The sequence below is a fragment of the Macrotis lagotis genome, chromosome 2, assembly GCF_037893015.1.
Source record: "Macrotis lagotis isolate mMagLag1 chromosome 2, bilby.v1.9.chrom.fasta, whole genome shotgun sequence".
Taxonomy (NCBI): Eukaryota; Metazoa; Chordata; class Mammalia; order Peramelemorphia; family Peramelidae; genus Macrotis; species Macrotis lagotis.
The window spans coordinates 107162091-107306269 of NC_133659.1; the positions used below are offsets into that span (position 1 = coordinate 107162091).

The 144179-nt window shown below is 38.8% G+C and overlaps 3 protein-coding genes across 4 annotated transcripts; 1 reads left to right on the forward strand and 2 right to left on the reverse strand.

Annotated features, from left to right (window-relative positions):
• Nucleotides 1–11992: 11992 nt before the first annotated feature.
• Nucleotides 11993–12259, reverse strand: LOC141511144 (cytochrome b-c1 complex subunit 6-like, mitochondrial). Its single transcript, XM_074220422.1, has one exon. The coding sequence runs from the start codon at nt 12257–12259 to the stop codon at nt 11993–11995; it is 267 nt and encodes an 88-aa protein (XP_074076523.1).
• A 7697-nt stretch (nt 12260–19956) lies between these two features.
• On the forward strand, nt 19957–108648 carry MAPKAPK2 (MAPK activated protein kinase 2). The gene is made up of 10 exons (XM_074222541.1): nt 19957–20439; nt 80625–80764; nt 81094–81158; nt 83187–83266; nt 84592–84718; nt 85479–85554; nt 85949–86073; nt 86479–86564; nt 86700–86780; nt 87820–108648. The coding sequence occupies exons 1-10, from the start codon at nt 20122–20124 to the stop codon at nt 87961–87963; spliced, it is 1242 nt and encodes a 413-aa protein (XP_074078642.1). The 5' UTR covers nt 19957–20121; the 3' UTR covers nt 87964–108648.
• Nucleotides 108649–130398: 21750 nt separating this feature from the next.
• Nucleotides 130399–136527, reverse strand: IL10 (interleukin 10). 2 transcript variants are annotated; one of them, XM_074222543.1, is made up of 5 exons: nt 136331–136527; nt 134862–134921; nt 134395–134547; nt 132794–132859; nt 130399–131485 (listed from the first exon to the last, which is right to left on the reverse strand). In XM_074222543.1, the coding sequence occupies exons 1-5, from the start codon at nt 136481–136483 to the stop codon at nt 131393–131395; spliced, it is 525 nt and encodes a 174-aa protein (XP_074078644.1). In that variant the 5' UTR covers nt 136484–136527; the 3' UTR covers nt 130399–131392. The 2 variants fall into 2 exon arrangements, with proteins under 2 accessions (XP_074078644.1, XP_074078643.1); XM_074222542.1 differs by lacking the exon at nt 130399–131485 and having other exon boundaries at nt 131840–132859.
• Between the last annotated feature and the right edge of the window lie 7652 nt (nt 136528–144179).

Below are 144179 nucleotides of genomic sequence, written 5' to 3' on the forward strand. Positions count from 1 at the left end.
TACCACTGCTGCCCTCTCTAATAAATTCTGAACCTTGGATAAACCTAAAGTCCTAAATTTTTATCTATCTATTTATTTATTTATTTTTGCTAGACAATGGGGTTAAGTGACTTGCCCATGGTTGAGGTAATTATTAAGTGTCTGAGCAGAGATTTGAACTCAGGTCCTCCTGATTCCAGGGCTCTATCCACTGTGCCACCTAGCTGACCCCAACCTTCTAGGTTTTTGCAGGAGAAAAGATGGTAGGAATTAGTTCATTTTTGGGCAGTGGGAGAGAGAAGTTAAAGGAAAGCTCCTTTGAATGAGGTCCCAGGATACCCAAGACTTCCTGTAGGAATCTGTCCAGAACTTTCTTTTCTGTGAATCCCAGAGAATTGGTCAGATTCACATAATAGTCCAAAAAAGGGCAATTATCCTCAAAGTAACAAGGTCTGAGGGCTTCAAGAATCCATTTTGCTGTTTCAAACTCACTTTGATAGGATAAAGGATGTCTCATTCTTAATTTTAAAATTTTGATCTACATATATATATATATATATATATATATATATATATATATTCTGTTGTTCAGTTATGTTTTGGATTTCTCAATTACCTAGAAAGGAATGAAGGATTAGGTTTCGGTCCATTGGGGGGAAACTGAGGCAAGAAATATCTGTTCAGACAAGCTTCCACAAAACAAGATCTTCTCTCTATGGAAGCTCATAGGATTATATGTCTTGAACTGGACTTCATTTTATAGATGAGGAAATTGAAGCCCTTAAAGATTGATTTAAAGAGGTTAATTTGCAGAACATTATACAACAATCTCTCCAAACAATCGATAAAGATTTTTTAAACTTGAACTCTCTCTATTTGAAGTCTTTTTAAAAATAGTTTGACAATATTTTATTTTTTCAACATTACATATAAAAATAATTTTTAACATTTGTGTTTTTTTCCTAAGTTTTAAGTTCTAAGTTCTCTCCTTTCCTTCCCCTCTCTGAGACATTAAGCAATCTGATACAGGTTTATACATGTGCAGTCTTGTAAAACATTTCCACATTAGTCATTCTGTGGAAGAAAATTTGAAAAAAAAGAAGAAAGGAAGGAAGGGAAAGAAAGAAAGAAAGAAAGAAAGAAAGAAAGAAAGAAAGAAAGAAAGAAAGAAAGAAAGAGAAAAAGAAAAACAGCATATTTCTGTCTCTATTCAGATGCCATCAATTCTTTCTCTGGAATTGCTTAACATTTTTCTTCATGGGTCCTTTGGGATTGTCTTGAATATTTGTATGATTGAAAATAGTTACACCTTTCACAATTCTTCATTGTACAATAATGCTATTACTGTATACAATGTTCTCTTGGTTATGCTCACTTCACTCAGCATCAGTTCATGTAGGTTTTCTGAAACCATCTTGCTCATCATGTCTTTTGGGGATACAGATCTGGTAATGATGTTGCTAGATCGAAGGATATGTAGTTTTAAAATTGTTTATCCATAGTTCCAAATTGCAATGAACCTTTTTTAAAAAAAAACTCCTACTATGTGTTGGTCACTGAATTAGATAGTGGTGCTACAAAGGCAAAAATAAAACTTTTCATTCCCTCAAGAAAGCTATCAGAGAGTTCTGGGCCACGTCTGACTAAGGCTAGTCAGAAGTTTCAGGTTTATCACTGGAATGAATGAATGGGGTGGGGGATACAGATACACTAAGTAAATGTAAAATCAATATAACATAATTGATGTTTTTGATAAGATGCTAGTGATTAAGGATGGGGGTGGGTGGGATAGGGTGCCAGGCTTGGAAACCCTCCTCTAGAAGGGGGAACTTCGACTCAGTTTGGAGTAAACTAGGGATTTTGAGAGGGGAAGCCATATTATAAAGTTAAAAGCAGGCTTTCTCTCCTGCCCTCTCTTCTCATATAAGTCAGAGATGATGATCTAGAAGAGACCTTAGAGATTATCTCCTCTGTGCCTTTCATTTTACAAAGGAGGAAATGAAGGCTTAAAGATGCAGTTGAGCTGCTCAGCATATTAGTGGCAGAGCCTAGACTCCTCTTTCCCTCTTTTTCTCCTCTTCCAAATTTCTCACCTTTTAAGTAAGCATTTCAGAGTTCTAGTACATTGTGTATACAAGAAGCATTCAAAGAATACTCAGAATTGACCTTCCTTTTTCTTTTCTTGCTTGGCCCTATTTTCCTACTTTCTCTAGAGCGCCATACTAATGTCTTAGGTAAGCCCAGGTTTTCAGATTCATGTCTACTTTTCATCATTGAGGTGAGTCTGGGATTCTGAAATACTGTGAAGAGCAGGGACCCCTAGGAGCTCCAGGCTTCTCCTTTCACTCAGTAGTTCTGCCCTGGTAAGGCTGTCCCTTCTTTAAATCACAAGGGACTCAGGGTTCTTACACCAACAGGAAGAAGGGGAGCTGTTCAGCTCTGTAATAACCATGCTTATTCATGGTAAACAAGAGCCAGATTCCTGGGGAGTGACGGAGAAGCAGTTCAGTGATTGAGGATGCCATAATTATACCAAATATCAAGGGTGTGAAGAAACACCCTGCTCCAGGCAAGCTGCTCCTGATCTGAATGGAGGAGTAACACATCAGGAAGAGGCAGGTTGAGTTGCCTGGGGCCCTGCTGCATCTTCTCTTCATCTTCCCCTCCCAGCTTCCCCTCTTCCTAGGTTAGAAGCAAGTCTTGGTGCCAAAAAGCTATTCTTTCCAAAGACATGGGCATCTCATCAACCACAGACTCCCTAGGCATCCCTGATGAGAAAGTAAGCCAAACCAGTGCTCTCCCCTACATTCCTTCCTCTTTGCCCAGTTTACTCCCTGCCCCCATCCCCATCCTCAGTACTTTCCCTTGCTCATAGCCAACCCACCAAATCTTCTTATGAAGTTATTTACATTTCTGCCACTTTCATTTTAAATAAATGTTCTTATTCCCATGCTGTGGGAACATTCTGGTCTTTAGAAGAAGTGAAGAATCTCTGTCCTTTTATTTTCTCTGGGTTAAGGACTGTCCAAACCATTTGGAATAGATATTAGATTAGAAAGGCCTGTCCAGCATCTTCTCTTTTTAAGTAAACAATAGAGTTTCTAGTCCTGAGTATAAAAATGCCTGGGTTCTCTTTTTTATACTCATGCTCTGAGATTTGGAAAGGTTCTGTTTAGAGCTACCATTCTATGTCCTTGTCAAAGCAGGAATTCTTGAACAATTTGGTGAAACCTACGACCCCCTTCTCAGAATGATGTTTTTAAATGCACAAAAGAAAATAAATAGAATTACAAAGGAAATCAATTGGCTTGCAATATTGAAATACAATATTGAAAAAACAGTTATCAAAATTTTTTTTAAGTTCAGGTACCTCAGATTAAGAACTCTTTATAGAGGCAGAATAGGGTAGAGTGGAAGGAGTGATAGATTTGAAGCCAGATAAGCATAATTTATGAATTATGACTTTAGACAAAATTATCAACCTCTCTGGGCCTCAGGTTCCAAAGCTGTAAATTGAGGGATATGGACTAGATGACCTCCACAATCCCTTTCAGCTATAATTCAGTGATTCTATAGTTCTTCCCTTCTTTCATTGGTCAAAGTAAGGCCCAAAGGCAATGAGCATATTATGAAAGGAGTCCAGAAACTTTGTGTCTAGTCCTTGTTCCACCAACTGAATGACATGAAGTTAATCCTCTCTGGTTCTCAGTTTTTTCTTTTCCAAACTGAAAAGGACCAATATCAACAAATCAATGGAATAACTTTTATTTATTTTAATTTTTCCCCAATGATATGCAAAGATAGCTTTCAACATTCATGCATTTGTAAGTTTATGAGTTCCACATTTTTCTCCCATCCTCCCTTCTCCCCACCCCCTTCCCATGTCAGGGACCAATCTGGTAAAAGCTGTACCTGTACAACTGCCAACAGAATTTATTAAGCACTTACTGTGCTAGGAGTTAGCTAGTCTGAGATTGGAATTTTGGTCTCTCGATTCCCACTGGGCTGCCTTTTCTTCTATACCAGTACATAGTGGAAATACCAGGAAGACACAAAACACAGTGGAAGGGAAGATGGATCTATATTCTCTAAGGTCCCAGTCTTTCGGTCTATCCAAATAACTGCTCCATTCCTTCTGAGGAAGCTTCACGATGGTTGTAGCAAGAAAGATTTAGGTCAGACTACAGATTTAGGAAGAGTTCTACAGGACACTAGACATGCTTGGTTTTCTTACATCAAAGTTCTGCTTTGAGTGGTTTACATAGAGCTATTTTTAGACCTAGGCATCCAGTGTTTTTTTCTCTCCAGGGGCCGACATCTGGGGTCAGCATCTTACTTGCCCCCACTCCAACTACTGTCACATTCCTATTCCTTGAGCAGAGCACTGTTGGAGTAACTGGCTTCATCTCATAGGATATTCATCATGCACCTCTCCTGTGACCCTTTGCCAGCCCACTTCTCTGATTCACTGCTTATAATCCAACCAAGATCATGTCAGGATCAATAGGAAGGTGGCATTCTCACTGCCACCAGTTCTCTAAATGCCTATTAATAAACTCAGTTTCAGAGTGTTAATTAGAGCAGAGAGACTGGAGGTCATACCCCAGGACATATTTAGGATTCTATCCTGGGGAAGGGTGTATTTTCTCCTGTTCACTCCTCCCTACCTCAGTGCTAACTGAGAAGCAGCAATGAGAGACCCTTTAACTTAAGAGTGCTGCCTTTTCCTTCAGTAGTTTTTATCTTGTACTATCTAGATAGAAACAACTTCCCACCCACCTTGCTACTTTTCTTGTAAACAAAAATTACTTTATTTAACCCATTTCTAGTTTTTTCTACCCTCTTTTCCCATCGTACCCCTTGAAATTCTATTCTTAAACCTTTTTTTTTTCAGACCAGATTTCTAATGGTGTCATCCCTTTCATCTTTTTTTTTAGTTTTTTTCAAGGCAATGGGGTTAAGTGGCTTGCCCAAGGCCACACAGCTAGGTAATTATTAAGTGTCTGAGACTGAATTTGAACCCAGGTACTCCTGACTCCAGGGCGGGTGCTTTATCCACTGCGCCATCTAAATGCCCCCCCTTCCATCTTTTAATGCTCATTGAAAACTAGCTTTTTTTTCCTGGACTACATCTCTCTTAGTACTCTCTCTAAGGCTGGTTATTATTTCTTTTATAATCCATGACACACTGGACCAGAAGGAGAGGTTGTCTTACTTCCTGGTCCCCATTAATCATTCCTTGGTCATTAACTCTTCCCTTAACCAGTGTCACTCAGAAACCACCCTCTCCTTTAGCTTGTCCAGATCCATGTTACTGTCATATATGAACCAAATATGATCCAAACCATTCTTTCTCTTTCTCAAGAAGTTCAGTTCCTAGTTCAGGTTTCTTTTCTACCCTAGCTCCTGCTCCCTTTGAATATCCTGGCCTCCACCTCCTCAATTTACAGCTTTCTATCTCTAGTCTACCTTGCTTTTAATTCCAGGAAGCTGTAGCATCTCAGTGACCACACCCTAGTAAAACTGTCTTGACAGTTGAGCTAAACCAAGTTGAGGGTAACCAACATGTTTCAAACCTATCAATGACTTCCCCCAAGAGTGTGAAGACTTCCCCTGGCTGATGAGAATGATTTGTTCCATGGCCACAAAGGCAAATGAAGCAGGAACGTCAGAGTTCTTCACCCTCACTTAGACATGGAAGACGCCAATTTCATCTACTGCAACCCAAGCTATTGCCAGTTGTCTTTGCTATTCTTCTGTCACTGGACTGTGAGACTTTGAAAGAGAGAGTGAGACTGATGACTCTGTGTGATTCTGTCTCACTTAAATCCAATTCATTCAAGAGTGAAGACATTACCCTGTGATGCCCCTGGTCCTCTGAAAAATGAAGGACAAAAAAACCTCAATCACAAAGAGGACAAGAAAGATCATACAATAGACTCTCCTGCTTTTAAATGAATTTGTTTGCAGTCAGAAATTCCTGGTTATCTCCTGGGTATAATCCTTCCTTCTCTGAAGGACAAGAGACTTCTTTTCAAAGTAAAAGATTGATCTCTCTGGAAGAATATAAAAGTTTCTAAAGGTAGAAGGTGAACCCTATGATCTCTTAAAGTCACCTTCAATTTTGGCAGTCAATGATTCTCTGGTTTTGTGGGTTACAAATGTTCAACATTCTCAGAAAAGTACTGTACAACCAAGGGCCTTTGGTGGTGATTGAACAGTTGTCTCAACCTGAAATAAAGAGAGCACTTAAGTTCATCCTTAACATTCTAGGGATTTCTAGGGACAGGGATAGCAATGCAGTCGCTGGTAGTCCACTTCCTCAAGATACTTCCTGATGAGGTTAAAAAAAAAAGACATTTCTCCCTTTTTGGAGTTTACCATTTCTCTCTGACTCATTACTTATGGAGCAGGTGCTTCTTTAAAAATATTTAATATTTATCAAGCACCATATTAAGACTAAGCTTACAAAGAAAGGCATAAAGAAAGATTTAATTTAGTTTTTCTATCTTTGTTGCAAAGTTGGTATAAGGAAAATGGGACAAGTTTTGAGCAATACAGTTAGCCTGCCTTTTCTCCCAGAATGTGGAAAGTTGTTTCTTCCTTGAACCTTCTATTTTTCTCACTGGAGGATTAAAAATGTCCCATGGTAAGGACTATTCTTGCTGAGTTGTAGGCACTGAGGAAAATGGCTTAGTTTATACCAGGTCAACACATTTTCAGTTAAAAGAGAAACTTGGTTAGGCAAAAGGATTTCCTTACTGATAGTTGTAAGTCATGGGAAGGGTTAGTGATGAGAAATTATGGGACCTTTGAGATGCTTAAAATCATAGAACTGCTAACCTATGATGGAGGAGTTTTCTTCTCAGACTATTAACCAGATGGTTTCCTAAACCTCCTCTTGTTCCTAAAATTCAGACATTATATTTCCAAAAGCTAACAAAGGGGAAAAAAGGGGGAAAATCCTGATAAAGACTGGGTTTGAAATGGTAGGGGGGAGAGAAACAAAAAATAAACCTCCTTATATTTAGGTTGCCTCATATTCAAATCTTCAATAATTAAAAACATTAAAAATCAATTACCTAATTACTTAAGAGCTCAAATCCATTAATGCTTAAATAGTTTTTTTACTTGACTTTGGCTCTCCTGGGAAGGGCAGCTTCTTTAATGCTTTCAATGAAATGCTGGTATAGGACTGTGTTTGTGGGTCTTCCATTTCATATTATTTTCTTCTCTACAGTTTGTATTTTGACCTACTATGTGCTACACCCTAGGGATATAAAAACAAAAAGAAAACAAATTCTGCTCTTAAAGAGAATATTCCATCTGGGAAAAGCAACAAGTAAATAATGATAGCTAATATTTTATTGCCTACCATGTGCCAGGAGCTTTACAAATATTATCTTATTTGATCCTCATAGCAACTTAAGGAATTATGTGCTATTATTACTCCTGTATTTTATTATTATGATGATGTTCCTGTACTATTTGTGCCTGACCCATGGTAGAACCTTCTGAGTTTATAGTGGTCTGATAGTCACAGCTGAACACATTCTAACTTGATTCCAACATGGTATCATTTTGGTCCTCTTTGAGAACAACAGACAACAACCAATTATTTACCCTATTTTACAGATGAGGAAATCGAGTTTAAGTGATTTGTTTAAGGTCACACAGTTAATAAATATCTGAGATTTAAATCTTCCTGACTCCAGATCAAAATTTCATCCACTCTACCACCTATCTGAAAGAAATAAAGAAATGGTAAGTGGAGGGGGCTGGAGAGAGATTAGGAAAAGCCCAGTGAAGGAGACTGGCCCTTGATCTGGGCTTTGAAGGGTCAGAGGGTTCCATGTAACAGAGGTGAAGAGGCTATACATTCCAGGCAAAGAGAACAAAGGCACTAAAATGGGAAATGGTATTTCAGCCATGTACAAGAAAGATCAAATAGGCTTGTTTGGCTGGAATGTGGAGTATGTGAAGGAAAATAACAAGGACTAGACCTGATGAGGATAAACTAAATACACATTGGTTTTACTTGCCAAATTGTGTATTTTATCCTTATGATCAAAGAAAGAATAAGACGTATTTGTGGAGGAAAGTGACATGGTAAGAACATTGCTTTAGGAAATCTGTTTGGCAACTATGTGGGGGATAAGTTGGAGAGGGTTGGATTTGAAGGTTAGCAGACTGATCACTCAGGTGACTGTTGAGAACCGTAACTAGGCTGATGGTCTGATGGATGAAGAACAGGGGTGGATGTCAGAGACGTTTTTTTGGGGGGGTGCAAGGCAATGGGGTTAAGTGACTTGCTAGGTAATTTATTAAGAGTCTGAGGTGGGATTTGAATTCAGGTCCTCCTGACTCCAGGGTTGGTGCTCTATCCACTATGCCACCTAGATGCCCCTCAGAGAGGTTTTAAACAGATAATTGGCAACTGATTGGATACCGAAAGGGGGCTGAGGAGTACAGAAGATGAAGAATCCCAGGTAGGCTAAACAGATCCCTAAAATCTGTGATCACCAGATCACTAGGACAGGGATGTGCTAGAGCCATCTTGAACAATTTCCTGGGATAGTCAAATTTTCAACAAAAACATTTAAAGGGAAATCAGACCTTACTGTATTGTTTTGTTGATTGTCTAGCTTTTAGAAAGGGATGGAGATAATATTAATAATGCAAATTGTCCTGAATTCATTTCCTCTCCCTCTCCCCACAAAGCAGGAGAATTGGTTGTTAAACATTTACCAACATACTCCTAATTAGGAAAGGTTTTCCCAATTAGGAAAAACCTTGTTGATTGATTATTGATTGATTGATACTCTTGACTGTTGCCTAAACCACTGAGTGGCTTCTCCTCTTAGGATCACATGGCTAGAAGTAGAAGGCACATTGAATCCTATACATTACAATTTGCTTCTACTCTTCCCCTGTCTTCAAAATCCACAAAACACACAAATACACACACACACACATTTTCACACTTATACACACTCATCTTCCTATGCTATAATCCCCTGCCAGTAAAAGTAAAAGCCCAGCTTTTCTTACATTTTCAGGCTAATAATTTACTGACTTCCATAAGGAATTTCATACAGATCTGAATTGTAAAGTCCCAGATCATGGCCAAGTCATTTAATTTTTCTGAGTCTCGGGTTCCTCCTCTGTAGATTGGGAATAATCATGTTTACCCTGTCTGCTTCTAATAGTTGTTGTAGGGGAATTGAGACCACATTGAATATGAACTGGTGTTTCTCCTTCTGCCTTTTCCTGTTTTTAGCTGCACTTTTCAATTACTTTATGCAATTGTAGTCACTTTATATATGGCTCAAGAATGCTGTGTATGTGTGTGTGTGTGTGTGTGTGTGTGTGTGTGTGTGTGTGTGTGTGGTAGGAGGAGCCAGGTTTCTACTTCTTTCCCCCCTCCCTTCTTTCTGTTCCTTTATATGAATTCCTTCCTCATTCTTGCACTCTTTTTTGCACATGTAGCCAGTAGCATTCAGCTCTAAATCTATTTGGAATTGGGTTCATAGGATGAAGGAAAAAGGGAAGAATTTATAAAGGTATTTGAAATGTCTATATTCAGTTTTATAGGCTTACACATATTCTTGGTCAGTTAGAAAACTGAGAACTTTCAAAGTTAAATTAAAATTCCAATCAAAGTGACTATAAAAGACCTAAAAATTTTGAGGATCAGTTTATCAAAATACATGAAATATTTGTAGAGATTCAGTTAACAAGTTTTTCTTAAAGAAATTAAAAAAAAAATTTAAGTGGTTAAGAGAATATTCAGTGCTCTTGCCTGGTCTGTGCCAATGTAATAAAAATGTTAATACCATTAAAGTTATTTTTCCATTTTAATTCTATGCTAACAGCTATCATCAAAATCAATAAGACATTAAAAATTATTTTTGGGGAACAAAAGAGATAGAATATCAAGGGAAATAATGAAGGAAAAAAAGACTGGAATAAAGTGAGGCTAGAACTTCCTGTCCTCAAACTTATATTATATAGCTCAGTTATCAAACAATTTGTATTAGTTACAAAATATAGAAGTATATAAATATTTCCATTAATACAGCTAGACAAGGAAGAATAGAAATAATAGGACTCAGCAATCCAGTGTTGATAAACTCTAAAACATAAATTATTTTCAAAGGAACTACCTAAATGATAAAACTACTTGAAAAACTGAAACCATTCTGACAGAAATTATGCTTAGACCAACATCTTCCATCACATTACGTAATGAATTCAGAATAAATATGTGAGCTGAATATTAGAGAATATGTCCTTAAAAAATTAAGAGAGAAGCATATTTTCACAAGAAATGTATTCTTAACCAAAGGAAGGATAGGGAAATTTAAAAAGACAATACAGATAATTTTGATTATATGAAATGGAAAAGCTTCTACACAAACAAAATGAAGGCATCTTAATTAAGAAAGTATGTGGTCAAATAGGGAAAAAAATTTTTGAAGCCAGTTTCTCAGATATAGGTTTGATATCAGAGATCTACAGATATGTGATCAAAGGATACAAACAACCCATTTTCAAAAGAAGAATATTGCAAAATAATAATAGCTATATGAATGAATGCTCCAAATCACTGATAATAAGAGACATGAAAACCAAAACAACCCTGTAGTTTAACTTTATACCTAGGAAATTGACAGAGATATTAAAGATGGCAATAGTCACTAATGAGAGGTTATTGGGGAATATCTAGAATTAGGCAAATAAAATGATTAAAATATATAAATCTTTTGACCCAGAGTTCAGCCTCTAGGAATACATTCCAAATAGGTCATTGCTCCATTTCCCCTCCTTTTCAGATGTCTCCTTGCTGATTCCACTACTGTGTCATAGGCATATTCCCTAAGGATAAGTAAAACATCATTTGTAATAAGGACCCAAGTATCCTGATAAATATAGTCTTTTCCCACCTTAACTATTCTTATTATACATATAGTAGCAGCCTCTTAAGATTTAGTTGTTGAATTGAATTTCCTAACTCCTATCAGCTCTCATTTTATTTTTATTAGTCTTTGCAGTGGAAAGGATATGGAGGAACAGGAGATGGTGGAAAAATAATTGAAAATTATAGAGAGCATCATTATCACTACCTTTTTTTCAATGTTTTTCCATCATAACAGCATTAAATCTCTTGTCCTAACCCAAGAAACAAGGATGGAGGAGTATTCTTGAGGTCCTTTTAGGTTTTTCAGGATTTTTTAAATGTAATTATTCTTATATAAATATCTTTTCCTTAAGGGAAAATCCTTCTTTTGACAGAGAAATACAGGTCCATGATATGGAGCTCACTGATAACTTTATATTTCTATAGCTCAATTTATCTTTCTTACTTCTGATTGAGTAGATAATAGGCATATCCACTCCTATGGATCATTTAAAATTTTACATTATACTCTGTTACTGTATCATTGCATCTATAGAAATATCTACTCTACTCAATCTCTCCATCCCCTGCTTCTCATACAGGATGGTTTCCTTGGGATCTCTTACTTAGAAAGCAGTCCTCTCATCCAGTTTCATAATCCTGAAAAGAGTCATATCAAAAGAAATGGGGCATGCTTTCAACCTAACTCCTGTCCTTTGTAGAGTTTTGTTGGAGAAGAGAAATGGTTAAATATTGGTAACTTTATCCAGATTGCAGCTCAGTCACCAAATGACTACTGGTTTGCTGTCTGAAACTAATTAGACCAAGTATAAAAGAGATGGAATATTTATTACTTCTATATGATAACAGTGAGCATTTATAAGGTTTACAAAGCACTTTTTTTCACAGATGACTGGGTTTTATTCCAATGGAGCTGTAGGGGGTTCATAGGGGTTCCAGGCCCAAACCTAAGTCCAGGAGGCTTCATAGCAAAATAACAGGACATAGGGAACAACAGTGTTCTGAGGTCCAAGGTGATGTGCCATGAAAGGATGCTGTGGAGACGTCCCTCAAAGGGGCAGAGCCTGGAACAGCTGGCAGGGCTGCAGATGTTTATTTCACACTCCCAGAGAGTAAGTGAGCTACATAGTGGTCATGAGCATGCAGGAAGTCAAAGAGCTTCTCGGTACAGTCCTCCTTCATGTTGGGGCACCCAGACACACATTCTATGTATGTCTCCAACTGCTTGCGGGCCTTCACACATTTCTCTATTTGCTCATAGTACTCTCTCACTGTGTTCAGGGGATCTGCTAATTCTTCTCCTCTTCCTCTTCCTTCTTGGGGTTCCTGCCATTCTGTGAGCCCTTGTTGCTCCCCCATACCATGTCTGTCATCTGCTACCACTTCAGCAAGCATGACTCCTCCTTGGGGGCTGAGAAGCTCAAAGGACTTTATATGTTATCTTATTTCATTCTCACAACATCCCCATGAATAGGTATTGTAACATCCATTTTAAAGATGAGGAAACAGGCACGAAGTCATTAAGTGACTTGTCCAGAGTCACATAGCTAGTAAGTGTCTGAGGCAGGATTTGAACTCAGGTCTTCCTGACCTCCACTGAGCTACCCAATACTACAAAAGTTCTTTGATTTCATCAGTGTGGGAACTTTCTTTACAAACTCAGAGATTAATGCCTCCCCAACTTAGCTGGCAGTCTTCTGGAACTACTGTAACTGAAAAAAAATGCACCACCTTGTAGGTTACCTGGTGATAATCCTTTTCCAATTTAGGCTATTTTTCTTTTCTTATTTTTTTTAAGGTTTTTGCAAGGCAAATGGGGTTAAGTGGCTTACCCAAGGCCACACAGCTAGGTAATCATTAAGTGTCAGACTGGATTTGAACCCAGGTCCTCCTGCCTCCAGAGCTGGTGCTCTATCCACTGAACCACCTAGCCGCCTCCCAATTTAGGCTATTTTTCATGCAGCACATGTAGAGTTGGGTCACTGGATCTGTAAATAAATCTCTCCATCTTGTTAAGAAAGGTCTGCTAGAGCTCTAGTATGGCTTGGGTAGTTCAGAGTCAATTCTGTACCTCAAGGGAGCTTTTATGAAAGGCAATACGGAAAGTTTGGAGAAAAGTCTCAATGTCTAAAAAAAAATCAAATTAAGTCAACAAGTCAGCAAGTAAATATTAAGCACCTGAACGATGTCGGGCACTGTGCCTTCAGGCTCCTTGGGCTCACAACAGTTTTATGAGATAATCCTTTCTCTCTCTCTCTCTCTCTCTCTCTCTCTCTCTCTCTCTCTCTCTCTCTCTCTCCCCCTTCCTTCCTTCCTTTCTCTTGTCTCTTTGTCTCTTTCTTGTTTCTTTCCTGAGAGTTTATCAGTGTTAGGAAATCCCAGTATGGGAACTCCATCCATCAATATTAACTAGCAACTTTTCTATAACCTTTGTTTCAGAGAGCCCTGAAAGACTAAGCACTCATTAGGAGTCAGAGTGGTATAGTGGATAGAGAACTGCAACCAGAGTACTGGATTCAAATCTTGCCTCAGATACTTCCTTAGCTGTGGTTAAGCTCTCTCAGTCCTACTTTCCTTCTCTGTAAAATGAGCATAATGATAGCATCTACCTCACAGGGCTGTGAGTGGCATACATAAAGCACTTTGCATCTCTTAACATGTTGTCTATATGTCCTCTCCTGCCTCATAGAGCTGGTCTAGGCCACAGGAAGGTTTGGAGTCATTTTGACTCCTAGACTACCCTCTCCATCTCACTGCCTCTCTAGGCAGATACTACAGGTGTCATTATCCCTGCTTTAAAGACAAATAAATTAAGATTTACTCATGGTTTTATAGTTAATACCATAAACATTTGCAGTAGAATTTGAATTCAGGCCTCTCCTGATTTCAAATTTAGTGCTGTTCCCATGACTCCATGTTGCCTCTTGTGTGTGTGTGTGAATGGGTGTATGTGTATTTATCATACATGCATTTAGAAATAAGGAAGGCCAAGGAACATTTTGAAAGTGGCAAGAGTTTTAAAAATCTCTCTCCAGATTATATCCAAGTGAAATTTCAACATGATAATCTTCATTTTTAGCTTTTTCCTCTTGCTGAGCCTGGCTTTTTAAGCAAATGATTTCACAATGAAGGGTGGATGCAAGTATTTGTCAATGGGTGTGCACACAGTAATCCTCATCTGTGTACGTGTGTTCCTTCTACTAAATAGATGGCAGACTTAGGGAAGAAATATTTGGTCTAGACCTATGATTTCAATAGTATAGGAAATTCCTTCTACCAATGCAAGTTGGCACCTTCTCTGCAAGTCTTTGACAGTTGAACATGAAGCAATATATCGATTTGCCTGGGGTCCCTCAGTCAAGATTTGTCAGGAAGATGCAGAGCCTTGAGATAGATCCTCCTGGTTTCAATGCTGACTCTCTATCCACTGGACCATCCTACCCCTCATTCTAAAGGTATGTTTAAATTTATTATTGTTTATTTAAATTCTTCTTGTAATATCTTACAATATTTCCTTTGTAAACTTTTGTGAATAAAACACTTTCATGTTTTCTAAATAAATAAAAATATATTTATAAATAAAACACAACTACTCAGGGACCCTATCCTAGGTATTCTTCAAAGTCCAAATCTGGGGTCAATGGGAAGCTTCCAAGTTGATTTTATTCTCACAATGATTTTGTGAGGTGAATGAAGTAGGCCTCAGTAGCCTCATTTATAAAAATGAAGAAATGGGGTCAAATGATGGGCCACATGGCTAGTCAGCAGGAAAAACAGGAAGCTTAAGTATTTCTCATCCAGTCTTGGTTAGATACATGGATCATATATGATATCATTCATGTGTTTGTATTCATGGATTTCCATGAACTTCAAGTGTGTGTGCATGTTATATGTACGCTTGAGTAGGAATGATGCCTTGGGTATGTTTATTCACTGGGCAGGGGATTGATGATCAGGAAGTCTGACTCCACAGCTTGCTACTCCAGTGACATTGACTTGAAATCTTAGTTTCTTCATTTGTAATCCTGGCATAACAATACCAGCCCTGCTTCTGTTGTTTGATTCCTACAATGACCCTGTGAAGTAGGCAGGAAGGTTCAGTCATTTTACAGGCAAGGAAACTGAGACTCAGTAAACTTAAATCCCTTAATAAGTCTCAAGGAAAGGTACCAGAGTTGGATAAGAACCTGACCATCATTTGATTCCAGGTCTAACACGCTTCCCACACATCACATTGTAGTTAAGGTTAAGGAAGGAAGCAAACAAGGAAGCAAGTTTTGTATGAAGTACCTACTATGTATCACACAAACATTATCAATATTCAACACTCCTGGGAGGTAAGTGCCATTATTATCTCCATTTCATACTTGAGGGTCATAAGTTAAATGATTTGACCATGGTCACAAAGTTAGTGAGTATTTGAGGCTAGATTTGAACTCAATCCATTAAGAAATATTTATGAAGCACCTGCTATATGCTAAAGTCTTCCTAACTTCAAGCCTAGCTAGGAAGTCTATCCACAGGGCTGCCTAATTGTCTCTTGGTTAGGGCATGATCTCCATATTGTAAGTATCCTCTTCCCCTATCAACTCTTAGAGTCTATCAACCTTTTCTCCTTCAGGAGGAATTCTTCAGTGCGGTTTTGGGTAACTTGTTGATCCTAAAGTCAACTGACTGCTATGCACCCCCTGAATCCCTGTTGGGTGGGAAGATAGCTCCTGATGTCAGGGGTCAGTTCCCAGAGCACAGAGCAGAGAGGCTGTCAGCACCTGAAAGAGGGCTATTTATGTGGGTGGTATCCTCTGCCCATTTTGGGAGGCAGAGTAGGAGAGTAAAAGATCCAGCTGTGGACACCAACAGGAAAGCTCAGGAGTCTTAAGACTCTTCCAGCCTACATTAATGCATTGTTGAAGTTGTGAACTAATCCAACTTTTCTGGAGAGCATTTTGGAATTGTGCCCAAAGGGCAATAAAATTGGGTTTCTCCTTGATCCAGCAATACCACTACTAGGTCTGTATCCCAAAGAGAACATGAAAAAGGGTAAAAAACCCACATATGCAAAAATATTTATAGCATTCATAGTGGCAAAGAATTGGAAATTGAGGGGACGCCCATCAGTTGAAGAGTGACTTAATAAATTGTGGTATATGAATGTGATGGAGCCTTCAGAATAGCCTGGAAAGACTTGTATGAACAGAACCAGGAGAACATTGTACATATTAACAGCAACATGAGGTGATGATCAACTCTGATGGACTTACTCATTTCAGCAGCACAATAATCAAAGACAATTCTAAAAGACTTGTGATGGAAAATACCATCCATATCCAAAGAAGGAACTGTGGGGTTTAAATGCAGACCAAAACTTATTATTTTCAATTTTTAAAAGTTTCTTAGGTATTATTTTTTCTTCACCAATATTTTTTTCCATTTCTATTTGATTGTTTCACAACATGATTAATTTGGATCTTTTATTTGGTATGGTTGTACATGTATGATATTTATTAGATTGCTTTCTGTCAAGGGGAGGGGGAGAGAAGGGAGGGAGGGAGAAAAAGGTAAAACTCAAAACCTAGCAAGAAATAATTGCTGAAAACTGTTGTTGTATATAATTGGCAAAATAAATAAATAAACATCCCAACTTTCACTGATGGCTCTCATTTCTGCCATTTGGGATCAAGCAGAACAAACCTAAACTTTTCTCTAGGTGATAGCTCTTCCTATACTTGAAAATTATATGATCAAATTTCCTCTTAGGTTAAGCCAGGCTAAAAATCCCCTATTCTTTTAATAGATCCTTCTATAACATTTCAATCTCTTTACTATCCTGGTGTCTCCTCCTTTGGATGTGCTCTTATTTGTTGATGTCATTACTACAATGTGTTCTCTATCTCAGTTATGGGTATAATAGGATTATTGCTTTCTTGCTTCTGGGTATTTTGCCTCCCTTAATGTAGCCTACTACTTACTATTAATGATTACTCACATTTTTATATAAGCCCTTTAAAATTTGCAAAGTACTTTCCTCATAACATTTCCCCTAGATAGTACAATGATTATTATTCCCATCTTACAAATGAGAAAACCAAGGACCAAAGAGGGGACTTATCCAAGACAACCAGTCAATAATTATTAAGTGCCTACTATTATCCTTGTACTGGGTTAAGTGCTGAGGTTACAAAAGACTGTATATGCCCTCAAGGAACTTAAATATAATAGGAGGAACAACATACAAACATATATATGTATGTATATATGTACATCTCTCTTCTATATATATATCTATATAGATATAGATATATTAAGCAAGCTATATGCAGAATAAATAGGAATTGACTATCAGAGAGAAGACACTGAAACTAAGAGGTGTTGAAGAAGGCTTCCAATAAAAGGTCAGATTTCAGTTGGGACTAGGTCCGAAGTCAGGGAGGTAAATAGTCAGAATGGAGGAGGGAGAGCATTCCCTGAGTGTCAGCCAGAGAAAATGCCCAGAGATGGGGTGTCTTGTTTACAGAACAACAAGGAGGCCAATGTCACTGAATCAGAGTGAATATGGAAGACAAAATACTTTAAAGCCAGGAGTAGGGTGGGCTATGCTAGTAAGTGATAAGAGGAATTTAAAGTAGATCTTCTAATCCCATATCCAATACTTTTTCCATCGTAGCTTGAAACTTTTCAAACCCAGGACAGCTTTAGCTTTTTTTGGCTATTATGTCAAAATTTTCACTCATATCTAACTTGCAGTCCACTGAAATCTCCAGATCTTTTTCATGGGAACTGTTGTTGCCTAGCCATGTCTCTTCCATCTTGTACTTGTCCACTTGATGCCTTTAAGTCAGTTCAAGAGTCATTTATTAAGTACCTATGTTGTGGCTAGACACTGTGTCTTCATTCAAGGATAGGACTTTACATAAATCCCTATTCATTTTGATCTCAGATTTGGTCCACATTACTGACACATTTAGTTCAGAATGCCAATATTACTTATCCTCCTCAGCTTTTGCTCATTTGCTAATTTAATGTGCACACCATCAATGCATTCTATCCTTCATCTAACTCATCAATGTATTGAAAATATTGCTTTAGTTTCTTTATATAAAATGAAAAAAGAAAAAAAGAAAGTCCTAAGATCATTCACCACAAATGTCAATAAGGAACTTTTTCAGATTCTCCTATCAATACAGGTCATTAAACAAAAATAAATATTCAGCTTAGAATCGATTGGTGAGGGGAGGGGCTGGGGAAAGGACAATTAAAGGAACACCTGGAATATAAGTTTCTTGAGGGCAGGAACTGGTTTTCGTTTCATTTTTATATCTCCAGCCTAGCACAGTGTACTTAATAAATGCTCGTTAAGTTGAATTCAACGGGATAAAGGATGGATCCCTGGGGCATTGTACAAGATAGCTTCTTCCAGGCCCATTGCCACAGAACTAGCCTTTCATTTCAGATCAAACATTTAAGTGCTTAGTATAAGAAAGGCATTCTTCCAGGTGGTAGAATACAAGGCCAGAGAATTCTGGAATTTCCAACATTTCATTCAAACGAATTGCCTGGAATATCATTATTACTGAAATTCTATCCATCTTTTTGAAAGCCCAATTTTCCTTTTTCTATGTTCAGTAAAGCCAAAAGGAAAGCTCCCTCTCCCTTCTAACTGCCATAAGATTGGCTTTATCTTTCTTATTGTTTGTATCTTATATAGTCTTATAATGCATCATCATTTCCTTGGCTAGATGGTAAGATCTTACTGGGATAATAACGTTTCAAGTTTAATCATATTTTTATTTAAAGTTTGCAAAGGTTTTGCTTCCACAACCTTTTTGAAAGAGGCAAATCCCCGACCCCTTCCTCTTTGTGAAAGCGGCTAAGGGAATCATCACTTGAGTTTCCTTCCCATAGTGGTTTCAAAAGGAAGCACCTCTCTGAAGGTCAAATACTTCATCTTTTGGTCTGTTTTAGATATCCCCATTTTACAAGAGATAGCAACTAATGCTCCTCCAAGTTTTGACTCACAGGGAGATATGTGCACCCAGGTCTCAGCACATTCACTTTTGTTTTGCCACTAATTTTGGCTCAGTGTTTTCCTCACTTGAGGGACTTAATGTCTATCGAATGTGACCAACAATCTTTATTGTCCCTCTCGAAACTCAGGACTTTTTTTTGTTGTTGTTTGTGTTTTGCACTCCTGCAGCCAGAGACCAGCTTTCCCTTTGCCTTTTCTGTAGCGTCACAGTCTTTCTTAAAAGATAGCAGAGTGCGATGAAGCAAGGCGGATTCAGACCCGGGTTTGAATCCTGGCTCTGATAATTTTCCTCAAGTGTGATCTTGGCCAAGTCACTCTCACTCTCTCGTTTCCTCCTTCATACAATAAAGGGGCTGGAGGAGATGGCTTCTAAGATCGCTTCCAGATCTCATTCCTGGAACTCTCAGCATCTTCTCCTAGTTCCCTCTTTATCGGATCCATTTCCGACCCCGAGGCACAAAGCCACAGAACATTAGAGCTGGAGGGGACTCCCTCCCCCTCCCTCGGCCACCTCCCCTTCCCCCACTCCCCCCTTTCACGCTAGCCAGAGCTGTCCAGGGTCTCCCCCAGCCAGGCTTCGGATGCCGGACTATGAATCACACAGTGGAATAAAAAAGGGGGCAGCTTCCCTTTCCCTTTGTGGGGACCCGGCCTCTAAAAAGGCTTCCCTTGCCCCGGGGTCTCCGGGGCGCTCGACTCCAGCCCAGCCTGGGCTCCTTCCCTTTAAGGGTTCCCCTCCTCCCCTCCCCCAGCCCTTCCCGGCGCCGGCCCCTCCCCCACCCCACCCCTTCAGCGCCTCCAAGCCCCGCCCCCTCGGCCCTCCCCTTTAAGGGCCGTCCCCGGCCCAGCCGAGGCTCTGACGCGGCCGCCGGGCCCCGGGGCTGGATACATTGTCGCGCCGAGCTTCCCCGGGCCGGCCCCCAGCCGTCCCCGCAGCGCCAGGGCCCCCGGGGGCAGGCGCGAGCCCGCGGCCCCGGACCGCCTGACGGCCCGACCCAGGCTGGAGCCGGGGCTCGGCCGGGCCGCGGAAGCCGGCTGTGCCGCCGCCGCCGCCGCCGGGGAGCAAACTTCCCAGCCGGGCGGGGGCTGGCGGGGGCCCCGTCCGGGGCCGGAGGAGGAGGAGGACGAGGAGGAGGAGGAGGAGACGGCCGCGAGTCCGCCTCCCCCCGCTCCCGCTCCCCGGGCTCCCGGCACCATGCTGTCCAACTCGCCGAGCCAGACCCCGCCCGTGCTGTTCCCCACCCCCCCGCCGCCGCCCCCGGCCCAGCAGCCCCAGCCCCCCGGGCTGCCGCTGCCGCCGCCGCCGCCGCCCCCCCCGCCGCCCCCGCAGCAGCCGCAGCCCCCGCCGCCCCCCCTGCAGTTCCCCCAGTTCTACGTCAAGTCGAGCCTGCAGATCAAGAAGAATGCCATCACGGATGACTACAAGGTCACCAGCCAGGTCCTGGGGCTGGGCATCAACGGCAAAGTTTTGCAGATCTTCCACAAGAAGACCGGGGAGAAATTCGCCCTCAAAGTAAGTTTGGGGTCCGGGAGGAGGAGGAGGAGGAGGAGGGGACTCCAGGGGGCGACGGCCACCTGCGGGGGGGGGGGGGGAGCCGGGAACCCTCCCTTCGCCCCCCACTCCTTCCTGGGAGCCCCCGGGCAAGGAGGGGGAGGGGTAGAGAGCGTGGGGGGGAGGTGTTGTCTGAGTTGTAGTTGGTAGTTAGCATGGAGTGGGTGACTTTGGGGGAGGGGAAGGTCAGAGCAGAATCTTGGTGTCCCTGGGATCGTGGGACAGTTTCCGGTCACCTTAGGGAGTTAGTGTAGTGGTGAACTCGAAAGAGCTGGGGAGGGCCATGCCATTTGGGGGTTTGAGCGGGCTTCCTTTGAGTCTGCTTGGACAGATCCTGGAGCGCTTCTGCTTCAACACCCGTTGTCGGGCTCAAGGAAGTGATTTTAAGGGGTTGTGGTTCCCCATCTCTCCTCTCTCTGCCTCTCCCTATCTCTCTCCCTCCCTTCCTCTTCCTCCCTCCCTCCCCTCCCCTTGCCTCCCTCTCTCTCTCTCTTTCTGCCGGCACAAAAGGCCAATTACTCATTGAGCTGGTTGGTTGGTTGGTTTGGAGAAGTCGGATCGTAGAGGGTTTATTTTGCCTCTTTCCTTATTTGGGAGCCGGAATGTGTGATTTCACTTCCCTTGCCCTCTAGAGTAAAAGTCTTCTGTCTTCTACTTAAAATGCATTGGCCCAGAGGAGTGCCAGACCGGAGATTCCGGAGGGGGAACCCCGCCTTAGACCCATGGGTGGGGGAGGGTGATTTGTTTTGGCCATTATGCATTTTCCCCTTCTCGGTGTCCGTACCACTCCAAAGGGGGAGGTTTTGATACTTCTATCTGCTCCTTTGGTAGTTCCATTGATCCAAACAATGATGTACACCTCGACTTGGCCTTTTTGAAGTTTTTAGGAAATCCTTGACGAGGTGTGTGGGATAGGAAGAAATCTCTCCTTCAGAAACCCTAGAGACGAGAGAGTTGATGTATCCCTCCACTTGGTATTGCTTCAGCTTTAGGAAGGAGTGTAGAGGGATAGAAATCCGGAGACATAAGAAAGCAACCCCTGGAGACCAGGAGTTTGGCCCTAGAGATCCCTCATTAGGACAAAGCAGCCTCTAATCTGATCCAGAGCCACTTTAGGGGGAATGGTCACGTTGAGTTTTCTTTCCGTAGTTGGTTTGAAAAGGAAGCACTTCTTCTGGTCTGTTTTTGATAGGTATCTCCGGTGGTAGGAGCAGAGGGGAAAAGTCCTTGTTTCTATGAGGGGAAAGATACGCGGTCATGAGATTCAACAGAAAACCAGAGTTCTGAATCTTGGCTTTGTCACTTTTTCAGTTAGTGCCACTGAGCCTCAGTTTTCACTGATGTAACAATGTAGTCTCTATAGTATCTCCCTCACTGGATCATAGTAACATTCAAACACGATAATGGATGTAATGTTAAATACTTTGTAAATCGGAAAATGTTTGATGTCACTTGTGTCAATACTCTTCCTTCTCAAAGTAGTTTTTTTTAAAAAAGGTCATTAAACTCTTGCTTGAGGAGCTATTATTCCTTCTCCCTGGGATGAAGGATAAAACCATTTTTTTGGCTGTACATATTTTGTACTGATTATTTCAAAAGAGAAGTGTTTATTTTCTTAAACTGGACAAATAACTTTCAAATTTTCTTTTGTAGCTCTGTGTTTCTTTAAATCTAAGTTGAAGGTGTAATCCAGGTTTTGGAAACTGTGAAAGACAATTTTCCCCTAAACGACAAAATATAAGCTTCCAATGATCTATTCTTTTTTTAGATTGTCCATTATAGAAGAGGAGAAACTAGAGTTATGACCTTGTAGAAGAATGCAAAGTTTGACCAGAGTTAACACAGTGTTAAGCTTGGAACAAATTCTTTCTAGGAGAGGTTGGCCATCAGCTGTTCAGGGATATAAGTTCCTTTCTATTTTCCCCAAGGAGTGAAAATATTGTATAAAGGTATCAGAACAGTAGCCCTTATCACCTAAATAAAAGGCCTGGAGAGTTTTTATAATTCATCAAAAGCCTTTGAAACATTTACTTATGTATTGTGTGTATAGGGGGGGCAGCAGCCAATAGTGGTGGTCATGAGTAAAGTGACTTTACTTTTTAAACATTTTCTCCCTTGTGGTTCTAAAGAGAGAATCTCCTAATGTTTTTAAGGATACTTTTAGCATAATAGGTTTTTATAAGAACAATTTATCCTTTTCTTCAGGTTAGAAGTGGGTGAGGAGAGTGAAGTCACTATGTTTTGACAGACAGCCTGCTTCTAGATCTCATGAGTTGACTCAACTGTTAAATTGCACATTTCCCACACTTCATTGTGTAAAAACTTAATAACAGAGGAAGAAAACCTGGGTGAGGCATCAGGAGAGTGGCAGCAATGTCTACGGCTACACCATATCCAAATATTGGTTAAGACATAATTACAGGGGGAGGAAGGATAAGGGGGAATCTTGTTCGAAGAATCGTGCTCTGGCAATACACAGGAAAGCTTTTGACTTTGATTATTCTCTTGTGCTGATTAGGGAAATAATATTTGAAAATAGTAGTCTTGTGAGTGAAGTTGGAGAGTTTGGAGATCAAAGTAATTGTCCTAGCTTGACTGGTTTGTTGGGGGAAAACTTGGGGTGAGAGGAAAGGTTAGTTTGGTGGCTTCCCAAACATTGCTTGGATTATTGATATGTATATTTTGAGGTGTTATGAATGTATTCCTTTGTAGCTAGATCTGGTGATGGAAAATTGAAGTTATTATGATGCTCTGAGTCTTGTCTGTGGTCTAGTGACCTCTCATTCCTGTTAAGAGATGGCTTAAAAAAAAACTGACCAGTTTTGTTCCTTCCTTTCTAACTAACCTTTAAATGTGTTTTGTTGGGTATTGTGGTCTTACCTTGTCATATCCTCCTTGCTCTTGCTAAGTACATTTTTTTTGCTGTTCATCATTCTTGAGAAAAGGGCTTGAACCCAGGTAGGCCTGTGTTTGAATTCTGACTTTGATATTTCCCAGCTCTGTGACTTTGGGCAAGTCGCTTCAGTTTTCTTCATCTGAAAATGAAGTTGTTAGATTAAGATGACTTCTGAGGTCCTTTTTATCTCTAAATCCCTGATTTTATGACTATGGGCTGTAGAAGGTCTGACTTTTAGTCCTTAAAAACATCCTTTACTCCTCCTCCTCTCTCCTCCCCTCTCCCCAGCAAATTTCTCAAACTTAAATTCTGTTTTAGTGTTTGTAAATTGCTTTACATGCAGCCCCCTTGTGAATCTAGTAGGGAAAGTATTCTATTTTGCTGACAAGAAAACTGAGGTTCAAACAGGGTGACCCATCACCCAGAAGAGAGGAGATTAGGACTTTTTCCCCCTTTTTGAAACTCTTGCTCCTCCCCCACCTGTCATTGACTTTACCCTCCTGGGCCCCTCAGTCATCGCTCTGATGGTAAAGGGTATTTTCCACTGTTAAAGCATGCTCCCCTTGAGCCTGATACACACACTGTTCTCACCATAGATGTTACTTTGAAATGTTGGTGAGGAACCCACAAGGTCAGAGTCTTGATTAGGTTATGGGAAATTGTCCAAAGTTTGAGGTGGTTTCTAAACCAGAATTCCAGGGGATCATAACTTTAGAGTTGGAAGGAGCTTCAGAGGCCATTTATGTCCAGCCCCTTGATTTTACAGATGAAGAACCTGAGACCCAGGGAGAGTTAAGTGACTTACCCAAGTTCCCAAGTTCATATAGGAAACTCCAAATGCAGCTTGAAAAAACTTTTCCACAAAAAATCAATCCTAGAATTGTTTTCAACATATTAAAATTTCCCTCAGTGATGTGTAGCCCATGTAAATTTCATTAAATATTTCTTATTCTACCATTTTAAAATTGAAAGGTATCTTTAGTGAAAATCTTGTCATAGGATCTATTCCCTCTTCTCCCCTGCCCCCCTTGGTTTTACAGATGAAAGGAATTGCTATCTTGGGAGGTGAAGTGACTTATTTGAAGATATACTGCTGGTGTGTAACAAAATGATTAAAACCCATTCTCCTGAACTCCTCTTTTTTCTGCTTGGTGATAATCTTAGTCCTAACTCAAATATGCCTCAATTGATTATATTCCCAGATGGGGTTCTCCGGTTCCTCAGCTCTACTCTCTTTTCCTCCTCCCCCTATTGTGTAGTAATTACTCTTGTACACTAGGTTGACACACTTAATTAAAGCCAGTCCTCTGATTAGTTGAAGCATGTTATTGCTTCATAAACTATAGGGTTCCAGAATGTTGTTATACCTTATCTCTGTTTGTCTTCCCATGGCATAGACTGGAGAAAACAAGAACTTGTGGTTTCTCTTCTTTTTCCATCATTTCTTTCTGTAGCTAGCTCTTTGTTTTTTCCTTCTTTAGATTTTTATATGGAAATAAAAAGTATTGTTGCCACCTTATCTTAATCTATAATCTCAGAGTACTAAAATGTTCAGTGATAGCCATAGCTTCATAGATTTAGAACTGCAAAGGTCTTTATAGGTCATCCAGTCCAACCATTTAACAGCTGAAGAAATTGAGGTCCACTGAGGTGGGGACATACCCAAGGTCATACAGTGAGTTAATTGAATAAGGAGTAGAACTCTAATTTCTTAACTTCCAGCCTTTCAAAGTTCCTTTTTCTAAATATAAAAAAAAAATCTTAAATATGTACCTAACTACCTATTTACATACATACAAGCATGAATACACAGGAACTTACATCCCAATAAATGATCATTTTGAGAATACGAGACTAGACATTCCTAAAATGCTAAATAATGTAATATGATCTCCCATAGGTTGTTCAAAGAGGAAGAGTATCCAGAATATAGCCTAGAAAGATAGGATTCAGTTGAGCCTTAGGTTAAGAGTATAAGACTTGGCTAAGTTTAGAGGAAGGCATTCTAAGTGAGGGGAGCTATTCTAGGTAATGAGAGAGTGAACACATTTTTAAGACAGAGGTTTGACTAAAACTGAGGGTGCTGATGGTTGGATAGGGTCAAATGATGATGACTATTTTATAAAATTCATTTCAATTTAAATTCATTTCTATATCTTCAGCATACAGGATATGGGGAAAGGGAATAGTATTGTTAAGATTGCAAGCAATTGGCACCTGGTGGTGCAATGGACAGAGTGGGCCCAGAATTGGGCCTCAGAAATTTATCTTTGTGACACTGAACAAATTACTTCACTTCTGTTTGCCTCAGTTTCTACAACTATGAAATGAGGATTATAATAGTCCTTACCTCAAAGGATTGTTGTGAGGATCAACTGAGACAATCTATTATAAAAGGGCTTGGTGTAGTGTCTAGCAAATGGTATGTGATATATAAATTCCCATTCTCTGTCCTTTCCTGCCCTTAAGACAGAGGTCCATTTAGAGGAGGACAATAGTGTTTAGCTTTGCATGAGACCCTTCCATTTGTTTAATTTTTTGAGATCAAAATTCTGTTGTAAGTAGGTCAGATCTGTTTCTGGTTTTCTTCTGATATAGTTGAGTTGTCGGCATCCTGTGACACAGGATCCAGGTTAAGACTTCTCATTGCTTTTCTGGTGGTGCTTGAGACTTAATCTCCAGCAAACATCCAGGATAGATGGATTTGAAAGATAGGAGACTAACAGCGGGCTCTAGACTGAAGAATCAAGGCTACAGATATCATTGAGTGTCTAGAGAAATAAAATATTTCTTTTCTCAGAGGATCAGGCTTTAACAATTGTGAAGGAATTGGGAACATTTATCCCTTGGTTTTTGGTTTGGTTTAGGAAAGGCTTCTGTGCTTTGGGAATATGACCACTTTAGTAATTGTCTTCTACCAGTGGTGTGGATGGAAACTCTGAGGGAGTAAGCACTTATATCAGTGATGTCAAAACTTAAATAGAAATATAGAGCCTATTAAAGCATAAGGATCCCTACAGGTTGCATATTGACTCAAAACATGTTTTATTAAGAGATTATATTAATTTGTTATTGTTCAGTTGTGTCCAACTCTTTGTGACCCCATTTGGAATTTTCTTGGCAAAGATATTGGAGTGGCTTGTCATTTCCTCTTCAGCTCATTTTACAGATGAGGAAACTGAGATAAACACAATTAAGTGACTTGCCTACGTCACACAGCTATTAAGTGTCTAAGGCTGGATTTGAACTCAGGTTTTCCTGACTCCAGAGCTAATACTCTATCTACTATACTACCTAAACTGCCTCATTATATTAATAGATTAATTGTATATTAATAATTAACAATTTAATTAATAATTAATATCCCATTAGATCACTCTAGTAATAGGTGTTAACATTATGATCTGTTGTATTTTTATTTTGTTAAATATTTCTCAAATGTATTTTAATCTGGTAAATTTTGCGTTTGATACCTGGCTTATATGTTTTTAAAAAATGGTATTTCTATTCTCCTTTTCTTGCCCCCACTCCACTCCTACCCATCTGCCAAATTCTTATGTAAAATAAATTTAGAAGATCTTGACAAGGAGAATTGGACTGTCTAGACAAGCAGATGGGATTCTGTGTCTTGTGGAATTCTTGGTTTTCCAGATGGACCATGAAGATCTCTAGTGACCCTGGGCAGAGGGGGAAAGAAGAAAAATACCTTTCATCACAGTCTTCTGATCCCAGGTTTCATGTAGTCCATCTCTTTAAGTGGGTTACAACTTGGTCTTAAAGTTAAATCTTGATTTTAACCTTCAGATTCAGAGATGAGCGAGTGGGGAATATAGAGTAATATAAGATCAGTTGTTGGTCATGAATTCATTTCTGAATGGTGTACCATGATTTTTAGATCAAAGAATAGGCTATCAGCTAGTGTGGAGTATGAGGAGAGGTATGAGGAGGTATGAAGTATGAGTAGGGAAAACTTAGTTCTTAATCCCCCCCAATCAAAGTCCCCAACATTTCTGTGTTTTTTCTAAAGAAGTTGGGGATGAAGAAGGAAAGCAGGATAGATCAGTTGAAGGAAATTGGGATGTATAGCCTGGAGCAGAAAAGACTTTGGGGTACTAGATATATGTTTTCAAATATTTGAAAGAATGTTTTTTTAGAAGTGAGATTAGAACTAGTTAGAACTGATTGGAACTAGAAGACAAAATTAGGAGCTATGGGTGGATGTTGAAGAGAGGCAGATTTAAACTTGATGCAAAAAACCCCCCTAAAACCTCAAACAATCCAAGCTGGTCCCAAGTGGGATGGTCTACCTTGGATATACCTTGGATAGTCATGGGCTGCTCTAGATTGGAGGTGAGGGTGACACAACCACATTGGAGGTCTTCAGATGAAGGTGACTTGGCCACCTTTAATGGTGATGTTTTAGAAGGAATTTTTTTTAAATCAGAAACTGGCTGGACTAGAGGGCAACTCTAAGAACCAATTACATTATCCTGAGGACTCCGATGTTGACTGGTCCATTCTTGTCTCTGTTCCCTGAAGTGACTATGAAGTTGCAACCTAGATGTTGCATCTAGATGTCCTAGTAAGGAAGAATCAAGGGTATCATTCTGTTGGACTTAAGACAGGAAGGGAATCTTTGGCCACTTAACCTTTTTGGATGTCACTCTGGCTTAGGACTCTGCCTTGTCTTGTACCATGTCAGTTCATGAGAACTGATTTCCTCTGAGGGTGTATGTATGTATATATGTATATATGCATGTATATATGTGTGTATATTAACCACTGTTCTGTTGCTCCGATAACCAGATTGTTATGGGGCTCCCAACCCACTGGACATCTGCAGTCTGGCATTATGCCCAGGGCTGAGGGACTGTCTTACTCGCCCCCTTCTGTCCCAGCCAGCTAAAAATAAATCTGCCACCACTGCAGTCTTCTCTGACAGCCTGGCTCCTGAGATTTCACTCCTGGGCCACCTCCTGCCAGGCTGCTGAATTGTCCCTTTCCCTCTGCCTCTTTCCCTTCTTTTCTCCTGTTCTCCCCACCTGACCTCATGGAGTAGAGTTGGGCCAAGTCACAACCCTGAAAGCTGGGAAGAGAACCATGTGGTTGGTACTCTCCTTACAAGCTTTGTTGAAAAGACTGATTGGGTCTGCCTTGTCTCCTCAAGTGCTCCTAAAGGAAGGTCAGATGAGAGGAGGAAGAAGAGGAGAATGATTGGTTGGAAGGAAGGTAGAACTTTCAGCTGTGCCAGTCTCTACTCTATAACTTGCACCCTGAATAGACTTCCTCTGCCAGGAAGGATTTGCAGTGGGGAGGTTGAGAACCTGGGGGACTTTGCCTTACCCCAACTGCTCTTTGGATTAGAATTGCTCCCTGAGGAAGGTGCCCGCTTTGTGAGTCTGCTCCCAACTTTCTTCACCACTACCATGGAATGGGGCTTCAGGTTACAGCTCTCAGAGTGTGACCTCATCTTGATGGCTTCCAAGAATAACTGGGCCCAGGCATGGTGCTGCCTGATTCATGCGTCATAGGGGCCTGTCAGGTTTCTGTTGCAGAAGTTTTCTCTGAGTACCATCCCATCTGCCTGGCTTCCAAAAGTCTCCCTATCACTGGGCCAAGTGCTGCTGTAGCACCTCCCCCTTCCTCCTCCTGACTGGGGTTTAAGAATCTGGGTGGTGCCAGTTACTAGTGTTTAGAATGACCTTTTGGTGCCAGGTTAGGGTAAATTCTTTTTTAGTTTGATTTCTGGAGCAGGTGTTGGCATTGCTAATTGTAGTAGAATTCTAGAGGTATTCTATAGACTTGTCCTGTGATTAAGGTTTGAGTTGGATGACTGGTAGACAGGAGGCTAGAATTCAGTACTCTCTGCCTTCAGCTAAAATTGTATAGTTTGTCCCTGTCTCCAGTGCTACCCCACCACCCCTGGGGCCTCATTTCCTCTGAAGGGAGAGATTTATCTGCCAAGGCTCATTGGCCTCTGGAGGGGAGGGGCAGGGCAGGGAGTGCTAAGAGTTTATTTTTAACTCTGCCAGAAGGAGCCTGTGCACTGGCCCCTGCCCTTGGAATAGTTTTCCCCTCTCCTCTCTCCCCCAACCTGGGCCTCCTTCCCTTGTTTTTGTAGTTCTTAGAAGAAACCTCACAGGACTCAGCAGGAGAAGACATCCTAAGAGTCATGGAAGGAAGGTTTCTGTGTGTAAAAAGTCCTGATCTACCTTTTGAAGGACATCATGGTTTGGCTCTTTGCCATCTCAGGGTCCCCCCAACCCTCCAAAGGCTCAGGGCTCCCTGGAATTGGAAGTCATGTTCTTGGAACTTAGAGCATCCCAGGAATGCAGTTTGGTTTGAAAGAATCATCCTCTCTAAGCTCATGCCCAGACTGAGGTACTCTGCTAAGAAGAATACAAAGGGTGCATCCCCTCCATCTCTTCTTTTTCTCCATCCGCTATCTCTATTCAGGCACAGAGAGTACCAGAAAGTTTCTCCCAGTCATTTGGGGATGGGTGATTAGAAAAGAGAATTTTAATTTTAAGTTCCTCATGTTTAGATTGCTGAAAAGACTCCTTCCTTTCCCCAGGGGATCTAAGTAAGAATCTTGTCTTGAGGTCAAGACAAGCTCTCTTCTTTTTAGTCTTATATGTTTGCCATTAAGTGTCTATTGGTGAAGGAATAGATAAATGCCTCTGTACTCCTCCCCCATTTGCCATCTTCTCTACTCCTTCCCTGCCAAGATGAAGGGGGTCCCTGTCTGACCAGTTGCTTATGGTTACCTTGGTGACTACTCTGGATTAGCTTTAAATCATTCTCCAGCAAGGGTGTGATTAGAGAAGTGGGGTGGAGTAGGCAGAATGGAGAGTTGGGTATCAAAGGTTAGAGAAGCCATCTGGATGAATATCTGAATTAATTAGTAGGCATTTATTAGACCTAGAAATGCAAGGGTTACAAAAGGAGACACTGTCCTCAAGGAGTTCATAATCCAATTCAGGAAATATGCTTAATTGGTGAAATAGGAGTTCTTGTAAGATCGTATATAAAGAAGTACTGAATCAGGCAGGAGAAATTTATAAATGTAGGAGGAAATCCTCAAAGAGTAGTATTCAGGGAAGGATTCACTGAAAGAACAGAACTTGACCTAGACAGTGAGAGGATTTGGATAGGTGGGGGAAATAAGAACAAAGGCATAGAATGAGTACTTAGGGGCCAGTGAGGAGACAGAACCAAGCAGAAAGATGATCCATTTAGGGGAATCATGGGAAATAAGGTCACAATAGATTACTGAGAACATGAGAAGGGGGAACAGGTAATAGAAAGCAGTTTGGCCTGGATATGATAGGAAGCAGGGAGTCATTGAGGATTATTGAGTAGGGAATGAAAAACTAATTTACTGTCCTCCCTCTCTCCTCTTCTCCCAGGGTTATGATCTGGATATTCAACTGGCAGATTGTATCTCTGATGTTAATATCCAGAAAGGAGAGAAACAAACCATTGGATAACTTGTGGAGGGGGTCTGGCATCCATTTCTGCTGTGTTTCTTTGTTCTCCAGAGAACTTATGCTGCTAGGGTTAGTTTTGCTTTACTGTCTCCCTTTTGTGGGAATTGGTTGAGGTAGGGGAGAATAACAATGTATCAGTAAATATTTCATTAGCTGGTGAGAAAACTCCGATCAAGATGGGAAAGCTCTAGAAACAAGGCTTCACTACTAAATTTATATCTCAGCTTCCTAAATCCTATTTTGGGAAGAACTGACAACAGATAGAGTTTAATCTGAGGTAAAGCCATTTGACCCTATTAACCTTATGAACTAAGGAAGCAATTCTGTAGACTTGGGAGTAGAGGCAGATGAATATTGGACTCATCTTGAGATCTAGCTGAAGGGTGAACTTTCAGAGAAAGGATCCTGGTTCAAAGGTCTAATGGTTCTATATTATTCTCTGAAAATTGGGATTTTCTAGTGAAAAAACAGTGAGGTTTGTATATTTAAGGGAATAAAAATAGTATAAAGGGTGGTCTTCTAGGGGCTGGGAATAGGGGAAGACTCCTGAAAATGAGAGCTATGTTATGAGGAATGCCCCTGGTCAGGATCAGTCCCATCTCTCCTTTTTCCTTCTAGCTGACTTTCCTTCTTGTCAGGCTTCTCCTCTTGGAGAAGAAACAAAAAGAACAAGAACAACAAGTAATTGCCAGAAGGCTCATGATAACCTGAGCATGAAATTTCTGACATTATCATCAGCCTGATGTTTGCAACTTCTTTACAGCTAATTGTGGCCAGAGCAGAAAAGTTTTTCTTTTTCATTTCTACCCCATTCAAGTCTCAGCTACAATGTAAGGACTCCTTTTAGATTTACTACTTATTACCTATGTGACCTTGGAGAAGTTACCTGACCTCTCTGGAGAAGTTTCCCCCTCTATAAAATGAAGGGATTAAACTCAAGGACCTTTGACTTTTCTTCTAGTCCTAAATTTATGATTCCTCAGATTCTTCCCACTTTTTTTGAAATGTTGCCAGATGAATTTTCTTAAAGCTCAGCTCTAATTCTGTCACTACTTAACTTTCAATGATTTTGTATTGCTTACTGAGCAAATTCCTTATTAGTTGAATGCCAGGCTACAACTGGCCCCATCCTCCTTTTTCCAACTAGAACTTTGTTAAGTCTTCCCTAAATTCTAGCCAAAGTGACATATTTGCTGTTCCCACTTTCCCACTTCCATGTTCTTTCTCTTCCTCTTCTCCTTCTTCAAGTTTTTCTCCTCTTTTCCCATCTTCCACAACACCCTCTTCCTTTTTTGTGATGTGGAAAGTCTCTTTCCACTCTAAAATCTATGATCCTTTGAAGGCTGCTCCCTTCTTATTTGAAATAACAAAATTTTCCCTCTTCTAAATTTTCTTTGTATTCTCTATATCTTCCTAATGTACTTTTTGTATTCTGTCTCTCTATTGGTGTTAGTCCTGATACCAATCCCTCTCTCTATCTCTTCCACCCCAACGCCCCTTGAGATCATGAACTGTCATTCATATTGCTCATATCTCTTAGGTCAACAAATCTGGAATGAAAAGTCTTTGTCCTCACCTATTGTATCACTGAGATCTTGAGTTAGTGGTCTGTTCATTCTTACAAACTGACCTATTCCATCATTCACTGACTTTTGGAGTTGGAAGGGACCTCAAATGACCAATTTAGATTGAAATCTGTACCTGGAAAAAAGAATGCCGTTTATTTTATGTCTGACAAGTGTCTCCGAGCTTTAAATCTGACAATCTTCCATAAGGGATGCCTGCTCTCTCCCCAGGCAGCTTCAGCCACTTTCGGGTTGCATTAATCTCTAATGAAGTTTTTCATTATACAAGCCTTTATTTGCTTCTTTCCAATTTCCACCCATTGTAATTGTTCTTTCCTCTACACAAGACTGACTCTTCCTCTACATGATGAGTCTTAAAAATATTTGAAGATAAATAGTGTGGCTTGTGAATCTTCTCTAGGCTAAACATCCCCTTGCTCTTTAAGCCAGTTTGCATTTGGTATAGACTTAAGGTCTTTGACCATCCTGGTCACCCTGCTGTAGTTTAGCAATGTCCTTCCCAAAATGTGGTACCCAGAATTGGTCATAATACTCCATGGGAGCTATTGAATCCTTATTTCTAGAATCCATTCCTCTATTTCACCCCAAGATTCATTAGCTTTTTTTGTCCATCATGTCACAATATTATCATATGTGGAACTTGTCTAATAAACTCCTCTGACCTTTTTCAGACAAACTAATTTCTCCCCATGCTTTGCCCATCTTAAACTTGTGATACTGATTTTTGGAATCCAAATGGAAGATTCTACCACTATTTTGAAATTCACTGAATTTAAATTCAACTCAGATCTGTTTAGTGTCTCTGATATTAGAATGCATTCTCCATGAAATCATGTCTTCTTCCATCATCTTATTCCTAGAATTGAAAATGGACCACTTTCAGATTTCAGGAATACTTATGTACTGTACCTTTGTGGGCCCTTAGGATGTTTTCTTTTTTCCCCAGGCCCCCTTCAGTAAATAATAAGTTTTCTGCTAGGCTGAGAGAACACTGGATTTAGCATTTCAGTCTTAGCTCCATCATGTCATCAATTGCCAAGATCTAGAGGATTCCAGTTTGAATGTTGACTCTGTTGTCTATTGCCTTTGTGACCTTGGGCAAATCATTTTCCATATGGGCCTCAGTTTCCTCATTTGTATAATGAAGGAGTTTCTTAAGCTTGCATGTCTTAGATTCCTTTGACAGACTGGTGAAGTCTAGGAACTCTTTTTCAAAAATAATGTGTTGTTGGCTTACATTCATAATTGAAGGAAATGCTAAATTAATGAAAATAAAGATGTAACTCTCTACCCTTACCAAATTTACAGACCTTAAGAAATCTGTCTAAGAACCCCCCTGGCTAAGAGGCTCTGGCCTAGATCCTCATGGTCTCTCTCTAGCTTAAAAACCTTATATGATTGATCCTCTGAGTGTTTAACCTCAGGCAAATCATCTTACCTGTCTGCCTCCCTCTATAAAAATGGTAGAAAATGCCTAATCTATTGTAGCCTGCTAGCCTTTTTGTGAAGTAAGGATTTAGTGCAAGAATGGATGTAAAAATCCTTTGGAAACTTAAGTGCTGTACTTATGAGAGGTTATATCAGCTCAGTAAATGTCAGCTGAATGAGTTAGTCTCTTGGGCAGGGGAGGAGTGCCTGGAGGGGCAAGTACTCTAAGTAGGATGTTGATGCTGTTCCCATAGAGGGGGTGGCTTCCCCAGGAGCATGACTCTTACTCTACTAGCAGCACATCATGATCAGAGCTGGGAATTCTTTGACAGTGTATGAAGCTGTGTGTGGGCAAGTGCTTCTAACAGGTTGAAAATAGGGATATTAAAGCATTTCCTTCTTAGGGTTGTTGAGAGGATCAAATTAAAAAACATGTAAAAAGTATTTTGCAAATGTTAATGCACTATACAAATGCTATTCTTCTTCATCATCATCATCACCATCATTCAAAGTTGCTCTTTCTCCCTATGAAAATATTTTCTGTTTCTTCTGAGTGGATCTAAAGACTACCCAGAAAAGAGACTTCAGAGCAGCCTCTCTTACCTCCCCCACCCCATCTGCTGACTCAGATTGGCACCTTTGTTCTTCCTAACTAGGTTCTTGTTCTTGTAATTGGTTCCTGACCACAAGTGCCCCTCAAGGTTTCCCCTCTCCTCTCTGCTTCCTTCAAAGGCTTGTCTTTTTCTACTTCAACAGCAGAGACACCCTTCCTCTCCTTGGAAACTGGAAAAAACAATACCTTTGCAGACAAATGTATACCATCAGTCACAAGGTTTTAGAAGGAGTAGACAGAACATCAGAATCAAAGGTTGTCAGAGCTGGAAAGGGAGCTTATAGGTGATGTAATCCAACAAACTGGTTTGACAGAGGAGGAAACTGAGCCCCAGAAAGGTGAATAAATTATACGTATTGGCACAGCAAAAAAGGGAAGAATTAAGACAACTCAAGTCTTTGGACTTCTTACCTAGTGCTCTTTCTATTATGCCTCAATATTTCCCATACTACCTCTTAGTGGTTCTGCTGTACATTATTTCTCCCATTAGTTGCTTCAAAGTTACCTGCTGGACCTCACTTTTGAGTGTCAAAATAGTAGTGGAAGAGGGCTTCCTGATAAATTCATGTGGACTGATAACCAAGCTATTGAGGTCAAAATTGCGAATGAGCAGGATAAAAATAATAACTTTGCAGAAAATGTATACCATTGATCATAAAGGAAATTAGGTGAGAGTGTAGGCAGATAGCTGATGTAGTGGAAGGAACAACTGGATTATGAGGGAGTATGCAGACTAGAATTTTGTTTTCTACCATTAATGACCTGGATGACTTTGGGCAAATCCTGTCTGTCTCTGAGATGTCAGTTTCCTTATTTGAAAAATGTTAGTCTTGCAGGTCTTGTCCATACTCTGTATAGTGCACTTTCATCCCTTCCACTGGACAAACCACTTAATAGTATAGGTTTTGCTTACTTGAAAGGTACTGATGAGGGATTAGATAGCATAGATCAGATCGGTTACCTTGGTAACAATGATTCCTGTAATATTAGTATTAATCTAATTTTAAAGTCCTTTTGTTTCTTAAAAGTAACTACCTAGGTGGCACAGTGGATAGAGCACCAGCCCTGGAGCCAAGAGGACCTGAGTTCAAAGGTAACCTCAGACACTGATACTTAGCTGTATAACCTTGGACAAGTCACTTAACCCCATATCAGAAAGGTCTGAGTTAAATCCCACTTTAGACTCTTTGTTAGCTGTACAAGTTGGGCAAATCTCTTAGCCTCAGTTTCCTCATCTGTAAAATGGAGGTGATAATAGCATTCATTGAACAGGGTTATTGGGAGGATAAGAGGAAATAATAAATATAAAAATATTTTGCAAATATCAAGGAACTATTTAAATACTAAGTTATTATTATTATTATTATTATTATTATTATTATTATTATTACTAAGGCTATAGCAAATTGAATGACTTTTCCCTAGATCCTATGTCTTTCTCCCAGCCTCTTCCTTCACTTTTTGAACTTTTAAGATAGAATTTTGATGTTTTTTTTCTTTGCAAGGCAATAGTGTTAAGTGGCTTGCCCAAAGCCACACAGGTAAGTGTCTGAGGCCGGATTTGAACTCAGGTACTCCTGACTCCAGGGCTGGTGCTCTATCCTCTGTGCCACCTAGATGCCCCTAGAATTTTGATTTTTAATCCAACTATAACATGGATCTGTAGGTTAACAATGGATAAAAATAACTCTTGTCTTCTGTCTGAGTGGGAATATTAGGCACTTTGAGATCAAGGCTTAACTGCTCTTGATCTTTCCAAATCTCTCTGGGCTTAATATTTCTTCCCCCTCTGTGAAATAGGGCTCATGGAGGAGAGTAGTCAGTTTATCATTTTTCTCACATCTTTAGAGCAGGACTTTTGAACCTAGGAACTGTGAACTTATTTTTTTTTTTTTAAGACAGTGTTCAGCTAGAGAGGTCCTTAAGAATGTTTTAATAGCTCCTGTTTCTTTTTTTTTGAGGGGCAGGGTTTGCAAGGCAATGGAGTGTGAATTTATTTTTTTAAAAAACTTTGACAACTGTACTTCACTATACTTGATTTTCCTTGTTATTGTATGTATTTTATTTCATTCATTTAAAAACAACATTTTGAGAAGCAGTCCATGATCATCATCAGACTATCAGAGTTGGTATCTATGAAACAAAAAAAGTTGAGGAATTCTTATCTTAATGTAATAGATATTGTAGACATGGGAGATTGATTTCTTATTTGGTGCAAGACAATGCTGTACAATTGATTTAATATTTTTAAATTTCATGTATTATTATTTTTAATTATTTAATCTTTTTAGCTCTAATTTCCTATCTGTCATGTAAAATGGGGATAATTTTTTTGCACTTTTATAAAAAAGTATTGTGAAGATGAGTTAATGTGTGTATAAAAAATATCTTATAAATTATTATTAATGAAAAAAGATAGGAGAAAGTAGAGCTGACTTATCCCCTCACCTCAAAATTGGAGTAATTGAGTAAGTGACTGATTGGGAACTAGGTATATTTTACGAGTGTAGTCTTCTGCAGAAAGAAAACAGCCCATAACCTTGTATAAAATATTTTGGTTTCCAGAAGGATAAAGACATTCTCTTCTCTATTTTTCAAAAAGAAAAATGAGGCCTAAGTAATGTCTATGATTACTGAACACTTAGATTTGTAGCTTATAAGCAGGCCTATGATTCATCTTTATTGTATTATTATGTATTGGTTTTAGTTGTCTTTTATGCAATTTTCTCTATTCCTGTCCTCAACTTTAGCTCCACTTTAAATACTTCTCTCTTTCCAACCCCAATCTCCTTACCCATGTTTGGAAGAGGACTAATTGCTGGGAGCAAACCCAGAACCAATGTCATCCTCTAGACCTTGTATCCTGTGTATTACCACTGTTTTTTGAGATGGGAAGAATTTATAAGAACTAAGCTTTGACCTTTTTCAGAAACTGAGCACAGAGTACCCTCTTTCTGCTATTTCTGTAGCAGGCTACTTAGCTAAATAATCATGAAAAAATTAATTAGCAGTCCTGGAGGTTTGGCATTTGCTTTGTCCTTAGGACAGGTAGGTTGAGTCTACATAATAATTTGTGTTTCTTCTTGCTGTGAGCTGTATGAAGACACATCCAGGTTTTCCTCATAAATCCCTGCTTGCTTGATCATTGTTATTTCTCCTCTCTGTTTTGTATTTTCATTTAATTTTCAAATATTTATATTCTATTTACTGTGTATAAAATGCTATAAGAAATGCTCTTCATTCAATTTTCTGAATTCCTAAGAGAGACTCTGTTTCCCTGGTCATCTCTGACTTCTGAAGTTCATTTCCATCCTGTACCTTCCTTTGATTCTGATATACCTTGAAGGAATCATTTTATTTCTCTCCCAGGCCAAATTCCTCGAAGGACTAGCTTTCACCTGATGTGGAACTTCAGACTACTTAGTTTTACTTGGTCTCTCCTTAGCCCTTTGGAATCTGATTTTCATTTCTAGTACTCTAGAGAAACTGCTGTTTCCAAGGAAACCAGGGATCTCCTAATTGTCAAATCTATTGGTCTTTTCTCAGTTTTCCTTCTTGGTATTTCCTCCTCCCTTCTGAAATAACACATTTTCCTGGTTTTCCTCCTACCACTTCCTTCAGTTTCCTCTTCCCAACCTCAAAATTGGGTGTTTCTGAAGACCCTGCCTTGACCCTCTTCTCTTCTTTCTTATTTCCTTTGGCAATTTGATCCCTTCCTCTAGCTTTGTGTATATGACTCCCACATCAATATTTCTAGTCCCAAACTCTCTTTTGAGTTTCAGTTCTGCATTTCTGTTAGCATGAATGTGTTACCAGAATATTACATTCAACATATCTAATCTCTTCTCCTCACTAAAAAATTCCCTATTCCTTCTCTTTACTTTATTTTCCTCATCATTCTCCTAGTTAACCCAGGAATCCAATCAATAGACAAGTTCTGTATGGGTGGGGAGACCTTTGGATTAGTTAATATACCAGTAAGAAAATTCCTCCCTCTATCAATGCAGATGGCACCTGCTCTGCAACTTAGTCTTTGAGAGTTGCCTGGGGCACTCAGTGATTGAATGGCTTACCCAAGGTATCACATAGCCAGGAGTGTCAAATTCAGAATTTGAATCTAGGTTTCTCTTATTCTAAGACCCGCTGCCTCTCTAGAGGTCCTGCTGCCTCTTTAGACCTTTATTATCTTTACATCAGGGATTCTTAGTCTTGAGTAAATTTTTTAAAAATTGATAACCTCATTTCAACATAGTTTTCTTAGTTATCTGTGTATTTTATTTTATGCTTTAAAAAATTATTCTGAGATCCACTGGTTTCACAAAAAAGGGATCCATGAACATAGAAAACTTTTAAGCCTACTTAATTACTTTGTCTCCCCCCCCCTTTTTCTACTCTCATCTTCCATATAGTTATATAGAATAAAATCTCTATTTTGGATCCTTCAGGGTTTTTCCCATTGCCTGCTGAATAGGATTAAGAGGTAGGAGAGATCATTTACCTTTGAGGTGGTTGGGAAAGTCTGATATTTACTATTTGAACTGGGCTTTTGAAGGGTGGTTAGGATTTCAGCAGAGAAGGGTAAGTCAGTAGGTTCAGAGGTGGGACATCCAAAGACATGTAGAGTTTGGCTAAGAGTAGGTCAGTCAGCAAGTATTTTTAAGAGCTTTCTGTGGTTCCTTGCCACTTCTGTAGCAAGTGCTGGGGATCAAAAAAAAAAAAAGGCAAAAATAAAACAAATAAAAACTCTTCTAGGAGCTCTCATTCCAGGTGGGGGAAACAACATATAAATAACTAGATAGAACAAGATATAAACAAAGTAGATGGAATGGAGTCCAGGAAGGGAAGGCATCAAGGGACAGAGAGAGAGAGAGTCTAGGAAAGATTTCCTGTAGAAGTTGGGATTTGAGCTGAATCTTGGAGGGAGTTTGGGAAACCAAAAAGTCAGAGGTGAGTAGGTAGAGCATTCTAAGCATGTGGATTAGCCAGTGTGAAGACATGAAGATGGAAGAGGGAGTGTCCTATTTCAGACACTGCAAGTAGGCCAATGTACTTGGATCATAAGGTTTGTGGAGGAAAGTAGTGCAAGAAAATTGGAATAGGGCAGTAATGGTTGTTATGCTTCTGATCACTTGTGTTATAATCTCTTGTGTTATAATTTCTACAGTCAGGGACCCTCTCTTCTTGTTTAGGGCTTTGCACATATGAAGAATATTTGATATTTGGTCCTGTCTTCCCAGAACCAGGGAGGGGTTGGGAAAAGGGGAATGATGGGATAAAAGCTGTGGGTTAGAGTAGTTATTTTAATCCTGGTTCTGACCCAACAAAGCACTTCTCTGTTACATTAGAGAATAGTTTCTTTGAGGCAAGTGTGTCTTAGGTAGGGTTTACCCTAGCTTTGCTTTGGAACTAAAGTGAGCAGAAAGGCTGCTCTGAAAAGGAGAGCTCGGAGGAAGAAATAGCCACCAAACTTTTCTCCTCTCTCCTTTCTTGTTCTTCGGTTTTGGCTTCTTGAGGAGGATTGAGTAGAAGAGATTTGGAGACACATCTAACCAACTGTTGGTGCAGATGGGAAAGTGAAACAGTGGGGTTATGCCTATTTTTCCTGAATGCTCTTTCAAGACAAAGGAAGTTGCAACATCCCTCTGTATGTGTTTGTGTTTTGTTTTTTTTTATAATAGAGTGAAAAGGAGGAGGAAAAGCCCTTCCAGTAAAGGCCAGAAAAAAAATAATTGTTGTCAGAGTAGATGGTTATTATCCCTTTTCTCTTATATCCATTCATCTTACTTTGCTTTCCTCTTCTTCCCCATACTGCTTCACAAACTACTGCCAATGCTGAATAGATAAACTTTATTCCTCTTAGAAACTGAACTCCTTTACCTATCTCTGTAAAGTGAAAACTATGGGACTGAAGGTCCACTCTCTTTCAAGCAGGGCAGAGACCAAACCAGCTCAGAAGAAAGGGTATTTTCATTAAAAAAAAAAACTCTTTAGAAGGACTCTTGCTTGATTACCTGTTTCTGATAGGGAAGTCTATTTAGACATGGAAATTGTCTCTGACATCTTAGTTTAAGATCCTTATTATTTTAGTTCTAACCTTTTCTTCATTGCTCTGCTGTTCAACAATGGAGGTATATCTAGCATCAAATTATTAATTTATCTGCTCAGTTCTAAGCTTCTTCCTACTAGGATATTGGTAAAGGAATTGAGAATTCCTTCCACATGACCTGGGTTCAAATTCTAAGCTCTGCAAGTTACGAGTCTTGGGTCCTCAGAAAATGTAAGAAGTTGAACTAGATAACCTCTTTCCTTTCCAGATCACTCTCTAGATACCCCCCCACTTTAGTAAAAATGGGAATCAGTTTATAGAACCAAAAAATCAAGGGCATCAGGGAGAGCAAAGCTTTCTGAACCCTCTAGATTATAGTTTGAGGGTGGAAGAGGGAAGACAGACAAAGCATTGGTGTTACCCTTTTAGCATTGATTTTGTAGAATGTGGGGCCTATATTGGTATAGACAATGACATTTGTGAACATAGAAGGCCCTTTGACAAAAGCACTAGAGACACATATCAGAAAAAAAAAGTTGTTTTTGTCAGCCAAGCATTGGATGATTCTGTACTTATCTATTTCTAGGGACACAGTCCATCTGGTTTAGGTATTCAAAGGATGGATGCTGTTCTGTGGTCTCCTTCCTCAGAACTCACATAGAATGACCGAAGGGTGGGGTGGTCTGTAGCCAACCCTACAGGATATTAATTGCACTGAGAAGGGCAAAGTCCATTGGGATATAGGATCTGTTTAGACAATTCTGTTTTCCATAATGGGTAGTTAATTATGCTGCCTGTGGTGCAGCTGATAATGATATTTCCTTTTCTGAGCCATATCTGGATTAAAGCTGGAGGAAGGCAGTCAGTTATACCATGCAACTCTTGTTCTGGAAAAGGAATAGTCACATGTATGAGGAGCTCTATTACAACTTGATTATTTGGATCCACTATTGAGACTGTTTGAATAAAAAATTCAGTCTTTTGGGGAATTCATTCAGCCAACTTTTAAGTGCCTACTGTTTACAAAATACTGAATTAGGCTTTTAAGACAAAAATTTAGTTAGGGCAATTTAGTTTAGTCTCAACCCAGTTGGAGAATAAAATGCAAATATAGATATCTAGAATGCCCTATATTTCTAAGTTCATTTGAGAATTAACAAAACCAAGTGCAGTCAGTGCTTCAAAAATATAAATTATTCCATTTTGATAGAGTAGGGAACATTTTGAACATAAATTGAATTTTGGGTTTGCTTTTAAGATATTTTTTCTTTTGCTTTTTAAAAACATTTTATTAATTTTCCAATTATATACAATAGTAGTTTCTTCCTATCATTTTTTGTAAGGTTTTGAATTCTACAGTTTTTCCCCCCACCCTCCCTTCCCTCTCCCCATTGTCCCACAGAAAGCAGTCTGATAATTTTTACATTGTTTCCATGCTATACATTGATCAAAATTGAATGTGTTAAGAGAAAACATATCCTTGAGGAGAAAATAAAATGTTAGAGACTGCAAAAATATGTTGTGCATAAGACTTTGAAAAAAATGGAAGGTAATAGGCTTTGGTCTTTGTTTAAACTCTGCAGTTCTTTCTCTGGGTACAGATGGTATTTTCCATCACAGGTACTCTAAAATTGTCCCTTATTATTGCATTGATGGACTAAACATGTCCATTAAGGTTGATCATCACTTCCCATGTTGCTGTTAGGGTGTACAATGTTCTTCTGATTCTGATTTTGCTCAAAACCATCAGTTCATGCAAGTCTTTCCAGGCTTCTCTGAATTCCCATCCCCCTTGGTTTCTAATAGAACAATAGTGTTCCATAACATGCATATACCACAAGGGGTTCAACCATTCCTCAACTGATGGACATTCACTCGATTTCCAATTCTTTGCTACCACAAACAAGGTTGCTATGAATATTTTTGTACAAGTGATGTTTTTACTCTTTTTCATGGTCTCTTGAGGGTATAGACCCAATAGTGGTATTGCTGAATCAAAGGCTATGCACATTTTTATTGCCCTTTGGGCATGATTTCAGATTGCTCTCTAGAAAGGTTGGATGAGTTAACAGCTCCACCAACAATGTATTAGTGTCCTAGATTTCCCACATCCCTTCCAATATTGAACATTGTCCTTTCTGATCATATCAGCCAATCTGATAGGTGAGAGATGGTACCTCAGATATGCTTTAATTTGCATTTCTCTTATCAGTAATGATTTAGAGCAATTTTTCATAAAACTATGGGTAGCTTTGATTTCCTCATCTGTAAATTGCCTTTGCATATCCTTTGACCATTTGTCAACTGGGGAAATGGCTTTTTCTTTTTTTATAAATTTGACTCAGTTCTCTGTATATTTTAGGTTTTCTTTTCTTTCTTTTTTTAATTTAAGGCAGTGGGGTTAAGTGACTTGCCCATGGTCACACAGCTAGATAATTATTAAGTGTCTGAGGCCAGCTTTGAACTCAGGTCCTCCTGATTCCAGGGCTGGTGCTCTATCCAATGCACCACCTAGCTGCCCCTCTCTGTATATTTTAGAAATGAGTCCTTTGTCAAAATGCTAGTTGTAAAAATTGTTTCTCAATTTCCTACATTTCTTTTGATCTTGGTTAAAGTGGTTTTGTTTGTGCAAAAGCTTTTAAATTTAATGTAATCAAAATTATCTAATTTGTTTTTATGATGTTCACTATCTTTTCCTTGGTCATAAACTGCTTCCCTTTCCATAGATCTGACAGGTTAAACTATTCCTTGATCTCCTAGTTTGCTTATAATATTGTCTTTTATGTCTAAATCCTGTACCCATTTTGATGTTATCCTGGTATAGGGTGTGAATGTTGGTCTAATCCAAGTTTCTGCCATACTAGCTTCCATTTCTCCCAACAGTTTTTATCAGAGATAATTAATATTTTTTTCTACAAGAACAATGAGAGAACTCAGAACATTTCATCACTTCAAAATAAGTTACAAATTGCACCCCTTCTGATGCTCTTTTCCACAAGTAAAGTTCAAGTCTTTGTCAGGATAAAGTGCCATATTTATTGTATATTTTCTGGTACAGGAGCAACTGATTGGAGGAAGACCAGTCCTTCCCTCCAACCCCGCCTCCTCTGCCCTCTCCCTTTTTTTGATTGGTATTTTATTTTATTTTCCCAAATGCATGTTATAAAAGTTTTTTAGGGTTTTTGCAAGGCAAATGGGGTTAAGTGGCTTGCCCAAGGCCACACAGCTAGGTAATAAGTGTCTGAGGTCGGATTTGAACTCAGGTATTCCTGACTCCAGGGCCCGTGCTCTATCCACTGTGCCACCTAGCTGCCCCAAAAGTTTTTTTTTTATTAACATTCATTCCCTTGCACAAAACACAATTTTCTACCCTCCTCCCTTCTCACTCTTAGTGGTAAACAGTCTAATAAAAGTTGTCCTTGATCATTTATGTTTAACATGTTTACATATTAGTTATTTTGTGTATGAGGAATTGAAACTAAGGATAAAGAAAGAAAACCATGGATAGGAAGGAAAAACATAAGAGAAGTTTTTAAAAAGTGAAAATAATATCCATTCAGATTTTATGGGTTGTTTTGTTTTCCTCTGGATATGGATAGTGTTATCCATAACAAGTCTCCTAGGGTCCTGAACTGCTGAGAGGAGCTTCATCCATCATAGTTAGTCAACTCATGTTGTTAATGTGTACCATGTTGTCTTGGTTCTACTCCCTTTGCTCAGCGTCAGTTCATGTAATTCTTTTCCATGCTTCTCTAAAGTCGGACCATTCATGGTTTCTTATAGAACAATAGTACATTATAACATTCATATACCATAACTTATTCAGTCATTCCCCAGTTGATTGCCCCCTCACTCTTTGCCCCATTCTGCCTTTAGCCTCCAGTCCCAAAGCAACTGGAGACCTCAGATTCAGCCACTGTTTATATTTTAGTGGTATTTGTGTATTTCTTAAGCATTTAACAAAAACTGTGCTGCTCTTTTAAAATTAGGTTCTTATCTTTTTTTAAATGTGCCCTTGGAAATTTGGGCTCTGCTCCTCCTGGCTCCAGCAGGGCTGGTGCTCTGTCTGCTATGCTACTTGGCTGCCCCATAACACACTTTTAAGGAGGGACAAAGTGAAAGGAGAGAGAGAGAGAATAGAATATAATAAATGTGGGGAGTGGGGAGAGGAATGAATGGATGGAGGGAACTAAAATTAGTAATAGTAACTATGGGAAAAAATATTGTAGAAACTTCTCTGAAGGACTTCTGATAAATAATTCAATCCATCCCAGAGACAGAGCTGTTGGTAGCTGAACACAGACTGAAGTACAATTTTTTTTCTTTTTTCTCACTTTATTTTTCATGAGGTTTTTCTATTTTGTGGGGGGAGGGGGATTATGTTTACTCTTACAACAAGATTTTTAATAATGTATAAATAAATAATTAAACGCAAGTTTTAAAATGTGTCATTGGCAATATTTTTGAAGGTTGTTCCTCAACCCCAGTTTCCTATAAGCCTTGTGGTTTTTATTGCTTGATTTTATATATTGAGGTGATTCTAGCATTTTCCCCATATAGGTATTGATAATTTGGATTTCATTCTTTGAGAATTGTTAAGTATTGGGGAAATAGCTGTGATTTTCATATATTTGAGTCTTGTCTTTAAGACCTTTATTAAAGTAATTTGCTGCTAAGGTGATTTGAGGTTTTTTGATACTTATTAAAAGGTACAAATAATTAAACACTTAGATTCTCTTTCATCCTTAGATAAAAACAAAAGAAAACAAAAACCAAAAGGAAAAATAAAACCCTTTTCTTGACCTTTCCACCCCATCTATGTCTTGTCTTTTTAATAGACAAACTCTTAGAAAAATACTCATTGCTTCTACTTCCTTACTGGACACTCACTTCTCAAGCCTTTGCACTTTGGCTTTCTACTATGTCCCACCACTGAAAATGCTCTCTCACAAATCGCCAGTGATGTCTTTAATTGTGAAATCTAATGTTATTTTTACAGTCCTCAACCTTTGTGACTAAGCTCCTGAGTTCTCTCTCCTTTTTGGGTTTGGATGATACTGTTTTCTCCTTTTCCTATTTGTCTCTTCCTTTGAAGTCTCTTTGGTTTTGGATCATCATAAATATCCTCATCCTTTAAAGTGGAAATCCCCCAAATTTTATTTTGGGCCCTTTTTTAAAAATCCCTTCTACATCCTGGAGTGGAACTCATAAACTCCTGGGATCCAGTTATTTCTATAAAGGTCACTCTCAGAGCTTTATATATAGTCTTAATTATTTTCCAGATCTCTTAACATTTCTACTTGAGTATTTTGTAGGCATCTTAAACTCAATATGTCCAAAACAGAACTCATTCTCCCCTCTTCCACCAAAGTCCCAGATTGTTCTTCCAAATTTTGTTGTTTATATAAAGGACACCATCATCATTCTAGTCAAATGTTGTCAACTCTGAGACATCCTCATCTCACTGCTCTCCCTTGATATCTAGATCCAGTGAGGTTTCAAGTCATGTATCTTTAATAAAGTATTTCTCTTTCATTTCCTTCTCTCTACTGATTCAGACAGCAGTCTAGGTTGGAGAAGAATGGACTCCATTTGAACTCTTGCTTCCAATCTTTTCCAATATAGTTTTTGCATAACTGCAATCCCCCAAAACATCCTAAAGAATATCAGACCATGTCTCTTCTTGCTTCAGAAGCATCAGTGATTGCTTTTTGCCTCTAGGATAAAATACAAACCCTTGTAATCTGATGCCAGATTACCTTTCTAGGTTTATTTTATTGACTATAAGATCTAGCCTTTTGGATGTTTCTCAAATTCCATATTCTCTCTTCCATCTCTGTGCCCCTTGCACAGGTTGTCCCCAATGTCTACAATGCCTTTCTTTTTAAACCTTTGCCTTTTAGGATCCTTTATTTCTTTCAAGATCTCAGGTCCCTTTCCTGATGTATCTAGTTGTTAACCTTTTCTTTCTTCTCCTATTATCTCCTATTATCTATCTGTAAGTATTTCAATCCTTTAACTCCTTCTTTTACCCCCAGGAGAATATAAATGCCTTACAGATGAGGACACTTTATCATTTTGTGTTTGTATTCCAAGTACTTTGGCCCATAGTAGGTATTTAATAATTGTTAGTTGTATTAAGGACCTTAAATGTCATATACTTCAGTAACTCTCACCCACTGGTTGAATAAATTTTTACAAATTGTTTGTGAAACTTTTTTACAAAAGCCATTGTTAAAACTTAAGAATGGAGGAGGAACTCCTGTTTTCCCCCCTGCATATTGTTCTTTCCTCTTCTGCCCTTAGTTCCTTTCTTTTCCCAGACCTATCTAAACCCTTAAAAGTGACTCTTGGCAAAAGGAAAGCAGACTGGTCTGTGATAGGGAATTTAAATATTTTAGCAGCCTAAAATCTAGTTTGGTCCATGGAGCCCAGAAGTCTTCACAGAAGATCAAATCTTTGTTTTCCCAGTCATTTCATCTTTTAGCTGCCACATTAAAATGTTCTTGGGATACTACCATTAATGGGGACTTTATGTCTTTGAGGTAATTTGTATGATTTTGCACATAGTTAAAATTATTAGAGTATTTTAAAGCTGGATTGTAATCTTTCTCAGTGACTTAGAACCTTTTGTGCTGGCTCTGCTTTCTAGAGTTTTGCAGAATAAATATAAGTATCTTTTTCCTATGGCAACTCTATGCATGTTTTAAAACACCTATCCTCTCTCCCTTAAATCCCCATTCTATTGCTAGAATTAGTATCTAAGCAATAGAGAGGGAGAAAGAACATAGTACTTAACTCTGTATCTTTATTCAACAACCCTTTATTAAGCACCTACTATGTGCTACCCTGGGAAATAAGAAAGCAAGTGGTTCCTTTCCTATTGAGGGAAATATGTACACACAAAAATTGCAGTACTTTGTATTTTATGAATTTTGTAACTTTTTGGTAACATCCAAGAAGAGGATAAAGCTGATGTTTGCCTTTTGTTATTGAAGAAGACTTTGATATCAGGTGATGCTATGATAATCACATGAATTGAATTTGAGTGTGTGTGTGGGGGGGGGGGCAGGTGGCGCTGTGTTAAGTTACCAGTCTCACTTTCTCCTCCAGAACCATCTGGATCCAGGGACCAGATATGAACTAAGACAATTGGAGATGGTCCTGGATGTGAAACAATCAGGGTTAAGTAAATTGCCCAGGGTCACACAGTTATTAAATGTCAAATGTCAGATTGGATTCCTGATTTGAGCTGAGCTTTGAAGGAAGTTAGGGATTGATTCTATGAGATGTGTAAGTACATTCCAAGAATGGAGAGGGGTGTTGGAATCTTTTAGTTGGAGGAATTGCTAATAGTCCTTTTTAAGGATGGTTGAGACTGTTTATTTAAAGATAGCAAGAAATAGCGAGAAGACTTTAGCTTCATGGGGAAAGATCTTTGTTCCATTGGTTTCTCTGATGCTTCCAGTTTCAAGGCACATCAGAATCCTTTACAATTCTCTTCATTTGGTTAAGGAAACAAGTGTTACCAAATTCTATTAGTTCTCTAGTTAACATTGGCACCACCTTGCTTTCAGTTAGCTTAGCTTGTTTGATAAGCACTGAGTGACTCTTGACCATTCAATTTCCACACAGCATAGGTGAATATGCTTCTTGGTCCAGGCTTCTGAGATTACTCTCTTTCCTTTCTTTTATTGATGCTTTAATGGCAGACACTCCAACCCCCCTCTTTCCATCCCACACTTTTTTTGGCATTTGGGAGTCACCAGTCCTGGCATCTTGCCTTGGAGGAGGCAATACCCAGTGGGAAACATTTACAGAATAGCTGATTATTGAGTTGTAATGAGCAGGCAGCTCCTGTTTGGGAGACAACACTGGTATTTAAATAATAAAGTTGTTTTAATCAGGAATTAAAGTATCTTTTCCAGAAACAGCTATAGCTAAGAAATCCTGGGTGGAGAAGATAAAAAATGAAGCGATGAATCTAGCCAAGGAATTCTTCAGTGTGCAGTTGAGTCTTTTGGGAGCAGGGGCTGGTGCTGGCAAGGAGATCCTTTTGTCTCTAAGAATTGCCTGGAGAAGCTTAATTTTTTTTAGCCATACAGTTGCTTTACTAGGGATTGGTCTCTCTGTTTGCTCTTTTGTCTTTCCACCTTTATGTAAAGTTAAAGTGTATTTGTTGAAGTAGAATAGAAAGAAGGTTTGGGAAATTTGGATGGGGCTATCCCAGGATGATATTTCCACCAAATTTGCACTGCTGCTACCCTTCAGATGCCACCATACATGGGAACCCTTTATTGACTCTATTTGTCAGAAATAATCTTTCTTCTTTGGATTTGAAAGACCTCTGTATCTCTTTCACGTACTTTTTCCTGGTGCTGTTTTGTGATATAGTTATTTGTGTATACATTCTATCCCATTGCTGGATTTGCATACCCTGTGAGGGTAGTGACTTAAGTTTGATCTAAACTTTTTATCTTCTCTAGTGCTTGGCATACTGCTTACTAAGTGATAGTTACTAACTGCAACCAAAATAAATCAACTCATTTTATTATTTTGCTACTGATTTATTATTAATAAATACTTCTAAATGAAGGGTTCTCAACTTTTTTGTGTGTCATGGACCACTTTACACTTGAAGATTATGGACCCCTTCTCAGAATACTGCTTTTAAATGCATAAAATAAAACACATAGGACTATAATGGAAAGCAATAAAAGTGAAAGATAGTTAATTTTTTTAACGTTTACTTACCCCAGACTAAGAACTGTTCTAAAGCAGCCACTATTATCAGCATAGTGGAAATTTTAAGGACAATAGGATGGATTATTTGAGCCATGGTCCTGATTGATGTTCGGTCTTCATTCTTGAAGAAGACTGACTTCAGAGTGGTGATACTATGACACACAATTGGATTTGAGTGAGGAGGTGCTGTCCAAAGTCACCAGCCTCACTTTCTCCTCCAGAGTCATTTGGGTCCAGTGGCCAGATATGAATCCAGATGACTGGAGATGGTCCTGGATGTGAAGCAATCAGGGTTGACTTGCCCAAGGTCATACAACTAGTAAGTATCAAGTGTCTGAGGCTGGATTCCAACTCTGGTCCTCCAAGGCCAGTGCTGTATTCACTGTGGCTATGACAGAAAAAAAAATGGATGTGGCAGCTTAGGGGATGTGGGTTCTAAGACTTAGAGGAGTTAGAAACAGCAGTGGAAGAAGTGGGAGATTACACCAATGAAACTGCAACTCTTTGGGGAAGAACTTAAGGAGTCACATTTGCTGTAGGGATGAAATGGTCAGTAGGGTGAAACCTAGGATTACTGGAAATCAGAATATCATATGGTTTGACAGTCCTGCCAGCAATTATCAGTTTGTAGGCTTTGCACAAATATATATTTTGTGGTTGAAACTAATACATCTTGATGCATTTATGGAACATACAGTAGAAATCATCACTTGCTATTGATGAAGAGTTAAAAATCAGAATTCTGGGGTGTAGGTCCAGAATTCAAGTTTATAACATTGCCACCGAATCCTTTTACAATATTACATACAGAATTGGAAAAACACTTTTTTTTCTCCACAGAGGATAATTTTATTTTTTAGATTTTTTTTTTTGCAAGGCAATGGGGTTAAGTGACTTGCCCAAGGCCACACAGCTAGGTAATTATTAAGTGTCTGAGGCTGGATTTAACCTCAGGTACTCCCGATTCTAGGGCCAGTGCTCTATCCATTGTGCCACCTAGCCACCCCAATTTTATTGATATTTATATATAAACCATTAAAGTTTGTAAAGCACCTTACATACCTCACATGCATCTCACAGCAGCCTTGTGAGATTATTGTTATTTTATAAAGAAACAGAATTCTATTCTATCCCTGAGGCAATTGAAGCCTAGAAAGTTTAATTAAGACTTGCCCAGGATAGACAACTAGCAAGTGTCTGAAGCAGAATCTCTTAAACTCAGGCTCTTTTGATTCCTAAGTTCTAAATCATTATAAAGTGCTATCTTTCTATTAACATAGGCTTTTTGAGAGAGTCAAATGATCTTCTACTTCTAACAGTCTGTGATTTTGCCATTGTTCAATCCTAAATTGAAAACACAGTGTGATTAAAATGGGAAAAGCACTGAATTTGGAGCCAGAAGACTTATTTTTGAATGCCAACACTATTTTATCCAGCTTGATGGCATAGTCCAGAAGACCCCAACTTCATATGTGGCCACTGACATTTCCTATTTGTATGATCCTGGGCACATCACTCTCCATCTGCTTCAGTTTCCATATTATATATATAAACAATGGAGATAATAAAAGTTCTTCTTTCCTGGGGATGTTGTGAGAATTAAATGAAATAATGTTTATAAAGTACTTTGTGAAGCTTAAAGAGCTACATGAATTATTATTATTATCATTCTTCTTATCATCATCATTGTGTCCCTTAGCAAGCCTGGATTCAGTTCAGTTCCCTTATAAAATTAGGGACTGGATCAAGTGTCAAATCTGGCACTTTCAGGCCCCAGCTACCCAAAATCTGTAGAGTTCTGCCCAAACCAGATTAAAATGTCACTGGGGAAATTTTTGATAAAAATGAATAAAAATTCAATATACCTAATGTTAAATATGTTTTCTAAGTCAGTTTCTATTTGAGCTTAAAGTATCAGAGTAGATGATATGCTAGTTGTCTTCCAACTCTAAATCCTCTGTTTTAAGCCCCCCAAATCAAAGGTAAGCTGTGACTTTTTCTTGTGCATAATAGTAGAGTGATATGGTAGATTTCTAGGGTCCTTTCCTTTGCTTGTTTAGAACTAAAAGATAAAGAAATCCCCAGGCTGTCTCTGGGACTGACAGGTGGCCCAGCTGTTCACTCCAGTTTTCATCTGTGCAATTACTTCAACCAAAGGGTATTCTAAGGGGAAAAAAGTAGTCAGAGAGCTTTTTGAATTAGTTGAGAGGGGAGCCTGTTCAGGAGCTTCCTGGGTAAGGGCGTAGCAGGGGGATTTAAGTCTCTGCATCCTGGCAACTGGGATTCTTGTTGCACAGGTGAATGGGACATACTGGGTTTGTGATTGTAAGCCATCTGGGGTGTTTACAGTAGGCAAAACTGCTAGTATAACTTAGGGGGCATTTGAACTGATGGAGCAGGTTGGTGTCCACTCAGTATTAGAGTTTGTTAAGTTCTTTTTCTATGACTTTGGCCCTTGAGAAATCTCAGAATCATTTGCTACCCATGATTAGGCATGAACCCAGAATGGGGGGGGATAACTGAGTCACAGATGTTTGTTGCCTTCAATTTGTTAGGGTCTTCCACACTAGCTGAGTTTTCTTACCCTTCCAATCTTAATTGCCTATGCCTAAGTGAATGATTATGATAGTTGTGATATGTTTGCTTACCCCTTTAGGAAGATGATGGTACTGACCTATGGATGTGCACTTAAAGCTGCTTTTCCATTAGTAAGAATGGGTTACACAAAGCCATCCATACTTTCTTCCCTAATCCTAGCAATAGTACATATTTACAAAACAATTTGTTAGGTCTAGGAACAATCTGACTCTGTAGGAGCAAAGATAACTGCTCCTTATGGGGATCAAAACCCACAGTCATTCTAAAAAGCACTATATGCTAGCAAATCCAGAGACTAGAAAAGCCCCTATGCCCTTGTATATTTTCCTCTTTAGGGGCTCCCAACCATTCAGGACAGAGGCCCAATCCTGGACTGCATTGAGAAGGTAAGATATTCCAACTTTCTCTTCCTCAAATCCCCAGCATAAACCCTCTGTCTCAGGCGAGAGACTTTTCCAAAGGCTCAGGCAATCAACCTGTCCCACTGCCTGAAAGGGTATGAAAAGGGATGTAGGAGAGCAGGAGGTGTGGTAGGGAAGGGCCCCTGGCAGGTGGCTTCTATTGAAGCTAGTTCTGTCTTGTTCCCTGTTGGCTTTGTGTTTCTGGAGAACGCTTTTGTCCTGACCTGAAAAGGCTCAATAGTGGTTACATCTGTCATGGCCAGGAAGCAGCAGTTTGCAGTGTGGGGGGTGAATAAATACTGAGCAGACACCCTGCTTTGGGGCCCAGGTCATGGGAGACTTGTTAGTAAAGGCAAAAGTGACCAGGAGGCAGCTGCCTGCTAATCCTGGAAATGGAGAAGAGAGAGATTTTTTTTTGACTCTTTCCTTATCTCTTTCTGGTTGTGTTTTCTTCTCAAAGGGGCAGGCAGTTCTGAATATTAAGATAAAGGCCCTAGATACAACGGTATTGTTAAATATTTCTCCCACCCTACCCGTCCTTGTGAATTTAAGAGTGGGGCTGGCCAGCATGAGGGGAGAGATGAAATATGTGTGTGTGTGTGTGTATGCTTGCCCTTGGAAGGAGCTGTTAAGTTTCACAGAAAAGAGACCAAAAGGCAGTAGGCATATCAGAAGAGGAGAAATGTCAACTTAGCAGTAGGGTTGAGGTTGCTGTGGTGTAGGGGATAGCATGCTGAATTCAGCCTCTGTCACTTATGAGCAAATCACTAAACCTCTCTTAGTCTCCATTTCCACATGGATAAAACAAGGAGGATAACAGTACTATTTAGGTTTCAATGCTGTGAGGATCAAATGAGAAAATGTATGTAAATCTCCTTAAAATGTTATATAAATATTAGCTATTGTTATTACTAGACCTTATGAAGAATTCAGAATTATAAGATGCTAAATAAATATTTCATGTGCTCTTCTTGGGATAGTTTGAATGTAGTCTCCGTGGAAGGGGAATTGTCTAACTGACCTGAAGCTTCCTTCTAGTCCAAAGATTACCAGAGTAGTCAGAAAGGATGACTAGGGATCAGGAGATTTAGACAAGCTAACTGTTTTTTTTTTTTAAAAAAACATTTTATTAATATGTTTTGTTTTCACATCATTTATGTTTTCCATTCTAATCCTTCAGCCTTCTATCTTTTTGGGGGGGGAGGGGACAAGTAGGGTCATTAATTCACAGCATTTAGCTTTTATTATTGGGGTTGTTTCCATTTTCATTTTTGTAGTCTATCCCTATTACTTTGATTAAAGGATCTGAGATACTTTGTTGCCTCTTATGTCTGAAGTAAATTTTCTTTGGCTGGGCCCAGCAGCTGGATGGTGGTAGTTTCAGAGGTGGTTGTCAGTGATTTTTACTGGAGGTATGGGACTCCTGTGTCGGAAACTGCAACAGGATGAGGCCTCAATGAATTCCAGGTCTGGGGAAATCCCAGGATCTGTTTGTAGACCTCATCAGTGGGAAGTTTATCAAACATTGGAGTGTTTCCCAGGAAATGTAGGAGTCAGTAATGAAGGATGAGGATGAAGGATAGGGAAAGGATTTGTTGTTTAGAGTTCCTGGGAATTGTTTCTCCTTAGCAGAGTATCTGCTGCCAGGATCAGGAAGAGTACTCAATCGGATACTTATGATACCTTTGCTCCACTTTCTCCTAGCTAACTTTTGCTTGTTCTGAGGGACAAGGGAGCTGTTCTTTAGTGGAAGAAGTGAGATCTAGAACAGTCTCCCAAGTATGCTGTTCATCTCCCTGTATGCCAGATTCCTTCACCCCAACCTCTTCTCCTGTACCCACTGGAACCACTAAGCTTTGAACTCTGACTTCTGGACTTGTCCTAGCCCCCACAAGTGGAAACAGGGAAGGAAGCCTGTGACTGAGCCCAGATGAGTGGTGAGTTGGTAAAAGGAACACTCTAGATCGCTTAACATAGATTAGCCCTTCTTCCTCTTCCCATCATATACACTACACATTATTTCCAGACAGGAATGTATCATGCCAGATGACATCACACTGAAGCCATTTCTGGACAGAATTTATCAGCATGGAAATTGTTGTTTTTCCCCTTCCTGTGTTGGACCCATTCATTGATTCTGCAGGAGTGACTCAAGTTGTGATGGGCCAGACCATTTCCACATTTCTCCATCAGGAATCTTGTCTTAGTGTTCCACTAGCTAGGGACTATATGCCTTTGCCCTAATGATCCCATCCCCTTCCTTACTGCTGCAGCCTTTCCCTTCACAAGCCATCAGAATGCGTTTATTATATTTTCAGGTCTTTCACAGGCATTGTTCTGGGGTGGTGGGAAAGGGATGACAAAACTTTTGGAGTATTATGGGAACTCAAGGAGTTAAGTGTTGGGGGCTTTTTTGGAGGAAATTAGGATGATGTGGAAGGCACAATAGAAAATACACTAGTCATTTGTTGGGATTGCTTCCTGCTTCTGATGCTCTTTCTACCTGTGTGATCTGGCATAAGCCATCTGACCTTCCTGGACCTCCTTCTCCTCTGGAGGGTTTGAACTGAAGTTCTTTTGAGCTCTAGCTCTATGATCCTAGGTCTTAACAGTGTCTTTCAGGGGTCCTTTTGAAATCTAGCATGTTGTTAAGTGATCCAAATATAGAGTTAGTTTAGACCATTTCTCCCTTGCCAGTGATTGACAGAAGTTAAATACAAATCAGTTCCTGTCTTGGAATTTCTGCTGCCAATCCAGGGACAGGTTAAGGTGGCAGAAGAAGTTGTCCTTTTGTGTCCCTATGTAATCTGGGCTGCTTATGGAAGTCAGAAGGGCCTCAGTAGTTTTGGAAGTTGCATCACCAGCCCGAGCTAGGGAGTAAGGAAGCAGGACAAATTTTTTTTTTCCTGAATGGTATCAGGAAGACCTGAAGAGTGAAAAAAGTTACAAAAGGCTATAATTTGAGAACTCAGAATGGGGCACGTATTCCAGTGGATTGGCAAGTGTTAACTAATTTGCCTTTGTATGAAAGCAGAGGATTTATGCCTTTGAGTGAGTGAGGCCTCCTTTCTTTTAATACTAGCTTACCAAACTATTAAGTTAAACATTACTGACCAGGTGTGTCAAGAGGACTATTTGCCTTCTCCCAACTTCTCCTCATCACTCATCCTTACCCCTCCCCCCAGCCCCAAGCACTTATGACTGTCTTAAATGTTCTGGACAATTGGAGCTCATGAGCTTTTAAAACAATTTTTTTGAATAACTATTTCAACATAATTGCCTTTTAAAAATAATCTTATATATCTCACTTTTAATAGGCAGAAACATTATTTTGAGAAACTATCTTTAGACTTCAGCAGACAGCCAAAGGAAGTCCATTGCATTCTATTGTAATAGGGAGGGTGAAAACATATCTTTCCTGTGGTGGGGATGGAGAGTGTGGGGGGGAATAATTTCTACTTGAATTGGTGATAAAGACATTGGGAGATCCCTCTGAGGGTTGGGTAAAGTTCCTCCTAATGGCATAGCTGGAATTTTTGCCCAGGTTGGGGCTCTACTTCCTGCCCCTTAAGGCAAAGCTGATCATTTTGCAGCTGTTTGGATCTGAATGGAGACTCACTCTTGGAGGTATGTCCATAGGCTGCTTCTTCAAGAGGTGGAATCCAGCTTCCACAGGCCTCTGGCCAAAGTTGAGGGGGGGGAGGTAGAGGAATGAGATTTCCCCTGCCCCTAAGCATTTTCATGGACTTCCTCCTGATTATTTGCTCATATTATTTCCGAGTCTTGACCTCCTAGTAGTCTGCCTCTTCCCAGTTGGGACAGAAAAGGGAGGAAGTGCTGCTAGGTGGCAGTTGCTTTGTGGTTTTGGGAACAGATGTGTATATTCTTTTCCCTTACTCTCTGTAACTCCCTAAGGACACCATAGATACAATGAACCAGAAGAAAAAAATTACTTCATAGAGAAATGAGGAAGAAGTTGAAAGGTCTTAGCATTTAAGAGGGTACTCCTTTGGTGAATAGAGTAATATTGTGGTCTTGTGGAAAGAGCATTGAACCAAGAAACATTCCATATTTACTTTTTGACCTTGGACAAGTCACATGACTGGTTCAGCTCTTCATCTGAAAAATACTTAAAATACTTAATCTCAAAAGTTGATAGGAAACTAAAATGAAGTAATGGGATAGGAAAGTACAAATTATAATGTGATATGTAAATGTTAAAGTAGAACTATTACATATTTGGGAAGGAAATAATAATGTTGAAACTAAACATAAGACTTAGAATTAGAAGAAACCTTAGAAATGATATGGTCAGAATATAATGAAAAATAGTTTCTGGCATAGACAATGTATTGAATTATGCTTGACTATAATTGTAACAAGGTAGCATTGGGGAAAGGACATAGTGTGGCTATTGATGGAGACATAAAAAGAATCTCAAAAAATATTGAAATAATATACAGTAGAAAAGAAAAATTCAGGAGATACAAATGAAGCAATGCACTAATAAAAATCTGATGTATCAAATTTGCTTTCCTATATAAGTTTATTTTTTGTTAACCTTAATATTTGTTTACTAAGATGTTCATGGTTATTAATGAATAAATTCATAATAATAAAATTTTAAAGTAAGAGATGTTCAAGTTCAACTCTATAATGGTACAAGTGAAGAACATAAGTTTTGGAAAAATTAATTAATTTGCCTAATGAATTACTAAGGCCACAGCTGCATGTTAATGACACTCTTGACTAGAATTCAGGTTTTCCATGGGAGTAGAATGTCCATCAGGCCCCAACTCAGTGCCTCTGTTGTCTAAATCTCCTTGGTCTTGTAACTGTAATTTCTATATCTTCTTTCAGAGAAGATGGAGGATCTGAGTTTGTCTGAAATGCTCTTGCTCTTCTCCTGTCCCCTACCTTTCATTTTCACATGATCCCTGGTCACTTTGGTCTTTTTTTTTAGCTAAGTCTTTTTTTTAAATATTTATTTATTCTCTTTTTGTACAAATCATTTTTTTATACATTAATAAAATATTCTTGTTTAAGAGTAAACAGAATACCCCCTTCCCCCAAAATATAGACTCGCTTGAGTGATAAAGTAAAGGGGAGAGAAAAAAATAAAATTAAAAAAATAATAGTAATAATTGTAGGTATGTCCAGGTGGCACAATGGACGGAGCCCCAGCCCTGGAGCCAGGAGCACCCAAGCCCATATCCGGCCCCATGGACCCAACAATCACCCAGCTGTGTGACATGCAAGCCACCCCAACCCCACTGCCCTGCAAAAACCGAAAAAAGAAAAAAAAGGACCCAAAATAAAATAAAATAGTAATAAAAGTAGGGTTGGCAGGGTGGCGGACAGAGCATTAGCCCTTGAGCCAGGAGCACCTGGGTCCAAATCCGGCCTCATACACCCAAAGATCACCCTGCTATGCGGCTCCAGGCAGGCCACACAGCCCCATTTGCCCTGCACGCCACCCCCCCCCCCCCAAATAATAATAATAAAAAATGTGCTTCAGTCTTTGTTCTAGCACCAACAACTCTGTCGTGGGTGGATCACATTCTTTATGGTTAGTCCATGGCAAAAGTTACTTCCGTATTTTTCCACTGTTGCCATTGCTGATCGCAACTCCCTCCTTTCGTATTTCTCCACTACCATGTATTATATTTTCTCTCTCCTTTCACTCTGACTCTGCTGTAGGGTAGCTGAGTGGCGCAGCAGACAGATCCCTGGTCCTGGGGCCAAGAGGCCCCGAGCCCCCCTACCACCCCTTAGGCCCAGCATCCACCTGGCCCTATGGTCCTGGAAAGGCCATCCAATCCCAGCCCCTTGCAAGAAGTAAAAAGGAAAATGTGTTATATCTGACCACTCTCCCCCCATGGTCCATCCTCTCCTCCTTCATTCACATCCCCACCCCTTCCCCCTGTCTCCCCTCTCTCCTTCTTACTCCAGATGCCTATATCCCATTGAGTATATATGCTGTTTCCTCTCCTAGCCACCTCTGATGAGAGCAAAGATTCCCTCATTCCCCCTTGCCTTCCCCCCTTCCAAATCATTGCAATAAAGAAAAAGCTTATTATATGAGATATCTTGGCCTATTCCCCCTCTCCTTTTTCTTTCTCCCATTACATTTCCCTTTTTTCTATTGACTCCATTTTTACACCATATTTTATCTTCAAATTCAGCATTCTCCTGTGCTTCAACTATAAAAGCTCCCTCTACCTGCTCTATTAACTGAGAAGGTTCATATGAGTATTATGAGTATCATTTTTCTATGCAGGAATACATGCAGTTCATCATCATCAAGTTCCTCATATTTTCCTCTTCTCCTCCAATCTCTATGCTTCACCTGAGTCCTGTATCTGAAGATCAAACCTTCTGTTCAGCTCTGGCCATTCCAACAGGAACATTAGAAATTCCCCTGGTTCATTGAAAGTCCATCTTTTTCCCTAGAGGAGGACATTCAGCCTTGCTGGGTAGTTGATTCTTGGTTGCATTCTAAGCTCTTTTGCCTTCTGGTATATTGTATTCCAAACCCTACGAGCTTCCAGTGTAGTTGCTGCTAAGTCCTGTGAGATCCTGACTGCAGCTCCACAATATTTGAACTGTGTCCTTCTGGCTGCTTGTAATATTTTCTCTTTGACTTGGGAGTTCTGGAACTTGGCTATAATATTCTTAGGGGTTGGTTTTTTGGGATCTCTTTCTTGGGGGGATGGGTGGATTCTCTCCATTTCTATTTTGCCTTCTGCTTCTAGAATATCAGGGCAATTTTCCTGTAGTAATTCTTTGAAAATGATGTCAAGGCTCTTTTCCTGATCATGACTTTCAGGTATTCCAATAATTTAAAAATTATCTTTCCTAAGTCTGTTTTCCATATCAGTTGTTTTTTCAATGAGATGTTTCACATTTTCTTCTAATTTTTCATTTTTTTGGTTTTGAAGTAATGAATCCTGGTTTCTCGTAAATTCATCAATCTCCCTGAGTTCCATTCTTTGTCTAAAGGATTTGTTCTCCTCAGAGAGTTTTCTTATCTCTTTTTCCATCTGGCCAATTTTGCTTTTTTAAAGCATTCTTCTCCTCAATAACTTTTTGAACTGTTTTATCTATTTGACCTAAGCTGGTTTTTAGCATGCTATTTTCTTCAGTATTTTTTTGGATTTCCCTGACTAAAATGCTGACTTCATTTTCATGTTTTTCCTGCATCTCTCTCCTTTCTTTTCCCAGTTTTTCTTCTAACTCCCTCATTTGATTTTCAAAGTCTTTTTTGAGCTCTGTCATAGCCTGAGCCCAATTTTTGTTTTTCTTGGAGTCTTTAGATGCAGGAGCTTGTGCTTCCTCATCTTCAGACTGAGTGTTTTGATCCTTCTTGGGCTCATATGCAAAATATTTCTCAATGGTGTTCCTCTTGTTTCTCTGCTTGCTCATTTTCCCAGCCTGAGCCTGGTTTTGGGGTGCTTCCTGAGCTTTGGGGACACTCCCACAAGGGTCTCAGTGTATGAGTCTCTGTCCTCCCTCCTGGTCTGTGAATGACCATATGCGCCCCCCTGTGCCACTGGGCTGAGGTGGGGGTGCCTGCTGTTCTATGGGAGGGCCTAGACTTCGATCAGCATCTGAATGTGGTCAGAACCCCAGTGTCCTGTTCCAGGGGCAGAGCTCTGCAGTCTCTCTCTCTCCACTCCCCTCCCTAGGTTCAATGGGCTTATGTCCTGGGGACTCCTGCTTACTGTCTCTGCCTGCTTCTGTTTCCTGGATCTGGGCTGGTCATCTGGCCTGCTTGCCGTGTGCCCTGAGGGCTGGGTTTCACATACTCGTTCTGGCAGAGGTCCCCTAGCTGTTCCCCCAATTTGTGCCTGATGCTCCCTGGGGTGTAGCTCTGGAGACTCCCCCACTTCTGTGCTCCCAGTGCCCTGGGCCTGCCTCTGGATGGGCTCTGGCTGGCCACCCCTCTGGCAGGCCACCCCTCCAGCCCCGGGAGCAGAGCCTTTCTGCTCTTTTCCAGGTTACCTTGAGTAGGAGCACTGCCTTACTGGGTCCCTCTGTGGCTTCTGTCTCTGGAAAGTTTAGTTAGAGTCCTTAGTATTGAAGTTTTATGAGAGAGCTTCTAAGAGCTGTTGCTCTCTTGTTGGCCATCCGCCACTTGAGCTATTCTCATCTCCTGTTGCTTTCTGACATAACGACTTAATCTTCTGGAGCCTTCCTCTACCTAATAAACTATGTTTATCTAACACTTTAAGTTTTTGAAAAGTTCTTTCTTCACAACCACTCAAACAGGTAGGGCTAAAAAAGTATTAGAGTCATAAAGAGAGGGAGGTGAGGTGACTTGCTCAGTGTCAGAGCTACATCTCCAGAAGGAATCTTCTTAGTAGAGATCGGTATTTTTTCTCTTAAACATTATGATGGCATTTCTCAAATGAAAGTTATCTGAACAATACCTTCAAGGTCCTCTAGCTCAACCCTCTGTAGGAGGAAACCCTGAACAAGCAGATATTTAAGCATCTCCTTCAGTGCTTCTAGGACTGGGGCTTCAGGTCTGTTGTGGACATCTTTGGTAATTTCTTGCACTTTACCTGCTTGCAGCTGCCTCTGAAATCTAAGAATCTGGAAATTGGAAGGGTCTTAAAGAGTATTTGCTTCTCAAAATTCAAATTCCCCTTTCACCTCCCTTTCCCACTCACTTTCAGCAGGTGGCCTTGTCTCTCTATTTATTGAGAAGTTTGAAATTTCAGTTTCTTTCTTGTACTTTAAAGCTTGCATGTTCTGAACCATTCTCTTGCCATATTTTCTGGTCTTGGAAGAGGAGATGATCTCTCCCTTGCTAATGTTTAAGTCCTTTCTCTCATTCCTTTACTATATCTTATATAAATTGCTCCATGGTGTGCTTGTGCTCTCTCTCTCTCTCTCTCTCTCTTCTCTCTCTCTCTCTCTCTCTCTCTCTCTCTCTCTCTCTCTCTCTCTCTCTCTCTCTCTCTCTCTCTCTCTCTCTCTCCCTCTCCCCTTCCCCCTTTTTTCTTTGTCTCTCAGCCTAACAACAGTACAGCATCATCCTTTCTTTCTCTTCTCTCCTTTTGTGCCAAACTTATAGAGAGTAATCTGCACTTAGGGTTTTTACTTTCTTGCCACCTATTCATTTTCAACCCTTTGCTACTTGGTTCTGTCTTCACCATTCGACTGAAAAAAAGATTTTTCTAAATTTACTAAATACTTTTGGATTCACCTTTTTCCCCCTGTCCTTATCCTCTTAGAGCTGTTTGGGGCACTGGATACCGTAGATTGTATTTCTTTCTTCTGGCTATCTTCTTTTTAGGCTTCTTTAGTAAGAGAGCACAGTAAACCTGCACTTTCCTTATTCTTCTGCCTCTCTTAGCAATTCTTCTACCTCCCCCTCCCCTTTTTTTTTGCTTTCTCCACATTTTGTTCCTTGAATTTGGTTACACCCAAAGGTATTTTCCTTCTCTTTCCATTGTACTCACTTGTTATTGCTTATATGTGCTCCCCTGATGTATATAATTACCTCTATGCAGATGAATGCTAAATCTTCATCTCCACACCTGGAGTTCTAGTCTTATATTTTTGTTTGCTTCAATAACTCCTCCAGGATGTATTAGGACAACTTTGTGGTGGCAAAGAATTGGAAAAGGGAATTGTTATCAATTGAAGAATGACTGAACAAATTATAGTACAAAAATATAATGAAATACTATTGTGTTCTAAGAAATGATGAGGCTTTTTCAGCTCAGGAAGACTGATGTAAATTGATACAGAATGAAGTGAGCAGCAGAGTCAGAAGAAGGATAAACAACTTTGAAAGATTTAAGATTTCTGATTAATGAAATGACCATCCATGATACTAGAGAAGCCATGGTGAAACATCTACCCACCTCCTGACAAAGAGGTGATGAACTCAGGATTTGGCTGTGGTGAATAAAAAAATTTGTTTTGCTTGACTATATGCATCTTTTTTTTAAAATAAAGACTGTTTTTCTTTTACCTCAAAGGCAGAGTGGATTGTGGGATGGAAAAATAAGAATTAGAATTTATAAAATTAAATTTAAAAAAAGAAATATGATAGGCAGGGGAAGAACAGGTTTTGAGGTAGAAGATAAGTTGGATTTTTTAAAAAATTTTAAAAATTTTTCTTTTTCGTTTTTGCAAGGCAAATGGGGTTAAGTGGCTTGCCCAAGGCCACACAGCTAGGTAATTATTAAGTGTCTGAGACTGGATTTGAACCCAGGTACTCCTTACTCCAGGGCCAGTGTTTTATCCACTGCGCCACCTAGCCGCCCCAAGTTGGATTTTTGAAATGTTAAATTTGAGTTGCTCTAATACATCCTGGAGGAATTATTGAACAAACAAAAAATACAAGATTAGAACTCCGGGTGTGGAGATGTAGATTTAGCATTCAACTGCCTAGTGGTAATTATATATGTTACAGGAGCACATATACCCAATAACAAATGAGTACAATGGAAAGAGAAGGAAAATACCTTTGGGTATAATAAATTCAAGGAACAGAATAAGGAACCAGCAAAAAAAGGGGGGGTGGAGGCTGAGACTCAGTGGGGTCAAGTGACTTACTAGGATCATATAGTTAATGTTTGAGGCAGACTTTGAACTCAGAATTTTCTAACTCCTAGTCCCACACTCTATCTACTCTGTCACCAGCTTTCTAGAGAAGTTAAAAATCAAAGCACTGAAGTTAGGGCATTTAAATAGAGTCAAAAAAAAAAAGCACAAAACACAATAATGATAATGATGAGATAACCATATTATGGTATCTCATTTATCTAGCATCTTGAGGTTTGTTTTGCAAGGCACTTTGCACTCATTATCTCACTTGGTCCTCATAACAATCCTAGGAGGTAGATGCTATTATTAACTTTCTTTTACAGATTAAGAAATTGAGGGTGGGGGATGGCTGGGTGGTACAGTGGATAGAGTGTCGGCCCTGGAGTCAGGAGTACCTGAGTTCAAATCAGGCCTCAGACACTTAATAATTACCTAGCTGTATGGCCTTGGGCAAGCCACTTAACCCCATTGCCTAGCAAAACCCTTAAAAAAAAGAGTGCATTAGTGTCCTAATTTTCCCATATCCTTTCAAACATTTATCATTTTCCTTTTCTGTCCTATCAACCAATCTGATGGGTGTGAGGTAGTATCTTAAAGGTTTTTTTATTTGTATTTCTCTAATCAATAATGACTTAGAGCATTTCTCTATGACAAGAGAGAGCTCTCATATCTTCATCTGAAAACTACCTCTTTATATCCTTTAATCATTTAACAATTGGGGATTGACATATCCTTATAAATTTAAGTTCTCTATATATTTTAGGATTGAGTTCTCTATATATTTTAGAAATGAGTCCTTTATTAGAACTGTCGACTGTAAAAATTGTTTCCCAGTTTTCTGCATTCCTTCTAATTTTGGTTTTATTGGTTTTGTTTGTGCAAAACCTTTCAAATTTATTATAGTCAAAATTATCCATTTTGCATTTTTATAATGCTCTCTATCTCTTATTTGGTCATAAACTCTTCCTTTCTCCATGGATCCTGACAAATTATTCCTTATTTTTCTAATTAGCTTTTGAAATCACCCTTTATGTCTAAATCATGTGCCCATTTCAACTTTATTTGGTAGAGGGAATGATATGTTGATCTATGCCTAATTTTTACCTTACTATTTTCTAATTTTCCCAGCAATTTTTGTCAAATGGTGAGTATTTGTCCCAGAAGTTCAAATTTTTGGATTTATTAAACAGTAGATTGCTATAGTCATTTACATTTTTTTGTACCAATCTATCTCACTGATCTATCTATTTCTTAGCTGGTAACAAATAGTTTTGATGACTGCTACTTTATAATGTAGTTTTAAATTTGGCATGGCAAGGCCACCTTTCTTTGTATTTTTCCTTTAATTCCCTTGATATTCGTGTCCTTTTGTTTTTCCTTTTGTTATTATTTTTTCTAGCTCTATAAAATAATTTTTGGTAGTTTGGTATGACAATTGAATAAGTAATTTAATGTAGGTAGAAGTGCCATTTTTTAATATTAGCCTACCCATGAGCAATTGACATTTTCCCAGTTATTTAGATCTCACTTTATGTGAAAAATGTTTTGTAATTGTGTGCATATAGTTCATGGGTTTGTCTTGGTATGTAGATTCCCAAGTATTTTATGTTGTCTGTAGTTTCTATCTCTTGCTGCTGGGTTTAGTTGGTAATATAAACAAATGCCAATGATTTGTATTAGTTTTTTATATCCTGCAACTCTACTGAAGTTGTTAATTGTTTCAAGTAGTTTTTTAAGTTGATTTTCTAGAATTCTCTAAATATACCACCACATCTGTAAAGAGTGAGAGTTTTATTTCCTCTTTGCTTAGTCTGATTCCTTTAATTTCTTTTTTGCTAAAGCTAACATTTCTAGTACAATATTAAATAATAATGATAATAATGGACATTCTTGTTTCACCCTGATCTTATTGAGAATTCTAGCTTATCCTGATTGCAAAAAATGCTTGCTGATGGCTTTAGATAGACACTATTTATCATTTTAAGGAAAACCCTTTATTTCTATGCTCTCAAATATTTTTTTAAAATTTTATTTATTTAAGGCAATGTGGTTAAGAGTGACTTGCCCGAGGCTACATAGATAGACAATTATTAAGTGTCTGAGGTCGGATTTGAACTCAGGTCCTCCTGACTCCAGGGCTGGTGCTCTCTATCCACTGTGCCACCTGTCACCTACTCTTAAATATTTTTAATAGAAATGGATGGTGAATTTTGTCAAAACTCTCTTTTTAGTATCTGTTGAGGTAGTCAAGTGATTTCTCTTAGTTTTGTTATTGATATGGTTAATTATGCTGTTAGGAACTTCATTGTTTAAATACTTTCACTGCTTTTGCTCATTAGGAAAATTTGTGATTTATTTATAATTTTGAGAGCCTCATCCTTTTTTGAGCCATTTCTCTATTTAAAGTATTTGACTGTAAGACTATAATTATCTTTTCTCAAGTGTGTTCTTTCCCTTCCCCCACTCCAAACTGCTTTCCTGACAACTTGAGTTGATATGGCCCTTTTCTTCCAAGTTTTCCATTATTTCTACAACACCAACCAGTTCTTTCTTGATTGGAATTAAGTTCACTTTATTGATTCCTTTTGCTTTCTGAAAGATGAGATAATTTACTTATATAAGTCAGAAAAATTTCAGATTACTTTTGTTATTAGTAAACTGAGATTTCTAGCAAATGTCTAAGTAGTTTAGTTGAAACCCTCTGTTACCTCTGTGTATTGCCAATGTTATATTTTAAGAATCTGCACTAGGCATCATCCATATCCTTTGCTGACTTAGAGAACTACACTATATCCTTTGACAACAATGATTAATTCTGTTTCCTTTATTATCACTTACATACTCTCTACCATGCCTCTACTTTCAGGTTTGTGAATTTTTCATACAAGGGCATGTTGCTGGGTGGGGTTGTTCACCTTCTGTTTTGTTTTGTTTTTTTTCTTTTGCACAAGACATATTTCAGTTATGAATCTTGTTTCCAGGTTACCCACTGAAATCATATTTACCTCATTGTGTTAAAATTTCAAATTTGTTTTTGTTTTTGTTTCATACTCTCTGTGTTAATATGTAACCACTTGAAGTTACAATTATTAATCCAGATTCTTTCCTCTACTTGTCATTTGAGAATCACTGGGAACAACCCCTAGTATTATATTACATCAAAATTTCTTGTTGTCTTTAGTGTTTGATTTTTATAGTTTATCTAGACCATTTTCTTTTACCCTATTCACATTCTAGTTTAAAGCTCTTTTAGTTAAGTTGGGCAGTCTTCTGACCACATTCTTTTTAATATTTCTAATAATTCATTAGACAGTAGGTTTCAATTTTGGCAGGTTATATATTACATTTCAGATGGTTAGCCAAGTCAGATCTACTTAAGATGTCTCTATCCCATAGCAAGTCATAACTCAACACCACTCAGATTCTCTTCTGGATTAGAAGGAGGATTCTTGGTATTTGTGAATATTCTTTACTATGCTGTGGATCAATGGTCATTTTCTTCAAAATATCAAATCCTATTTGATGGAAAGCTGCAGGGAAGCAGAGTTCTTTCTATCTTTCTCCTCCATATTGCATTCTAATGCTCACTATCCTCTTGACATTGGTTTTGGTTCCTGTAATCACATGGCTGGCAGAAGGGGACTTCAGAGGACATTTGGACCCACAGGAATCTTTACTACCACTTCTCTAAAAGATAGTCACTTTACCTCAACCTGAAGATTATTGGGGATAATGAGCCCACTGCTTTTGAAGGTAGCCCATTTGGCATTGAATACCCCCTTACTTCCAAACACTGGAATTAAGAAACATAAGTCCAATCTCTTTGGTAATGCAGTTGTTAGAATATATACATATACATATACATATATATATATATATATTTGTGTATATATATATATATATATATATATATATATATATATATATATATATGAAACTAAGCTTTGTAAGACATGCTAAGAGCAAATATCTTTGACATATAGTTTTAAGGAGCAAATGCCATTTTTCAACCTCAATTCTTACCTATTGAAGAAAGAATTGTGTAGAGAAAAGACTATTGGGTTGGGAAGTAAGGAGTGGAGGGTTACATCTTATCTTCTACATACTTTTGGACTGGTAGAATAATTATTATAACAACCAATTCTTATAGTACACTTCCTTTATTGACTAATTTTATGTACATGAATTCAAGATATCTAATCTCCACCCTTACTCCATCCCCAACTTGGATAGGAAGAGGGCTTGTTTACAAATGGCAGCCAGTCTTTGTCATTTTCCCATCTTCATCTCTGCCTGAAATTCATTGTGGTTCCTTCTTTTGGGGGACTTACAGCTTAGGCAAAGCCTAGAAAAGCAGATGTGCAAAACTGGTGGTTTGAAATATCAATGTTCCTGACTTTAATCAGGGAGCTGTCTACAACCCACCAAAAACTACCAAACTAGAATTCTTATCTCCTCTTTCCTTTACATATATATTTTCAGAGTTGGCTTACTGTCTCCCTCTTTTGTTTCTTTCCTGGACATATGGTTTATTCTATTTTACAGAAATCTATAAACACATAAGAGGGATCTTTTCATCCTAGAAATATCCTTCTATTCCTTTCACTTTCTTGGGGGGGGTGTAGAGATTTGCTTATATTTATATGCAAAAATTGATGATTGCCTAAAGTAGGGAGACAGATATAGGATAGGCATGGCAGGTTAACGTAACAGTTTACTCTTTGTAACTCCTGGGTATCATGCAGAATTCTTTACAGTTTTCCATGTAAAGTTCTACAGCAAATTAGAACTTTACTATTAGACAGTTGGCTTCTGACCTTTCAGAATACAGGGAACATTCCCCTTAAGTCAGCCTATTACTTCTCATCTCTATCCTTTCTACTTCTCAAAGGTTCATCTCTGCTAGTGATAGATCTGGGACAATTACTGCAAATGCTGTTCCTTCAGTTAATATAGTGATCTTGGCCACTAGGCAGCTGCATCTTTTTTCCTGGAGCAGTATACTCCATACAACAAAACTGGCACCCTACCAAATGGTGAAAGAATTTCTACATTCTGTTGTAATTTCTGGGTAATAGTTACCGGAGTCATTGTTCTCCTCTTTATGACACAGAGAATTACCAAACTTAATCCTCTGAAGCCATGAACAATGTCTTTTTTTGGGGGGGGAGGGTTTGCAAGGCAAACGGGGTTAAGTGGCTTGCCCAAGGCCACACAGCTAGGTAATTATTAAGTGTCTGAGACTGGATTTGAACTCAGGGCCGGCGCTCTATCTACTGTGCCACCTAGCCACCTCTGAACAATGTCTTCATGTTCAAAGTACTTAACAAATGTTGTTGAACTTAAATTAATTTTAGATTTTGATGTCTAATATGCTAGATTGTCATGCATACTACATTGGTCTGAACCAAATTTTGGACATACTCTGCAATGAGAAAAAAATAAAGTATTTTTTTATTCTTTTTAATTAATTTCAAGATATTTTCTTACATTTTATCATTTATTCCTATTTTTATCCTCTGTACCATCAGTGCCATCTAGCTCCCAACTAGCAAGTGCAATCATGGACCATACTCTGGTTTTATATAAGCCAGGCATGAAAAAAAAGTGGGACCTGAATTTGGCCAAATACAATAAATAATGGGTTAGAGACTAACTAATGTTGGAACATATGGAAATTTTCCCATTTTTCTATAATTTCTTCTCAATTAAGGCCTAGTATTAGTATTTCTGGATTAAAGGGTATGATCAATTCTATTGTTCTTTGGGCATAGTTCCATATTGTTCTCCAGAATGGAGAACTCGACCAATCAATGTCCCAATCCTCCCACTGCCTATATTAGTTAGTTCCTTCAAATGACCAGGAGGAAGTGAATCAATCATTGATTTTATTGATCATTCTTGAGGTCTAGAAGTTGTGGGTTGCAAAATCAGGGGTTCTTTAGGTGTGGGGTAAGGTACAAGGGAGGGGGCACTTGAGCTGATTGCTCCTGGCAGGAGGGAGACCTTAGGGACAAGGTGGTTTTAGAGAAAAGGGAATTGCTAAAGGAGTATGTTACTTCTCAGCTGTTGTTATGCTGTGTGTGTGTGTGTGATAACTGCCAGGGTCTCAAATCAGATCAGCATTTTTGCCTCCCCACCTCAAGTTTCAGCTCTGTTTATTGGGGATATTTTTTCTGAAAACATGAGTTTATAATTTTTGAAAATAGAATAGTTTTAGAAAATAGAATGGCAAAAACAGAAGTAGTATTTATTTCCTCTATAAAGCTCATGTGAAGACTCATTGATTTTTGAAGACTTGTTTTATTTTATGGCTGGTATAGGTAGAAGGGGGAAAAATCAGCAAAGGTTTCAATAGGATCCTCTGATATTTAGTCCAGCTTCTGGACACTAAATCCTCTAAAATATGAAACTCTTCTCCAATACCTTCTAAAATGGGCCTACTTCTTCACTTGTAAAATAAGGAGATTGGACCCTATGACCTGTATGATCAATTCTATCTCCAAATCTTGGGAGCCATTAGGATCCATCACTAGACAGCTTTAGGTATTAGTCCTTTTTATGGAATTGAAATCTTTTTCTAACTTTCCCCTAGCTCTGCCTTCTAGGAACCAAGTGGGTTCATTCTAATTCCTCTTCTGTGGAACAGCATTTCAGATATTTGAAGACAAAGATAATGAGAAAGATCTTATGGCATGACAGACTGGGCTCTGCTTTGGAGTAAAAGGACTCAAGTTCAAATTCTGGCACTGCCAATTTCTGTCTATATGACCTTGGCCAAGTCACTGAATTCCTCCAGTCTTATTTTCTTATCTAAATGAGAGGTCATTCCCAACTGATAAGTGGTCAATGGATATGAATAGGAAGTTTTTAAATGAAGAAATAAAAGCTATAATCATATGAAAAAATGCTCCAAAGCTTTGCTGATTAGAGAAATGCAAATTAAACAACCATGAAATACCACCTCACACCTGTAAGATGACAAGATGACAAAAAGGGAAAACAATCAAAGTTGGAGAGGTTGTGGGAGGATTGGGACATTGATTGGTCGAGTTCTCCATTCTGGAGAACAATATGGAACTATGCCCAAAGAACAATAGAATTGATCATACCCTTTAATCCAGAAATACTAATACTAGGCCTTAATTGAGAAGAAATTATAGAAAAATGGGAAAATTTCCATATGTTCCAAAATATTCATAGCAGCTCTTTCTTTAGTAACAAAGAATTGGAAATTGGGTGAATCCCCATCAATTGGGGATTGCCTGAAAAAGTTGTGATACATGAATGTTATGGAGTGCTGTTCTTCTATAAGAAATCATGAATGTGGGGCGGCTAGGTGGCGCAGTGGATAGAGCACCGGCCCTGGAGTCAGGAGTACCTGAATTCAAATCCGGCCTCAGATACTTAATACTAACCTAGCTGTGTGGCCTTGGGCAAGCCACTTAACCCCATTTGCCTTGCAAAAAAAAAAAAAAAAAGAAATCATGAATGGTCAAACTTTAGAGAAGCATGGAAAGAATTACAGGAACTGATCCTGAGTGAAGGGAGTAGAACTAAGAGAACTTTGTACACATTAACAGCAACATTGTGAGTTGATCAGCTTTGATGGATGCAGGTCTCTTCCTCCTTTTTCTCAAACTTTAGAAATAGCTAAATAAAAAGAACAATAAAATGATAATGAAATCACATAGAAACAAAAAAGAAGGTTGAGAATCTCATAAGAAATAATGAAAAAATGGAAATAAAGGGGACCTAGCAGTGCCAGATCTCAAACTATGCTACAAATTGCAGTTTTAATTTTTATTGTTTTATTTTACTTATATTTCTATATGACAATTTTCAAAACAATTTGATTACTGCTTTAAAATAACTTGTTCATTGGAACAAATTAGGCAAACAGAACACAGAGCAAATTAATGTAGTGTTCAATAGACCCAAAGACTCTAGCTATTGGAATAAGAAATCACTATTTAACTTTTTAAAAAACTGCTGGAAAAATTGAGCAGCATTATGGAAGAAATTAGATTTAACCTAACACCCTATATTAAGATAAGCTCTAAATGAATATATATTTCAAATAAAAGTCCCCATCATAAACAAATTAGAGAAACATGGAAAAAATACCTATCAGATCTATAGATAGATGAAAAGTTAATGGTCAGACATGGTTTACAAGATCACAAAAGATAAAATTGGGCATTATAAATGCATAAAATTAATTTTTTTTTACCTGAACAAATCCAATAAAGTTAAGATTAAAGGGGAAACAATTAATGGAGATAAGATTTTTTTTTGTAGTTTCTTTGAGGAGAGTTCCATTTCTAAAACAGATAGGGAATTGATTCAAATTTATATGAATGAGCCCTTCTGTACTTGATATATGATCTAAGGATATAGTTTCACTTCTCAAGGTGGGAGGGAGGGATCTCAAGGATACCTCTAGTCATAAGAAAAAATTGTTCCAAGTCATTAATAGAGAATGAAAATTAAAATAATTTTGAGGTTTTACTTTCCACCCAGCAGTTTGGCAAAGGTGATAAAAAAGGAAAATGATGAATGTTGGTAATAGTATTTGTTCTTCACTTTTGAAGAAGACCACAACATCAGGGAGGTGATGCCATGACAAGCACATGAATTGGTTATGAGTGAGGGAGTGCTGTGCTAAGTTACCAGCTTCACTTTCTCCTCCAGAACCATCTGAGTTTCATGGTCAGATATGAATCAGGATGATTGGAGATGACCTGGATGTGAGGCAATCAGGGTTAAGTAACTTGCCCAAGGTCACACAACTAATAAGTGTTTGAGGCTGAATCCCATCCTCGTGATTCCAAGGCTAGTGCTCCATCCACTGCACCATGTAGCTGCCCATACAGATGTTGGTAGACCTGTGGGAAAATAGGCACATTGATACACTGTTGGTGGTCCTATGAATGAATACAACTATTTTAGAAAGCAATTTGGAAGTATATAGAAAAAGTTACTAAATAGTGCATTGCTTTGACATAGCTATTTCTTTACTAGGCCTATACCCCCCAAAATTCAAAGAAATAGTAAAAGATCCTCTCTATATAAAAACATTTATAGCAGCTCTTTTTTTTGTGTTGCAAAAAAGAAAAATGGAAACTAAAGATTTGCCCATCATTTGAGGAACGGCTTAATAAATTTTGGTTCATCAATATGATGGAATACTATTATGTAGTAACAAATGAAGAAATAAATTATTTCAAGGAGATGTGGAAATGATGCAGAGTGAAGCAAGAAGAACAAGAATGATTTATACTATACACATATATTGTATAACTATATCATCAATATTATAAAAACAAACATTTTTGAACTTTTATAAACCAATGAAAAAAAGTGTAGAACCAGGAGAAAATTTTGTATAATAACATCATAAAGATGAATAGCTTTGAAAACTGTAAGAACTTTGAACAATGAAATGACCACCCATCATTCCAGAAGACCGATAATAAAACATAGATTCTATCTCCAGGGAGGAGTTTATTTTTGAATATAGCCAATGAATTTGTTTTGCTTGATTCTGTGTCCTGTATTTGTTACAAAGGATTTTCTTTTCTTTTTTCTCTTTTTTTTTAAAAATAGAATGGAAAATAATGGGGAAGAAAATGGATTTCAGTTAATTTAAAAAAAAAAACTTTGAACTTAGAGAGGTCAAGGGGTTACAGGTGTGGAATGTTGCATACCCTTTCAGATGAGATCACTATATTATTAGCTTTCCTGAATGTTTTTACCTTATTTCAAGAAGAGAACTCTCATGGGGTATAGGTCATCTGGAAATGCTTATAATGTAAAACAAAGTCAGGTCAATAAAACTTAAGAAAAAAAACTAAATCAGAATAGTAAGATTAAAGCCAAAGGAAACTGGAAAAGGAATGGAGGAACATGGAGGTGTAATCCTTACTTTGTTCCTTTTTCCTTCCCTGTGGGGAAGCCTAGGATTCTCTTCCTTTAGCTAGTCTCCTGGAATGTGTATTTTGGAAGGAGGGAGAGAAGTCTATCTGTAGGGTGTCCTGTTTCTTATCCCTGATTTCTCTCCACCTCCCCCACCTTGCTTTACAGGCTGAATTCTTTCCACCTGCTGTCACATCAGAGGCAGCCAGGGCCAGCTGAGCATCAGATGCTTTCTTGGATGTGTGCTTTGGCCTTCAGGTGTGGGGGAGTAGCAACTGGAGCTTTGGAGTCTAAATTTTGAAGCTTGCTTATTAGCAGTGATAACTTTGTTGAAGCAGACAGTTTTCTTTCATCTTTGGCTTATTATGCTCTTAACCTCAACCGCTGAGGGAATAGAATGGGAGCCATGACTTTTGGAGGTGAAAATGTAATTTTTGGTCAGCATCTGGTCTCAATTTGGGAGGGTTGTATTTATGTATATAAATTCCTGTTTCTCAATATTGTAATAAGATCTAGAAAGGGGTCTGGACAAGCAAATACATTGAGCACCTGCTCTGTGATATGTTTATGTACTAGGTACTTGTAGGAAACTTCCTGGGAACAGACTAAGGAAAAAACCCTGCTCTCAAAGAGTCTAAAAGCCTAGAAGGGGAGGTATGATATTCCTGGATGTCAGTGTGTGCTGAGAACCACAAGAGTAACAGCCTGGATGCTGTGCTGAGGCAGAGGAGGTCTTGTTTACCAAACACAGAACTCTAATGCTTACACTTACCGTGGGTGATGTTCTCATGTCTGAATCAGACTTGTTGAATCAGAGGTCTGGGGAGGGAGGGAAGACTTGGTGGTGTTTTACCTTTTTTCGACCCCTCTCCACCAGCTGTCAAAATTAATTAGGTGGTGTGAGAAATAGAAAAAGGTCACACATTTTTCAGCTTAGCCAACATTGGGATGCCAGAGCTGAGCTTCTTTAGTAGCAGACCTGGAGTATACCATATCTCTTTCTCCTCTGTAGCTATTAATAACAACTTCTTTGCAGAGCTGTTCATCCTTCTAAAGGAAATAGGTTGGAGCAGGCATGTTTCCTAGTGTTCCCTGCCCCACCAGAGGATTTCTGACGCCACTGCAGGATTGGGAAGGGGGAGGCTGCCTTGGGATCTGTCCTTGGTTGCCTCTCCGCTCTTACTCTTACAATAGCCTGGCCAGTGGTCAGGATCTTGGACTGAGCTTTTCTTTTGAATTCTCTAAGATTGGGTGAGACTTAGGGAGCAGATTCTGTGACCTCCAGCTTTTACACTGGTGACTCATAGTTAACAATAACACTGCCAACCAGTTGAATTGAGGGCTGGGAAATCCTGAATCTATCCACATTTACCCCCCCCCCCCAGTCTTTATTTGAATCTGAATGTTTGACTAAAAATAATTTGAATTTATATAGCATTTTAAGATTTTTAAACACTTCTTCCATGGTAGATAAGGTAGCACAAATTATTTCTCCATTTTATGAATGGAGAATGTAGCATAGAATAATTTGCTCTAAATAACCAGGATTCAGACTTAATCCATGACCAGTTTGCCTTTTACTGTACTACCTTGGTCTCAAATCATGATAGACAAGGAGATGCCCTTAAGGGTTTAATGCAGAGTTTTCTAATACTTGGTCTATTAAATTATATTAAATTTTTTTTGATCCTCTCTTTTAAAGATTTAAAACCATCATTGTGAGCATAGATCCACAGACTTCACCAGATTGCCAAAGGGGGTTCTATGACATAGGAAAGGTTGAGAACTCCTGGTTTGATCCCCCCCCCCAATCCAACTATGTTCCATCTGAGTTTTACCTACAGAAAAAAGAAATGGGATGAAATGGGATGTTATACTGCATCATAGGATAATGATTAAGAAGTGTGAGGGTTCTCCTGGGCTTCTACCATTCTCATGCTCTTGCTGACTTCCCAGACAAGCCATTCTGCCCTCTACAGTCACTTTTTACATACATCATAAGGAAATAAACTATCTTTTTGAGCTGTCACTAATCATGGTGTTGCATTTTTCAGCTTAGCCAAGATTCAAAAAGGTTAGTCATCCTTTCCTGGATCTAGCAATTCTATAACTAGCATTTATATAACTCTTTAAGGTCTATAAAGTGTTCTCATGTTCTCACAACAGTCCTGGGAGGTAGATACTATTATTATCTTCATTTTATAGAAGAGGAACCTGAGGCAAGATAGAAGGTTAAGAGATTTGCCTAGGGTTAGAGGCTAGATTTGACCTCAGATCTTCCTGACCCCAAGTCCACTGCACCATCTAGTACCCAGTATAATCAGCATTCCTCCCTCCACCCCTCAAATCTGGAGTTATTTCCTAATGGGAGTGTTCTTCTGAGCAATTCCCCTGACTTTTTACCCTCTGATCTCAGACCGTACTGTTGGTGTTCATTTTCTTTTGATTACCAGAAAAATAAATATAAAATTTTTTCTTAATTGGGTGCTTTTTGGTTCAAACTGCTGCCTACTTAACCTTTACCAAGTCACCTGTGTTTCCAGAGCACTATCCTTCACTCTGCCCACCCCTCTCAGTCCCTGAACTTAAGTTTCTGCTAAAATGTGCTTCTCTGACCCTTGTTTCTCTTCAAACTGTAGTTTTCTGAAAAGATTCCTTAAGTCCTTCCCAACTCCACCTGATAGGTTCATTGCCCCTCTTGCCAAGTGAAGGTTGCTTGTTGTTGTCCTCTCTTCAAGAGACTTCCTCCTATATGTTTCCATGTTAATGAAAATAGTCTTTCTTTGAAAGTCCTCTTTGAACACCCTTAGACCTTCAAAAAGCTTGACCATCCCCAGTTACATTTTTTTTAGGGTTTATTTTTATTTTTTTGCAAGGCAATGGGGTTAAGTGGCTTGCCCAAGGCCACATGGCTAGGTAATTATTAAATGTCTGAGACTGGATTTGAACCACTGCACCACCTAGCTGCCCCCCACCCCCGGTACATTTTAAGCATCACAATCAATTTTTGAAGAAAGGATCACTTTGCTACAAGGGCTCTGAATACCCAGAGAAAGCAGTCAGTACCCAATTTTTTTTTAATAATTCTGATTGTCTAGACTTCAGAAATGTTATTAGTGCAGATTAAGCTTAAAAATTTATCAGTTTGAATATTGTCCTCTTCCCTTTCTCCAAGCTGATTGTTAAGCATTTATCAAACTTTCCTGGGTTAGAACAAATTATTGGTCTGAGGTAATGCCATACTGTCTACCTTAGAATACCAGTGACTGGACATGGTACTAAGAACTAGAAGAATTTCAAATAGGTTGACCCATTTTGCTTTGTTTCTATGTCTTAAACTTCCTTCTTTACCTCAGCTAGCCACCTTTCAATTGCATGCCATAATCAATCAACAGTGGCATTGACTGGGTAGTTTAGGGCAAATCAACATAAAAGCATGAAGAAAAGGGCTCAACTAAATATAGTAAAGGTATAAAGCCTGCATTGTTTCTTCCTCCCTTGATATCAGTTGTTTTTTTCTTCTTCTCTGTCATTAGTGATGGTGTTGGAATTTTAAGTACTCCACAACATGACTTTCCAGTAACCTTTCCAAACATTTCTTATTGCCCCACTTCATATACTCTCCATTCTAGTCCAGCTTAGACTTCTCCATATGTAGCATTCTATCTTCCCATCCTTCCTTCCTTTACATAGCTAAATCCTGAAAACTTAATTTCATATCTCTCATATCTTAAATAGATACCTTCTTCAGTTCTTAGAATCTTTTTTTTGGTCATGTCTCATTCTTCATGACCCCATTTTAGGGTTTGTTTGGGTTTTTTTTGGCAAAAATATTGGAGTGGTTTCCTTCTTCAGCTCATTTTACAGATGAAAAAACTGAGGCAACAGGGTTGAGTGACTTGCCCAGGGTCACATAGCTAGCAAGTGTCTGAGGCCAGATTTAATCTCAGAAAGAAGAGGTTTCCTCTGGACTGTACTTCACTGCCCCACTTTAGCTGTCCTCTTAGAATCCTTATTTTTCTTCAAGTTGCAATTCAGATACCATATAATACACAGAACCTTTACTAATCTTTCAAAATGTTAAATTCTTTTGGGCCAGGAATTGCAACAAATAAAGAAACTGAGCCCTAGAATCAAGAGGAACTGAGTTCAAATTTTAACTGTAGATATTACTAAACTTGCAACCCTGGATCAGTCCCTTAATCTCTGCCTGGCTCAAGCCTCCTCATCCATAAAATGTAGATAAAAATAGCACCTACCTCTCAGGATGGTTGTGAGGATCAAATGGGATAATATTTTTTAAAACACTGCTTAGATAAGTTCATAGCTTAATAAATATTTATTTCCTTCTGTTATTTAGTATATTCCCTTTATATTTACTTATTTGTTGTGCAAGGAGGGACTTGGACTACTTGGTCTCCTAAAATCCCTTCTGCCTCTAAATCTAGGATCCTATGCTGAGTATTATATCCCCCTCCCTTTGTTATCTCCCCTCCCAAAATGAAAATTCCTTGAGGACTGGGACTGTTTTTTATCTTTACATTCCTAATACCTTGCGCTTGGGATGCCTTTAAAATGTTTGTTGAATTGAATTAAATAGTGAAGATTCCATTCTTCAGCTTAGTGCCACTAGAGGAGTTTGTAATAGGCAAACAGATTAGTGTCAGCCCATTGTACATATCCATTCCCTAGAGTATTAGAAAGAAAAAGTCAACTTTATTTTTGACATGGGCTGATAATGATGTTGAACAGTAGGGAACCACTGAGAATTTGTGCAGTATTTCAAATTAGCCATTAGATGGCAGTGTGACTCCATGGCAGTATTTCATTTATTTTTAATAGCATTGTAGATTTACTCGAATCTTCTTATTTTCCAGATGAGGACATGCCTAAGGTCAGCCAGGTAATAAGTGACAGGAGTCAGACTGGGCATGTTCCTGTGATTTCCAAAGAAGTCACAGGGTTATCTAGCTAAATTGTCCTCTGTATGACCATCCTGAGCATGGACTGAAAAGATCATAAGATTTATGACTAGAAGAGATCTTAGAGATTATCTAGTCCAACCCTTAATTTTACAGATGAAGGAATGCCAGTCCAGATGGATAATAACTTCTTAGGGTTGTACAGAGAATGTACATGGCTAGCCTGGATTTAAACCCAGGCCCTTTGACCACAAACCCATTAGTTTTGCTCCTAGACCAATCTTCATTCTCTTGGATAGTCTTTCTTTTTCAGGCTAAAAGTGCATCTTTCTGACTTCCAAAGCTGTCTGTTATCTATCTCCAATTCTGCCTATCAAATTTTAATTCCTTCTCTTTCCTCCTTTCTTCCTCCCATTTCTTATCCTTTTTTTTCTTATGTCATTCTCTTAGTCTCCCACATAGTTCTCAAGCATTCTTCCTCCCTTGTCAGCACCTATGCCCTCCCCTCATATCCTGTTCATCCTTCAAACTCTGCCTCTTTTAAGTAGCCTTCTCTAACCATGCCAGCCTTGACTGGGATCCTGTGAACATAGCTCACTGCTCATTTGTAGTCTTCTTGATTGTCTTTTGCAGGGAGTCTTATATTTTTTCTTATGACATTGTAAGGTTTTTGATGATGACCTTGTCTTCAGTCTTTTGTGTCCTATCACAGTGCCAAGCATTGTGTTGGGCCCTGATGGGGCTCAATAACTGTTTATTAGTTGGTTAAGGAGAAAGGGATGAGTGGACAGAAAAGTGGAATGGACTAGGACATATGAGTCCTTATGTACCTTTTTGGAGATGCAGGTAGATGATACTTGGAGGGACCTCCAGTTTCTCCTCTATTTAAGCCCCTTCAGTCTCCATCCATGTCTTGGTTTAACCATTTAACCCTCATCTCCTAAGTCTCTATATCCCAACTCCTTAAATAGATGGACTCAGCTGGAAAATGTAACCTAAGGAACAGCTTAGGAAGCTCTCTGTGGCAGTTGCTAGCTCCAAAATATCCCAGAGAGGTCAGGTTGGGTTTATTTCTGATCTCACAATCAGCACGAGAGACAGGGTGGTAAAGTGTTAGGAAGCTTAGCCCTGGAGTAAGATCTAGGTACTTATGTTTACCAGTTGTATGACTTTGAGTAAGCTACTTCATTTCCCCAAGTCTGTTACTCCATCTGAAAAACTTTGATAATATTTTAAATATTTGTACCAAGAAGCAAGGTGATATCAATGAACTGAGAACTGGTCTTAGAAAAGGAAAAGCTGAGTTCCAGTTCTGCTTCAAATGCTACCTTTTGGTCACCCACAGGAAATCAGTTCCCCATTCACTACTATACACAACTGTTGAAAGGAAGCATTTCTTTAGTGCCTGGCCCATTACAAATATTATCTCATCTCATGCACAATGTATCTTTAGAGCTATTATCATTCCCATTTTACAATTGAGGAAACTAAGACAGAGAGTTAAGTGAATTGCTCAGGATCACATAGTAAATATCTAAAGCCAAATTTGAACTCAGGTCTTCTTAACTCAAGACCCAGGGCTCTATTTATTCTAGCTTGTAGTTTAGGACTTTAAATTACAAAATATTGGTAGAGAGATTTTCCATACTATAGGAGTGAAGCCATAAGTCTTGTCCAAAAATGCTGTTCTGCTTCTGTCACAGAACTGCTGTGAGAAAGGACTTTGCTATGTGCTGAGTAACTGTGGGCTAGTAGTAATAGTTTTGATTCCTCATTGTGATGCAGACACACTCCTTACCCTGGTTTTCAAAGACTATGCTATTAGCATAGTCATTGGCAGGTCCCATCATAGCTTGGAGGAAAGGCTTCCAGTTGTAGTCCCAGGGATCAGTGTCATTCAGGAACCCTTCTAACTGATTTTTGGAGAGGCTCATCACCAAACTAGTTTCAGAGTAAGAATTTTCCCACATGATATGAATAATTAAATGAATGGATGAGAAATTATTAAACCTTTTTTGTTGTTCAGTTATATTCAACTCTTTTCTGGCTCCTTATAGGGGTTCCTTGGCAGAAAGACTAGAGTGATTTGCCATTTCCTTCTCCAGCTCATATTACAGATGAGAGGAAACTGAAGTAAACAGGGTGAAGTGACTTGGTCACCAGGGTCACATAGATATTAAGTACCTGAGGGCAGCTTTGAACTCACGAAGATGAATCTTCCTGACTTGAGACTCTTGTACTCTATCCACTGTGCACCTAGCTGCCTTAAACTCTTATGTGCAATATATTCTGCTAAGTACTGAAAATACAGATAAATTAGTCCTTGCTATCAAGGAATTTTCATTCAGATGGGAAAGTCTAAACATAAAGAAGGTTCCAGCTGTAAGAGAGATGACTAGCACAATTGATTTGTCAATTTTGTTAATTTACATTCACAAAACAGATGGTAATACCTCCTCTTTAACAAATGATATTTCTATTGATAATATCTCACATTTTTCTTGTGGAAGGACATTTTTCTTCTGGATCTTCAGTATCCATGCCTGCAACACCCACAGAAACAGTTGCTAGTTCACATCCATTTCCATGACAGTTGTACTTTCAGGATGGTGGCTGGGTTGGAAATAGGACCAGTAGTGGATAGAGGATTTGGGAGTAGAGGAGGATAGAGAAGCCAGAGATATTACCTGCCTGATGCTAGTAATTGGTCAGCTGAGAATTGCTCTCTCCAATACAGGGTCTAATTGAGAAGTAGAATGAAGTGTCAGGAGGTTATAAAATTCAGGATCCTGCCCTGTCTCTAGTTGCATTTCCTGGAAGGTTGTGGTTTGGTGGTAGTTTGACTCACCTGGTAACTTGCCTCCTGTCTGTCCTTCAGGGTGTTTGTCGTTTCACATTGTTTGGTCATTCATTCATTGGCTCCCTTTCTCTCTGTAGATGCTTCAGGATTGTCCCAAGGCCCGAAGGGAGGTGGATCTGCATTGGAGAGCCTCCCAGTGCCCACACATTGTCAAGATTGTGGATGTCTATGAGAACCTGTACGCTGGAAGGAAGTGTCTCCTGATTATCATGGAATGGTGAACAACTCTTCCTGCATACCCCTCCTGCTCAGAGCCCTTATTCCCAGCTCAACCCCTTGGTCCAACCTCCTACCCTTCCAGCTCCACTCACTGCCTCAGTTCTGCCTCCTCATTTCCTCCTTGCCCACATTTCAATCCTCATCTCATTCAATATATATATCAAATGTTTATTTAGTTCATTCTCATAGCAATCTTGACAGTAACAGGGAAATCTTAATATGTAAATGCTTAATTCTTTTGAAGGTTGATGCATGATTAGATAGTTATAAGATAGCTGAAGGTTCTGTTTTCAAAATCCCATTGCTAGCCTTTGGCTTTTGTTTTAGCATGGATGGTGGAGAGCTCTTCAGCCGCATCCAAGACCGGGGAGATCAGGCCTTCACAGAGAGAGGTAAGAAAACCCTCTTGGTAGAGGCCACAAAGTCTGAGTAAGTTCTCTATAAGCTATGATTCCCAAAGGAGATTTTTCTCTAGTAGGGTTAAGGGGCTATTCTATTAGCTGTGGTTCTTCCCCTAATCTCATGCCACCCCCCCCCATTCTGGAATTCTGCCAGGCTGAGTATTTTCAGATTGGGATCATGACTGACCTTGCTGACATCATTCTTGGGCAATGTTCTTAAACTTTTTTCTGTCATAGATGCCTTTGGCAGTCTGATGTGGCTTATGAATCCCTTCTCAGAATGATGTTTTTAAATACATAAAATAAAATACCTAAGATTACAAAGAAAACTAAAAGTTAATGAAAATGAAGTCATAGTTTTATTATTCAAGTTCATAGTCCCATTGAAATCTTGACATGGACATTTTGGAGGGGTATCTGTTGATTCTAAACTAAGAACCTCTTCTTCTAGGGATAGCATTTGAAACTGAAGGTTATGGACTGCACAGATTTTATTGGATCGAATCTGTACCCACAGTGATGCACTCACCCTTTCTTAAATCTTTAAATGAGATTTTAATAATAATACACTTATAACCCAAGACATATACAAGTACATACATACATATATTTTATATATATGTATTTGTGTGTGTATATGTATGTATTTAAGAGGGAAAACACCTAAGTAGATAGATAAAAGAACTCCTGAATGTCAGGCTGGGGAAGTTCCCAAGTCACAACCTTCAGGGTCTCCAACCCAAGTTAGGTAAGTGTCTGTGGCAGAGTATCCTCTCTGAAGGAGGAGGCTTCCAAAAGTCCCTTTCCCAAGGAAGCCCTTTATAATGCTTTACACAAAAGTGGCACAGAGCCAAGGGTTTATGAGACTGAACTCAGCAATCAAGGGGCTTTCATGAATGGACTCGGTGATGTGTGAGTTTAGGCCAAAACACCTTCAGATCTTAAGTACAATCCTTACCTTCTCCAGATGTCTTTAGGGAATCGGACCCCAAGACATGTTTACAAGGAATATTCCCTAGCACTCCCTGCCCCAGAACATGCTTTGATAAACAAACTTTGGTTCAGTGTACTCAAAAAGTTCCTTTTCATGAAAAAGGGTAAAAGCATCACCTGTACAAAAGTATTCATAGCAGCCCTGTTTATGATGGTAAAGAATTGGAAATTGAGTAAATGTCCATCAATTGGGGAATAATTTAATAAACTGGTATATGTATGTTATGGAACATTATTGTTCTATTAGAAACCAGGAGAGATGGAAATTCAGGGAAGCCTGGAAGGATTTGCATGAACTGATGCTGAGCAAGATGAGCAGAACCAGAAGAAATTGTATACTTTAACGACCACATGGGGGTGATGATCAACCTTGATGGACTTGGTCATTCCATCAGTGCAACAATCAGGCACAGTTTTGGGGTATCTGTGATGGGGAATACCATCTGTATCCAGAGAAAGAATTGTGGAGTTTGAACAAAGACCAAAGACTATTACCTTTAAATTAAAAAAAACCCCATTATCTTATGTAATTTTGTTATCTCATTTTATTTTTCTTCTTTAAGGATATGATTTCTCTCTCATCACATTCAACTTAGATCATTATATACCCTGGAAACAATGTAAAGACTAACAGATTGCCTTCTGAGGGGGGTGGGGAGAGGGAAGTGAGATTGGGGGAAAAATTGTAAAATTCAAAATAAATAAATTAAAAAAAAAGAAGTTCCTTTTCCTTAGACCATGACAACTGATAGAGAAGATCTCACTTTAATCCTTCACCCTTCAGCATCTTTAGAATGTAAGCTGCTTCAAAGCACAGATGTTAAGCCTCCTTTATAGCCTAGTATTGGAGATCCTTGCTGGTAGATTGATTATGTCTAAAGTCTCATACTTGTGAGGCTAAAGGCTTTCAACACTGAGCACTATTCTACTTTATTGCAGTTCCGTGTTGAATTTAGGGCCCCTCAGTAGATGGAATTGTGTTAGCCTTGCCATAATCAATATGTCTTTTCTTTTCTTTCCCTTCAGAGGCTTCAGACATCATGAAGAGCATTGGTGAAGCAATTCAGTACTTACACTCAATCAATATTGCACACAGGGATGTCAAGGTAATCCTCCTCTTCTCTCCTCTCCTCTCCCCTCTCCCCCATGCCCAACCATCTGGGAACTATGGGCTGTTACTAGCAAGAGTTGGTAATGATTTGGTGGGAAGATCTTTGGATTTGGAGTGAGAAGACTGGTATTTAAATCTTGACTTTGCCACTTTCTGTGTGTCCTTAGACAAATTATCTAGCCAGTGTGAGCCTCAGCTTTTTCCTCTATAAAATGTGGACATCTGGTAATACTAACCTCCCAGGCTGTTATGGGGCTAAACTGAGATAATTTATGTAAAGGTGCTTTGCAAACTTTGAAGCCTCTTATAACATCATTCCTTCAATTATCCCCAAAATGGTGATAATAACATCTGAATAATCATGGGATTGTTATGAGAATCAAACAAGCTAATCTATATGAAGTACTCTGTAAATTGTAAACTGTTTTTAGCATTGTTGATGAATATCAGCTATAGTGATGAGTACTCTGGTTCATTTCCCTAAACCAACTCCTGTAGGCTGAGAGAGTCTCTCCCTGATGTTGAACATAGTTTGTACTTCCCCTTTGCCTATCTTCTTTGCCTATCCTGACCAACCTGAAGCACATCCTGCCTCCCCTATAAAGTCTTCTCTTTTCCCTCCACCCACAGGAATATTTTCTTCTTTGTACTTCCGCAGCCATGATAGCTGTTACTATATCTACATTGTTTTCTAACAGCAGTTTTAATGTACCTTCTGTCCCTAATTTGATTATAAGCTCCTGCTGTTTGAATATTATATTCATCTGCAGTATCTAGAATAGTTCTAAACTTGATTGAATGAATGAGTTGATGAGTGAGTGAGGAAAGATTCAGTGCATCTTTGTTGCTTTTGGAATACAGTGAAAACTTCTTTTTTTGCCATTTAACAACATGTCTCTAGCCTACCTTTCCAGATGTATTACATATGTAATATGTAACTTTCACTTGCTCTCCAGTCTCCAGGGATTTTTACTGTTTTCTCTATGAAACATTCCAACTTGTATTTCTCAGTTGGTGCACAGGCTATTCCCCATGCCAGATGTACTCTGCATACCCATAGGGACCTTTGACACAACTTTAGCTTTCTTTATGTCTCAGCTCAGGTGCTAGATGAGACCTTTCTTGATTTCCTCATTACTAACCCTTCCCTCTTTCCTATCATGTCCTCAGTACCTAACACACACACAGTACCTGAGATGTGCCAAACCCTTAATGAATGTTTGTTGAACGAATAAGTTGGCTTTGGTCATGGCTCCTAGTTTTAGTCCTACAGGCTCAGTGAGACCTTTACATTTCTCTATCTCTCTTGTTTCTGTACAGCCTGAGAATCTTTTATATTCCTCCAAACGACCCAATGCTATCCTGAAACTCACCGACTTTGGCTTTGCCAAGGAAACTACCAGCCATAATTCCCTAACTACCCCTTGCTACACACCCTACTATGTGGGTAAGTTCCAAGAGTAGATGCAGAGGGTTCATGCTTCCCTTGCCTCCTCTCTTCTTCATTGAGCTTAGGCCACCAGCTCCTCAAAGAAAGTCATGCATTTTTTTTTTTTTTTGGTTTTTGCAGGGCAATGGGATTAAGTGACTTGCCCAAGGTCACACAGCTAAGTAAGAAATGTGTCTGAGGTCAGATTTGAACTCAATCCTTCTGACTCCAGGGCTGGTGCTCCATTCACTATGCCACCTAGCTGCCTGCCCCTATAATCATGCATTTTGAAATGGGTTTTAGTTACTGTGAGGTGGGTTTTGGTGAATAGTTATGACCAGAAGCAAGGACGTGATCAAAATGAACTACAAAAGCTTGGAATTTGCACATTTTATAGTCTTTGGACCTTGGACAGGTCATTTCAAACCCAGGAGTTTTAGTCTTTCATATCCCTAAAATGATGGGATTGAGCTAGATGATATGTAAGGTTGCTTTTCTTCTCTTAATTCTAGAATCAATTATTGCTGACTGTAGTCTTGGGTTATTTATGGAGAATGAGAGATGTTTCCTCTCCTTATAGAGAAAGAAAGGGCTATGGCAATTTCCATTTGGGTTTTTTCCAGTATGGGTCTCTCCTGTGGGGCTTGGGATAGATAAAGCTGTATGCCCAAAGAATGAAGATGACCCCCTCCATACACTGGCTCTGCTGAGGCCCTGATGAAGACTTCTCTCATGCTTCTGGGAGTATATCCCAATCCCTGTAACTTTTCCTTTATAGCTCCAGAGGTCCTGGGTCCCGAGAAATATGATAAATCCTGTGACATGTGGTCTTTGGGTGTCATCATGTATATCCTGTGAGTGCTGTGGGAAGGGGGGCAGGCATTGTTCTTCTCTCATAGGCAAGAGCTTGGGTGACGGTTATGGGGTGGGGTGGGGTAAGGATACTGCCATTATTTTCCTGGGAGATCTTTGTGTGTATATATATATATATATATATATAATCTGCCTTCTCTCTCCTGTCCCTCTCCTTGAAAAGGAGGGAACTGTCCACATGGGCAGGTATTTTACTTGGAGCACAGAATTTCTGATTATGATTCTTGGATTACTTTTTACATTGGAACCAAATTACCAAGATCTCCTTTCTTTCTGTTGGTGGGATAAGGGAAGAAGCAGGCTTTCCTCTCTTTTTTAATATGTCTCTAAGTAACAGTTCTCATATCCTTCCCCTCTTCTTTTCTCTGAGTCCAGATTGTGTGGTTACCCTCCATTCTATTCCAATCATGGCCTTGCCATTTCTCCTGGGATGAAGACACGAATCCGAATGGGCCAGTATGAGTTTCCCAATCCAGAGTGGTCGGAGGTATCTGAGGAAGGTAAGTAACCCCCTTTCTGGGCCAAATGAAGTATACTCATAGGGATTTTTATTTACTTGTGAATTTATAAAGTCATGTATTTTGTGAGTGAAGGAGAGGGAGGGAGGGAGGGAGGGAGGGAGAGAGAGAGAGAGAGAGAGAGAGAGAGAGAGAGAGAGAGAGAGAGAGAATGTCTGTGTGTGTGTGTATGTGTGTATGTGTGTGAAGGAGTTAAGAGAAGGCCTGATTAGACTATCAGCTTATGGGGACTTCAAAAACTTATATGTGACCAAGCCTTGATGCTCTCTCCATCAGGAAGTCTTATCAGAAGTGAGAACCTGGTGTCTCTAAAGGAGATATCTGTAGGTAGTTGGTGGTGGGGAGGAGTTTAGATTCTGAAATCAACTTCTTTTTCCTCTTGTGCAGTCAAAATGCTTATCCGGAATCTGCTAAAGACAGAACCAACTCAAAGAATGACCATCACTGAATTTATGAATCATCCTTGGATTATGGTAATACGGGTCTGCTGGGAGAACCCCAAACCCAGGAAAACCTCCTCTAGGACTTGGGAGACCAGGAGGTAGCTCCTGTCCAGGCGGGTTTCCTCTTTGGTCTGAACCTAAATCCTCTTTTTTTTTGTTTTGAAGCAATCGATGCAGGTCCCTCAGACTCCACTGCATACAAGTAGAGTCCTGAAGGAAGACAAAGAACGGTGGGAGGATGTGAAGGTGAGGGAAAGGCATTGCTTTGGAGGTGGGGTACAGGTGAAAGAGTGGGTGCTGGCTCCTGCAAGGGAATGGGAATCAGCATTTATGTAATACCTACTGTACACTACTTTATGTACTTTACAAATATCTCATTTGATAACAAGGGAGGAGGGGAGAAGATGCTATTAAACCTGGTAACTTTAATCTTTTGTTGACTCAGGGTATTTGTGTTAAAGAAGTAAAACTCCTGGTCATTCCTAGACAAACCCCCAGTACTTATTATGGGAAAAGAACTCAAAAGGAGACCACTTCCCTCACCTTGATGAATCTTCCCTTTATTTGATGTTGGAGTTGGAAGAGACCTTATAAATCATCTAATGGCAGAGAAGCAAACTGAGGCAAAAGTCACATATGTGTCAGAGTCTAGATTTGAACCCAAATCAGATTGTGCCTTATATCTGAGTAGTCAGTCAATAAACATTAATTAAACCCCTACTCTGTACCTGGTGCTCAGTTAAGAGCAGGGGGCATAAAGAAAGGAAAAAATACAGTCCCTGCTTTTGAGGAGCACAAACTAATGGGGGAGACAACATGGAAACAATTATCTACCAAAAAATTGTGTACATGATAAATAGGAGATGATCACTAGAGAGAAGTTACTAGAATTAAAAGTGTTTAGGAAAGGCTTGCAGGGCTCTTAATAAGTGTTTGTTGAATTGAGTTATTGAATCTCCTCCAGTGGTCTTTCCTTCCATATTTGCTGTCCATTCCTCTGGGGTCTTGGGAGAATCGTCTGAAACAGTGCTGTCATCCACCTATAGCCGTGCTGTTCATTGGTCCATCCTTAATTTGGAGGTGCTGTCAGCTAAATCCAGTGTACTAACTGCTCTGTGTCCTCCTGCATTTAATTTTTCTTCTTCTTCTTTTTTTTTTTTTTAACCAGTCTGCTCCCTCTTCTTATCTTTCTGCTTCACCTGGGTCTTCGCTTCTCATCCTTTTCACATTTGTCCTCATTTCTTCTTTTCCTCCTTATACTTATCCTTGCTGTTTTCCTCTTCAGGAAGAGATGACCAGTGCCTTGGCCACCATGCGTGTTGACTACGAGCAAATCAAGATTAAGAAGATTGAGGATGCCACCAACCCTCTGCTCCTAAAAAGGCGGAAGAAAGCCCGGGCTTTGGAGGCAGCTGCCCTTGCCCACTGAGCCACCTTCAGCCCTCCTCCTGCCCTGATGGAGGGAAAGCAATAACTCTCTAAGTATATTTTTTAAAAGCAGAGACACAGAACTGCCCTCCCCCAGCTCCTACTTGCATGGAGCCCAGAAACTTGTCAGCAGATGAATTCTAATCCTTTAACTTCCACCTTCCCTGGAGCTCCTGGATGTCTCCTGGGAGCACCTAACTCCGGGGAGGCTGGGAGGGTGAGGACAAGGGGGCAAGTTGCTCTCAAGAGCTTCCTCATTGTGCAGTTTTTCTTGGCTGATTTGGCCTTGAATTTTTATAAAATTTCTATTTTTTTCTCCTCCCTCCCCACTTTCCCCTCCCAAGTCACAGGATGATTTTTTTTTTTAAAAAGGTATTTTGGGGGATCTGCTTCAGGGAGGTGACTCAGTGTTTGTTATCTTGTTCCCTCTGCCCTCCCCTCACCCCAGTAAGAGGCTTCAGTAGACTTGGGGGCCAAGTGATTGGGAAGCTGAGTCCTGTGGAGGACAGGACCTTTGTGGTATGGGATCCAGGGGGCTTGGACTCAGGGGGTCGGGGGGCCAGGAAGCTTCTCCTGCCTTAGCTCAGAGGCCTTGGACAACTGGAACTGTGGCCAAAGGGCAGGCATTCAGGGCTGACTGTGTGAGTGTGTGGACAGGAAGTATGAATCAGTGTGTGGATAGAGTGTATTGATGATGGTTAAGGGGCCCTGATGCAGCTCAGGGGGCTTTACTTTTTGGATCTGACACAGTCCAGGAGGACCCACATATCTATCTGCATGGGAAGCTGGCTAAGACTTTGAAACTGGCTCATGGTCTTTCGCTCTAGTAGGCAGGGCTCTAAGGGAAAGAGGAAGGGTTTCCCTGACATTGGCACTGAGATAAAAAAAGATGGGAGCCTTCCTCTTCCTCCTCCTTCCAAATCTTAGCATTTAGTGCAGAATTTCAGAGTCCTCCCTTCCTACCTCCTCAATGAATAGGAAGGTCATACAGACCTGTGGAGGAGGAAGTGGCCCTAGGATTCAGAATGATCCCTTTTTTCCCCACTTTTCCTGAACACTATGTGTTTGGGAAAAAACTTCTTCCCTTTCCTACCCAGAGGCATACAGGGTCAGGGAGTGGGGAGGATGGTGTCCAAGGCCCTAGTGTTTTGGGGGTTTTTTGCACACCTTCCTCCATTCTCCCCAACCTCCACTCCACTTCACCCCCTCCCACCTAGATCTGGAGCCAATTTGAGGCCACAATATCTGCTGCCTTACCTGGAAGCAGACAGAGAGCCCCACTCTGGAAGATGAATGGGAGATAAGGTTCTTTGGGCCTCTAGGGTTAGGACCATCCAACTTATCCCATTTGCCTCTCTCCCTTATTTTAAAACTATAACTGGTTTTATATTTCCTTAATTTTAGCCTTTTTTTTTTTTGGTTCTTCTTGGGCCAACTTTTAGCCTCCCACCCTGACTGGGGATGAGCCTGGGCTATTTGTTGTGACCATAAAGATTTTTATGTTTTGCTTTGCCCTCTCTCCATCTGTGGGGACCCCTTCCACCTCCCCCCACTCCCCCCACCTTTTCTTCTTCCCTAGGTTTGTTTTCTCTGGGTTCTCCTTTTTGTCCTTCCTTTGAGTGACCTGGAGGACAGAGAGGAAGCCTTCTCACCAAAGATGCCCCACCTCTACCCCCTTCTTCACTGACTCTCTTAACCCCTCCATGATTTCTCCAACTGGCCATTGGGGGTGGAGAGACATCTTCTCCCCCTTCTTCCCAGTATTAAGTAGATGTGGAATTGGGTAATCCTCTGTGATAGTGTCTTAGGCCTTTTTCCCCAACCAGTACAATGGAAGGGGTAGGGGGAAGGAGTTGGGAATAGCTCTTCAGTTCTTCATCTCCTTCAGGGGCATATGGGGGAGGGGCATTGGGGGTTTGGGTTGAGTACCTGCCATGCCTCCTGACCTCTCCTCCCCTCACCCAGTGGTATGTCTGACCTTTGGATTATTGTTAACTTGTTGTTTTGTATGATCAAAACTGTCTTTACTAAACAGATTTAATAGTTGAAAGTTTTTTCTTTTTGCTTCTGCATTGAATTTTTGACCAGTTGGTGTGACATCTTTCCCCTCCCTTCCAAATCCAACATTTAGGGGATTGTAGGAGAGGGTGAGTCAAATCCAGAGGAGTCTATTTGCAAGGGTGGGGTGTGGAACCGGAAAGGAAGTAGCCATTAGGGCAATGGGAATCTTCTGTGATGAACTCTTACTTGATTTGATAAGAGAAGCTGTGGAGTCCCCAGGTGGATACCAAACCTGGAACCCACATGTGTATTTACTGAGATGGGGTTCTCCTCTGGATTTACTGAGGGGAAGGTCTGTGGCTGGTAGAGTTCTATTTGGGAATTTATGTCACACCCCATGTGATGAAGAAGATGCTGGGGAATGGAACCAAACTTCACCAAGAACATCTTCCTTTTGTGGGGAACAAAGCTGGAGCAGGACTCTTATTGTCTTTGCCATTGGATCTAGGATTATCTTAAATGACTTTCATTTTTATAGAAGGTAACATTCTAAGCCAGATAGGTGGTGGAGGGGGAAGCTGCTATATCAATACAAGTGTACTTTACTTGAGAGAGTTGATGGAAATGGAAAGTTGCCACTCTGGTTGGGAAATGATTGGGTGCTGGAACTGGAGATGTGGGCTGGGAGTGTAGTAGCAGCACAGTCCAGCAGAGGGAGGTGGGAATTCAGCATTCACACCAGCAACAATTAAACAAATTGGTTGTATACATGTAATGTGTGGAGAGCTAGAAGGAATAGAAAGTTGAGATAAGATATATACCTGTCCTTTTAAAGCTACCCAAAATAATAATTGCTCATATTTCTATAATGTTTTACAAAGTACTTGGATTTCCAATGATCCAGTAAGGTAGGTTTAAAGGAGAGGGGTGGACAGGAATGTGGTATTGCAAGAATATATGAGTAAGATAAAGCACCGGCCCTGGAGTCAGGAGTTCCTGGGTTCAAATCCGGTCTCAGACACTTAATAATTACCTAGCTGTGTGGCCTTGGGCAAGCCACTTAACCCATTGCCTTGCAAAAAAAAAAATACAAAAAAAAAGAATATATGAGTAAGAGAGGGACAAATGAAGTGTCTTACGAAGCTGGAGAGGTACATGGGGAGATGGGCTATAGGGAAAATTACTACTAATTCAGAAATTCGGAGCCTACCCAGTTTTTCAAATGAGGGAGTGGAGTCTCAGAAGAATTTGATGATTTGGTCATGGCCAATTAACCTGCTCTGTTCTACCATGGGGCCATTTTGCACTGAGTGCTGACCCTGGAATTGTAAAGATTTGCATTCAAATCCAACCTGAGGCACCTCTTAGCTGTGTGACCCTTGTACTCACTCCAGCAAGACTGTCATTTTATTCTCTTTTATTCATTCCTTTTCCCATTCCCCAAAGAAATTGTTCAAACTTCTCAACTCTCCCACACTATCTCCTCTCATCCTTTCAGTTGAAGATCCTGTTCCATTACTTGACTGAGAAATTAAGAGAACATTCACTGTGAGCCTCTTCTTTTCCCCTCCTCCCCTCCTCCCCTCCACCCCTGTTTTTTTCCTTTCTGCTGATTTTCCCTATTTCTGTTCTCTATAAATGTGTTTGTCTCCCCTATCATGGGAAAAAAAACCTTAAGAGTCCTACTTTCCCCTCAAGCTATCAACTTCCCTATATAACTCCCCTCTAAACTCTTAAAAACAATCCCTGTCTACAAGATGCTGTTGTCTTCATTTCTTGTCTCACTCCTTCCTCGTCTTTTTGCATCCAGTCTCATCCCTTAACTGAAACCACTCTCTCCAAAGTTACTTATAGTCTCTTTTTTATGTCAAGTCAGATGACTTTGCCTTTATACTTACTGGTCTCAGTCTCTCTGTAGCATCAGGTAAAGATCTTGGGGTTTTAGTGGATTGTGGCTCCAACTGAGCTGGCAGTGTAATGCAGCAACCAATATAGCTAATATTATCCTGGGCTCCATGTAGTGAGGTATGGTGTGATCTTGGACTCTGGCCTTTCTCTATGTACTCAGTCAGTCTTATTAAGAGACTCTCTCCTGAGTTTATTGTGTATCTCCAAATGCTGTTTGAATAGTTTAAATCAACATACTTCTAGACATCTACAATTCAACATCTCTAAAACTGAACTTGGTTTCACCCCATCTAAACCAATACTTGGCATTTCTGTTGAGGATGTCCCTATCCTTCAGTTATTGAAGATTTTAATATGGGTGTTATTCTCAACATCTCACACCTCACCTCATATAACCAGTTAGTTGTCAAATCTTATTTTGTAGCCCCTTCTTTCTGTTCACACAATAGTCACTTTACTATAGGTTCTTATTACCTTTTATTTGAACTATTGGCATTGCCTTCTTATTGGTTCCCCTGCTCCAGTTCATCCTCATTACAAGTGCAGGCTTCTCTGACTTTTTTTTTAAGGTTTTTGTAAGGCAAATGGGGTTAAGTGGCTTGCCCAAGGCCACATGGCTAGGTAATTATTAAGTGTATGAGGTCGGATTTGAACTCAGGTACTCCTGACTCTAGGGCTGGTGCTCTATCCACTGTGCCACCTAGCCGCCCTTCTGTTTGACTTTCAAAGTTCTTTACAACCAGGCATCAACCTACTTCTCCAGCTTTATGATATATTTCTCTTTCTATATTCTTGTGCTCAGATTAACCTTTTTGTTTTTCAGTGTAACACCTTATTTACCCAGGTTCCCAATAGTTGTTCCTCACAAGTAGAATATTCTCTTTACCTCTGTCTCTTAGAATCCCTTGTTTCCTTCAAAATATCATTCTGGCTCCTTCTATATGAAACATTTCCTGATTTCCACCCCTCTGCTGTTATCTGGTTTATATACCACCTCCCCCAACCAATGATTCATTTTTTCTATATTTTGTCTAGGTAGTGTAGCACAATGGATAGAGCTAGCTTAGGAATCACCAAATTCCAGTCTTTCTGCTGAAAGCTACTGACTATGTGTGATCCCAGGAAGCTTACTTATCTTTTCAGTGTTCTAGGTAACTCTCTTAATTCTAAAAATCATAGAAAAGGGGCCAACTTGCAGAGAGGGCAGGAGTTTCCTCATCCAGGAAGTTCCCTCAATTGATATAACCTGAAACTTAGTCCTTATCCCTTGTGAGTGCATCCTTTCTGTATACCTTCTCTCTTTAATAGGACATCCTGTCTTTACATCCCCAGATCCTAGCACAATGGAGTAATTGCCATCTTGTTTAATAAATTTTTATTTCTTGTGGCAAGCAATGCAAAGATGAGTAAGCAATGATCCCAGTCTTTAAGGATCTTATAGCTGCATAAGCTAAAAATATGTATCACTGAAGTATAGAAGAGGACTAAAATGCTTCTAAAATGCCATGGAAATGTAGAAACTTGACTCCTTGAAGGAGGAAAGAGGGAAAGCTTTATGATTTGGACCTTGTTCAGTTATTTTCAGTTATGTCTAATTTTTCACTGAGTTTTTCTAGGCAAAGATATTGGAACAATTTGCCATTTCCTTCTCCAGTATGTCTCCTCTACAGATGAGGAACTGAGGCAAATAGGGGTCATACAACTAGTGTCTGAGGCCAAATTTGAATTTAAGTTTTCCTGACTCCAGGGCCAGCATTCTATCTGCTGTACTACCTCCCTGTTTTAAATGGTTAAATGGTCTCAGCAGTCCCATTCAGTTCTGACATTCAACATTCCATAGTCCATGTCCTAAACATTCTCTTCTAAATTTCTTTCCGGCTACAGCAATCTCTTAATGACAGAGCTCCATCCTGTATTTCAGGTTCTAAGACCTAGCAAACTTGACATGATTCTCCTGAACTCAGTCTAGGTGAGAAGTCTCATATCCTGGGAATTGAACCCATTCCTTTAGTGGAGTTTCTCAAGCACTTGGAGAAACTTTGTGACGACAGCAAGTAGAATGAATTTTCATCACAATTCCATTTAGTCAACAAACATTTATTTAGTGCCTACTATGTGCGAAGTGCTAAAGATACAAAGGCAGAAAATGATCCTGCCTCTTGAGGAACTCACAGTTTAATGGTGGGGAGACAAGATGCGAACAACTATGCACAAACATGAAAAAGGAGGGAGTATTTAGACTTTCTTTGCAGAAAAGTTTCCTAGCAATTTTAACTGTCCAAAAACAACTAGGGGATGGGGTGGGGAGGAGTGGTACCTTCAGCCTCCCTGGAGCTCAGTAGAAATGGATGCAGCCTATATAAAGGACAAGTTTTTCTTTAGGTCCATTATGGGCTAACTGATGTCTGAGGTCCCTCCTAGCTCTGAGATTCCATGAGAGGCAGAAGTGGGTACCAAGCTGAGGAGAGATGAGGAGCCCTAGGGTGGGAGTGATGTAGATCAAGAAAGGATTAAACTGGCCTTTCATAGGGTTCTAGGAGAGACTGCATTTGGCAGTTAGTTATCCAATGTTGAAAGTCAGAAGGGCTTCATGAACCTCATGATATAAGAAGAGGGGATTTGACTAGTTTAGTGTCAGAAAACTAACTCATGATAGACCAGGACTAGAACCAGTGATTCCTCACTCAGGGCCAGTGAATCCTCCTCTTATTGTTTTCCTAATCCATAGTGTTTCCTTCTCTCAGCGTAACAACTGAAGTCTCCTATCTCCAGCAAAGTACACCTGAGGTTTGGGTTCTCTCTTTCCCAGCTTGGTAACTTTAGGCACATCACTGAACTTTTCTGAGACTTGGTTTCCTTATCAGTCAAATGGACACAATAAATATGTGCCTCTTGCCTTTTGAAGGCTGTGGGAAAGACTGCTTTGTAAACTTCAAAGCCCTATAGGTCTAAGAGAGCCTGTTAAGGGAGGTGAATGAGGGACCCTGTGGTCTGAGAAGTGATCGGTGGGTTGCTGAGGTTGAGTTCCTAGGCAGAACCCTTACTCATTACTTTTGGGAACCGTGGGTTCCAAATAAGCCAGCTTGAGGTTTTGTGTTCAAAGAAATCCTGTGTACTTGTTTGGGTCTTGGGGAAATGTCAGAAGTGATAAGAAATTAATAGAAGTGAGAAGTGGTAGGGCAGAGGGGAGTGTGACTGGAGGGGTGATTGAAGCCTAGAAACCTCAGCACTTTGTCTCCTCATATTCAGATTTCATTCCATTCAATTACTTATCACCCTCTCCTACTTTGGTCAGTCCAGCTTGGCAGGGGACATTGGCTGATGGGGTATAGGAGGTTTAGGGTTTGGAGGGAGGAAGCGGCAAAGGCTTTAATGGACTTTTCTCTCATGCATACATAGGCTTCCTTTTTTCTTCCATTGAGGCTTGCCCATCTCTAGTCCTCTTCCTGGTGGAAAGAAGAAAATGTTGGCTTGATGAGGGAATCCATGGAACCTAGAGACTGAGTCTTACAGTCAATATTCCAGGCCCGCCAGAGAACTGAAGGCTTGTCAGGATAGTTACATAGTTACATACTGATTTTCAGTTGCCAACTACTTTCCTCACAACCACCCTGAGCAATAGGTAGAGTGCTCAGATTATCCCCATTTTACAGAGGAGGAGGAGACTGATGCTCAGCTAGGTGAATCCGCTTGCCCAAGGTGACACAGCCAGGACATTGTAGAGTCAAAACCTGTTCCCAGTTCCTGGGAGATCGTTTAAGGCTGTGGTTCTATAGCTAACTGGTGGAATGACTCCTTCAGGATTTCTTACTCTTTTTGGCACTGTATAGTATATTATTCCAGGGGAGAGGTGGGAGAAGGGAATAGAATAAGCCCTATGAAGTTCCTACTGTTGAGCTCTGTAGTAGGAGTTTGGGAAGGAAATAAGCATTTATAAAGCTCCAATTATGTGTCAACTATTGAACTAAGTCCTTTACAAATAGACAAGGCATGGTATTGGGGGTCAGAGCACTGGGATTTGGAGCCAGAGGTCAGATGTTAGAATTTTGGCTATCTTCTTAACCTGGAGTCCCATTTGCCTCCAAATTCTCTGTTGCCTGAAGATCAAGGTGATTTAACAAGTCCTCTTCACTCTCATTGCCTGAATCTTTCAGAGAAAAGATTTTACTTTTCTCTTAATTGGGGAGGACCCTCTGCATTGAACTCTTGAATTTTGCCTCTAATGCTTATCTCACTAAACTTCTGTTAGCCTTCCCTTGTTATCTGTAAAATGAGGGGCTGCATGAGATGAGTTTCAAATCCCTTCCATCTCCAGATCTGAGGTCTTTTTTTGGGGGGGGGTTGTTGTTTTTAATCTGGAGACTGCCCAAATGCTCAGAAGGTTTAAGGAGGCCTGGCTAATCTAGCCCTCTCACCTCCTAAACTTCTACTGCCACTGGGAGCCTTCATGATCTACTGCTCTCATACCCTGTGGGTTATTTAGTGGTTGAGGTGGTAAACAATAACAGTAAATTGTTTGGGGTTTCCTTTGAATTGGTAGGCAACAGGAAGTACTGGGGTGTTTGAGTAAAGGAACAGGGCTGTGCTTATGAAGGAAATACATTTTGGGGACTGAGTTGAGGTGGAGTGAAAAAGCCAGGGGAAAAGTTGTAGGTAAATATCAACAAAATTCTGAATGAGGGCTCAAGGGATCATAGATTTAGAGGCCACTGAGATTAAGGGTCACTGAGTACAACTCCTTCCTTTTATAGATGAAGTTGATCTACTTGCATAAGGTCATCCAGCTACTAAGTATCTGACAGTGGGACATGAAGCCAGATTTTTCTGACTGCATGTTCACTATGTAATCTAGTCCATGTTTCCTTTCAGTTAAGTGAAGTCCAGGAAGATTGTGACTTGCCTAAGGTGACACTGGAAATAAGTCTCAGAGGTTTGAGTTCAATCCAGTTTTCCTCTGCCACAGGCCAGGTCCTAAAGAATATCAAATTGTGTCTAGATAAAATCACCCTAAGGTCTAGGTAGATACGAGTTATGAGTCCAGGGGCGACTCGGTGGCGCAGTGGATAGAGCACCAGCCCTGGAGTCAGGAGTACCTGAGTTCAAATCCGACCACAGACACTTAATAATTACCTAACTGTGGCCTTGGGCAAACCACTTAACCCCATTTACCTTGTAAAAACCTTAAAAAAAAAAGAAAGAAAAAGGAGTCAAACCTGATGCCTGTGGTGATCCATGAGGTTGAATACATCTAGACAGCAGGTCTAGTCCATACATGACCAACTTTTTCTTTTAAAAAAGGAGAGGACCAGATTTTATAGGTCAATATCCTTTCTCTGAGACATATTGCCTTGGGTGTTTCAGAATTGTCATGGTCAAAAATATCTATCACTCTTGTGGTTAACCCTGGTGATGAACCTCTTTGAACAAGCCTGGTCCCAGGAAGGTCCATGCTGGGAACCTTTTCAAGTGGATAAAACTTGTTAACCATTGCCATAGGTGATCACTGCCACCCCATAAGGAGGCTATAGGAGAACACAATTAATTGTCATTAGATCAGCAAGCCCAGTACTAAGCAAAATGCTTTGGAAGTGTGGCCTGCATGCAGATGGGGAACACCTGATGGTCATAGAATTGTCTCTGGAACCAGGAGAACTCCTCTCTGGGTTCTCCATCCCCAACAGAGAAATAATATCTATTCTCAGTAGTATCCAGGGTTGTGAAGATAAAAAACTAAGAGAAAGAATTAGAAAGTAAAGGCCCCCTCAGGGAAAGTTTCTGTTCTGAGGCTAGCAAAGAATTTATTTTGCTGCCACCACCCTATGTGGAAAGAGATTTCTTTATTAGATTCTGCCCCAGGGTACCAGCCTCTTCCCTTGATCTCTTGTAAGTACCCTCTTCTGGTGTATTCACTGCAACCTAGTTTCAATACATAGTTTCACATTTCATAATTTCATACAGTTTCAGATTTCATTTTAGTGTGAGGAAGTTGCTAGCTATGAATTATATCCTGCTGAGGTAGGTCATAGATTGCTAGGGCTAAAAAGGGTCTACGAGATCATCTATTATCAGCCCATCATTTTACTGATGTGGAAAGAGAAATAGCAAAACTTAAAGAGTCTCACATAGGTTCCCCATCTCCAGTGTACTTCCCATTCAAGTTTCTCTTTCCTCCTGAGACCTTGCAGACAGCTAAAGTTAAACCAATGTCTTCTAGGTTTTCACCCTACCTTTCCAGTCCTGAGAATAATATTTTAGAGTTACTGTTCTTTTAGCATCTGAGCTGTTTCCTCTTTCCAGTCCAAGATGAAGTTATTTCCTTTTGAACCCAGAAGAAGCAAGGCCATTTATTTGTTTGATTCAATCTTTGATATCTGTCCAAAATGTTTGTCTAGGGAATCACTGGCTTTACCTAGTTTACCAACTTGATCTGGACTCTGTAGCTTAGGAAATACTTGACTAACTTTTCTGCTTTTATTCTTTTTTTTTTTAACAATTTTTTTGTACCTTCAATCTCTTCTCCCTATGTTTGCATTTAAGATGTGATTTAAACTTTATTTAGGTCCTTTCTTACTAATTTTTAAAAATTTAATTTATTTTTTATTCCTCCCACTATTCCCACCTCCATTGGTAAAAAATAAAAATGAAACCCTTGTCAAAAATAGGCCTAACCAAGTAAAACAAGTTTCAGAGTTGACCACTTTCAATAGTTATGTCTCAATCTTCACCCAGTATTCTTTGCCTTTGTGTCAAGAACTGAGTAAGAAAGCTTCATCTTTCTATAACTGATCATTTCATTGATCAGAATTCTTGAGTCTTTCAAAATTGTTTGCCTTTACAGTGTTGTTGTGGTATTATTTTTTCTCCAGGTGTTACTTCACTGTGAATCAATTCACTTAAGTCTTCATCAATTTCTCAGAAATCATTCCTTTGGATCCCTTCTTCCAGTTCCTTAAGTCATCATTCATCCCAATCCTAATTGTCCTTAGACCATCTGATGACAATTAAAATCCTGTATCATCTTTAACCCAAATACATCTGGTCTCCAGAATTTATAACTATCAACATGTTAAAGATAATCACCACTTGGCCCTGGAAGTTCCCACTAAAATGCTCACACTTTAAGACTGATGAATTTACATCAGTTGATGTAAATATTCTAACTCAGTGTCTCAGTAGCCAGTCTTCATGAGTTACTGTGGCCATAAAAATCTCATTGCCTGAATGGACACAGGCTCCAGATTGATATGTATCATGTACATATGTATATACATACATACATACGTGTATATAGATAATGTTTATATGTATATGTATAAATATAAATATGGTCAGTAGGGGAATTTGTTTTGATTATGCATCTTTGTTATAAGAATTTTCTTTTACTTTTTCAAAGGGGGTGATGGGAGGAGGGTAAGAATGCAGGTTTTTGTTAATTGAAAATAAAATTTAAATCTCATCCCTTGATCAAAATACTAGGATTGAGATTGAAATTATAGACTTAGAATTGGAATGGTTCACAGAGGTCATTTAGTCAAGGCTACTTATTTTACTGAGGAAACTGAGGCCAGGGAGATTAAGTGATTTGCTTGGGAGCATATAGCTTATTAAGTAGTAGAGATGGGATTTGAAGTTGAGTCCCTTGCCTACAAATATAATGCTCTTTCAATTACAGCATCATGTCTCATACTTAAGACCATACTTAAATTTTAACACAGAAGTTTCCCACCCCTTATCTAGGATTCTTCACTGTCTTTGGGAGTCTGCAAAAAGTGGACTTCACAGGATTGAGAATTGGAAAAGATGAGAACTGATTTTCCAGATGAGGAAACTGAGGTGCAAAGACATTGACATCCCTTAAATCTCTTCTCTATGTAAAACTTCTCTAATTCTTTAAAAGAAAGTACTCCTTAGGAAGCATGATCTTGTGGCCCTTCCCTGTCCTTCTGATCACCCTTAGATGCTCTTCAGCCTCCCCACATTTTCTAAAATGTGGCACCTACAAATGGAACACAATACTCCAGGTGTGGTTCAGGGCAAAGAAGAAGGATTCTCAGTTTCTTGGTGTTGGATCCTAAGTCTTTATTCATGTAACCTAAGGTTGCATTGGCTTGATAATCTGCCCTTTCATTCCATTAGTTCATTGAGCTTGCAGTCCACTAAAACCGTAGCTCTTTCCCTCCTAAAAAATTGCTCTTTCTTAGCTCAGAAAGTTTCTTTCTGTGTCTAGCCTGGAGACCATCTTGAGAATAGTAGAAATGAATGAGGTGAAGAGGGAGGTCAGAAACTCTCCCCGGAAAGTTATTTTGAAAGGCAAGGGTAGTCATGCAAATTTCTCATTTGCATAACCTTGTTTTAAGGGACAAGGAAAATCTTTATGATCCTTATCCTGGTAAAGTCTTCCACACAGACAGGATTTGCAAGTAAAATACTGGAGCTGTCTTTCCCCTTTGATTTCCTCATTCTCTATCTCCCCCAAATTATTAGGATGATCTTTTCCCCATGTAGTTTTGTTCCTCATGTGATCCTAGACTTTTAAGACTTTAGAGCTGGAAGGGACCTTAAGTATATTCATTAAGCATATGTCTTTTTTTAATTTGATATTTTATTTTTCTAATTACATGTTATGGAAGTAACTTGCATCCACTTGGATATTTATGTTACACATTTTTCTACCACCCTCCCTTCCCACTCTTCCATCTCCTTGGTAGCAAATAGTCTGATAGAAGTTGTACATATACATTTATGATTAACATATTTACATATTAGTCATTTTGTGTATGAGGAATTAGGACTGAGGGAAAAGAAAGAAAATCATGGGATATAGGAAGAAAAAAATAAGAGAAATTTTAAAAAAGTGAATGTAGTATCCATTCAGATTTTTTCCCTCTGGATGTGGATGACATTGTCCATAATAGGTTTTCTGGGGTAGTCCTAGATCTCTGAACTGTTGAAAGGAGCTGCATCCTTTCTAATTGATTGACTCACAATGTTGTTAACATGTACAGTGTTCTCTTGGTTGTGCTCCCTTCACTCATCATCAGTTCATGTAATTCTTTCCATACTTCTTTAAAATTCAACCACTCATGGCTTCTTATAGAGCAATAATACTTCATAATATTCACATACTTGTCCAGTCATTCCCCAATTGATGGGCATCTCCTCAATTTCCAATTCTTTGCCACTGCAAAAAGGGTTACTGTAATTATTTTTGAACACAGTATATTCAGCTTAACTTTTCTGGTACTCTAGAAGAAAGGATTCCCCAGTATTTCTGATATTAAATGATATACAAATCCTATATAAATGAATATTTGCAGCTTCTGGGCCCCTGCTGAGTATGTTCCACATAGTGTCACATCTAGGAATTAGTCCCATGGCAGGCAGGACTACAGGGGGCTCTGAGGGTAAGGGCTTCCCAAAAAACACCTCCCTACTCCAACATCTTACTATTTTTCAAATCAGTGATTCCAAATTCACCCACAAAATCTTTAAAGAAATAACTTTAGCCTTTAAATAACTCAGAGTATTCTCCAAGAGAGAATAACAGCCTTCTGAGTACCTAGAGAATGGAGTCTGAAGCCCTCCCACAAACTTGGGGAAAAAAATTCATTAAACACATACTGTATACAGGGCATTATGGAGGGGAATGAAGATTAAATAAGATACAGCCCTCTGACTTCCTGGATCCAGTGTTCTAATGGGGGAAACAACACAGATACACACAATTATCAAATGAGACAAGTTGTGCCCATTCACATGAGTGCTAATCCAGATCTGAGGTGGAGAGTTATTGAGAGAGGAAGGATAAGGTAAGTCTTCCTGGGTGGCATTGGAAATGAGAAACGGCTAAGCAATCAATAGATTTTAGAATTTCCAATTAGCTTTCAGGATCCTTAGAGGTCATCCATTGTAGCTCATACCATTCCCCACAAATGGCCATCTAGTTTCTCCTTGAAGATTAATGATTTCCAGTGGAGAGGAATTCATTTCCATACTTCCATAGGCAGTCTGTTTCACTCTTATTCAATTCTAATTGGTCATTGATGTCTTTTTCCTCCATCCCTACTCCCCCCTCCCCCTCCCTCACACCTTTGCAACTTCCGGATCCCAGTTTGACTCTCTGGGAATAAGCAGACAAAATTAATACTGCTTCCACAGGACAGACAGCCTTACAAATACCAGAAGACAGCACGTTCCTTCCAAGCACACTCTAGCCTAAATATTTAATTCTTTCAAACAATCCCTATAAGATAAGGTCTGTTGTTTGCCCTTCATTCTTGATTTCAGGGAGATGATGTCATGACACAAAAGTGAATTGGTTTTAAGTGTGGGAGAGCTGTGCAAAGTCACCAGCTTACCTTCTTCTCTAGTCATCTGAATCCAGTGGCAAGATACCCATCAGGATATTTGGAGATAGTCCTGGATGAAGCATCACAGTCTTCCTCCTTAGTCATCAATGAACTTTCTAAACAATGTGTCATCATGAAGATCATTCTAGAAGTGGCCTGATTAGGATAGAATCCAGGGGAACAGTCATCTGCCTTGCTTTGGATGCTATGCCTAACAAGGAAGGCTACATTCATATCAGCTTTGTTTCCCTCCAAAGCTGCCAAGTTGTATCACTGAGTCATTGGGATTGCAGTCTGCTAAAATGCCAGATTTTTTCTTTCAAGCAAATGACCACAGGTGGGAAAAACATTTCAGGTTTATGAAACGTTTTGGAAAGGCTCTGAAGGAATACTATGCTTCCAGAAAAATGAGATCATCTTTAAGCCTTCAGCCCCAGTTAATGAGGCAAACTGAAGCACAGAGTTTTTGAGAATACTTACTGACCAGTCATAAGGAATGAAAATGAATCCCTTTAATTCAAAGTGAGATCATCCTGTATGGGCCTAATGAACTGATGGAAAATTACAACTCTGAATATCTCAAACATTGGAGTTACTGATATCAATTTTTCTAATTATATAAATGGAAAAACCACTTTAAATCAATATATTTTAATACTGACTATAACTTTTAAAAGTCTATTAATTTGATGTAGTTAACCCCATGTTTTCTCCTCATGATGTGTTGACATAGAAGTTAAAAATCCAACTTCTTACTTCTAATGTACTTTTTTTTTGGAGACAATTGGTTAAGTGACTTGACCAGGGTCAAACCTAGTAAATGGTTTGAGTCTGGATTGAACTGAGGTCCTTCTAACTCCAGGGCTGGTGCTCTAATCACTGCACCAACTAACTGCCCCTAATATACTCTTTGGATTCTCATTACTGGTGGTGACTGTTTCCCTTTAATTTCCAAGGTACTTTAAGTATCTTCTTGATTTCAAAATGATAGAAAATGCCCAAGAGAAAGGGCTAAATTGTTTTATCCTATAGATTAAAGCAAAGAGAAAATTTTTTTTAAAAAGCTAGTCTATTTAGGAAGTCAGATATTCAAAGCCAACTCAAAGAGACTGTCATATGGCCAGTTTAAGCTAACCTTTTTGGAAAGTGGGAAGAGTGAACCTGTAACTTTTGGGGAGGAAGCTTCCAGTGAGACAACTCTACCATCAATCAGTCCATCCATCAAGTCATTATTAAATGCCAACTGTATGCTAGGTACTAAAGATACAAAGACAAAGCAAAAAAAAAAAGCCCCTCTCAAGAAACTTACATTATAATGGGGAAGACAATATGTATATGTGTATATAGTTGCAATAGTGTTTTCAGGGGAGATGTCTAATAGCCCAGAAATTATTTCATGGGGGAATATATTGGAATGCAACTTGAGACTTGGGATATTTCTGGATAGAAGTGATAAGGGTCAGCATTGAAAGGTTTACATTTTTGGATAAGTGCAAACAGTCTCTTTTTGGTCCTTGATTGCTGTGATTGATCAAGAAACCAAGAGTGTGTGTCAAATGGGATTACTAAACCAGAAATAGCTCACTTGCTAGACTTTAAAAGGAGTCCTTCTTCCTTTTGTTTCTTTCTCCTGGATTCTTAAAACTCATCAGATTTCCAGTAAGAGGAGTGGAGACTCTCTCTCCCCATGGCTATGAACATGTGGCATTGAGTACATGTGTTTCCTTTGCTAGTTCCTGAAGTGTAGTACCTAGAAATACTAGGTATTTCCTACCTTCAAATTATGTTGGTGGGGACTCTGGGAGGTTATTGCCTTGGACCAAGGTACTCTATGGAACTACCCCTCTAAAACTACAATTAATGAGCCTGTTAGCTTAAAACAAAAACTTTTATTGAAATGGTTTAGCTTGAACAGTAGTAGCAAAATATCCCTGTCATAAAACTGGGACTTAATTTTCCACAGATATGGGAGATCACACTGCAAATGAGACAAGTGTACATGACACAATGTCCATTAGTAGAGAGATTCTTATAGGGAACAAATGGTCAAACCAACTCACCCTTCTGGTACAGCAGGTTCTCTCTCAGTATCTCTGCAGGGAATGTCCTCTGATTGGATTCCTGGACCTCCTTTTCTCTGCAGTTCAACTCTGAAGTTCTACTCTTAAGGTTAATTGTATCTGATACTGGGGAAATTGTTCCTTTGCAAGATTCCATTATGATTTAGATGGAAGGAGAGAGATGTCCCCTTCTGTCTCTACCCCTGGACGTTGAAAGAGATACTAGGGAAAGGTGAAAAATAATTTCTTCTCAAGATCAGGAGTCTACTTCCATAAGTTATTCTTTTCTCTGTTGCAGAGATGACTCAGTCAATGTTTCAATGACTCCGGACCTCTTAAAGGAGCTATGCACTAAACAAAAAACATAACTGGAGACTTGAGATTCAGTTTAATGTTCATGTAGGCAAGCAGATGTGCTCATTGTCATGTAGCTCTCCAAGAAGAAGGGAGAGAAATTCCCTTATACTTAATGGAAGTTTGAAGAAGAATTCAGAGTCCTGATGCAGTGGAGGGAGAGAAAGGAAAGAGACAGAGAAATGGAGTGGAGGAGAGAGGAGTTGGAGGAGGAGGAGTTATATTGGCTCAGTGGTTAATCCTCTTTAACATAACAGTCTCCTAACCCTTTAATGAACTGCAGGGAACTAATAAAGGATGACTATGTCATCCTAAAGTACGAATCCACAGGGATCAATAAAAGACTTATGTGTCAATTGATGGAGCAAGTCCTTCAGCATTGGCCTGAGGCATTTTTCTCCAGAATTGGTCCATATCTCAGGTCCATATTTATGTATGATCCTATGGGTTCCAATCCTGCAAGACAGGGGATTCTTGGTTACCCCCCCCCCCCATTAATCTTTTGCTTTATTTATGTTTGACATTCCCAGAAAATTAAGTGCGATATAACTTCTACATTTATCCACATAGAAATTTAGTTGGGGACCTCAGGCATTGTTCGTTCAAATGTTGTTCCTCAGGACCTTGTACTAAAGAATCCTAGCAAAGTCCATTGGAAATAGTTCTTCATGTCTTCCTGGATGCCACCTAAAAATGCCAGTAATCTATTCAGCACAGTTCTTAGACTATCCCAAAATTCATTGTTTGGTTTTTTTTAGACCCAGACCTACCATAGCTATCATAGCTGGTGGGTGGTCCTGGAGATTATAAGTACGTCCAAATATATGATTGCACAAATTTTAAACACAAAGCATTTTATAAAACTCTCACAGAATCTCACTTGCAGTCTGTCCCAATCCAAAGGAAACTTGAAAAGTTTAAAAAAACAACTAAGAAGACCTAGGATTGACTAAATTACCTCCTCACTTTCAAGTGAGAAGTCAAAAAATTTCTCTGGGTCATTGAAACACATTAGGTGCCCGAAATTAATCTGATTCCTGCTATACGTAGAAAATTCCCACCTTGGGGATGGGGTGGGTCTATATATAAATTCATTCAATGTATCACTATAATGGCAGCTAAGTGGTGTGCTAAATAGAGCTCTAGAGTTAGAAAGGCTTTGAATTCAAATTCTACCTGAGATAACTTTCTAGCTGGGTGACTGTGCAAGTCACGTCACCCTGTTTACCTTAGTTTCCTCTTCTATAAAAATGAACTGGAGAAGGAAATGGCACCAGCATCTTTGCTAAGGAAACTCCTTGGATTTATGAAATCAGACCCAACAAATTGACTAAACTATAATATCACTGAATACACAGGGTGACTGAAAATGGATCCCTGCAAAACATTGGACATTCCAAATGAGGAGGCCCAAACTTATACTTTTAAGCATGTCAGCTTAAAAAAAAAAAAATCAAACTCAGAAAGACTTCAAAAAGTTATAGGGCTCCAGGTAGTTAGGTGGCACAACCCCAGAGTCAGGAGTACCTGAGTTCAAATCCAGCCTCAGACACTTAATAATTTCCTAGCTGTGTAGCCACACAGCTGGGCAAGTCACTTAGCCCCATTTGCCTTGCAAAAACCTAAAAAAAAAGTTATAGAGTTCCTCAAAAGGGTTTAAACTTTTGCAATAGGATATTCAGGGTTTGTAGGCCTCCAGGCAAATCTTATCCTACTGATCTGTAACCCATAAATATCCGACAAATTGTCCTGACTTATGACACACTAAGGCAAGCAATCTAAATCTGCTCTTTAAAAGAAATGAGCATAGATGAGCACCCATAGTGTTTTTTTAGACCCATTGCCAGGCCCTAAAATTTGTTGTGGGATATACAACATTTAGATTGCTCAAAACTCCTATACTTAAGAAACATAGGTGTACAACAGAGATTAGTACTTTAACCACATTCATGCAGAAATCATCTCAAAGAAATTGGTTTGATTTGTAAAGGAAGCACATCAGAAATCTAAATATCTAATCAGTTTAAAAACAAAAGAGTTTAAAAACAATCATATCAAATTTTTCTTTGGTGAGTCCCTATAAATGAATAGAGTATACCAAATATATCCCAGATGAAGGTCCTGAATGGAAATCCACCATTCAAATGTTAGCTAATTCTATTTCTAACTCAACCTTAATTTTTAAATTCATTAGATACCTAAACCCAATTCTAAGGTTAGGGTTAGAGAATTGTTAGAGATGGAATTGGGGTAGAAATGTAATTAAAGTTAGAAGGTACTCTCTTCCCAGTATGGGGATCCCAGCTCTGAATTCAAGTGGAATGAGTTCCAACCAGGTTACTCCACTGATTATATTCATTATACTGATGCATATAAAAATAGATGTACAGGTCACAAATAAAGCAGATATGTGTAGTCTTGGAGAGGAAGACAGCCACTGCTGAGAAAGCCAGGTACAGACTCAAATCATCAGCACATTTGCAGCTTATAATTTCTTGGTGGTACACTGAATGGTTATATAACCAGGGTTGTAAGCAGCCAGTCCTTGTCAGAGGTAAAGGTTGTTCTCTAACCATTACATTAGATCCTAAAAGGGGAAGGGAAGGAATCAAGCATTCTTTTAGCCTTAAACATCTCACCCTGTGAGGTAGGAGTTATAATTACTTCCTTTATATAGTTGGGGAAACTGAGGCAGACAAGTTAAGTGACTTGCCCAGAGTCACACAGCTAATAAGTACCCAGATTTGAAGTTGGTGTTTCAGTCTCAGTGCCCTATTCACTGAGTCACTTACCTGTCTTTTTTAAAGGAGTTTAAGCACTTGGTGGTGTTGATCACTTGGGATTTCCAGAACAATATTTATCCTATCATTTATTGTGATAATTAGGCATGTTTTGAGCTGTCTTTCACTTACAGAGTCCCTAATTTTGGGGAGCTCTACTGGGTAGAGATATAGCCAGACACCTAATTGACAACTCTTTAGCTTTTAATTAGGTGAGAATGGAGTGAGGACATAGAATTGAATTAGTTTAGCTGCCTAAACTCTTTATTGCTAGTGTTGCACATTTTTTTTTTCCCCAAATCAGCAGCCTGAAAATCTGGGGTTCTAAGCATTTTAAAGAAAATATGAAACAGGGGAAAATGAGCACTAAGCTTTTTCTGGTACCCCTTTGCTACTGAGAATGGATTCTATGATCTGATAATCATTAGTGTGAAATTCTGCATCTGTTTTTCTTAGGCTTCAAATGGTTTCAACAGACATTTCCGGAGCATATTTTTTAATAAAACATTTAAATTTCTTGACATGATGGTAGGATATTCATAAAAAGAAGGCACACAGTTTTTATTTAAACTAAGTGCTATCATTTAATTTGGTGCTACCATTCTGAAATCTTTTAAGTTAAAAAATTATAACGAATATCTAATGCTAATGAATTAGAACTTTCCAGTAAGCATAAATCCACAGGAGAATGTCCATTATGTAAGAGGAGCTAGGGACTTTATGCTCTGCATGCATCAGTGAAGAAATGGCTCTGTGGTTTTTTTTTTCCTCGCACACAGTTTCTTCCACTCTGGGCCTTAGTTCCCTTTTATATAAGATGAGGGTGTTGAACTAGATGAACTTTAAGCTCTCTTCAAGTTTCTATGAGCCTCACTTGTTACTTTGGAGACCTGAAAAGGCCAGATCCTAGGAGGTAGCACAATTGATTGTCTGCTTCCCATAATCACCTCAGCTACTTTCCAGAAAAGTGTGAATTTGACTGCCAAATCTCAATAGTTTTTACATGGGTCCCCTTCTGTCCACTAACACCCCTACCACCTTAGCTCAGGCTCTCATTTCTTCTTCCCTGAAATATCAGTCTGTCGATCAGCAAGAATTTATCATGTGGTAAGCACAATTAAAGCCTCCTATTTGATCTCCCTGCCTCCAATCTCTCTCCAAGCCACCCAACCCTGCATACACTTGTCACTTCTGAAGTGTAGATCTGTCATAGAAGTCCTACTATTCAATAACCTCCCTCTTACTTCTGGGAGAGAATATAAACTCCTCTATCTGGCATTTAAATGATAATAATTAAACAAAGCATTAAATTTTAATAATTAGCTACTATAACAATAAGGTATTCAGTCTATTACTAATTAAAATATAATAGCTATCATTTAAAATGAGGAGTTAAGCAAATATTCAATTTTATCCTAATAACAATCCAGGAAGGTGGGTACCATTATTATCACCCCCATTTTATAGATGAGGAAATTCCAGGCAGACAAGTTAAATGACTTACGTAGGGTGATGCCTGAAGCAAGTTATGAACTTAGGTCTTACTAATTTTGGATCCAGTGCTCTATCCACTGGACCATCTAGCCACCTTGATCACAATCTACCTTTCTAGTTTTATTACGCACAATATTACATCAACCATCTGCATTGCATCTTTCTTCCACACCTTTGCCATGACTTGTTCATCCCTGGAATGTACACTCTTCTGAGCTCCATATCTCAGACTCTGTTAATAGTTTCCTTTGATATTGTGCTTTAGAGACACCTTTTACATTCAGACTTTCCAGATTCTCTTCACTCTTCTGGCAAATGCAAATCCAGGGAGTGGTGGAAGGGGACACTCTTTGTTTATACTTATTCATGTACATGATATTTCCTCCAACTGACCATCAGCTTCCTGATATATTTGAATCTCAAATGCTTGGTCCACAATAAGCTCTTGATACTTGCTTATGGATTTGAGTAAATACCAGAAACATGTTTAAAATCTATAGAATATAGACATGGAGGCCTTCAGCAGATGGAAGAGAAGAAGGAGTAGGAATGATGGGAGTAAGAACACATTTTTGGGGGCAAAAGAGTGGAACCTCTAACAAGTAGATCAAATTGATCCAAATGTTCCTAGTCAGGATGTTATTTTTTTAGTTTATCAAGTTTATTAAGTACTTTCTATGTATCAGTCACTATGCTAAGTAAAAGACAGTCCTTGCTCTCAAGGAGCTCATAGTCAATTGGTAAGATAACATGCAAACAATTCTATTGTTTTTGTTCATTTGTGTCCTACTCTTCATGGCCTTAAGGCAGCTAGGTGGTGCAGTTGATAGAGTACCAGCTCTGGAGTCAGGAGGACCTGAGTTCAAATGTAACTTCACATACTTCAAACTTACTAGTCGTGGGACTTTGGGCAAGTCACTTCACCCTAACTGCCTCTCATCCAAGTCCAACTCCTGTTATCCTGATTCATATCTGACCACTAGACCTATGAAGGAAAAAGTGAGGCTGGTAACAATCCACCACCTCATCACTCAAATCTAATTCACATGCATGTCATGACATCACCTTCCTGATGTAATGGTCTTCTTCAAGAAAGAAGGATAAACATCATTACGCCATATAGAATTTTTTTTGGCAAAGATACTGGAGTGATTTGCCATTTCCTTCTTCAGTAAATTAGGCAAACAGAGATTAAATGACTTGCCCAGGATCACACAGCTAGTTAGTATATAAGATTGGATTTGAACTCAAGTCTTCTTGACTCAACTAAGGGTTCTATCTATTGAACTTCAAACAATTTCATCCAAAAAAGATGTAGAAAGGATAAATTTGAAACAGAAAAGAGAAAGAACTAGACTTAGGGAGAGACCAGGACTTGCTTCCTATAGAAGGTGGGATTTTTTTAACCTATGACTAGAATGACTAATTCCTAGCACAATGCTATGCATAATGAATTATGCATGTAAATTGAATAAGATGACAATGTGCAGCCTTGTTATTCTGCTCTTCCAACCTGTTCTAACTAGTGCTTTTTGACTTACATACATGTTTCTCAGTAGACAAGAGGATCTGGTACTCTAGATCAATTTGAGGAATTGCAACATTTTGTTGTGATTCATAGAGTCAAAGACTTTAGTGTAGTCAATGAAGCAGAAATACATTGCCTCCCCCCCACCCCCAACTCTCTTCCTTTCTCTATAATCCAGTGAATGTTGGCAATTTGGTCTCTAAGTTCCTCTACTTTGAAAATCAACCTATTTTTCTGATAATTCTTGGTTCAGATATTGCTAAATCTTAGCTTGCAGAATCTTAAGCATAACCTTTCAGGCCATGTGAAATGAATTCATGTGTTCAGTAATTTGTATATTCTTAACATTGCACTTCTCTAGGAAATTTATCTTTTCCAATCTAGTGGCCACTGTTGAGTTTTTGAAATTTGCTGGCAGATTGATTGCAGCACTTTAACAGTATCATTTTTTAGAATTTGAAATAGCTCAGCTTCCTAAGGCTTGGCTTCCTTCTTCAGGATGTCAGACTCTAGATCAGTAACCACATTATTGTGGTTATTGGAGATGTTAAGATCTTTCTTGTATAATTCTTTTCTGTATTCTTGCCTTCTTTTTTTTAAAAAAAAATGTAAGGCAATGGGATTGTGATTTGCCCAAGGTCACACAGCTAGGCAATTATTAAGTATCTGAGGCTGGATTTGAATTCAGATCCTCCTGACTCCAGGTCTGGTGCTCTATCCACTGGGCCACCTAGCCACCCCTTGCCATCTCTTCTTAATCTCTTCTACTACTGTTAAGTCCCTATTGTTTTTGTCTTTTATTATGCCCATTTTTCCAGGAAATATTCTCTAAGAGAATATTTCTCTCATTTTCTTGAAAACTCTTATCTTTCTTATTCTATTGTTTTCTTCTATTTCTTTGCATTTCTACATTCAGTTGGGTATATCTTGTCCTTTCTCCTTTCCTTTTTTGCTTTCCTTCTTTCCTCAGCTATTTATAAAGCCTCATCAGATAACCATTTGACTTTCTCTTCTTTTTCTTTTTGTTGCTGCCTCTTGTACAATATTGTGATCTGCTCATAGTTTTTCAGACACGCTGTCTACCAGAACTAATCCCTTAAATCTATTCACCACTTCTACTTCATATTGATAAGGGATGTTATTTAGGTCATGCCTATATGATGATTTTTCCTATTTTCTTCAATTTAAATTGAAGTGGATTTTGCTGTAAGAAGTTCATGATCTGAACCACAGTCAGTTCTTGTTCTTGTTTTAAATGAGTGTGTAGAACTTCTCCACCTCTGACTGCAAAGTATAAAAATCAATCTGATTTTGATATTGATCTGCTGGTGATGTCCATATTGTAGGCTTGCCTTTTGAGTTATCAAAAAGGAGTGTTTGTTATGATCAGTGAGTTATCTTGACAAAACTATTAGTTTAGTCTCTATCCTGCTCCATTTTATACTACAAATTTATAGTTATTATTCCAATTATCTTTTGATTTTCTACTTCACTTTTTCTAATCCCCTGTGTTGAATATGACCTCCCTTTTTTTGGATGTTATTTCTAGAAGATGTAGGTCTTTCTAGAACTTACCAACTTTGATCTCTTTGGAATCAGTGGTTAGGGCATAGATTTGTGTTACTGTGATGACTAATGGGTTGCCTTAAATTTGAATCATCTTTGATATTACACCCTAGTTCAACTTTTTTCACTCTTTTATTGACTATGACTCAATTCTTCTAAGGGATTCTTGCCAACAGTAGTTTATGCAGTGATCACCTGAATTAAAGTCACCCATTCCCATCCATTTAAGTTTAGTAACATGCAAGATGTCAGTGTTTAATCTCTCTATCTTCTGTGTGACCACATCCATCTTACTTTGGTTCATAGATGCTATTCTTAAATGCCCAGAATTAAACTCAATTCTCTTGATTCTGTCTGACTAGAGCAGAGTACAGAGGGACTATCAATTTCTTATTCTTGGAAGCTAAACCTCTCAAAGCAACCCAAGATTAAATTGACTTTTTTTGGTGGCCACATCAAACTGCTTACTCATAATGAGTTTACAGTCACTCAACCCCCAGATATTTCAAACAAATTTAAAAAATATCCAATCCTGCCTTCTCTATTCTGTATATGTGAAGTTAATTTTTTTTAAATTCAAATGTTAGAATGAACATTTATCCCTATTAAGTTGTAAAGAGGATGATTTAGACTTGATATTGGGAAATATTTTCTAATAGCAAGAGCTGTCAGAAAGGAGAATGGAGTGCTTTGAAAGGTAGCTGATGAGGGGCGGCTAGGTGGTGCAGTGGATAGAGCACTGGCCTTGGAGTCAGGAGTATCTGAGTTCAAATCCAGTCTCAGACACTTAATAATTACCTAACTGTGTGGCCATGGGCAAGCCACTTAACCCCACTGCCTTGCCAAAAAAAAAAGAAAAGGAAAAGTAGCTGATTGTCCTTTTCATTAGAGGTCTTCAGGGAGAGGCTGAATGATCATATCAGGCCCAATGGAGAGGTAATTCTTTTTGAATTGGACTAGTTGCTCATTGAGAAGCTTTCCAATTGAAAAATTTTGTGAAAGTGAAGGAGAATTTTTCTGATTGTTCAGGAGATTAAATAGAACTCATTCTATACCTAATGTCTTATTATCTTTTCCAAAATTCAATTTTATTTTCAGTTCCAATTTCTTTTTATCCTTTCCCTTCCTCCATTTATGAGAAGGCAAGAAAAACAAAAACCATAATAAGTATCTTTAATCATGCAAAACAAATTCCTATATTAGCCATATGTCCATATGTCCTTCCCTCCCCAAAAAAAGAAAGCAAAAGAAAAGAATATGCTTCAGTATGTACTTTGAGTCCATCAGCTTTCAATCTGGAGATAGATAGTATGCTTCATCAGGAGTATTTTGGACTTAGGGTTGATCAGATTTACTGTCTTTTGAAGTTCATCATCTTTACAATTTTTCTGTTATTGTATAAATTATTCTTCTGGTTCTGCTCATTTGACTTTGCATCAGTTACCATGTCTTCCTAGGTTTCTCTGAAACCATATCTTTGAGTATTTCTTACTACATGATATTTTATTACATTCCTTTACCATAATTTGTTTAGACATTCTTTCTCAGTTTCCAATTCTTTGTCACCCCCCCCCCCAAAGCTGTTATACTCTTGGTCTTTTTAGAGCAGGGGTGGGTAACCTACTCTAAATTTGGTCAAACATTTAATTAATACACACCTAAAAACTCCAAGATTTATCAAATTTCGAGTTCTGCCTATGGTTACCATGGCAGTGTCAGATCACAGGTTTTATAAGGCCCATGAACTGGGAGTTTCCTGTCCCTGCTCTAGAGTGTAAAGCTAGTAGTGATATTACTAGGCATTTCTTCTCAGTTTCTTAACCACATCCAAGACTTGTAATAGATCCCTAAATATCCCCAAGATCCCTCGTCATTTGGATATGCACAGTTTAATAACTTTTTGAGCATAGTTCCAAATTTCTGTCCAGAATGGTTACTAGTTTATAGCCCCATCAAGTCTGGATTAGTGTTCCTCTTTTATCCCCCTAACCCCCACACCCAGGAGAGGCCAACAGAAAGACCAGTAAAAGCCAGAAGGGTAGTCTACCCCACAGAGAAAGCAAGTAATTAAGCCCTGAATCTTAGCGAAATCCAGTAGTAAGACCCTGAACATTAGCATAAAAAGCTTGGGAAGTGCAGAATCAGAGTTCAATTCTTACTTAAAAACACTACACCACAAAAAAAAGGTAGGAAAAAATGGGCAAAAAGAGAACTTGACTTTAGAAAGTTACTATGGTGTCAGGGAAGATCAAGGCATAAATTTAGAAGAGGAGAGTAGTATCAAATGGCAACATGTGAAAAACTCAAAGAAAATTACAATTTGATTTTAGGCCTCCAAAAAATTTCTAAGAGAGCTTATAAAGGATTTTAAAAAGCAAATCAGAGAAGTGGAAGAAAAATTGGAAAAAAATGAGAGTAATGCAAAAGAATCATGAAAAGAAATATACAAAAATTTGCTGAGAAAAATAATTCCTTAAAAAATAAAGCTGATCAATGGAAGCTAATGACTCTACAAGACATAAAGATAGGCTAAAATTCAATTCTAAAAAGTTAAAAAATGAGAAGAAAATGTGAAATTACTTACTGGAAAAACAACTGACTTAGAAAATGGATCTAGGAGAAAGAATCTAAGAGTTATTAGGCTATCTAAAAACTATGATAGAAAACAACAACTAGACAGTATTTCTCAATAAATTATCCAAGGAAACTGTCATGATATATTAGAACCAGTGGGCAAAATCAAAATTGAAAAAGTCCATCAATCATTGCCTGAAAGAGATCCCAAAATGTAAACTCCCAGGAACATCATAGCCAAATTCCAGAGCTCACAAATTAAGGCAAAAGTATTGTAAGGAGCCTAAAAGAAACAATTAAATATTGTGGAACTGAAGTCAGAATTTGGCAGCTTCCACATTAAAGAAATAGGGCTTGAAATCTGACACACAGCTATGAAGGCAAAGGAGTTATGTTTACACCAAAGATCACCTACCAACAAAGTTGAATATAATCTTTCAGGGAGAAATGAATATTTAATGAAATAGAGAACTTTTAAGCATTCCTAATTAAAAGACCAGAACAGAATAAAGAATTGAATAAATGCAAGTCTCAAGGAAAACATAAAAAGGCAAAACAGAAACAAAAAAGAGAAAACATAAGAAATTCTATATGTTTAAACTTTATCTTTCTATATAGCAAAATAAAATTTATAACTCTTAAGAACTATACAAACAATTAGAATGAGTATATATAGTCAGAAGATGTGGATATAAGATGACTTTGATGGGATGATGGCCCCCCCAAAAATAACTCAAATCAAAAACAATATAAAGGAGCAAGAAAGAAAATTGCAATGAAAAAAGGATGGTGAAATTGAATGGTGAAACTTATTCCCCATAAAAGAGCCATTAAAGAACTATTATAATGGAGGGAAGTATAGGGGTGGGGGTGATAAGCAAAGTTTAAACCTTACTCTTTTCAAAACTGGTTCAAAGAGGGAATAATATGCACATATAATGAAGTAAAAATGGTTGGACATAATAGAAGGGGGACTGATAAAAGGGAGGATAGATTGAGGATGATGGTGAGCAGAAGAAACACACTATTATCTAAGGCAAGGAGTGATGAGTAAGGGGGGGATAAACAAATGAAAACTAGCATGAAGGGAAATAATCAAGCTGATTATCATAATTATAAATGTTAAAGGAGATAAAAACCCATTTAATAGAAGGGGTTGCAGAATGGATTTAAAGCTAGATTCATACAGTATGTTCTTAATAAGAAACACTTTAAGCAGAGAATTACACAGTATTTCTTATGCTTCAGCTGAAGCAAAGAAGGTAGGGATAGCAATCATGATCTCAGAGAAAGCAAAAGCAAAAATAAGATCTAATTAAAAGTGATAAGGATGGAAACTATATCTTTCTGAAAGGTACCATAGACAATGAAGTCATAGCATCTAAATTTTTGAAGAAGTTGAATGAGTTACAGGAGGAAATAGATAATAAAACTATGCTAGTGGGGGACTTCAACTTTTACCTTTCAGAACCAGATAAATCTATCCCCCCCAAAAATAAACAATAAAGAAGATAATGAGATAAATAAAATTCTGGAAAAGTTAGATATGTTAGATCTCTGGAGAAAATTGAAAGGGAATAGGAAGAAATATACCTTGTTCTCAGCAGTAAATAGTACCTACACAAAAAATTAACCATGTATTAGGACACAAAAACTTTAAACCCATATACAAAAGAGGAGAAATAATGAATGCATCTTTTTCAGAGCATAATGCAATAAAAAATTGAATAATGGAAAATATAAAGAGAGATTAAAATTAACTGGAAATTAAATCATCTAAGTCTAAAAAATAAATGGGTCGAACAACAAATAATTTCATTAAAACAAATGTCAACAATGAGCCAACATACCAAAATTTATGGGATGCAGTCAAGTAGTACTTAAAGGAAAATTTATTTCTTTAATTGATAACATCAATAGAATAAGACAAAGCAAATAAAAAAATTGGGCATGCAACTAAAAAACTAGAATGAAAACAAAATAAATACTCAATTAAATACCATATTCTCAATTAAACACAACATCAAAGAAGAAATTAATAAATTTAGAGCAAGAAAATCAATACACTAACAAATGAAACCAGAAACTGATTTTATGGGGGAAAAACCAATAAAATAAAAAAAAACCTGGTTAATTTGATTGAAAGAAGGAAAGAAGAAAACCAAATTACCAATATTAAAAATGAAAAGAGTGAATTTACTACCAAAGAGGAAATTAAGACAATTATTAGGATTTATTTTATCTAACTATATGCCAACAAATTTGGCAATCTAAATGAAGTGGATGAATAACTACAAAAAATATAAACTACCCAGATTAACAGAAGATGAAGTAAAATACTTAAATAACCCAATCTTAGAAAAAAGAAATTAAACAAACCATCAATGAACTTCTAAAAAAAATCCCCAGTATTGGATAAATCACACTCAAATTCTAGGAAACATTTAAAGACTAATACTAAGTAAACTATTTGAACAAAAAGTAAAGAAGGAGAACCACCAAACTCCATTTACAAGACAAATATGGTAAAGGTACCTTAACTAGGAAGAACCAAAACAAAGAAAGAAAATTTTAGACCAATTTCTTAATCTATATTGATGGAAATTTAAATAAGATACTAGATAAAAGTTTATAGTAATATATCACAACAACCATATACTTTGACCAGGTAGAAGTTATACCAGGAATACAGGGCTGGTTCAATAATAGGAAAACTATCAGCATAATTGATCATATCAGTAACAAAACCACCAGAAATCATGTGATTATCTCAATAGATACAGAAAAAGCATTTGACAAATCACACATTTATTCCTATTAAAAACACTAGAAAGTTTAGGAATAAATGACACTTACCTTAACATGATAAATAATATTCATCTAAAACTATAAACAAACATTTATAATATAGATAAACTGGAAGCATTATTAATATAATAAGGGATAAAAGCAGGGATGCCCATTATCCCCTCTATTATTTAATATTTACTAGAAATATTAGCTGTAACAATAAGAGAAGTAAAATAAAGTGGAATAGGCAATGAGGAAGCAAAACTATTACTCTTTGCAGGTGATATGTTGTTATATTTAGAAAATCTTAGAGAATCAACTAAAAAATAGACTACCTGAAATTATTAACAACTTTTGTAAACTTGCAGGATATAAAATAAACCCACTTAAATCATTAGCTTCTACCTATTACTAACAAAGTCAAACAGCAAGAGTTGGAATAATTCCACTTAAAATAACTGTAGACAGTATAAAATATTGGGTCTATCTTCCAAGACAAATCCAGGAATTACATGTACAAAACTATAAAAAACTTTATACAAATAAAGTCAGATTTAAATAATTGGAAAAATATTAATTGCTCAAAGGTAAGACAAGCCAATATAGTAAAAATGACAACTCTACCTAAATTAATTTATTCAATGCCATACCAATCAAACAATCAAAAAATTATTTTTCAGAACTAGAAAAACATTAACATTTTTTATATGGAAGAACAAAAGCTCAAGGATATCAAGAGAATCAAAAATAAAAATGGGAAAGAAGGTGGTTGTGCCATACCAGATCTCAGACTTTATTATCAAAACTATCCAGAACTGGCTAAGAAACAATTGTGGATCACTTATAAATTACATTGCATGATCTCATATACAATTAAGTCAAATGGTTAGATAACTACATTTAGATATTTTTTGTAGTTATTCATCCATATGACCATACAATCTCATATACAATTAAGTCAAAGATCTAAGCATTTGGACAAAAATTAGAAAATAGTATGCCAGAAACTAGGTATAGACCAACATCTCATACCATATACCAAGATAAGGTTAAAATGGGCACAAAATTTCCACATAAAGGATGATACTATAAACAAATTAAGAGAACATGAAATGACTTATCTATCAGATTTATGCATGAGGGAAGACCTTAGAACCAAAGAAGATATAGCAAGTATTTGAAAATGTAAAATAGATAATTTTGATTAAAAGGTTTTTACACAAACAAAACAATTGCAACTAAGAATAGAAGGAAAGCAGAACACTGGGAAAATTTTTGTAACAAATATCTCTGATAAAGGTCTCATTTCTTAAATACATAGAAAACATAGTCAAAAATATAAAAACACAAATCATTCACCAATTGATAAATGATCAAATGATATGTACAGGAAGTTTTCAGACAAAGAATATCAACCTATTCTTAGGCATTTGAAGAAATGCTCTAAATAACTATTGATTAGAGAAATGCAAATTAAAATACCTCTGAGGTGTGCTATGTTACTCATATCAGATTGATTAATATGACAGAAAAGGAAAATGTTGGATGTTACAGTAGTTAAGGAAAAACTGGCTAAAGCACTAAAGCACTGTTGGTGAAATTGTGAATGGATCTAACCATTCTGGAAAGGAATTTGGGACTATTCCCAAAAGACTATAAAACTGTGCCTTGATCCAGCAATACTACTGCTAGGTCTATATCCCAAAGAAATCCAAAAAAGGGGAAAAGGACCTATTTATACAAAAATATTTATAGCAGTTCTTTTTGTTGTGGCTAAGAATTAGAAATCAAAGGAATGCTAATCATTTGAGAAATGACTAAACAAGATGTGGTTTGTGATTGTAATGGGATATTATTGTGCTATAAGAAAAGACAAGCAGAATGATTTCCAGAAAACCTGGAAGGATTTACATGAACTGATGCATAGTGAAGTGAACAGAACCACTGTACATAGTCACAATATTTTTGGATGAAAAATTATGAATTACTTAGTTATTCTCAGCAATACAATGTTTCCAAAGGACTGATGATAAAGCACACTATCTGCCTCCAGGGAAAGAACTGATATTGTTTGAATAGAAATTTAAGTATGATATTTTTCACTTTCATTTTTTTCTTTTATTCAAGTCTTCTTGAATAAAATGACTAATATGGAAATGTTTTATGTGATTGCACATTTATAAATTCACTGTCTCAGGGAAGGATAGAATTTGGAACTCAAAACTTTAAACAAAAGGTGTAAAAAATTAAAAAGAACTACTGAATTTAATATTATTTGGAGGTATGACACCCCATATTAACAAATAAAAGTTCAAAATATCATTGAAATAGAGATGATTTTGAGCAACTCTTTCTTGAATAGAATGAGCTGAGTGAGACTATTTTTTTTTGGCAAGCCAGTGGGGTTAAGTGTCTTGCCCAAGGTCACACAATTAGGTAGTTATTAAATGTCTGAGGTCGAATTTGAACTCAAGTCCTCGTGACTCCAGGGCTGGTGCTCTATCCACTGCACCACCTAGCCATTCCTGAGTGAGACAATTTAAGAGAAGGATTTTCTCAAATGAAAATATTACCTCTGGGAGACCTGAAATGCTACCCAATTGGAAACTCATTTGTATTCATAACCAACCCCTTTTTACAAGAATCTTCATTCACAAGACAGTGGAGATTGGCTTAATCAGACAATTTTCCTAGCTGGATGGACCAATGAAACAACAGAGGAGAGGAGAAGGCAGGCAGGATAGAACACAAAACATCTCAAAGCCTGGGCTGGGAAGGAAGATGGGTGAATGGATAACCAAGTACAATCCTGGTTTACCACTCACTAGGTGTGAGACTTTGGGTAAGTTGCTTAACCTCTCTGTACCTCAGTTTCTTCTTCTGTAGGATGAAGAATGTACTATCTCCCTCAGAAGATTATTGTAAGGTATATAAAACAGAAAACCGTTAAATATCAGCAGTTGTTTGGAGGACTTTGGGTAGGAGTTCCTGGAAAGGAGGAAAGGACAAGGGGCCAGAAAGAGGGGTAACAGGGTGCCAGAAGGAAAACTTTACTTACTTTGAAGTTAATCTGTGATCTTAGATATTGTCATCATTATCACTACATCTCTCCTTATCTTGTCTTCTCTTCTTCTTCTCTTTCTGATGTTACCCTAGGGCCTAATGCAGCTATGTTACCCTTGATCCTTGACAGGGCCTATGATTGTAACCCCTTCCTTTCACCTGTCTTCCCCATCTTGAAGTGGTAAAGTAAAGGAAAAGAAATTCTAGGAGATGGGCAGGCAATTGAATGTCTCCTATGGCACTATGTTAAGTTCTTTATAGTAAGGTAACATTTGAATGAAATACCTAGAAACCTGTAGGTCATCTATACACAGTACAGTGTGGGTGAGTGGTTGGAAGGTACGGTATTTTATAGGTTGTAGCTACCATTGGACCTTACTCAAGGGAACTCTCCATGGTGTGGAAAGCACATGTTAGGTGTAAACTATGATATGGGAACAAACTAACTAGATGAAAGGTGAATCAGAAGGAGTCATAAGTAACACCTCCTCCTGGCTTATGTTTTAGGGGAGACTCTGTTTGGAGGAAGCATCTACCTTTGAGGAAGTCTTTTTTTCCTTTTCTACCAGTTGTCAGACTGGTGTAACCACAGCAGCTTCCGCTAGCGGGTTCCAGTATCCCCACCCCCAACTCTCAGGGGACTAAACAACCTGTATTTCTTTCTCCAACCCTTCAGGTTTCATACCTGAATGGTAAGATGGAAATGGAAAAGAAGGAACCAAGCCAGGTAGTGAGCAGTGAAATTTCAGAGGAATTTCTTCTGACCAGAGCCTCATTATCTTCACCTAATCATCTTTGTCAGGTTTTAACCTAGATAGAACCTGACCAGACCCCACTACTAAAAAATCACAGAAGCTTCTTTCTAGGCTCCTGAAGGGTCTCCTGCTATGGAATCCTGGGCATCTTTACTTCCTTAACTCCCTAGACCAATGTGGCTACATGAACCTGGCCAATGATTTTTCAAGAATGGGACCAAGATTGAACCACAGAGATCAGGAAAGGAACTTGGACTGATATATGCAAAGTATTGTCTTCTTGGCTCTTACTTGAGCCTTCTCATGAGATATTCTTAAGAGTAAATCCTAGAAGAATGTATTATCTCCCTCAGAAGATTATTGTAAGGCATATGAAACAGAAAACCATTAAATGTCAGTGGATAAAACACTGGCTCTGGAGTCAGGAGGACCTGAGTTCAAATTTGGCCTCAGACACTTAATAATTACCTAGCTGTGGGATCTTGGGGAAGTCACTTAACCCCATTGTCTTGCAAAAAAAGAGTAAATCCTAGTACTGACATGGCACTTTAGGAATAATATCTCATTTTACCAATGATTCTGAGATTGAATTTGAACTCAGGTCTTCCTGATTTGAGACCCAGTGCTCTATCTACTGTACCAGCTAACCGTTCTAGTGATAGGGTTTGCTGCAGTCTTTTGTATTTGCAGGAGAGAATAGACCTCAGCACCTTGGGTTAGGTTGAACCTGAAAGCAACTGGACTGTGAATAGTGAATTGCAGGAAAACATCACTATATTTTTATTGTTAATCAATCAATTGATTCTTTTTGAAATTGACTGATTGATTAAAAATATGACTTTTTTTTTTTTAATCACTCAATCTAAACACTTTTCTCCACTTCTGGGAGACTGTTGGGCCTTTCCAGGTGCTTCTTAGTAGAAACAGTTTTTATTTAATACTTACCTCCCAGGGTTGTTGTGAAGACAAAATGAGATATTTGTAAAGTGTTTTGCATTTAGTATGATGCTTTGTTCCCAGTTGGGCTATATGCAGCATACTCACCCAAAGGTGAACCACTGTGACAGGAGAACAATGTTGCTTCTATATCAATAAAATTATGACTGGACAGAGAACCAAGCAAACTTACCAAGAATTGTATTTGAAACATTTCTGCAAAATGATGATAAAGATCATTTATATTTCTATAACATTTTAAAGTTTGCAGATCATTTCCCTCTGAGCAACCCTGAAAGATAGGGAGTACGAGTATTAACATTTCCACTGTACTGATGAGGAAATGGAGGTTCAGATAAGGGAAAATTACTTGCCCATTGTTATTACGCTAATAAATATCAGAACAGAGATTTGAACCAGAATAAAAAAAGTCAGTTTTCTTTTCAGTTTACTACATTGTCACAGGACAATTTTATGTAGATTATGCCTATGAAGTCAACTCTCTTATTTACATGTGATTGATTGTATAAACTTTGTGGGTTATCTCTGGTGAGTTTTTGCATCTCAGGCTACCTGGCAACTTTATCCAGTGCCAATTCCAATTGTCAATGGGTTCATTGCCTTGGCTAGTTTATTCTTATTATCACTTAACACTGATATCAAAAGTGTGTAATGATGCCATTGAATCCCCAAAATATTTTCTAGGGACTTGAAAAGAGTACATTTTCAGGCATGCAATCATGCATACACACACATGAATGTATCCACACACACCTTGTTCATGTATAGGTTCTACCCATGGGGTTTAAGAGTTATTAAGATAGTAAGAATGGACCATAGAGATGCAACAATAGTGCCACCCAATTATCACTGAAAAATCTAAGATATTTTATGCAACATTGATTGTCAGCCAATTAGGCATAAGCACATATTATTTGCCAGGAATTGTGTTAAGAGCAAGGAATATACAAAAAAAATGGCAAAAAATAATCTTTTCCCTCCAGGAGTTGATAATCTTGCAGGAAAGACAATAAGTGAACAAATATGTATAAACAAGCTATTTATCCATCAAAGTCAATCTATCTTTAATCTCAATCCATCTATCTCTATATATACATTCATACATACATACATACATGCATACATACAAGATAAATAGGAAATCATGGAAGACCCTAGAATGAAGGGGGGTTTGAGAAAGACTTCCTGTAGTAGGTGGGATTTTAGCTGGGATTTGAAGAAGCGGGGAAAGCCAGAATGTGATGAGGAGGGAGAGGAATCCAAATGGGAGTCAGCTAGAGGAAAGTGCCTGAAGACAACATGTTAAAAGGACTCTGCCTCTGCTGTGTCATTATAGGATGGATGGATGATTTCTTATCCACCCCAGTAGTATCTTGGATGGTCCTCAGCTGGGATTCTTGAATAGCTGTCCTTGGACAATGATCAGTTAGTTTGTCGCTAAAGACATAGTAAATTTTGGAGGGTCATCACACAGGCCAGAGATCATTAGCTGCATTGCTTCCTAGTACTATTATGGACCCTTGGCCATTATAGTCTTCCTGGATGCAATGGACGACACTCAATTAGTTCTTTTAAGATATTGCCATTTACTAATTTGTTGGCATAGTTAATGAAATCATGGATTCAGAGCTGGAAGGGACCCTTGAAGGTAGATCTAGGCTATTCCCTTTCACTTTATAGATGAGGAAACTGAACCAATGGATTAAGTGAGTTGCCCAAAGTCATACCAGTAATATGTGGAAAAGCAGAGATTTGAACTCATATTCTCTGACTACAAATCCAACATTCTTTTCACCATTTCATGCTGCCATATCCTTATAAGGACCAGATCAGTCAATGAGCCAAGTGAATTCATATTAATAGATTATATCAATTTAGGCAGTGGTATGGATAGAGAATGGAGAACATTTTTGTATGGGATTCCTCCACTGACAATAATTGTTTGTTACAAGTAAAAAGGCATCAAAAAGAAAGGACTAAGCATTGTGTAGACCATATGTCCATCTATTTTATTGACAAATGAGTCAATACCTGAAGTGAGGAAGAGGAAGTGGCTTAGAAATGACCAGCATGAAGAGCTCAAGACCAAGGAAGTCAATGGTCTTAGACCACTGGCTTGCTCTGCCAAATTTTTTCTTCCCTGTATTAACCTAGAACCTAGAAAAGTCTTAGTTCCTTATTCTCTTTTCAATTCCTTCATCAATTCCCAATTCTTACCCTAGTTAAACTTTTGACTTTTAATGTCAGAATAGTTCCTTTGATGATTTCTACTTCCTTCAACCAAAATGAGTCAAGTCTTACTGAAAAACTGACCCCACAGTCATAACCAGGCAGGGGTTACTCTAAAAATACTCAACTTGTCCTGATTTCCTCTCCTATCTAAATCATATTTAGTTCTCTGGTTCCCCCAGAGGTCAAAGGGGAATTAAGAGGAATAGCTTGACATTATGGCTCTATATGCTTGGTCAACTTTGAACAGTAGATCACTCTGGTCTCTTGCTTTAGGGTGGTTTTGATGGGAAATCTGGTCAGTAACAATAATGCCATGTAGAGATTTGTGTTGAGGGATTTTGAGAGGGGAAGATTTAGTCTTTCAGTGTCAAAGGAGGAATATTGATGCAAATTAATGTCAACCCATGTAACTCTGGGCAAAACATTTTGTCATATCTGTTTGTCTTCCATAAGCCAATAAAGGATAAACAGATTGAATTTCATCTTGGGAAATTTCTCTTTAATAATTTAAAATTTGAACTTAATATGTTTAAATCATTAAAAATTAACAATTTGTCTTAATTTCTCTCTATCTTTTATCGTTGCAAGTGTATTCTTATCCAGAAATATCTATCAAAATATTGAAATTTGGCTTGTTTCTGGATATCCCCTGAAATGGTTCAGTAGTTTTCCTGAAAGCACAAAGCTCTTAAGTAGTTCAAAACTTTCTCTACTCTTCTCAAGTCTCCCATATCTCTTCCTTCCCTCCACCCTCTCTGCTGAAATCCTTGCCTCTTTTACCAAGGAATATGAGACCCTGAACTTCATCTCTTTTCATTTTATTTCAAAACCCCATTGATATCACCTGTCACTCTCCAATGCTTTTGTCCATTCTCCCAGTCTTTGATAATGAGGTGACCTTTTTCTTCACCAAGGTCAATTCCTCAATGCATGCCCTTCCTTTATCCTATCTTTCCAGCAGATTGGAACTTCTCACACCACTCTTCTCTCTAATCCTCAACCTTTTCCCCTCTGCTTGTTCCCTTGCTACTGAATTCAAACATACCCAATCCTCATTTTTGACAAACCATCACAAGATCCCACCCTATCATCTTTATCCTCCCTTTCTTGGACCAGTTCCTTGAAAAAACTATTTCTACTCTCTCTCGTTACCTACTCTCTTCTCTCTCACTGTTCAGCTGTTTGAAATCTGACTTCTGATCTCATCAATCACCCAAAACTTTTTGATAAAGTTCCAAATGATCTCTTCATTGTCCCCACTCCAGTCCATTCCCCACTAAGCTTCCAGCATGCATAATATTTTTCTGAATAATTCTTGCCATGTCAGTAAAGACCAGTGATTTCTCATAACCTCAAGGAGAAAAAGAAAAATGCTTCCGGTTTTTAAAGTCCTTATAATCTGGCCCTAGCTTCTCTTTCCAGACTCATTAGACATTATTTCCTCTTCCTCTACTCTAGATTTTTAGCTCAACTGGCCTCCTGGAATAGCACCCCATCTTTTGTCACCATACATTTTCACTTGCCAAACTTGGACTGCACACCTTACACCTTTGCTTCTTAGGATCTCTTTCTTTAAGATATAAAAGATATAAGATATAAGATATGATATAAGATATAAAAGATATAAGCTCTGTCTTCTGAATGGAACTTTGCCTGATCCCTTCCTGAGCTTCTAGTGTTCTCTGTCCATCTTTACTTTGTATTTTTTTGCTTTTTATATCTATAGATGTTCATGTTGTCTCCCATTATATTTAAATATATATAATGCATATATATATTTAAAAGTATATAATATATATGTGTTTTAAATGAATATAATGTATATACTCCTCCATACATACATGTCAGTTCCTTGAGAGCAGGAAATGTTTAATTTTTTTTGCATTTGCATGCCTAACACCTAATTCAATGATTAATATGGCATAGGTGTTTAATAAATATTTGTTGATTGATCATTTGGTTAATAAACTCTTGATCCAAAATATGTTTTTTCCCAGCATATTTAGGACTTGTTTTTGAACCAAGCAGCTATGGAATAGGACTCTTCCCCTTCCTTTTGTAAAGGGTCAAGTCCCTATCCCTATGGAAACAAGCTTCAGAACACTAAGAAGGAAGTAGCATGTGTGGATCTAAGACCATGTTCTAAGCAATGTTCACGTGCTATCTTGTGGTAACTCCCACTTCCCTTAGAATCTTGGTTTAGGCATTTACTTGTCTGATTTATGTCTGTTTCAGCTCTAGGTCCTACCAACTGTTCTCCTGTCTTCTGATAGGCTTGGGTGTTCATTGCTGCTTAATCAGCAACCGACTTATCTTGACCTGTGGGTTAGGTGTTTCTAATAGGTATCATGAAGTCACCATCATTTAGTATTTGAAGCCCTTCACAACCTTCCTCCTTCCTACTTTTCTAGTCTTCTTCCACTTGACTCCCTCCCTTCCATGGACTTGATGATCTAGCTATGCTTCTTGTTCCTCATAAACTCTTTTCCCTCTTTGAACCCGATTTCCTTTTTGCTAGCATGCCTGAAATGTTTTCCAAACTCATTTCTGTCTACTGGCTTCCCTGGCTTCCTTCAAGACTCAGCTCAAAACCCTTCCTGCAGGAGATCTATCCTGGTTCTCCCCACTGCTAGTGACTTTTCTATTTTCCATTTACCCTGTCAATGTCTTTTATATATGCAGTTTTTTTAGGAGGGGCATGTTGTCTCCTCCTTTAGAATGTAAGCTTCTTGTAACCATTTTCTTCTCCAACTCATTTTAAAAATGAGGAAACCAGGGCAGCTAGGTGGCACAGTGGATAGAGCACTGGCCCTGGAGTCAGGAGTACCTGAGTTCAATTCCAGCCTCAGATGCTTAATAATTACCTAGCTGTGTGGCCTTGGGCAAGCCACTTAACCCCATTGAATTGCAAAAACTAAAAAAAAATGAGGAAACTGAAGCAAACAAGGTTAAATGACTTGCTCAGGTTCACACAACTAGTAATTATCTGAGATCAGATATTCTCTTGAAATTTTCCTCTGTTCTTAGAATTTGAAAGTTCAAAGACCTGTAATCTGATTCTCTCCTTGCATCAATCCTTACTCTAGTGGTGGATTAAATTAACAAGACAACACTGAATAGGAATAAATAAAATTCCTTAAATTAGATTCATAAGAGTATGCATTTAAGAGTGGAAGCCACCTTTGAAGTCATCTATTGCCAACTCTTTATTTCACAGAGGAAAATGAAACCCAGGGAGGTTAAGATGATTTGTCCAAGGTCATACAGGTAGTAACAGAGGCAAAATTAATAATAGCAACAAAACCCATCAACAACAACAACATTGCCAGCCACATGAGTATAGGAATAGGGTGGAGGGTAGTTAGAAAATAGTTCACTTGAAAAACACTGTGGTGGATTCTTTTGGACTGAAAGCTATAAGTTAATGGTGATATAACAGCTGAAAAATTAATTTATATTCCTCTCATATTCTAAGGTCTTTATGATGTCATTGCTATAGCTATTTCTTTAATGATACAGGTCACAATCTGTTCATACCTGCCTATGCTGTGTGAATCTTGCCCACATTCTACCACATGTGAACTATATTTGGTAGGAGAGAGAGCACTGAATGATTCATTGAAAGATCTAACAATATTGTTAATTTTGTTCAGTCAACTTCTGATTATTATCTAGTGAGCAATAAACCAGGAAGATGTATGCCCAAAGAATTTATTCACTACTTTAATGGAGGTGGTCCTGTGTAAGATCTGAACCAAAATGATATTCCTTCCAGAGGGTGAGGTCCTCCAGATGTTTCTGTTTGCAGATGGCATAGTGCCAATTTCATTAAGTCCTGGAATAGTGGCGAGCCACCTGCATTGAACTTAGATCATGTTCGTAGGAGGGGATAATACAGAATGAGGGAGGTGGCCATTCCACTGAATTCGATCAGACAATATTGGGAAATTCATGCCTGACTATGGAAAATATCTTTAAGAAGAAACGTTAATAAGTTAGAACACATCCCAAAGACGGTGACCAGAATGGTAAGAAAACTAGAAACTATGCCATATGAGGAACTGAGAATGTTTAGCTTGGAGAAGATACATGGGATATGACATCTGCTTTCAATTATTTTATGTGTTGCTCTAAAACAGAGAGATTAGCTTTTTTTCTTCTTGTCCTCAAAGAGTGGAATTAGCAACAATGGATGTGAATTAAACATCTATATTTAGGCTTAATAATAAGAAAAAAATCGCCAAAAATTAACATCATCTAGATATGGAATAAGTCTGCATTGGAACCAAGATATTGGGTAGGGGATAGAGTAGAAGCTTCTGAAATCACTTCAAACTTCAAAATCTATAATTAGCATTTTGTTCAACCAGATCTTTCTCAGGTTGAACTAGCAACAAACTAAAATTCCTTGTCTTAAAAATATATAGCAACCTTCTCCCTAGCTATGTCTCTCCCATTTTGTATTTATGCAGTTTTTTAAAAGCTAAGTATAAGATTTTATATGTAAACATTTAAATTTAATCCTATTAGCTTTTGCCTATCCTTCTAGCCAGTTGAGTTCATTTTCAATCTTGATTCCCTCCAAGGGATGACCAATATGTCATCTGAAAATCTGATAAATATGCCATCCATGTCTTCATCTAGTTCACTGATAAAAGTGCTGAACAGATTAGTCAAGAATAACCTTGAATCATTCCACTAGAGATCTTTCTCTTAGTTGCTATTTATTCATTGATGAATGTTTTGTGTCTAATAAATTGTCTGGACAGCTGAGTGGCTTAGTGGATAGAGTATTGAGCCTGAAAACAGGAAGACTCATCTTTCTGAATTCAAACCTGACTTCAGATACTTACTAGCTGTGTGATCCTGGGCAAGTCACTTAGCCCTATTTGCCTCAGTTTCCTCATCTGAAAAATGAGCCGGAAAAGAAAATGACAACTCACTTTAGTATTTTAGGGGTCACAAAGAGTTAGATGACTGAAATGACTGAACAGCAATCATTTAACCTGTTATGAGTCCCTATAATGCTTTATTATCATATATCATATCTCCATCTGGCTCACAAGTATATCACGGGGAAACTTTGTAAATTAATTTCAATAATGATTGAAATTCTGATGCTGTACTTTTGCCCACATGATCTACTAGTCCAAAATTCCTTCTGGAAAATGGGAGTGATGTAGGAAATAAATCTGGCCCTAGCTTCTCTTTCCAGACTCATTAGACATTATTTCCTCTTCCTCTACTCTAGATTTTCCTCTACTTCCTCTACTCCATTATGGAATGGAGAGCAGTGAGACAGACCAGAGTAGGACAAATATATCTCTTCAATGTGGGGACTGCTACCAATACAATCTTAATTAAGAAAAAGTCACAGAATTTCAATTTTGGAATTGAAAGGACTTTCAACAGTCATCCAATACAGCCCATGCAGCTTATCCAAAAAAATGGTCATCCAGCCTCTTCTTGAAGACCTCCAAATAACAATTTACTACTATCCAAGACAGCCCATTCTACTTTGGGAGAACTTCTAATTATGAGTTTTTCTGGATATCAAACCCAAATGGTACCAAACAAGATAGTCCTTTCCTATATGGCACCTTCAGATACTTGAGCACAACCATCATTTTTTGCCTTATGTTTATATTATTTCTCTGAGCTTCACACTCCCAGATCTTTCGAGTGATCCTTACCTGGCTTGAACTCTTGAAGTCCTTCATCAACTTGGTTATTTTCCTATGATCATTTTACTTTAACTGTAAGATTCATAACTGAATATAATACTCTAGATGTGGTTTGACCAGGAAAGAGTGTGGCTGGACTGTTTCCTTTTCATTCAAACAGCCCATAGTTATATTAGCTTTTTAAATTGCTCTATGATGACTTGTAGTCCACTAAAATACCCAGATCTTTTTCAGACCAACTGATTTTTACCCATGTTTCCCTCAGTTTGTATCAACAACACAGTTTGTATCAACAACACGCATTTCACAAATGTTCTTTGTTTTTATTACAAAATAAAATTCTGATACAAAATTATACTCTGCAATTCCCAGAGGAATTTTATAGCTCTTAGAATAAAAATTGAGTTCTATTAGAACCAAAATCAGGTTATTTAAAATAAAATACAGTCTGTGATCTCCAAGAATGAAGCATATAGCAGATGTGAATGGGGTATGATAATGGGGAGCTGTAATGCGATGGCATTTCAAGATAATTAGGGAAAAAATACCATAAAGTCCCTCTTGAGCATGAATCAGATCATTGGTAGAGTTACCCAAGACATTGGTCATTTCCCCTTTCTGAATGAGGAAAAAGAAATTATGATGACAGCAGATCCACGAGGCTGATGCATGATGCTATGGAGCTCATGCTGTACTTAGTGTCAGAAACTCTGGGTTCAAATTCTCACTGCTATTTACTATGATTATGGGTAAATCATGTAAACCTCTTGGGTCTCAGTTTCCTCCTCCATAAAATGAAGGGGTTGGATTAGATAACTCCTAAACAAACTCCCTTCTAGCTCTGCTTCTAGAAGTTTGTAATCCTAGGCAAAGGGATCCAGAAAAAGGACAAGAATTTTACTAGTGAGAAGGTGGGAATCCATTAGTCCTGAAAAAAGAAGCTAAACACATGTACATCTATATCTATATCTCTCTATATATCTATATATATATTGATACATACATACATACATACAGCCTATAACTTATTTTAAAAAATACACAGGATGTCCATCCTATGGATTCAATTTAACAGATACAAATAATAAATAGTTTAAAAAAATAAAACATGTCTTTTTTCTAAATAATTCAAAGAGAAGTTTGATAAATAAATAGAGATTCTAGATGAGGTATTGAATGAAGGTCATAAATAGTCTGGAGCTTGAAAGGTATCGCTGGAGTTTCCAAGATGTGGCTCACTTCCGTGGGTCCCTGGCATCCAAATGTGGAGATGTCTTATGTCTTCACATGCTTTAGCAGAGGCACCATCTTAGTTTTCCCAACCTCAGAGATCTCTCAGTTGTTGATCTGCTTTGTCAAGTACCTCTCCATGTAGTTGATGAACAGGTCAAAATCCCCCATTGCTTTGTAGACTCCCTGTTCCTGCAGCTGTTCAGAGGAAAGAAACATTTGGTCAGGATCTGGGTCTCTCACATTCCAGCTGAGGTAGTGGTTGAAGATTAGACCTATAGTAGCAATACATCAGTTCAGATCTGAAACTCAGACACTTCCCTGGGCAACTCACTTACTTGCTGTCGGCCTTGGTTTCCTCATTTGTAAAATGGGGATTAGAGTAGCCACTCAGGCTTGTTGTGAGGATCAAATGAGATGTAAACGAATGCTTTGTAAGTCTTAAAACACTATATAAATACTATGATGATGATGTCCCAGTAGCACATCCAAAACCTCATTGAGAGCAATGGGGGTGGCAAGACAGGTGAGCTGTGGGAGAACTTGCCTATTTATAATTTCCCTAGGAGGGAAGAGAGCAGCTGCAGTCCTAGTTCTTGCAAATCATAGGTTGTCTTGGTTTCTCTGGGAATAGCTTTTGTACTCCTTCCATCTCCTTTCTCATAAAGCTAATTTTGAGGAAAAGATTCATTTTTTTCCTGAGACTCAGTTCCTCCTCTGGTATAATGAAAGAGTCATCTTAGTTCAAAGATACAGAACTGAAAGGGACATTCTAGTTCATCCAATTTGAACACTTTATTTTAGAGAGAAAAAATCTGAGAACCACAGACTTTTCCAGGGTCACATAAGCATTGTATTAGAGAGGGCATCTGAATCTTCTGAATCTATCTCTGACCTTCTTTCCAGTATAGCAGTAGGCTATATCTTCTTCCACCAACTTGAAATCTGAGGATTTCTGGCAGTTGAATGAATGAATGAATTATGAACTTTATCAAAAAGAATGAAGCATCAGCTTCCCTTCCCCCCAAGCCATGCCTGCAAAGGTAAATGTAGGAGGAGGCAGACAGAATGAACTCAAGGCTGAGGTGTTGACTAAGCTCAGGGTGCCTGTGCCTCTTTACACATCTCTTCGCTACCCGTGTGATGATTTTCAGTTCACAGCTAGGCTGTCAAGACTCCTTGAAGAGAGGAGCTCTCTTGCACCACCCCCACTGCTCAATATGAGGTGTTCACCAGCTGGTGTACAAACCTCCCCTCCTGGCTTGTGAATGCCTTGAAGAGTCATTTAGAAACCCTCAAAGATACTTCACAGAAAACAAAATGTAACCAAGATAGCAGCTCCTAGCTGACACCATTTGCTGAGTTCCCACACTTGCCTAGGGAGGCGAGGGGACAGAGGGGACTACTGGACCAAGCAGGAAAATTGGGCCAGCATAAACAAATGCTCCATGCAATGTGCTCTTCACCTCTGTCACCCCACCCCATCCGCCACTCAGCAGGACTCACCTTCTTATAGGTACTCTTGAGTTGCTTGACAGCCGAGCTCTTGTCTTCACAAGGCAAGAATCTGTGCTGTAAACAGAGAAGCAAGGCTGGGTGAGCAAGCTCTTCTAGGGTACTTGGGTGAGCAAGCTCTTCTAGGGTACTTTGTAATCTCAAAGACTGGGGGTGATAGATCAGTTAGATAAAGGAAGAGGACCCATCTCTTCTTGCTTCAGAGTGGGGCACTTTGGCTTCATAGACTTTGATTCCTGAACACCCATCATCTACTTCATCCTTACTTAGAAAGGAAAAGGGATATTCACATTTTTTTAAATAGAGGGAGATAATTTAGATAAAGAAAAGATGAAGTGGTCACACAGAGTCTCAAGGCACATAAAGGGCAAAACTAGGGTTGTAACTCAGATCTACTGGCTTTCCATCCTGAGCTTTATCCTTACAACAGAGCTAAGGATGAGACCCTCTAACCACCAGTAAACATCTTGTAAGACAATAGCGACCTTAAGATTTAGCCAGTGACCATATTGGAACACTCTGCTTAGCTCCATGTTCTGATTTCTTTGGATTAGTCCTATATGGAAATGAATAAGTAAAGGAAGTGTGTGTGTGTGTGTGTGTGTGTGTGTGTGTTTGGGGATGAGAGTGGGAAAGGTCTTTATAATTTCAATCACAGAAATAAGGAAGTTCAATTATTTATCTATGGGCAAAGAAACTCATTGAGAGGCTCAGGCTTTGGCTTTTCTGAAATGATTGACTTCTCACTCTATACACTTCCACTTTGATTCCTGCTCCAGAATTCCTTAGAAATGATAAGTCACTAGTATTCCCACAGTTAAAAGGAACAATCCCTTGTCTGGGTTACTTTCCCAGGAGTTTGAGGGGCCTAGTCTCCCCTAGATCTTTTTTTGCCCAGGGTCTCTTATCCAGAATGTTAAGAAATCAGTCTCCTGGTGGAACTCAGTGATTCCTAATCATAAATAGTGGTGGGGGAGTCCTAGGGGAAGGGGACTAGGGGAGGTAGGAGAACCGGAAAGGGGAGCTGTTAATAAACTCACTAATGACTCAGATATGACAGGAAAGCTTTTTGAAAATTGCCAGTGATATGTAAATGCTCAACTGCCTCCCTTCCCTCCCACCCACCCTCAGTGAGAAATGAATAGCTGATCTGTCTCTCCCTATTGAAGTGTTTGTGTGTGTTTATGGTTGTGAGTCTCTTTGTTTCTGTCTCTCTGTGTATGGTTGTATGACTCTCTATGTGGTTGGATAGGTACAATGATGGTTGTGAGTCTCATTGTGTATGCCTTTGTGTGAATGGTTGTATGTCTCTCTGTGTATCTGTGTGGATTTGTGTGTTTTTCTATGTATGTCTCTATATGGGTGGTTATATTGCTATGTATATGGTTGAATAAACCTCTCCATGTGTAGGTCTTTATGTGCATGTACTCATGATTTTCTGTATATGTCTTTTTTGTGTGACTTATTTGGGTGTGTCTTTCTGCATGTATGTGGTTGTGTATATTTTTGCATGTCTGTATGTATGTGTTTGTCTGTATTTGTGTGGGTGTATGTATAGTACCAAGAGGACTGTTCCATCCTCTCCTACTCACACAACGTTTCAGCCTCAGCCTCACTATCTTCAATTTTTCTCCTAAGGAGCCCACATTGTCTTTGACATCCAGTTCATTCTTCTCTGCTCGGGGCATCACTTCTTCCAGGTAAAATTGAATCATCTCTGACAAGGTCTGGCAGCCCAGGTAACTCTGTGAGGACCCAAAGTTGGAGTGGTTGGGAAGGAAAGGAAAAGAAAAGAGGGCTGCTAAGTGAAATCTGATTTGAAATCTTTCCTCCTAATGTTTCTTGTGAAGAAGGCGAAAGCCCCACTCCCACCACTATTCCGATCTTTAGTAGGGACTGTGATCACCCTTGGGGGATAGACTGAGGGTGGAGATCTCCTTTGTAGCTTTCCCTTTTTAGTGCCAAGGAAGCAGAAAGATCTCCCTACAGTCAATAAGCAAATTTGATTCTGCTTTCTTAGCCCTGAGGTGTTTTACCCAGAACATTGAAAAGTCCTCACCTCTAAGTCTCGCAGCAAAGATTCGCTTATAAATATGGTTTCCAGTTTGTCTTTTTTTTGCTGAAAGAATCAAAAAATTAGAATGCATCTGAAGTAACCATGTATCCTTGATGCTGCTGTCTCTTGGATCCTCTGTTTTTATGTCTAGAGGTCAGAGATGTATTTCAGGGGTTGCTGCCTTTGGAGCCCTGGCCTAACCAAATAGTAATTTCAATCAATTTGGTTTAATAGATCACCCTTGGAATGTTAGCATCTTATTTAAGGAATCATTTCATTCTTTGTTCATTTATTCCCAGAGCCTGGCATGCACACAGTAGGCATTTAATAAATTGATTGATTGACCCAGCAGGGCTGGATCCACAGATTATACTAATCCCCCTCCTCTTGGTGGTCCTCCCCCCCATATCCTATAGATTTTCAAGTCAAGGCAAAATCCCTAACTCAGCCCTAAAAGTGGGCTTCCCAAGCTTTTCTGTCCAAAGGCACTCTGTTGCCTTGAGCAAAACTGCAAACCGCTCTTGATAAAAGGGCTACCCACCTCACCTAAGTTGGTCTCAGTGGTTCTGCTCTTCTGCTTTCAATCCCCAGTGCTATCTTTCCTCCTCTACTACATGCATCTAGTCCCAAATCCTTAAGGATCCCAGGGAAGGGAAAATAGCAGTTGGCATAGATTTTCTGAGCAAGTGTCATGGAATCACAGATTTTTGAGAGTTGGAAAGACTTCAGAGGTCATCTTACCCAACCCGTGCTGGGAAATATCTATTGATAGATAGATATTATCAAGAACCCATCAATCAATATTTAGAATACTGGGAGCTCTCAAAGGTGAACTTTGCAGTACGGGAAACCAGAGGGGAAACCCACCAAAATCAATAACAAAAACCCATTAGAAATCAAGAACTACAGCTGTATCCATGGTATCTCCAGGACTTAGTTTTCCCTGCTGTAAAATGCATGGCTTGTACTAGTGAGCCATAACATCCCTTCCCAGATTTAATAGTTTATGATTCTATAAATTTATAATATTGGATCTCAATAGATAAAGCAGTGGATGGTTGCAAAGTTTGGAAATGTTTAAAAATTATCTATCTTTCTTTCATTTATATGTATGTATATATATATTCATCTACTTTATAGATGAATGTATATATTTATGTATCTATCAATTCATCTATGTATATATCCATCCAACTATATATGTATGTGTGCATATATATGTGTATGTATGTATCCATCCATCATCCATCCATCTATCCATCTATCTATCTTTTTGTCTGTCTGTCTATCTATCTATCTATCTATCTATCTATCTATATCTATATATCTATATATCTATCATCTAAAGATAGGGCTTTGCCCAACTCACTGAATTAATGGTGAGGCATGGCCAGAAGAATTAGCCCCAGTGGTGATCTCATTTAGAGCAAGTACTAAAAAAAGGGAAAAGATAGGCAGGTGGGTATACTTACAAAGTATGTCTTCACTTTGTCAAAAGCTTCTCGAAGGTCTCGAAGCATGTTGGGCAATGCAATGGAGAAGTTTTTGCAGTTATTTTCTAAGGCAGAACTGGGACTGAGACTAGTCAGGAAAACCAGGCAGAACAGCAGCATCATGGTAGGCATGATAGGGCTTTGCTTTGTCTCCTGGGGTCTAGCTGCTATCTCTGTTTCAGTAGCTCTGCTGGTTACTGCCCTTTGCTGGTCTTCATTTATACTCAATGGAGACCTTCTCATTCATAAAAACCCCAAACTCATGTTTCCGGGCAGGAGATCTTTCTGAGTAAAGCCCCTCCCCTTTCCCTGCCCCACCCCCAACCACCCCCACCCCCACCCTCTCCACTGAATTGGAGTAGCTCTGATACTTTGAGTTTATGTGAGTATGATTTTTTAAAAAAATTTCTGCTTTGCAAGCATGTGGTTGATCTGTATACTTCTCCATTAGGGTTATTTTTAGGGCTTGGGTTGGGGAGGGGGGAGATGATCTCTCCCCCCTTTTTTTTTGACACTTCTCTGCTGTACTGCTTACATAACATGCAGTTTTTACCTCAAACAGTGCAGTCCTGAGGCTGACAAAGAATGTTCCTTGCCTATGGGGATGGTGACGTGAATGTGAGCCCATTTCAGGATGCTGTCTGTTGAGAAATTCTTTAACCCTGTTGCATACCTCTTTAAACCTGTTTAGTTTAGAGAATAACCATCTCCCTTCCTTGCCTCTATCAAGAGAAGACCAGTTTCCCACCAGGGCAAATGTGGGCATCCAAGCTTATGTATTGTCATGCTTCCAACAAAAGTTTCTTTATCTTTTTGAAGTTTGTGAAATCTCTTCAGAAGAATGCTTTTAAATCCATAAAGTAAATAAATCATCTGTTTCCCATCCAAGTTTTTGGACCCTTTGAAATCTATCTAGAGACTTCTCACACTAAGATCTTCTCTAATACAAGACTGTAAAGTTCAATGAATTTTTGCCCATTCTATGCCTTATTGAGTGACTCCAGCTTGGAGGAATTTGGAATAGCGTATCACTTAGAGAATTTTACATACCTAGGCTAGTCATCTTCCCATCTTCTGCAAGCCCATACTTAACTTGGGTGAGATGGTTGATTCTTCTCTTTTTTAAACCTCATGAAATCAGACTAGCAATCAATCAAACATTTATTGAACATCTGTTCAAATCCTGGCTCAGACACCAGCTATATGACCCCAGGCAAATCACTTGATTGCCCATGCCTCATCTAGGATCATGCAGAAGGGAATAATAATGATATCACCTACATTATAGGGTTGTGATCATCAAATGAAATAACAACAAATTGCTTTGCACCTCTTAAAACACTATATAATTGTTATTATTATTATAAATACTATTTAGAGGTGATTATAGAAAGAAATTGAGTGGGAGTTACTAAAGTTCTAGAAACAGAAAATATCTGTCCCATATATTCTGGGGAATTTTCTCTCCATAACTCAACTTTCATCTTGGCCACTAAATTTCCCTCGACTTCAGAGGGAATTCCATACTGAATAGGAGTTACATAATAGTTATTTCAGGATAGAGAAGCAGAGTAGTGGTAGGAATATTGAGGAGAGAAAAGGGAAAGAGGAAAATAATGGCATAGATGATGCAGATGGCGAAGTCTATGACTCGTGATCATGTGGCACTCGTAAACCTTCACTTGTCACTCCACCCCAGTTCTAGTCTTAGGGTTAATGTCTGTCCTCTTTGATTAACTGTAATTTATCCTGTTTGCATGTTGTCTCCTTGATGAGTACTATGTATCAGACCCTGTGGTGAGCATGCAGGATACAAAAAAAGGCTAAAGAATGACTCTGCCTTCAGGGAATTCATGATTTAATGGGGAAAACAATAAGCTAACAAGAATTTTCCAACAAGCTACAAAAAGAATAAAAGGAGAGGGGCGGCTAGGTGGCCCAGTGGATAAAGCACCGGTTCTGGAGTCAGGAGTACCTGGGTTCAAATCCAGTCTCAGACACTTAATAATTACCTAGCTGTGTGGCCTTGGACAAGCCATTTAACCCCATCTGCCTTGCAAAAACCTAAAAAAAAAAAGAATAAAAGGAGAAAGGCATTGGAATTAAGAGGGGGGTAGAAAAGATTTCTTGTAGAAGATGGGATTTTAGATGGGTTTGAAAGGAGGAAGGAGAGCATTCCAGGCAAGGGAAATAGCCAGAGAAAACACCAGGAGACTGTGAGTATCTTGAGAATGGGGACTTTGTTTTTGTTTTGATTTTGCTTTTCGGCCCCAGAATTTAACACAGGACCAGGCACATAATGAATGCTTGTTGATGTATTGGTTTGGGAAATGGAGGCAAGAAACATGGATATTTCAAGGAGGGCAGAAGAATGTCCTAGAACTCCCCAGGACTGTTAGGATTTGAAGTAAATGAAAACACTTTGATCTTCACACTTTCCTCCCTCCCTCTTCTTTCTTGGAGGGCTAACTTCTATCTAGCTCAATGATCCTCTCTGTCTTTCATCCAAGGATCTCTGCTGGAAAGAAGTGGGATTTAGTAGGAAAAATGCAATTCTTTAACTCTCGATTCTGTGACAAATAGCTATGTACCTCTTGGCAGTCACTTTGCTCATATGCTTCAATTTCCCTATCTTCCAAATTGGGATGATAAATACCTCTCTAATTATTTCATAAGGTAATTAGGTGGTGAATGGATGGAGTACCAGGATTGGAGTCAGGAAGACTTGAGGTCAAATCTGGACTCAGACATTTACTTTCTGTGTGAATTTGGGAAAGTCAGCTAACCCTGTTTGCCTCAGTTTCTTCATCCATAAAATGAGCTAGAGAAGGAAATGATAAACCACTTCAGTATTTCTGCCAAGAAAACCCCAAATGGGGCCAGGAAAAGTAGGACACAACTAAAATAGCTGAATAAGTTATTCCATAATGTTATTGTGAAAATCGGTAGGAATAATGTATATTCATGAAGTACTCTACAAATATATATGAAGGGAAATGATTATAACCCAATTTCTTTGGGGTTTTAAGATTTACCAAGTATTTTCCTCACCACAAACCATGTGGCACATGCAATTCTATACCCATTTTTACAGATGAGGAAACTGAAACTTTGGCTCAGTGCCTCTTGCCCCAAATCACACAATTAGTGAGCTTCAGAAAGGTGAGATACTGACTGACTGATTCATAGAGGCGTCAACATGCATGCAATCGTGTATATAGGGTTAGGGTTATCTTGTGCAGCAAGAGACAGACAGGATAAATTGTAGATAATCAGCAAAGACCAAACCTAGACCTGCAGTGATCTAGTAAACATGATTCCTCTTCATTCTAAGTTCAGAGCTTTCCCCACCAAAAGCCACTCTCTCACACTATCTGTTTGACAATGGACAAGTCACATCCCTTTTCTGGACCTCAGTATCCTCATCTGTAAAATGAGAGGCTTGGACTAAATGGTCTCTAAGTTTTCTTCCAGCCCATTATTTTTGATTCTAAGATATGATGTTTGTTATCTTTACAAATTTGCACTTGTTGACCTATGTGGAGAGACTGAGTTCTAAGGATGTTGGTGTTATTTTGCTAAAACAACAGAGTAGCTAACTTGAGGCATGGGCAGGAAGGAGCAATGAAAGCCGGAGGACACTCCTATCTCTCAAATGTGTGAATTCATATAAATTATTATGAAGGCCAGGCTCAGGACCAGGAGACTTCCATCATTGCCCTCAGCGTTTTTGGAACCTAGGAGTCAGACATGCAAGCCCCTCTAGGAAATGGGGTGGGACCATTCTGGAAGCCACTTCCCTGCCAGATATTGGATGTTGACTTGGAATGTGAAAGAGGATTACTTGTGCCACTAGGGAGGGGTAAGAAACCTAGACTTCCTCTGCTAGTTACTCTTTTCTTTTCAATTTGGGTTCAGTGTTTGTGCTGTTTTGGGGTATCTGTGGTTTAGATCATGGGGTCGATGGAGTTTCTGCAGAAGTCACGCCCACTAAGATTGACACTTAGCAATATTGTGAAGTATCTTTTTCCTTCTAGGAGGTCTTATGGGTTCCTTTGTTGTCCAGTTTCCACTCTCCTGAGGGAAACAGTTGGATAAACTTAATCTTATTCAAGTGTAGAGTGGATAAACCCCCTTAGGGATACTTGCATTTTCAAAAAGGTCAACAGAGAAAGAGTCAAGTTGAAGACTTCAGTGGGGTGCGGGAGATAGAGCCCTAGAATTGGAGTCAGAGGGCTGATATTTAATCATTTATTCCCTATAAGATCTTAGTCATTACTGGACAGTAGTGGAAAAAAATACTTGCTGTTTGTTCATTTCTGAAGACGACCAATGACATCAGGAATAAATAATACCTGGTAATATCCAAAAATTGGATTTAAGTGTTGTGTCATCCTGACTCTCTCCTCTAGAATCATGGAAGTCCAGAGGTAAGGCAAAAGTCAGAATGACTGGCTATGGCCCAGGATGGTGCTGAACTAGAATGGAAGACAGATTAAATCCAATGAGTTAGGTGACCTTCAGAAAGTTGCCTTCCTTCTCTGAGCCATTTACCTTATCTTTAAAATGAAATGACTGGACTAGAAGGTCTCTAAAGTCCTAGTAGATCTCAGTTCCATTATAATGGAATGTAAACAACCTGGTAATTTCGGGAATTAGTTTGAAGAATAAAAAAAGATTTGCATCACATGTATTACCCACTGGTAAGGATCAGTAGGATGCCTGCCAACAAAGTCAGTCCGTTAAGAGAGTATTCTGGAGGGCAGCTAGGTGGCGCAATGAATAGAGCACCGACCCTGGAGTCAGAAGGACCTGAGATCATATCCAACCTCAGACACTTAATATTAATTATCTAGCTATATGACCCTGGGCAATTAACTCCATCGCCTTGCAAAAATAAAAACAAAAAAAAGAGAGCATTCTGGTATATTGGAAAGGGTATTTACTGATCATGGAGTCAGAGGACCTAAATTCAGATCTCACCTCTGACATTCAGAACCTGTACAACCATGGACAAGTTATCTTACCTCTCTGGGCTTCACTTTCCTCATTTGTAAAATGAGTGGGTTAGATTACAAAACTTCTGAGGCCCTTCATTGCTCTGGATCTATGTTTGTATGTAAATCCTCATGGATTTTTGAACAGAAGAGATGGCCTGAAGTTGGGGAGTTGACATTGGCTTTACACTTTATGAAAAGAATGCTTTCTCAAATTTTAACTTGAATGTAGCTCAGTATAAAGCAGTTTTTTTCTGGGAATCAATGAGTTACATAACCAGTCCCTTCCTTCACAACCTGGGAGATCCTGAGCAAGGCTATGTGTTGCTTAATAGTTTTAGGATGTGGGTACCCTAGGGAGAACTGCAATATCTGGGGGTTAATGAAATTAGTAATTCTCTCTTATCAAAGAAGAAGGAGGACATGCTTCAGAGTTATTCTTATGAATTTACATTTCATAGAATGACATCTGACTAAGTTGATGGAATACTGTCTCACACATTTCTGCCCCTCAGAAAAATCATACCCAATCATCCCCAACCAATGACTGCCCCCCCCCCACTGTTATGGCTTTCTGGAGAAGATTCTGTAGTTTGTCCCTTGATTTATCCAAGGTTTGAATTACTTCCCCAAGTCCCTCAATTTTTCCATGGGCATCCCCCAGCTTCCACCTATCTTCTGTTGACTAAATGAATACATTTTTTCTTGCTTTGATCTTGGTGGAGGTGGAGATCTGCCTAGCTTTGTGTCAAATTGTAACCAGTGTCCTGATACAGGGGATTAAATCCAAGTGGAAGAAATTTCATGAAGGATAGAAGGTCAGAAAGCCCTGAGTTCAAGCCGTATCTCTGACAGATACTAATTGTATGATTGTGGCTAAGTTATGTTTCCTTACTGTTTCTTCATCTGTAACATGAGGGAGGTGGATTAGATGATTTCTGAGATTCTTCATAGTCTTAGCTATGATATTACACTCAAGCCCTAGGCAACACTTTATGAAATTATAAATATCCAAAAGAGTGCTGATATGAAAAGTTAGGAGTGTTTCTTTGAAATCCTAGATCCAGGACAAAAAAGAAACAAAATGTCCAAGGAATGCCTAAAGGTCCAGACATAGAAATAGATGTCTTCGTGGCATTTAAAACAGCTACTTTCATATTTAAAAATGGACTCTATAATTAGATGATCCAAGATAAATGGGCAACATTTTAGCAAAATAACTAATATCTCTGGGTTCCAGATTGATCCTATGTCAAATGGAGTTCAAAACATTCTATTTCTCTCATTCGCTGGATTGTATAATATGACTAGACAGGTCTTTTGGAAGTTAGGAGGGCCATGCATAAGTATTCTTAGTATTTAATCAATAAGCAAACATTTATTAAGTGCCTACTGTTTGCCAGACACTGTGCCAAGTGTTGGGGATTACAGATCCCAAAGTGGAACAATCTCAGATTTCAAGTAGTTCACTTTTATCAGGAAAAACCAAGTAGGTACACACAGATACATACATTTATTTTGTCTGAGAAGGTACTAATGTCTGCAAGGATCAAGAAAGGCTTCATGTGAAAAGTGCTGTTTGGATTAGAGGCTTATGGGAAAATAAGAATTCCAGGAGATGGTATTAAAGAAGGAGTACATGGAGGATAGCTAGTGCAAAGATAGAGATAGCAGCAATAATTAATAGCTTACATCTATAAAGTGATTTAAGTTTTGCAAAGAATTTACCAAACATCATCTCATTTGCTTTTCACAACAATCCTGGGAGGTAAGTGACATTATTATTCCTATTTTACATATGATGAAACTGAGGCAGGGTCACATAGCTATTAAGTATTTGAGACCAAATTTGAACTCAGATCTTCTTGAGGTTCTCTGGGTCCAGGTCTCTATCCACAGTGCAACCTTGCTGTCTTTATAATGGGAGACTGAATATCATGTATGAGGATATAGTAAGAATGTTGGTAGTGATGATGATGATAAACAAAAATTTTTATTTATTCTGAATATGAAAAATGCCATCAACAAATTTCTTCTTTTTTAAAAATGATACTCAGTCCTGAAAATCCCATATCCTTTGTTTGCATAAGAGTGAATGATACTAGTCATCTGCTTTTCCAGAACTTTGAGTTTGGGTTACAATTGCTGGAATAGTAGGACTAAGACCAGGGGTAAAATAGGGACTAAGGCCAAGTGTGAGTCACAGAGCACATCTATCTAGGTACTCTTTTTCAAAAAAATGTAACTATCATTCTTAAGCCTTGAAGTGACTCACTAAGGAAAGAGGGGAAGGCTTAAAGGAGAGGAAAATCCCCTTCTTCCTTGGACTCCCTTTCAAAATGCTGTTTTTTTCTAAATAAGGAATTGTTCTCATTCATTTGTGCTCTAAGCAGGGAGTTATGGAATTATTTCTCAGCAAGGTGTGGGAAGATGACTGTGTCCCATCATTTTGCAGTTGTCCAGTAGTGTTCTTACCCTTGACTGGCAGACTTCTTGAAACTCAAGCCTTCAGGATGGTTTCTGACTTGGATTGAAGAAAATTCCTTCAACTTAGATGCTTTCTATGTTAGGGCTAATTTATTTCTTAGGTTGAGGCTTATGTTTTTGGCTGATATTAGAGTTTCATTTCTCCTTCTATAGAACATTCACTTTGACAACTATCTTTGCTTGATGTCTCCCTTGTACAACCTTCCGTGAACTTGATAAAGAATTTCTCAGTAGTTGCAACAGGATTTAGTGAAAGGCAAGTCTCTGGAAAGGAAGGGTGGGGGAGAGGATAGTCAGAGTGAGGAAATCTCTGGTACTTAATTACTTGAACTTGACTGTCTTCC

What these genes read in the sequence shown, in the direction of transcription:
- LOC141511144 (XM_074220422.1), bottom strand. Translation starts at nt 12,259, where the DNA reads ATGGGGGAGCAACAAGGGCTCACAGAATGGCAGGAACCCCAAGAAGGA.
- MAPKAPK2 (XM_074222541.1), top strand. Translation starts at nt 20,122, where the DNA reads ATGCTGTCCAACTCGCCGAGCCAGACCCCGCCCGTGCTGTTCCCCACC. An exon ending in TCAGGCCTTCACAGAGAGAG is followed by an intron (nt 81,159 to 83,186) that starts GTAAGAAAACCC and finishes CTTTCCCTTCAG; the next exon opens with AGGCTTCAGACATCATGAAG. An exon ending in TGAATCATCCTTGGATTATG is followed by an intron (nt 86,565 to 86,699) that starts GTAATACGGGTC and finishes TTTGTTTTGAAG; the next exon opens with CAATCGATGCAGGTCCCTCA.
- IL10 (XM_074222542.1), bottom strand. Translation starts at nt 136,483, where the DNA reads ATGCCTACCATGATGCTGCTGTTCTGCCTGGTTTTCCTGACTAGTCTC. An exon ending in ACAAAGTGAAGACATACTTT is followed by an intron (nt 134,922 to 136,330) that starts GTAAGTATACCC and finishes TGATTCTTTCAG; the next exon opens with CAAAAAAAAGACAAACTGGA. An exon ending in GGCTGAGGCTGAAACGTTGT is followed by an intron (nt 132,860 to 134,394) that starts GTGAGTAGGAGA and finishes CTCTGTTTACAG; the next exon opens with CACAGATTCTTGCCTTGTGA.